Source organism: Maylandia zebra, linkage group LG17 (assembly GCF_041146795.1).
Source record: "Maylandia zebra isolate NMK-2024a linkage group LG17, Mzebra_GT3a, whole genome shotgun sequence".
In the NCBI taxonomy this organism is placed as follows: Eukaryota; Metazoa; Chordata; class Actinopteri; order Cichliformes; family Cichlidae; genus Maylandia; species Maylandia zebra.
In genome coordinates, this window is record NC_135183.1 from 15039626 (window position 1) to 15183804 (window position 144179).

General features: G+C 39.9%; 6 protein-coding genes across 7 annotated transcripts in view; 2 read left to right on the forward strand and 4 right to left on the reverse strand.

Annotated features, from left to right (window-relative positions):
• ntmt2 (N-terminal Xaa-Pro-Lys N-methyltransferase) overlaps positions 1–20959 on the reverse strand; it is a 21981-nt gene extending 1022 nt beyond the window's left edge. The window contains exons 1-4 of the mRNA XM_004569342.3: positions 20561–20959; positions 11242–11414; positions 2493–2745; positions 1–1391 (exon numbers count right to left, since the gene is read on the reverse strand). The exon at positions 1–1391 is cut by the window's left edge and continues 1022 nt beyond it. Coding sequence (XP_004569399.1) covers positions 1135–1391; positions 2493–2745; positions 11242–11414; positions 20561–20756 — 879 coding nt within the window. The 5' untranslated portion in view covers positions 20757–20959 and the 3' untranslated portion in view covers positions 1–1134. The remainder of the gene's footprint in view (positions 1392–2492; positions 2746–11241; positions 11415–20560) is intronic.
• A 6347-nt stretch (positions 20960–27306) lies between these two features.
• On the forward strand, positions 27307–49027 carry kifap3a (kinesin-associated protein 3a). The gene is given in 16 exon segments (XM_076876169.1): positions 27307–27329; positions 27536–27667; positions 27769–27804; positions 27806–27912; positions 28036–28094; positions 28248–28286; positions 28398–28467; positions 30703–30802; positions 30958–31111; positions 36084–36117; positions 36336–36515; positions 37649–37666; positions 37993–38127; positions 41647–41747; positions 46144–47053; positions 48796–49027. Coding segments are annotated over 15 exon segments (1329 nt in total). The 3' UTR covers positions 46285–47053; positions 48796–49027.
• An 11773-nt stretch (positions 49028–60800) lies between these two features.
• On the reverse strand, positions 60801–91647 carry niban1a (niban apoptosis regulator 1a). The gene is made up of 14 exons (XM_004569341.3): positions 91476–91647; positions 75586–75716; positions 74713–74841; positions 74514–74628; positions 70360–70524; positions 69368–69483; positions 67818–67922; positions 67388–67550; positions 67038–67225; positions 66491–66637; positions 65571–65681; positions 65219–65326; positions 64170–64281; positions 60801–64063 (listed from the first exon to the last, which is right to left on the reverse strand). The coding sequence occupies exons 1-14, from the start codon at positions 91528–91530 to the stop codon at positions 62850–62852; spliced, it is 2859 nt and encodes a 952-aa protein (XP_004569398.1). The 5' UTR covers positions 91531–91647; the 3' UTR covers positions 60801–62849.
• A 1714-nt stretch (positions 91648–93361) lies between these two features.
• trmt1l (tRNA methyltransferase 1-like) lies at positions 93362–109745 on the reverse strand. The gene is made up of 16 exons (XM_004569340.4): positions 109657–109745; positions 106376–106471; positions 106167–106229; positions 104043–104156; positions 103766–103830; positions 101392–101548; positions 99816–99936; positions 99652–99731; positions 99105–99357; positions 96748–96960; positions 96476–96666; positions 95738–95804; positions 94695–94858; positions 94552–94617; positions 94005–94131; positions 93362–93842 (listed from the first exon to the last, which is right to left on the reverse strand). The coding sequence occupies exons 1-16, from the start codon at positions 109715–109717 to the stop codon at positions 93653–93655; spliced, it is 2028 nt and encodes a 675-aa protein (XP_004569397.2). The 5' UTR covers positions 109718–109745; the 3' UTR covers positions 93362–93652.
• Positions 109746–112215: 2470 nt separating this feature from the next.
• prpf38a (pre-mRNA processing factor 38A) lies at positions 112216–120542 on the reverse strand. The gene is made up of 10 exons (XM_004569339.3): positions 120331–120542; positions 118115–118274; positions 116914–117035; positions 115646–115731; positions 115451–115561; positions 114486–114592; positions 114317–114343; positions 114126–114217; positions 113313–113361; positions 112216–112474 (listed from the first exon to the last, which is right to left on the reverse strand). Exons 1-10 carry the CDS (start codon positions 120458–120460, stop codon positions 112429–112431), a joined length of 930 nt encoding a protein of 309 aa, XP_004569396.1. The 5' UTR covers positions 120461–120542; the 3' UTR covers positions 112216–112428.
• Positions 120543–122074: 1532 nt separating this feature from the next.
• On the forward strand, positions 122075–139568 carry orc1 (origin recognition complex, subunit 1). 2 transcript variants are annotated; one of them, XM_004569338.2, is made up of 17 exons: positions 122075–122353; positions 124111–124235; positions 125241–125413; positions 125488–125920; positions 127198–127450; positions 129745–129807; positions 130122–130223; positions 133290–133533; positions 133611–133717; positions 134129–134230; positions 134371–134542; positions 134885–134992; positions 136617–136766; positions 137170–137289; positions 137387–137556; positions 137655–137742; positions 139199–139568. In XM_004569338.2, exons 1-17 carry the CDS (start codon positions 122259–122261, stop codon positions 139391–139393), a joined length of 2700 nt encoding a protein of 899 aa, XP_004569395.2. In that variant the 5' UTR covers positions 122075–122258; the 3' UTR covers positions 139394–139568. The 2 variants fall into 2 exon arrangements, with proteins under 2 accessions (XP_004569395.2, XP_076731991.1); XM_076875876.1 differs by lacking the exon at positions 122075–122353 and adding an exon at positions 122852–122964.
• Positions 139569–144179: the final 4611 nt, after the last annotated feature.

Genomic DNA, 144179 nt, shown 5'->3' on the forward strand with positions numbered 1-144179 from the left:
TTCTGAGGAATCGGCTTGCCCAAGCTAGGTGTCTGACCTCTACAGCATTTTCTAGTTCTGCCAGTGCTTCTTTATGGTGGCCCCTAGAGACAAAGCAAGTACAAACTCAGAAGCAAGTACAAATTCCAAAACACAACAGAAGAGTTCCAGCACAATAGGGGCAGTGTTGAGCTTCTCTCTGAGCAAAGCACACTGACTGTTAGTTAACGTCAGATTTGACTCCACATTAAGCTAAGCGTTCATAGTAATTAAAAACAAATTAAACAAACAACAGTTTGCATATTACCTTTCTTATAAAGCGTGGTTGTTCTATCCTTGCAGGTGTTTCCCGCCGGTATCCAACGCCCTGTGTTTGCAACAAACTTGCCATTTATTTTGCAAATCAAGCTAAACACTGCCCCTAGCATCATGGAGCAGTTTGTACGTGTTTTGGAGTTTGTACGTGCTTTGTCTCTAGGGGGCCACCGTACTTCTTAACTGTTAAGCATTCCCAGAATACACAGTATGATGACATACTGAACCATCCCAGCTGTTTGCTGTCAAGTTTTCTAAACAAAGCTTTTAAAAGTTAGTTTACACCTTAGCAAAACCAATTGAAATGGCATGGTATCTGTATCCATCCACTGCATGCAACAAAAATAACATATTATTAACAAAAATAATATGCCATTTTCCAGACAATGTATCCAGATATATATTACAAGTTTGTGCAACGTTTTGTTATTAAATCTTACATGATTCATATTTGGTGTTGATGTTTGATTTAGTTCAAAACTAGTCTGAACCACAAGATCAAGATCATTGATGTCATAAAGATATAAAGAGATAAAAGTATGAATCTGCTGACATACAGGATGCTGTCTTATACTGTGTGTGTATACTGTGGCCTTAAGAAAAAAAAAAGCCCCAGTCTCCATAAAATCCCCTTGGTTGCCATCATGCTGTCCGCATTGCTTTTTCAACATTTATAGATGGATTACACTGCTAAGATTTCTAGCTATGTTGTTCTGCTTTTCAGCAAAACAGCAGAAAAAAATCCTGAAATATCAAGTGAACTCAGCTATGAGCTGAATTTTCCTTTGTGTTATCAAAGCAAACCACAAGCTTAAGCTGTTTGCACTAAAATTGTCTCTTCTATTTCATAGCAATCATCCAGACAGGCATAATGATCTCTGGGAAGCCTCCCTGTCTCTCAACAGCCAGGACCTCCAGTCCAGCCTTGGCAATGATGGTCTTCATGATGTCCAGGTGGCGGCTAATGCTGCTATCGATGGGGTCCAGCTTGCAGCCTTGCCTAGCCATATTATCCTTGATTATGATAACACCATTTGGACGCAGACTCTTTTTGCAGCGAAACAAGAAGTTCATCAGGTCCTTGTCTGTTAGGTGGCCTAAAGGGAAAGACAGGAAAAATAGTTACTTCTAACTGATTTATTAGTCACTGCAGAAATCATCAAGTCCCCCAATAGAACTATGGAAGTCCAGTGACTGTGATTTCACCCAAATGCAAAAACCTTGAGTCAGAATAATCTTAACAAAAGTCACGTCGTTTATTAAGAAGATAATTCATTAACAAAAAGCTAGACATGAAATACAAAAGGAACTGAAAACTTCAAATTACACAAAATAAACTGGGAAACATACTATGAGGTACGAGGAGCTCGGACACATTAGGCAAAATGAGCTGACGCTCAAGGACAAAGGGAGACCGACATAATATATTCATACAGGAGGGTGATTAGGGGAGCAGAGACACTGTGATACACAGCAGTAACAAATTAGACATAACGAGATGGGGGGACATAAAGCACACGAGACAGGGGACTATCAAAGTAAATCAGGACGCACAAACACTGAGAGACTAGGACAATGTGAGCTTGATGCAGACAAAAAGTAAAAAAATATGGAGACATGGCAAACTTAACATGAATGACACTAAACTACAAAATACAGATATGAGACTAAAAGGACAGAAAGGGGATGCCAAAGGGAACTAATAAACCTAAAGTTATCTAAAATAAACTAGAGATACATAATATATAAGGAAAACAATATGAGATCAGAATAATTCATAAGCACAAATATAAAAATAGAACCTCGGAACATTCTTTTAAAGAATTTTAGGATTTTCTGTTTGAAAAAGTGCAAAATGCATCAACAAGTTTGCAGAATTACAACAGCATGCAAAATATTTGGAAAAGTTTCATTTTGTATCTGTATTTTGTATCAGCCAAAGATAAGGTAGATAAAGTGCCGAGGGTATAAGTGCTTTCTGTCAAGGGTACATGGGCAGTAACTTAGAGGACAGCAGTTAAGTGACAAGCCATTGTACCTCTAAGTCTAAAAGTATAAGTATAATGAGGTACTTAAGAGTATACTGTATCTTCATAAGTATACAATTTGAAGCATCATTGTACAATAGATGAAAATTCAAATATATCAATACACCTGATCTTTCATGAGCAGAGTGTATAGATAACCTTCATACTTACATGCCACCCACTGCATCCATATGACATCATACTTGTTTTGTGGAGGTGTGAATTCTTGCAGATTGTAGCAGTAGTAGGTCTCAATACGGTCAGCATCGTCACCCAGGTACTCCTCATGTGCATGGAGCAGGAAGTGCTCCATCATGTCTGCCATCTCCAGTTTCTCAAACACGGGAAGGAGCACACCTTTGGCTACCCGCCCGATCCCACAGCCACAATCCAGAGCACACTGTGTGCCCGCACTACCGGGCCCCTGTTGTTAAAAAGAAAGAAAAAGAAAGGATAGACTCATATAACTTTAATCAAATTAATTTTAAAGGATACTTAGAGTTTAAAGTTAGGAAAATGCAGACTGTCTATAAAGCAAATGTAGTCATAAAATGAGATTTTCAATTTTACAGAAAACAAAAAGATGCTTAAATCTTTCTTGTTCTTCTAGTAGTGCATTATTATCATGTCTAAATCATAAAAAGTTCTATACTTTATGTTTTATGTTACCAGGTGTCAAGCTTTCATGCTCAAAAGTACCAAACAAATCAACCCCAGTTCCTTAGGGTAACAAAGCAATGAACTTTAACACAAGGGAATAAAAAGTCACCTCACTTGACTTGTGCTGGTTTTCTTCCTCTTCATTTGGTATTCTGACCTCACTACAACCCCTCCACATCAGGGACCCCAGTTTATGATTGTAGGAAAGTATGGGGGCCCACAGGAGCTCTGTTACAGGAAGCTTCTTGGTTTCAGTGAATTACTGCCATACTGCTGTGCACTTATGTAGCTCTCTTTAATCTGGATGCGTTCTAAATCTTTTCCTGCCACACTCTTTTTTTAATGGAAACGTCAGGTGTAAACAGAAGCTGTTCACAGCCAGGGAAGAGACTTTGGAAGAGAATAATGATCCTCCTGCTTTACGCCACACACAATGGGGAGACATAATCAGATGATGCAGGTTATGTGTGTGAGAGCCCTCCCCGAACACCACACCCTGAAGCCATTCATCCCCCCCCTACCCCCCTGCAGCTAAGCCACAAGCCACCCATACCCCCATCGATGGAGAGCCATCTAGGCCTAGCCGAGCAGGAGAGGAAATCAGTGACAACCATCTCCATCCCTGGCCTATGGACCACCTGGTGGAGAGCCAGATGCCACCAGGTGATCCGGACATTGGCATCCTTCATGCGACGGAGGCACTGCAGTTCCATCACCCATCCGAACACAGGGTGAAAAGGCAGCCCAGGAGGTAATAATGAAGGAGCATTGTTGATTGCCCACTGGAATACCAGGCACTCTTTCTATACTGTGCTGTGCCTAGTCTCCCACTCCGACAGTTTGCTGCTAATAGGAGAATTGGCTGAAGCGGCACTATGGGATATTTGTGGCTGTCCCCATGCACACATCTAACCTCCACCCACTCTGCCTCCAGCAATGCCCCAGGCCAAACCAGGGTTTGGTGGGGCAGGGTCTGCATAAAACCTGAGTCCACCATAGCCTGGTGGACGCATTCAGACTCCACAGCATTCCTTCTGACATCATCTCTAACTAGTGGCTCCAGTTCAGCTCTCGTGTATGGGAGTTTTAGACTGAGGTCCCTCTTCAGTGCAATGTCTCCTCCAACCTGTCAATATGGCACTCCAAGCTGGTGTGGGTAGAATACGCCCACAACACCATGACCTCTGCTGCTATGGGCCTATTAACCTTTGAAGCATGGCTTGGCTAGGAGTCACCTCATTCCCAGCCACTGAAGGTGAGCTCACTGTACCCTCAGATGTCCCCTCCTATGAACATTGCGCTCTGTATGGAGTTGTTAGCAGAGACGGGTCTTCTAGCAGAATCTGCATGAATATTGAAGATACTTATTATCTAGACGGAGGAATAATCACACGTGGGGCATCGGCTTTTACCGGAGCATTCACACCAAAAGGTGACTTTGTTTATTGAACTCTCGCATATACTCCGCAGCATAACAGGAAGCATCCTTTCAAAATAAAATCACAACAGATGACAATGAGGGCATACCTATTAACTAGCTCAACAGGAGTCCAAAAAATTGGCTCCCAGTTTCATTGGCCTGTTTGAAATAGAATAAATCATTAACCCTATCTCTGCCAAGTTGAAATTGATATAGAATGTGAAAATTCACAGTGTTTTCAATATCTTCAGTCCACTGTGTACATTAATGTTTAAATTGCTATCCCAATTTCCCATTTTCTTTATGCTTTTTGAGCATTATAATTTTATATGGTTATATTACTGCTAGAGAAAGGATGCCTCCTAATTGTTTGTAGTTCCTTTTAAGCAGTCTTGGGAGTTTGTAAATAAAGGGCATGTAGCCTGACTCCCCTGTCTACAGCAGCAACACACACACAGACAAACCCAGAACATTAAAGAAATCCTTTCCTTGTCCACTGTACAGAAGTTAGCGCTGTTTTTAAAAAATAAATAAATAAAAATACCATAGTACAAAGTGATTACCAGCTGTTGGCTCAGCTCACTCTGTGTGGGTGTTTATGAGGCTGCCATCACGACTCCAGTATAATTAGAATTTGCACTGAGGCGCCATCATCATGAAACAATAATTTGTTTTGTACAATAAGGATGACAAATTTCTCACCAAAAATAGATTCTGGCATGTACACTAAGAGCTACATTGCAAATTGATATACTACAGGACAATATGCAGAAACTATGACAAAGTGCATGCAAAGCATATACTTTAAAGCTTAAAAGCTATTTTTATTCATCTTTAGGCAAGGCAAGGCAAGTTTATTTGTATAGCACAATTCAACAACAAGGTGATTCAAAGTGCTTTACAGAGACATTAGAAACAAGAACAAATAAAAAGCATGATTTAAAATTGAATAAAACAAGCAAATAAACTAACTAACTAATTAACAAACAAACAAACAAACAACAGTATATAAAATCAAAACAGATAAAATCAGAACAGTAGATAAAATCAGTAGTTAAATGTAAGTTTTGAAATTTAAGCTTAGGTTTGATTACAGCAATTTTTAGTGGTTCTGGAAACACACCTGATAATAAAGAAAAGTTGACGATCTGTAACAGGTCTGACTCTAAAGTCTTTGAGACCTTTTTGAAAAAACTTGTTGGCAGGACATCTAAACAGCAGGAGGAGGAGTACAGTTGACCTAAGATGTCCTCCAGGTCTTTGCTGTTAATAGGTTGAAACTGTTTGATGGTGTTTAAACATTTTTTTGGTGGATACAGTACATATCCTGGATCTGCTGTTGATGTACCAATTGCTTGTCTAATTTTTTGGATTTTTTCAGTGAAGAATTTGGCAAAGTCATTGCAGGCCATGGTCGAATGAAGTTCAGCTGCCACTGACACAGGAGGGTTTGTTAGCCTGTCAACTGTAGAAAATAAGACCCGAGCATTATGACTGTTTTTAGTGATGATGTCAGAGAAGTAGGACCTCCTTGCATTCCTCAGTTGTAAATTATAATTGTGAAGTTTCTCTTTATAAATGTCATAATGAACCTGGAGGTTTGTTTTTCTCCATCTGCGCTCAGCTTTCCTACACTCTCTTTTTTCATTTTTCACCAGTGTGGAGTTTCTCCAGGGAGACTTTTTCCTTCCAGAGATAACCTTCACCTTAATGGGAGCAATAGTGTCCATTACATTTAACATGTTAGCATTGAAGCTATTGACGAGCTCATTGACTGACCCTCTGGGCAGGTCAGGTGTTAATGGGAAGACCTGGTTAAAAATTGCACTACTGTGTTCAGTTATACACCGTTTTGTGATCACTGTTGTTGATATATTTGTGTGGGCTGAGATTTTACTTTCAAAGAAAACACAGTAATGATCAGACAGGCCCACATCAGACACAGTAACCTTTGAAATGCTCAGGCCTTTGGAGATCAGTAGGTCAAGAGTGTGTCCTCTATTATGTGTGGCCTCTGTTACATGCTGAGTCAGCCCAAAGTTGCCCAGAGTGTTACTCAGGTCTTTAGTCCCTTTGTCCTGAGGGTTGTCCACATGAATGTTAAAATCCCCAACAATAATTACACAGTCAAAATCAACACAGATCACAGACAGCAGTTCACTGAGGTCATTAAAAAAGTCTGTGCAGTGTTTGGGAGGCCTGTAAACATTAAGAAACACAACTTTGGATGGGGCCTTCAGCTGTAAAGCCACATATTCAAAAGACTGAAAACTTCCAGGAGATAGCTGCTTACATTGAAATGATTCATTAAATAAGACAGCAACCCCTCCTCCTCTCCTGCTCACCCTGACCTCACTGATAAAACTGTAGTTAGGAGGGGTCGTCTCGATGAGAACAGCTCCACTGTTACTTTGGTCCAACCAAGTTTCAGTTAAAAACATAAAATCAAGGCTGTGCTCAGTGATTAAATCATTAATTAAAAATGTTTTCCCAGCTAGAGATCTAATGTTTAATAAAGCCAACTTAAGTGTTTTAGAGGTATTACTTGTCCCCTCGTGTTTGGGAGCAGTCTGTGGCACACAAGGTATGTTTACTATGTTTAAAGATCTTTTAGAGTGCAGCTCTCTGTGTTTTGACCAGGCCACATGTCTCCTGTCACCTAAAAGTACAGAAATTTTAAAACCTTCTAGTAAACAGGGTCCCAGCTTCTCCTGGGAAAAGTCATCACTGCCATAATCCTCACAGCCCGGACCCTTCACACATCACACATCAGACTGCGGAGACAGAGCATGAAGGTGGTAAGGAGGAACTAAGGGGGGCGAGGCTGGGCAATGTGACTTCGATTGCTCTGTTGAGGGTGGGGCTCGATGGCGAACCTTTGGCCGCTCTGGTGGGGGGTTTATGGGGGACAAAAAGGGATTGGGACGGGGGGTAGATCTGAGCCCAGCATTGACCCGCTCCATCATCTCCTCAGTGAATTTCAGGTGTGGGGAGGAGGGAGAAAGGGAGGGGGAGGAGGGTGATGGCCTGTCAGGGGTTTGGGGGACTGGGGAAGGTCGTGGTCCCTTGTCCTGGTCGTTGGTGTTGTTGAGAGAGTTGGAGGCAAATAGGGACCCCTCTTCTTGCCTTAGATGTCTCTCCTTTCTGAGGCTCTTCCTCAGATGCCATGGATGTCTCTCCTTTCTGAGGCTCTTCCCGGGTGTGGGCAAATGGAGCTCCTCCTCAAGGTTTCTGCTGGGCTTTGTCTGTTCTTGGAGTACTGTTTGTTCCTCTTTATGAGATAACTCCTTGTTTATCTCAGCCTTGGCACCAAGCACGGATGGATGACGTGTGGAATAAAACAAGTTGAAGGTGAACAGTTTCACCCCTGACTTGTTAAAATTAAATCCATTTGCTTTAAACAGATGCCTGCGTTCCCAAAAAATATTAAAGTTGTCGATAAAGTGCACTGAGTGGTCAGCACATGCTGATATAAGCCATTTATTCAGTGTAAACAACCTGCTGAATCTCTCGTCTCCTCCTCTGACCGGCGGTACAGGTCCACTGATGAATACAGCTGCATTCAGAGAGTTTACAGTATTTAATAATCCAGTAAAGCCCGTTTCAGAACCTCCGACTGTTGTTTGGACACATCGTTTGACCCTGTATGCAGAACAATGTTTGTCACAGTTGGATATTCATCTGCAATTTGAAGAATTCTCTCCTTCAGGTTGTTGACCATATCGTTAGGAAAGCAGAGGACTTTAGTGTTCTTACCGCACATCCTTTGTACATCCTTTACGGCAGAGTCACCCACAATCAGAGTTTCAGGCCTAGCCTTTAGCTTTCCCTGTGGCCTTTCACTTTTCAACAGATTTTCAGACCTTATTTCGCTGCTTTTAGATGGATGGTTGTCCGATATAGATCCAGGGTCCTTTGATAGTGGAGCAAATCTGTTCTGCAGTTTCACATTCAGTTGTTTTGGAGGTTTGTTGTTAACCTTCCTATTCACGGTTGTCCAGTCCTGTTTCCTCCCGTATACAGGGGTAGAAGAGCTTCTCTGTCTCGTAGGAAGTGAAGGCCAGTCGGTTTCAGAGATTTCAGCTCGCTGTGCCCTGCCTGTGATACGTCCTCCCCCTTCCAGGTAGGGTTGCCAACTCCCTGAAAAATAAATAAGGGACACCTCGTGGCCAGGGCCGGGCGACCCAGTTGTCTTCACCCTTCCCAGTGTGGTGAATTTTCTAGCTCTTTTTTTGTGTGTGAAATTATTTTTTTAACCCTTTGACTTGAAGTTGATTTAAGTACATGCATATTCTATTCTTTGTGATATGAACACATGTGAAACAAATGATCATTTAGCCATTTATTTTTAGCTCAAAATGACAACATTAACACAGTAAAACAGGTCTCTTTCTTAAACAGAAGCCTGTCATGCTTAACTTTTGAGAATATAAGTAAATCTTTCTTTAAAAGAACTCTGTCCTGCTTAACTTAAAATAATAGAAAACAATAGAAAGAAAAATATTCTTGTAACAGTGCACATTTAGTGCATTTAGTACAATTGGCTTCAGTTGAGGTATTATTTCAGCTTTTCTAATGCTAATCAGCTGCTCCTGTTTGTAAACCCGCTTGTTCCCATGATTACGCATCTTAACTCATCATCATTATTCATCTATGTATTACTTTTATGTATTAGTCATCTATTTGTTGTAATCATCTATCCTTGCAGTTGTTTATTACACAAAATAAATTATATTATCACACTTCTGGCCACATAGCGCTGATATTCACTGCACATGCCCATATTAACTTTTTCCAGCCAGGTGTTTTCCTTTTCCCATTCTTCCCTTTCTCTGAGGGGAACAAACATTGCTGCTCTAATGCTGGGCTTACACTGTGCGGTTTTTGGCCCATTTTTAGCCGATTTTTGAGTGATCGGACCGATTTTGGCCTTCATCGTGCGTCGTGTAGTATACGTGGGGTAACGAGAAGTGATTAACACCTCACGACCAGCTCCCGATCATCAATCGCTCGTGAAGGTGTCACCACAGCCGCTCACACTGCTCACGCGCAAACACGTAAACGTCGGTGAAAAAGACGGAGCAGCACAGCAGTGCAGCGTGTGATCTGGACACAAGCAATGGAGGCACAACTTGTAGAACTTCGAAAAGGCTCGGATGAGCTTTCCAATGTGGCCTCACAAAATGATCACGACCACAACAACCGTGAAAATAGTTGGATCTACATTGCTGCTCAATCACAGCTGCCTGATCAATGTTTTTCATTAGCAATTTAGCAAAGTTGATGGTGGTGGTGTGTGTGTCTGTGTGAGTGAAAGACAGAGCGAGCGACAGATTTTCTGTTATAACCTTCATCTTATGGAGGCACAGTGTGAGCACTCAGGTCGCATCAGAGCATCGGGCGGTATAGTGTGAGACCTGCATCGTGACCTACCAACGTCTAACCCCTGCGAGTCAATCGTGCAGTTTGAGCAGGAGCTGAATAACGTGACTGAAAAAATCGCACAGTGTATGTCCAGCTTTAGGTGTACTGTCGTCCGAGACTTGCACCGCAGTGTCAGCGTTTGTTTCCCTGTTGGCCATGCTTGTTGTTGTGGTCATCTGTTGTCTTCCGGTATTTTCTCCGTAAGCGACCTTTCCTCGACCAATGAGATGAGCGGTAATCTGAATTGTCATACTCGAATTGTCATAAGTGTGGTGTCAGCTCATTGGTCACAAAGCAGGAGAGGGGCTGGGAATTATGTTTTCAAACAAAGCGTTAATTCCATTAACATTTATAGACTACTTTTGATTCTCACTGTATTACGGGACAAAGTGCGTCCCTTATTAGCTCAATACGGGACGTGTACTTTTGTTTCGAAATACGGGACGATTCCATATTTTAAGGGACGGTTGGCAACCCTACTTCCAGGAGACATGATTTATGTCTTGGTTTTGCACCAAGACAGTCTAAGGGGGGATTATCACTTGAGGATTTATAATAATGCACAGAGTCTACTTTCTTGGTCATGTTATCTGTGCTCCTTAGCTGTGTACTAGCTTGCTCATCGCCATTGTTTTGAATCAAAGGCAAGGTTGTTTCATTTCCACACAGTCCATTTACCTCCACGTTTACTTCTAAGCGATGAATTTTTGTCTCCAGTACTGCAATCTTCTGCAGGAGGCTGTGGTAGTCATCTGTGGAGAGGGAAGGCATCTTGTTGCTAGTTAGCCTAGCAGTTAGCACCTTTCCAGGTTATTGAGGCTGCTCGGTGCCCAGACGCTGTAATCAGGCTTCAGCTGTGTCTAGGCCACAGACACACGGAGCGCTGAGGATAAGGTAACCATAAAATGTTGCTGTTTCTGTTAAGAACACTCTAGTCCTAATGATCTACAAGTGTCCAGAAGTTATCGCAGGTAAGCTCACACGGAAAAAAGGGAAAAAATCAGCATAAAAATCAATAAAAATCAATATAAGAAGCAAAGCATTCAAGAGCAAAGAGATGAAGCGTCCACACTCACAAAGGGGAGGAGCAAGGTATGAAAAGATGAATAAAAATACTTTAAAAAAAATCCTGACAGAGGTTGTCATAATTCATGCATGACAGGGTTAAATAACAATAATTACAATGAAACACATCATAGTAACATTAAACGATCAGTGGGTGGCAGGGTATGGAGTGACACATCAGAGTCCAATGGGGTGGTTTATGTTCAAGTATACCAACAACACTCACACAAATACAAGAATACAGCCTTTGACTAGCTGCCCACTGTAGTGACCAGCATGCGTGAAAATTTCCCAGATTTGTTTTTGCCTGGATTCTATTAATTGAATGTGAGGTACTAACTTTTGACTTACCACGAACCTCTTCAAAAACTGAAGGGAACCTTCCAGATCAACATTGGATATTTCTACGAAATCTCCCATCATGCCCTCCTCTGAGGCAGGAACATCCTCGTAGAACTTCTGAGCTCTGTAGTAGAACTGTTTCTCTCCTTTGATGTACTCACAGGTGACTGGGAACAGCTTCACTGTTAGAACACAAGGACAAACATACCGGGTGACCTATCATAAAACCCAGAACGTCATTTGAACACAATTGACCAACTACACAGACTGTTTATTACTATTCAATGACAGTCACAAGACTCCTCCTTTAATGTGTCTTGTATTCTGTATGAGATACGAATATTATTGAGAACCAGAATTATGTGAGATTAAACATTTAAACATTTGGGATAAGGGTGCAGGGCAGAGCTGCAGGACAGAGAAAAAGTTCTGGAACTACACTCACAGCTTTCCCCATTTTTAGCAGCAACTGTCACAACCGCATCAGGCACAAAATAGGCATGGTATTTCACTCTAAATATAGTTCAGTGGCGCTATAGTTAACATCAACACCTCACAACAAGAGCTGATGCTAGTAAATTATAAACATTGCCAGTGCTTATTCCTAGTTTCTGTATTGTAACGCTTATCCACTAATATTAAATTGTGTTCTGCAAAAATCTATTATATCCACTCAGTTCTTTCAGAGTACCTAATCTTTTCATGTAACATGTGGTTACTGTGGAAGCACCCTCTGAGGTGTTTGTGCCCTTGGTTGAGGGTGAGTGAGAATGTCATTGCCACCACTTCAGACTTCAAACTTGTGTTAGTTTTTAGACTTCACCATTTCGCAAAATTATGCTATAGCGATAACCCATGTATTACAATGTGACAACACGTTACATCAACGCATGTAATGAGCTATAGTGGGAAAGTGTTAAGAAGTTTACCAGATATGAATTTATAAGAATGATGTCTGTTTTAAATAATGATCAATTAGTTTGATATGATTATTTTTGACTGGTTTGAGTTTTTCTGAAGCATTACAAATATGACACCAGACTGCTCTGTATGAAGATGGTTTCAGTCCCATAGGAAATGTAGAATGATAATTTGATCACTACTATAAATAGGGATGCGGTGTAGTATTCCTACACTCAGCTCAGCTGTTATATGGTACATGATAACCCTGTGGTTGATTCAAGTTACTGTTGTGAATTTACAAATGTTTAAAACGAATAAGTTTTATTACTGGGAGGCTGATAATAGAAATGTATACAGTGTTGAAATTTCGATATTGCCTTTCAAGAAACTTTATAATTCGCTTTTTAAACTATCCCAAACTTCCACTACTTCAGCTCTACTGAGCTGCAAATAATTTCTGTAATAAATGAACATATTTCTTGTCACTGACTTCATAACAAGTTGTTTCGGGGAGGAGGCTGAGGGCAATGTGTCAGTTTGATAACTAATAGCATGATTCATGACACGGTGGCTTAATCATGCTGCACCTGGCCAGGCTCACTAAAATAAGATGTAAAAGGAGACAAATGTGGTTATGACCTAACATTTTTCTCACAGTACCAGCTTTGATCAAAGCACCTACAACTGGTGTTTACTTGTCATGTTATCCCTCAGGACAGCTTTCAGGGGAAGTGTAAGTATAGAAATGTCGAGAAGAACGGAGAAGACCTGAAGACAGCTTGATAGCACACTTGTCTGCCAATCAAACTGTACATCTACCTCACACCTTGAAAGTGCACCAGCTCATTAGAAGCTGATCTTGGACTTTCTGTGTAACAGAATACTTGCTTAAATGATACAAGGTATGAGGATTAATCTGTCACGCTGTTAGTAAATGACCTGACTGCAGCCGCCTGATGGTAGATCAGACGGCATAGCACTGTCTGACATGAGTAAGTGCTCTTGTGTTTGATATGTCATTCCATTAATGGTCCTTGTATCAAATGGACGGTAAGAAAATAAGACACGTTTGAGCTAGAATGACCTACAGCTCAAGATCTCCTGTTGCTGCTGTTCAGCCCATGATCTCATGATAGACATGAGTGCACTCTGGAGATGATTAGCTATTATTTAAACTGTTAATGCACTGCAGTGCTTCCAATGACACTTTTTATATGAATGTACTAACCATTAATGATTCATATATGTCAATTCACTCACTAGCATTAACACTAACAAATCGCTATCCTGTAACTGTTTAATGGTATAAAAACAAAGCTACAAAAGAAATTTTACTTTGTTTCTGTTAATAAATATTTCATTACACATATGGTTCAGCACTTGGGAGAAAGGCTAAGTTGTTGAAAACATTAGGAATTACCAGGACTTACAACCAATTGCTCATCAAATCCAATCAAGGCTTCATCTAAGCCACAATTACGGACAAAATTCCTGTCTGGTTACACTGATATCAGCTGTATTTGCTGCTTAAAGTCAAGTGACCTCTGGAATTTGAATTTGGAGAACCCCCTTAAGCAATAGATATGGCAACAACCTATATTGCCATATCTATTCACTCATCAATCCAAATCATTAAAGTCAAGTTTTTCAGTCACATCCATGGCCGCAGGTGTATAAAAGAGCAGAGCAGTCTGATGGCTGAGTCTGGGTTTGGTGGTTGCTAGGAGAACGGTACTTGCTTGGGTGGACTGTGCCAACCCTAAAGTTTGGTAGAGGGGGGATTACGATGTGGGGTTCTTTTTCAGGAGACAAGCTCCTTAGATGCAGTGAAAGGAACTCTTAATACTTCAGCATAGATAATTCAGACAATAATATGATCCCATTTGTGGATCCGTCCCTTCCTGTTCCAACACTTCCAACACACTCCTCTAAACATTGTGGAAAGCCTTCCTAGGAGAGTTGAATCTGTTGTAGCTGGACCAACATCATATTCAATCCCGTGGATTAAAAATGGGATCTCAGGTTCATATGCATACTAAGACAGATGGGGAGTACATTTGGCCATATATAGGCAATGTCGCCTATATATTTTCTGTAGCTGCTTGGGAAACTAACACAATGATAAGAAGGCATTTTATATAAATTCTCCATCAAAATTCTTTATGTTCTCACTGTTGTTTGCCACATCCCTATTGAGTTCCTGATGAAGACTTTTAGGGCCCTGTTGATCTCGGATCCTTTCTTGTAGTCAATGAGTAATTTTATTTTTTTATTTCAAGTAACATTACCAGGAATTTCTGTTTGCTAATAGTATAAGTCTTTCAGATAGGCTGGAAGCAGAAATGTGCAGGTAACACCACAGTTTATTGAACAGTGGTGTTGTTTGTTGTTGTTTAAAAGGGATTCACATGCTTTTTATCTTTTAGTGAAAGGCGAAGTGCAATATACTGGAGGTGTATGCAGCAACTCTAGTGTGACCATTACATGAAAATATCCACATCACCTTTCTATCTAAGGAAAGAGTTGTACTCTGTCCACTTTATTAGGCACACCTTGCTTTTACTAGGTTGCCCCCGTATGCCTTTACCTTAATTAGAAGATTTTACAAGATGTTGAAAATATCAGAGCTTTTGATCCATTTTGGCATGATAGCATCACGGAGTTGCTGCACATTTGTCAGCTGCCACGAGGGAGCAATGAGGCATTTCCCATTCTGCCACATGCCAAAGGTGCCCTTTTGGATTGAAATCTGTTAATTGTAGAGGTCATTTAAATACAATTAACTCAATTTTATGTTCAAGAAACCAGGCTGAGATTGTCAGAGATTTTTGACATGGTGCATTAATCTGCTGAAAGCAGCTGTTAGAAGATGAGTCCGGTTTGGATATTAAGGTATAGAATTTAATCAATGCTCACTTGATACTAGGGGCCCAAAGTGTGCCAAGAAAATATCCCAAAATATCATATCACATCATTACCACACCAGACTGAACTTTCTGATACAAGGTAGGATGGATTCAATGTATGTACACATGTTGTGATAACTTCGTCTATTTCATTACAAATGGCATCTGATATAAAATAAATAAGTTAATACATTTAAATAGTGCCAAATTACATATGTATTCCATCTGCTGTGTCAACCTTTTAGGGAATAAGGTAGCAAAAGTAGGAAAAGGGCTACTTAATCTATATAGAATAAAGGGAACTTAAAATCTTTTATATAATATATATATATAATTTTACATGTTTAAGTTGCATTCACACAATGGGACACAATGTCATGAACATGCACATGTGAGAATGTTTAAGTATTTGGTAGCTCAGACAGGACCACTCGAGCTACAATCCGAGGAGACTTGTTTATACCCCACAGACGGACAGCATTTGGGCAGAACGTCCTCTCTGTAGAGGGAGGCCATCTGTGGAACAGTCTTCCTCAACCCATTAGAGAATGCTCGAAATTCAATTTGTTTAAGGCAAAGGTTAAAAACTGGTTATGGACAAATCAAGTGTGTGATCATGTATGAGTTGTATAGTTTTAATGTTTTATTTGGGAACAGAATGGTGTGTATGTGTAAGTTTGGTGATGGAGTTTTTATTATGAATGAATGATGAATTTTTATGAATTATTATGTCTATTTTTATGCTTAAGGACAACAGATGGAAATTAGCCCTTGGCTATAATCTGGTATGTTTACATTCATGTAATTTTTTTTTACATTTATGTTCATTAACATGCACTGACCTAAATAAATAAGTAAATATAACATTTTGTATTGTAATGCAATTAATGCAATAAAATTTAGTGCAAATAAATGACTATTCTGGTTATACAGTCACTAAACATCTATTTAGATTATATAAAAAACATAACAAAGGAAAAAGAGCTATTGTTATAGTGCACACTGCATGTCCTGCAAACTATACAACTGCACTAATCAGTCATAGGGGAAATTTATCTTTAAGGGGTTTCTCCCATAAAGCCTGAAGCCTATAAAGCAAACTTAAATGAGCTGTGGGCCACTGCTGGCAGTGTCATCTCATTGGAGGGCTACGTTAGTGCTCAAGTAATACAAAAAACAAACAAACACACGAAAATATTTCTGAAAATGTAGTGTTTTGCCTTTTTTTTTTTTTTTAATGTTGTATAACAAGGCAAAACTGCAAACATGAGCGCAAATATATATATTTTTTTCTCACTCTTTAACTGAAGCCCTTTATTGAACTACCAAATAAACAAACTGGTACTCTCTTTCTGGTAAGACACATGGCAGCATTTCTGCTATAACCTTTTTTGTATTTAGCAAAATAAAAAATCAGACACATTAGTTTTTGACTGCTAGTGAAAATTGTTTTCTTTACAAATATCTCCATTAATGAACTGACACAGCCAATCCCTCAACATGTTTGTACTCTCTGCTCATACTGCTTTCATATTAAATCATTTTTTGCTTTTTAAAGAATTTATTTTAACATTGAACTCAACAACAAACAAATCCTCCCTATCAAAAAAAAGGAACTTCAAGGGCCAAATTGCATTATATTTCTTCACGTCACTACAAGTAGGGGTGACGTGGGCAGCAAGTGGTCCCCGTGCCGTGAGTTTGAGACCCCTGCAATAAAGCATCTCTGACCATAAAGGTGATTGTCAGAGTTGCAAAAAGATGTACTGCAATGGTTAAGTAGGGAGAAGACCCATATGTAGACAGTCAGTTAGTCAGTCCAAAATAAGAGATTTATGAAGTCAGACACGTGCTTTCAGTTACTAAGTCAACAAAACAGTTATCAGAAACAAAAACAAAAAGGTGAACTAGTCCAAAACACATAAGGAAGAAGCCTATGAAGGTGAATGCCAAAGCAATAATCTCAGATAATCTGAGAAAGCAAGAAAAACATCTTGAGAATGGCTAGAACACTTGACTGCAGTAATAAAGAAATTAAAACATAGATGTCCATAAATCAAGTTGTGTGTAACAATGAAAAATCGCACAGGGAAAAAAATATTGAACACCCTTATTTTAATTTATTTAATACCTTGTACAGAAGCCTTTTGTGGTGATGACAACTTCAAAACACCTCCCGTATGGAGGAACTACTCGCACGTATTGCTCAGGTGTGATTGTGGCCCATTTTTCCTCGGTCTTCAAAGCCTTTAGGTTCAGTGGGCACCTTCTGTGAACTCTGTTCAAGTTCTTTCCAAGACTTTCAACTGTACTCCGGGCAGGCTGCGCTATTCTAGCAGCTTTATTTTCTTTCTCTGAAGCTAATAGAGAGCTTACATGCCTCTGTGTTTGAGATCATTATCTTGCTGAAACATCTACCCATATTTCATCTTCATCATCTTGTTAGATGGCAGCAGATTTTTATCAATAATGTCTCGGTACATTTTTCCTTTAATCTTTCATTCAGTAAAATGAGGCATGCCAGTGCCATATGCTGAAAAACAGCCCCACACCATGTTCCCAACTCCAAACTTTCATCTCAGTAGAGCAGGGCGATATGGCCAAAAATATTTATCATGATATATATTTGAAAATTTGCGATAACGATATAACTGACGATATAATTGATGCGAGACAAAATACAACTCCACAACATTACTAGCGCAAAAAGACAACCTTCCATTTATTTTCACTTAAACAAGAAGCTGGTTTTTATGTACATTAAAGCTTTATAAAAATGTAACAGTGCAAATGCAAATTCCTTGCTGAAAGTTTAACCAAAAGGCATTTTCAGTAGAAATGGGGCTGACATATCCTGAGCATAACCATGTATAATATCCACTGAAGTTAAAAAGAGGTGCTTTGCAACATTAAACTGCAGTGTGCAGTACGTATTTTTCAGACCATAAGGTGCACAGGATTATAAGGCACATTAAGTGAAACAAAGCAGTCAGATAAATCAAACTTTATTAAACTCATTCTTCTTGCTTCCTCCACTTCTGTACCATTGATTCATTAATGTTGAATTCTCTGGCAGCTGCTCTATTCCCATGTTGTTGCAGTATATTAATGACTAACCTCGTATTGTGGATGGATTATCTCAGTTGTTCTCCTGACTGAACTTTGGTCCGTTTACAGCATCCTGCCATGCGATTGCATTTGTCTCTAACCATGAGGAACCTTCACGTTAACTTTTATAAGTGGAAAAGTGTTAGTGTTCGTCCTCCAGATTCACTGTTTATGTTATGCTAACATAGCTGTGTCGCTAGCGAGCACGTAGCATATAATTATATACTAGCTAGCCCAACTTCAGTAACCCTACAAACGTCACTGCTGTTTCGTTTCCTGTCTTCATTTATGTTGGAAGTGATAGCAGAGCTGTACGTTTGATTTTTTTCAGAAATCTCTCAGTCAGAACATGCTATATCATGCTTAGGTAACTAGCGAAACTAGCGAGATAACTTCCGCTAGCTTCCTGCTAACTTCTAACTCCGTTAAATGTAATACATTTTGTTTTCATGGATGCCTGGAAGTTAAACTTCATAGTTACACCTCGTAAAGCAGCAATGCTGATCGTTTTATTAAAGATGAAAGAATTTAGACAGTTTTTAACTCTAAGTGATGCTGCAGTGTTGTTTGACCTGAAGCATACGGCGTTTAGGACCCAGATTACTCCCAGATTTAAGAGCATCTTAGTCCGACAAATACGACAATAACGACGGCCGCTTGCATGTTCTGCAAAAAAATGTGCTTTGTCGTGTATCTGACGGACAAACACCAAACCAGTTCCACATCACTGAAGTTGCACCATTTTTACAAACCAATTCTGGTTCATCTGTTTCACTCAACAATCGGCCATGTGCGTATGAAAACAAAGGCACTGCGCATGCGCGCTTTACTCATATTTCATTTTCCTATCGTTGCCTAACATTATACCGGTATTACCGTGAACGGTATAATATGGCCCAGCCCTACATCTCAGTATGGTGTTTTGGGCTAATATGCAGTGCTGTTTGACTTCCAACCATTATGGTATCCAAAGAATTCAATTTTGGTCCCATCTGACTAGAATATATTCTCCCAGTATTTCACAGCCTTGTTTAAATGTTGGTCAAAAAACCTTAAATGCGCTTCAACATGCTTTTTCTTCAGCAATGGAGTCTGGTGCATACAGGCCATGGTGGTAGAGTTCATTACTTATTGTTTTTCTTTTTAAACAATTGTGCCTGCTGGTTCCAGGTCTTTTTGTAAGGTCCTTGGGTCTGTGACAACTATTCTAATAATTATTTTCATTCATCTCTCTGAAATCTCGTGGGGAGCACCTAGTCATGCCCAGTTTATGGTGAAATTATGTTTTTTCTACTTCTGGGTTATGGCCACAGCAGTGCTGACTGGAACCTTTGGTAGTTCAGAAATTCTTTTTTAATTAATGCCAGTATGTTTTTTAAGTTGCAAAGGTCTTGAGAGAGCTTATTAGTTTTACCCATCATGAGATGTTTCTTGTGCGAAACCTTGGTAATGAGACATTATTTGATAGGCCAGCTATTGGGACAAAACCAGCTGATATTAATTTGCACTAAGTGACAGGATTGCTTTCCAATTCCTGATAGATTTCAGTTGGTGTCATGACGTTCCATGTCCTTTGTGTTCAGTGTTCACTATTATTCACATTCACATTATTAAACATAACTTGATTTATGGACATTCTTTGGAGTTCTTTGCATGCATGGACTGATTGTGTTGTTATCAACATCAAGTGAGAATTTCATATCAATTATATATATATATATGTATATATATATATATATATATATATATATATATATATATATATATATATATATATATGGACACAGATAAGGCAGGAAATTGCAGCAACTCAATAAAAACTTGATGTCAACTTAAGCTGAGTGATATCAAAATAAAACAGGAAGTGGGTACACAGTCCAAATCATTAAATGTTTTTCCGAAAATTAAGAAGTAGTTTTGCTGGCTACGTTTAGCAACTACAACATCCTTTTTTGGTGTGTGTGTGTGTGTGTGTGTGTGTGTGTGTGTGTGTGTGTGTGTGTGTGTGTGTGTGTTTTTGTGTATGGACATACTGCAAATCAATTTCCCATTGGGGGCAATAAAGTTACCATTGAACCATTGGAAAGACATAAGTTAACTAAATCTGAGAACAAGCCATAGTTAGAGGTAAATCCTGGCATTCTAGGTAAGTGCAGTGGTGGTGATACAGGATTTAAAATCATACAAATCAATATTTACGAGTAACCGTCTAAGAATAAGGATCAGCATTATCCGAAGGAGTCTATAATGTGCCCTGAGGTGCAGTAAGAACAACCTTTTGTTATTTTAGCTATTTCAGCAACCTGACTTTGGCAAAACATGGGTATGAAAAGAAGAGAAGAACACATCACACCTGTCATGAAATCAACATTCAAGAAAAAATTTTAGTACATTTCTATGACCCATCTTACCCAGTGGAACCTTCTCTAGCAGGTACAGGTAGCTGGCAAAGAACTCACTCCTCAGTGTGTGGTGTAGGTGAAAGGACATGCTGTGGCGACACATGGTGTCATCTGTCCCTTTCCAGCGGTCCCTGAATGCCTGGTGAGCACCCTTGTACTCAAAGTTTGAGGAGCTGTTTTTGTCATTTTCAAGTGTAATCTCCATTTTGTCCTGTTGGTCTTTTTATCCAGAAAGATCTTGAAGAGCAATGGTACAGCAGAGAAGTCTAAAAGACTGAATACTGTGGTGCCCGTTTAGGATACTGTTTCTCCAGCTGCTGCTATATCTGTCTAGCTGAGTGTTCAACAAGTCTCTGCCAGTTTTCAAATAACCAGCAGAGATCTTTTTCACAGGAAGCACACAGGAGGTGCCACCAGATTTACAGATCACCTGCTAGAGACACTGACTGTAAAGAAGTGAGAAGGGGGCAGGGCATAAATGAAAGGACTTATTTCTACAGGAACTCGTGACCAATAAGCCCACAGAAGGTGACTGAACTGCAGGGTTTAAATTCCAACAAGTCCTTACACCCATATTTATGACTTGATCCTAAAAACAGCGTTGTCTTATCAAGTTTGTATACTCTAGAATTAAAATACCACAGTTTAGACAACAGGCAGCAGTTATTAAAAGCTCCAAGATTCTATGAGTAAATATGGCCAGACAGGAATATTATTCATTATTATGAAATATGAATTGAATGCCATTTTTATTCAAGGTCATTTATTCAAAACTTGGAATAAATATTAATTGAATTTATAAAGTTTTCCACTTTTTTAATACTGTTGAAAAAAATTGGGAATAATCTAAGTTCAGACAAGTTAACAAAATATGTGTTAGTATATCTGTGCACCCAAGTTGCAAAATAACCCTGGGACTGTCCAATACAGAGTAACAGGATGTAAAACGCAAGCTGGGACATCATACTCTAAGAGGCACAAATGAGTGGCTGGGGCAGTGTGCAGGAAAATTTGTCCAGCATATAGATTAGAAGTCCCCAAGTCCCCAACACATCCAAAGGTGGTTGAAAACAACAGGGCTTAGGTCCTGTGGGATTTCCAGTTCCAAACCCCAAAACTGAAAGTGTGGCTCCATTCTTCTGATATTGTAAAGATGGGGATTTTAACATGAGATTCTATGGCAGGCGTGCCCATAGTCCAGCCAGGGGGCCAATCATGGCCCTAGGTCAGATTTTATATGGTCCCTGGCTCCTACCATAAAATGTATTATTTATAGTCAACAATCATAAACAGAATTAATAAAATGTAATTTCTCTTTTCACCATGAGTTGGAAAGTGAAATTACCAAGGAGTGCATAGGAGTTTTCTACACTCACACAATAAACACAATAGTAAGTGTCGTTTAAAATAAACCTGAAATGCTGATATTCAGCAGCTTCACTGAGGTTTCAGGTATGCCAGAGAGCTCAATCTTTTTTCTTTTTTTTACACAATGATTCATTGATTTTTTTTGGAACAATACAAACAGCAACAAATCAGCACAGCCAAATACAAACAAGAAGAAGAGGAAGAAAAAAAAAAACAAATACAGGTACATGAGTTACAAGTGTACATGTCTGGGTCAAAATATGTACAGTGTTCCACATTTAAAGTCAAGAGAAAGAAGAAAAAAAGAGGGAATACAGATATTAATTATTATGTTTAAAAACAAAATGTGGTCCCCCTTTATGCAATAGCACAGCAAGGTCACGAGGTAGGTGATCAAGCTAAGGCTGCCATATCCTACAGAATGCATCACAATTGCCCTTTATGATGGCACTAAGGCGCTCCATTGGCAGCACCTTGAACGTTTCTCTGTACCATTGTGTAACAGTGGGGTGCTGTCTCTGAATCCATTGAAACAGTACACATCGCCTCACTAAATGTAAAAGTTTACATAACAAAAGCATTTGTACAGAAGACAGAGAAAGCTCTTCTATAGATAGACCCAAAACGAACAGGACAGGGTTCAGTGGGATTGTCTGGTGAAAGATTGAGCGAAGCTCTATACAGGGAGTGCAGAATTATTAGGCAAGTTGTTTTTTTGAGGAATAATTTTATTATTGAACAACAACCATGTTCTCAATGAACCCAAAAAACTCATTAATATCAAAGCTGAATGTTTTTGGAAGTAGTTTTTAGTTTGTTTTTAGTTTTAGCTATTTTAGGGGGATATCTGTGTGTGCAGGTGACTATTACTGTGCATAATTATTAGGCAACTTAACAAAAAACAAATATATACCCATTTCAATTATTTATTCTTACCAGTGAAACCAATATAACATCTCCACATTCACAAATATACATTTCTGACATTCAAAAACAAAACAAAAACAAATCAGCGACCAATATAGCCACCTTTCTTTGCAAGGACACTCAAAAGCCTGCCATCCATGGATTCTGTCAGTGTTTTGATCTGTTCACCATCAACATTGCGTGCAGCAGCAACCACAGCCTCCCAGACACTGTTCAGAGAGGTGTACTGTTTTCCCTCCTTGTAAATCTCACATTTGATGATGGACCACAGGTTCTCAATGGGGTTCAGATCAGGTGAACAAGGTGGCCATGTCATTAGTTTTTCTTCTTTTATACCCTTTCTTGCCAGCCACGCTGTGGAGTACTTGGACGCGTGTGATGGAGCATTGTCCTGCATGAAAATCATGTTTTTCTTGAAGGATGCAGACTTCTTCCTGTACCACTGCTTGAAGAAGGTGTCTTCCAGAAACTGGCAGTAGGACTGGGAGTTGAGCTTGACTCCATCGTCAACCGGAAAAGGCCCCACAAGCTCATCTTTGATGATACCAGCCCAAACCAGTACTCCACCTCCATCCTTGCTGGCGTCTGAGTCGGACTGGAGCTCTCTGCCTTTACCAATCCAGCCATGGGCCCATCCATCTGGCCCATCAAGACTCACTCTCATTTCATCAGTCCATAAAACCTTAGAAAAATCAGTCTTGAGATATTTCTTGGCCCAGTCTTGACGTTTCAGCTTGTGTGTCTTGTTCAGTGGTGGTCGTCTTTCAGCCTTTCTTACCTTGGCCATGTCTCTGAGTATTGCACACCTTGTGCTTTTGGGCACTCCAGTGATGTTGCAGCTCTGAAATATGGCCAAACTGGTGGCAAGTGGCATCTTGGCAGCTGCACGCTTGACTTTTCTCAGTTCATGGGCAGTTATTTGGCGCCTTGGTTTTTCCACACGCTTCTTGCGACCCTGTTGACTATTTTGAATGAAACGCTTGATTGTTCGATGATCACGCTTCAGAAGCTTTGCAATTTTGAGACTGCTGCATCCCTCTGCAAGATATCTCACTATTTTTGACTTTTCTGGGCCTGTCAAGTCCTTCTTTTGACCCATTTTGCCAAAGGAAAGGACGTTGCCTAATAATTATGCACACCTGATATAGGGTGTTGATATCATTAGACCACACCCCTTCTCATTACAGAGATGCACATCACCTAATATGCTTAATTGGTAGTAGGCTTTCGAGCAAATACAGCTTGGAGTAAGACAACATGCATGAAGAGGATGATGTGGACAAAATACTCATTGGCCTAATAATTCTGCACTCCCTGTAGTAATATTCTTCCAAAATCTAGTAATTAAAGGACATTGCCGTATGCAATGGTAGTAAGTCCCCACATCCATATCGCACATTACACAATGAGGAGAAATCTGAGGATGAACTTTATTTTAAAACTCTGGGGTACGCTGCAGTCTATATAAGATTCTGTAATGGCTTTCCTGGAGTCTGTTACAGGAAAACAATTTCTTGGCAGATCTAAAAGTTCTGGACCATGCTTCTGCACTAAGCTCAACTTTGAGGTCGGTTTCCCACCGAACCCTGGCCCTTATCGGTGGTTACAAAATTCAGAGACAATGATTTCCTGAAACATACAAAGACAAAACTAATTTAAAGACAAAATCTTTAATGAGCCAAAGCCGACACAAATGTGTTTTATCTACTTTCTAATCCATTTATCATAAATGTAACAATGAACGTGTTTAGAAAGTTGGCACATACATGTGATTTTTCATCTTTTTATGCATCCATCTATAGAACGCTGCATGTTATATTCTAAATCTGCCTGTTCTTTTTTAGAAACCTGCCTGTAAAAAATAAACCTAAAGTATGTAATACATCAATGTAATCACTTTCAAGATGGAGAAAGCATAAAGTTTGTCTGTAAGTGACAGTTATGGACACCTAATATGATAAGGAGATTCTGCAGGTCAATTATCAATGTATAAAACTAAATGTATTGTAGTGACACAGGACACAAACACGGAAGCAAGACATATAATTAGGATTATATATAGTAAATATGAATAAATTATTGCAATTTCTTTAACCATCGAGAATGACTAAATCCTTCAGGACAATATCACATCAATGCACTGAACTCACTATGTTGTCCATCTAACAGAGTCTCCATATGTTCTCACTGTAATTTCGCCCTCATGACTGAATTTATGCTTGCGCTAATCAATCTGAATGTTCACGGGGGATCAAACGCATTTTACTCGCAGTACTCAAGTTGACTTACCTTTTTTTGAATGATGACTTACTCACAACGTGGAGGCTTAAAAATAGGCAAATCTTGTACTTAACCATTGGTGAATTGGCTGTGTGGCTCCAGAGATTTATAATTGCGAAATTGGCTCGCCATGTATGCACTGACTCCAGAGACGAGGTATGAAAATATATCAGGGTAAGTTAATAGCGGTTTGGTCTTTGAGGTTTCTACTCCACTGCCGTATTTCATACAGGTCCACATTTCCAATGCACGCTATTTTTTGCAAGTACCATCTCTTTGCATCCGGACACGATTTGTCTCAATAACATCCTTTTTCTTTTGAGCTGCTTTTAAGCATGGTTCGTAGCAATCTTCCTTCCAACACAGTTTGTTTTGATTCGTGGCCTTCAAATATGGCACCAAATTCCCACAATACGTTGCACCGTCAATTCCAAAGCCCTATATACATATTTTCCGCACTATAAGGCGCACTTAAAATCCTTTAATTTTCTCAAAAATCTACAGTGTGCCTTATGTATGCATTCTGGTTGTGCTTACTGACCTCGAACCGATTTTATGTGGTACATGGCACTCAAAAATCTGTCAAAAATTCTTTAGTAAGCATTTACTAAATGTAAAAGTAACACACCACTTGATGGATTGTCAGAGCATTACGGCTACTGTTCCAAGCCTGGCGGCGGAGTAATCAGGGTCCAAACTCCGCTTCAGGTCCTAAAGTCAAACAAACACGGCAGCATCACTGACAGTTAAGACTGTCTAAATTCTTTCATCTTTAATAAAATGATCAGTGTTGCTGCTTTACTAGGTGTAACAATTAAGTTTAACATCCAGGCATCCATGAAAACAGAATTTATTAAATTTAACGGAATTAGAAGTTAGCAGGAAGTTAGCTCGCTATTTTCCACCTAAACATGATATACCATGTTCTGACAGGGATTTCTGAAAAAATTAAATCGTACAGCTCTGCCATCACTTCCAACATAAATGAAGACAGAAAACTAAACAGCAGCGACGTTTGTGGGATTACTGATGTTGGGCTAGCTGGTATATAATGATGTGCTACGTGATTGCTAGCAACACAGCTATGTTAGCATAATATAAACGGTGAATCTGGAGGATAAACGCTAACCACTCGATAAAAGTTAATGTTCACCCGTTCATCGACAGTGCATCTTCTAATCTGGTGTGCCTTATGGTCCGAAAAATACGTACAATGATTTAAACGAAATCTTACTGGGAATGTTTCAAGTAATGCAGAGACATTTGTTTTTGGGAGCGCCTGGAAACTGTGAAAATATTTCAATGGAGTGGAAAAATACCCCGCTGAGTCATTGAACATCTCCTAAGTTTAAGGCTTTAATGTTTCAATTTTATTTTATATTTTGGTTTGCTTTGTCAGTTTACATGTTAACAGCAGTTAGACGTTTTTGAAAGTATCTCAGAGGAAGTAAGTTTGAATTTGATTTAACCACAGAGGCGTCTCATAATATAGATCAGTCATTATTTCGTCGCTCAGTTGATTTCTCCCAAAAAGGCATATGATTGCATAGCCGTGAGACAAAAAACACTAACCAGCTAAACAAATCACACAAAAAATGAGATGAGGTGTTAAATACTTTATGCGTCCTTTATTTGGTAAATCTTTTTGTTACAGTACTTACATATGTGAGATGCCTCTCTGCCACACAGATGTATAGTATTTTCACTGTTGGTGTCACCAGCTGTTAAACAGCAGACCACAGCAAAATACACTGTACTTACCACAGCTGACTGTTAGAAAATGATATTGCTGCACACTTTAAACGGTCTCAGCTTCCTTGGGAAATTGCACCTGTTTACTGAACTGTGTTGGACTTCCCGTTCAGCCTGATGTTGATGCGGATGCCCATCTCATCAACATCCTGTCTCAGGGTAGACAAGGGTTGTGTAGCTGTCCTGTTCCTTTCTGAAATTGATCACCATCTCTCTGGTCTTCTTCACATTCAAAAGCAGATGATTCCTTTCAGACCACTCCAAAAGATTGTCCACAATGCTCTGTAAATTAAACTACCGGAGACTAATGACAGTATTTCTGTATGTGGCATGACCCAGAGTTGTATTGAAAGTCTGAGGTTGTACAAGGTGACTAGAAATGGAGACACCACAGCCCCGCAATACCAGACAGATCACTTCCCAGTATCATGTACTACAGCCAGTCTGTCAGGTAGTCATGAGATGGTGGATGTGTTTACTGAGATTTCCAGTAGCATCTTTTTTTTTAGTAACAACAGCTGAATTGTTTTAAATGTACCCAAGAAATCAAAACAGGTGATTCTCACTGGAGAGCTGTTAGTATCTGGCAGTTAGCTCTCTGCAGATGATTACAACACCATGGTTTTGGTGTAAATTTTACAATTGCTTGACCCACAGGAATTTAAAGGGATGTACTCTGGATATCCACCCGACTGACACAGCTCTTGTTGTTCAGTATAAGGTGGAGGCAACTGTTCTTGGGGAGCTGGAGGAACCCAAGGTTGTCGTCCAAAAAGATTGTCAGAAAATGTGAGACTAATTATTGACATGAGCTGATTTTTTGTTATGTACCTTACATTAAAAAAAACATTGTAATTTAATGTTTACCTTTGCATTTTTGCCACTTTTAGCATTTGCCTAAAAGGCCTGAATGCCAGCACAGACACACACTCTTGCTCAGAAGGTGGTTGAGGAATCTCCACTGATTCACCCATCTAAACTCCATGAAGTGGAGCAGTTGCTCTTCTACCTGCAAAACGGCAAGCAATCAAATGGTACAGATGAGTTTTCTAGGACTATTTTAATATGACTGCGAGCATTTGTTGTAAGACTCATTCTTTATGAATAATGGAACTAGTTTATCGTAATAGTTTTGTTGTGGATGTTGCTTTTCACAGACACCCAGGAGAAGAAACAGATATCACTTCAAGACTTTCCTCCTTATGCTGGATTAGAAGTAGGGACTGATTTTAAGGCTCCATCAAAATCTTGTTTTAGTTAATAATGGAGTGCAGTGTTGGATCATATGTAAAACAGTATATATGTTTATATACTATTCTTCAATATGGTACTGTATTCTCTTTGACGACTGGTGTTTATTTTCTTACAGGTGGATAACAAAGCGGGCATCATCAGAATTGATGAATATGTGAGCTGCTTTATGAGGACATTGAGGAAAAGACTTGTTTAACTTGTTTTGTGCTCTTCTGATTACTTTTAATTATATCAAGTGACCTTAGGAAAACACTAATTATATCAGCAGGGAGAGAAAAAGAGCACTGAGGGACGTCTGTCAACCAGGCAGCGACATGGAAACCGGTCCAGTCCTGGCTAGCAGGTGAGCTCAAGAGAGAATTCAAGAATTTCAGCATAGGGATCCCATATGGAAAAGAAATAGTGAAAACTTATAAAAGACTTGCATAAGATGTGACCTACTTCATATAGTTAATCATATAAGGCTTATATGATTTACTCATGAAAGTGGCCACTGTCTCATTACTTTCATATATTGTTTTAGTAAGTATCCAAAACATACGTTTCATTTATATAATTTTTCAAGGGATCTTATATCTGTTTTCACTCTTGTATGCTTTTCATACAAGTTTCACACAAGACAGATAGAAACTTTATAAGATTTACATATATCTTTTCCATATGGGATAACAATGAATGAGAGGCAAATATGGAGACATATGACAACAAGATGGATCTAAGGTGTGTCTGGTAGGACTATATGGAACACAAAGTTGGCTAGGGATGGACTGTACATAATAACAAGCACTAGTATGAGTGTGACAATCTTTCGTGAGTCATATCTCATTACTGGAGGGGGGGCTTTTCAATACGAGAGACATACCCCCCAAAAAACAAAAAGAGGAACAACAGGTGGGGAAGGTGGCTGGTACATCTTTATTGAAGTCCTCTTATTTGTACATAGTTAAACTAAGTTGCAGTTTGTTAATGAAAATGTTTTATTTAAACAAGGGTTCAATGGGGTGCCTGTGGGGGTCTCAAAAGACAGCCAGTAAATCACAAAAGGATAATGCATACTACACATGAAGAAATAAAGTGTATGTCCTTAATGTTGATGGCACTGGTAACCCAGTTAAAAGAGCCGAGATTATGACTAAACTCAAAAAGGAGAAGACACAGATAATTTTCTTACAAGAAACTCATTTATCAAAAATAGAACACAAAAAATTAAGGAAATTTAGGTTCAAAAAAACCTTCTACAGCTCTCATACAAATTCTAGGAAAAGAGGGGTTGCAATTCTGATAACTAATTCCCTTAAGTTTGAATCTCGCAAAGAAATAAAGGGTAAGGAAGGTAGATACGTTATAGGCTACGTCCACACGTACACAGGTATTTTTGAAAACAGAGATTTTCCATTTTTGTTTTTTTTTTTAAATCTTGTCCACACGTGCAGTTTTGAAAAATCTCTCCGTCCACATGTAAACGGCCAAAACACAGTCAAACGTTGTGAAGAACCAAATCCAAGCCATGTAGAAATGTTGGCCAATTAGAAGTCTAGAAGCCTGGGAGGGAAAGAGTAAACAGGATTTTATGCAGTACTACTGAAAAGTTTTTGTGTTTTTTTGGAAAAACAGATAGTTTTGTGCAGTGTTGGGTGTAACGCACTACTATTTATTTTTCTAATTATTATTATATTTTTTTACATATTGTTTTTTCTTTTTTCCCTCTATAGATCCTATATTTGTGCCTTAAGTCTGTGACTCTGTATTCTATTTCTCTGAAGAAACTGTATTTGTACATAGATAGGAGAGTTGTTCAAATAAATAAAATTTAAAAATAATAATAATAATTTAAAAAGCCGCAGTCTGAATGAGGTGGTCATATACTGAGATCAGATTATTAAGTGTTTGTTCAAAGATATTCTTCCTGGATCATTCTCTGACTTGACCTTACTCAGATCTATAAAAAGTCTTTATGCTCAAAATTGGAATTAAGCTCACATGACTTTTAGAAGACGAACCATGAATTACTGCAAACCTTTACTTAATGACTGTATTTAGATCAAAATTGCTAGAACTCACTAAGATCTCAGTGTTATAGCTCCTTCACTCTGCTACTCTTTGACTTGGGAAGAAAACAGAGCTCAGCTCCTGCTCGTCTCCCTTTCGTGACCAAAAGCCCTTTTTTCCCTGTAACAGCATGTATCCATCATTGCCTCCATCCTTTGTGAGATGGCACAACTTCATTTGTTTCTGTCATAAAGCATTGTCTGCTCACTCCATCTGCCACGCCACATCAGGCAGTCCAGTACTGATAAGAGCCAAGTATTTATGTGAACCGAGACTCTGGGGTCAGGGTGGAAAGAAGAGATGAACACGGAGACATATGTTGGATGTGAAGCACCCACAGGTCACAATCCCCAGTAGCAGTCAGCATGATCACATTACCCAACACTCTTTTAAATTAACCTCCAGTTGCACTTTCAAAAACTCTGCTTTTCCTTTCTTTTCCTTCCTCATTCCTTTATTTTGTCTCCTGCATATGCATTACACATATCTATAATGACTCTTGTTTACCCGTGTGTTCCCAGAAACTGTCCTTAGAGCCTTGGCCAGAGTCCTAAGAGAAGACTGGAAGTGGAGTATAGACTTGGCAACAACCATCATCTCTGTCTTCTTCTGTTTCTCCAGGTAAAAAATCTAGTATATTGTTTCAAGAGTAGTAACATAGCAGGGCTTAGAATCGGAGATGGCATTCAAGTCACTCTAGAATAAGCTTGGTGTATCTACAATAGAGGCAGGGAGAACAGTGATGTGGTTTGCTCCTTAACTGCATACTGCTCCAGCATGCTGCTGAAATGGGAAGCAACAGAGGGATTAGCTCATGTACAAGAGATGTGCCAGTCACCTCACCTGTTGATGGCCCTGAGCCATCCAGCTCCACCTCCCCCATTTGGAGCTGACCCAAGACCCCACCTCAACACCATAGTTAGGCCAAAGGTATCTGGACATCCGAACATACCAGCCATATGCATCTTGTTAATATATTGTTAGATTATTTATATTATTATATTTCAGTTGTCCTGTTCCAGGGTCATGTTCATGTTTATCTGCTCTCTCTCTGTCTCTCTCACATTAATCACCCATCTTTGGCAGCAAAGTTTTACTCTTTAGCTGTGTGTTTTGAAACGATAAAATAAGCCCTCACTAAAACAACACATAAACGTCTGTCAGGGCGAATTTAGGCTTCAAGATGTATGTCTGAAAACTGATCGTCATTCTTGGCTTGTCTCCCTGTCCATGTTACACTAATTGGCTTGTGAAATGGCTCAGGTTGGGCTGATTATGCGTCAGACAAGGACATACTGTTTGACTGGATGTGTTTTGACTTTGTCAGTTTGCTTTGTAAAATATTTCAGGGGTGACCGATTGGGTAATTTCAATGACAGCTGGAATCCCAAATTTGATTAAAAGAAAAAAAAATAGTTTTGAAAATTCACTTTTGGATAAATAGCAGTCTTTTACTTCAGTTCCATGGAATGATCACACATTTCAAGATTGGGTCCCTGTGTGTGAATATCATTGAATATGAGCTGAAGAAGTATGACCTTTGGCAAGATGAGCTGCAGAAGAAGGAGGCTTATATCCCTTTATAAAGAGTCAAAAACACTTGATTATGTGTTTTTTGTGGTTTGTATTTATTTGAGTTCCTTGACTATTGCTACATGAAGCACTCTCTGAGGACAAAAATCTAAAGAAAGTAGAGGAAGAACACAAGAAGTCTATGTAGACTTAATTTTAGTGGGTGATTAGTTCAGCTGTCCTGTGGCTTGTTCTCCGTATGCAGCTATAATTGTTGATAAATTAGGTGTGATTCCTGCTGTTTTGGTTCTTTGACCCGTTGTTGCTCCAGAAAATTAAATCAGCTAAGTTTATTTAATTTCACAGACATTAAATGATAACTTAAACTGCATCATTTGGCCATAACTGCAGCACTTTTGTGAGTTAAAAAGTGGCCAGAATAATTATTTTATCTGAGTTGAGCACTGAAGTCAGATAAAAAGTCAGATCGATAGAAATAGGGTAGAAACTCTGAGTAAGGCTCAGGTAGATGATGGATAACAAATAAAAAATAAAACAGTTTTCTGAGGTTTTCAGGCTAAGCGTCAGGCTTTCAAATTAAATAATACTCTGTTTCGGTCTTTGGTTGATTAATAAGCTGGAGTGGAAGATTCCCTCCTCGGCCTGTGCTTTGAGGACTCTGGCAATTAGTATGAGTCTGGGTGTAGATTTAAACTAACATAATCATCCTGCTGTAACCAGGTTTCTCCAAGGTAGAGTGTTCTTCACTTTAATTTTCCTCTATGCAATAGATCTTTGGTTTTATTTGTTGTTCCTAATTATGCTTACCGTGCTGTAAAACTAGTTTCAGTAACAGGATTTTATGTCCTTTGTGGGTCTATTTTGCCTTCTTTCTTAATTTTTTGTCTGTGATTTTACTTTTAATATGAATCATCTGTATGAATGAATCCATAGTTCTATATGATGTTTTTGAAACTAAATGAAAAGTTCAGCTTTTCACAAGGAAAGATGTGCTCTTTTTCTTGGTCATGGATAGTGAGGTGGATACTTTGGGTGCTATACTGCTGATCAGACAAAAAAATACCTGGGGTTGCTTGTCTTCACTGTTTTTACATGAAATTAAATGCAAGATTAACCAATAATGAACCTAATCACTGGTTACACTTAAGAAGCATATGCAGTTAATCTGCTTGAGGACTGCTACAAAACAAAAGAAAGATATCAGCAGTATTCTTAGAGCCAGTAACCAGTGTTGGGAAGGTTACTTTTAAAATGTATTCCACTACAGATTACAGAATAAATGCCCTAAAATGTATTTTGTAACGTATTCCGTTACATTACTCAATGAGAGTAACGTATTCTGAATACTTTGGATTACTTAATATACTATCAAGCTTTTTCCAACTACATGAATGTACTATTGCTGTGTGATTTATTACTATTACTGAAGGATAGTCGCCATACCAATACCAACTAGATTTTTAAATCTTAATATAAAATGAGTAACAGTAGGGCGGACATTAGGTAAGGCTGCACTTTTTGCAGCGATCTCGTACAGGTCCGCGGCTCCGAACCGTAGCAAAGGGACCTCTGGCTAATACGTCGGGTTGCGTGTCGGTCTCGTAGCTGAAAACTAGCTTTACTTTGTTGTCTGGGTCAACTTTGCTCGTCAAAGACAGAGAGAGGCGTTGAAAGGCTGCTCCAACGGAACTTATTGTTTCAGAGGAAACCACGAACACAGTGTACAGTCAAGTCTCAATAGCTTACTTACAACTGGGCTATACTCCCCATGAGTCACCATTCTTTAGGGCTAAACCTGTAACACTGCCTATTGCCTTCATATTAACTAATTTTTGGAAAAATAATTTTTAAAAATATTTAGTCATGTCATTATGTAGGCCGCAAGTAGAGGTGACATGGACAGCGAGATTAAGACGCAGGTATTAGAGCCTCTAAATGCGTGTTTTGTTTGGGTTTCCACTGGCGGAAGTAGTATTATTTGAATATTTCATGAGCTCAATTTAAAAAAAGATTTTATAAGATATAAATGTCCAAATTCTGAAAAATATCATCTTTTATGCTCATTTATGCTCCTTTGCCAAGAATTACTCTGTCAGCGTGGCATAACTTGGAGGTGATCCACGTGTGCCAGTGCTGAGTTGTTATTGAAGCCCAGATTGCTTTGAAAGCAGCCTTCAGCTCATGTATATTTTGGGGTTTTACACTTTCTGTCAACTAGGTAACAGATAAATACTTTCTGCTGTTCTTTTATAAATGAAAATGGACTGGCATTTATATAGCACATTGTGAGTCTTACTGACTGCTTAAACAACTTAAGTCTACAATCAACAGTTTAACCACCCATTCATACAGTGTTTTATTCTATGCACTTAATCCTGTTTTCGTATTGTGGAAAGAAGCTGATGTACTTGGAGAGACACATGGAGAACATACAGACTCCACACACAAGCCTCCAGCCAGGTTTTGAACTAGGAACCTTCTTGCTGTGAGGGGACAGTGCTACCCACTCTATCATCATGCCACCAAGCTCATACTACCTGGTATTGCCATCAAGAACTTGAGAAAGCACAGTGGATCAACTACCACCACCTGTGTTCCAGCTATGATTGTGTGAGAGTTGTAGCAGCTGTCACAAGTTCTTATTTAATAATTCTTTAAGGCTGGTTTCATCTCCATTGCTTATAAATCTTTTGCTATCACACGTTTCCCTTCTTGTCAACTTTCCATTAGTGATGTGCTGGTCGCGAATGAAACGGCTCTTAGAGCGGGCTCTTTGAAGTGAACGACAGAAGACGTGTTTGTTTGTTTTTTTTTCTTTCTCTCACCCTCTCTCTCGCACTTTTTTTCACTTCACTCCGCACGTGAGCCTTGTGCTTGCACTGAGCAGAGGGAGGAGGAGCAGTAGTTACACTTGCAGTAGCACAGGAACAGAGTTGGAGGGAGAGAGAGAGAGAAAGAGAGCCAGGGGCAACAACAAGACACAACATCATCACATTAGAAAGGTATAGTAATCATCCACAACTATTTTCAGTTACAGATGGTAAAGGATTTAGAAAGATTATTCATGCAGTGAATCCTATGTATGCAATTCCAAGTAGGAAAACACTCTCCCAAAAAATCCTCCCAGGCCTATATGACAGAGAATGTACATCTTCTTTGTTTTGCATATTTTAATTTATATTTTATTGTGTTGTGGTTTGCAGTGTTTTGTGGTTTCACTTTAAATTTGTTTAAAAGGAAAAAGCTGAAAATTTAAATAGTTAAAAGTTGAAATGTGAATAGTTGGTTTTTGTATTATATGAATTATTTATTACATTTTATGTGGAGTGAATAAATAAAAGTATATTTACGGAGGCCCCTAGAGACAAAGCACGTACAAACTCCAAAACATGTAAAAACTCCAAACACATACAAAAGACAACAGAAGTGCTCCAGGATGCTAGGCACAGTGTTGAGCTTTTGTTACCTAGTGGCTACACAAGCCAGCAAGTACCAAAGACCGGATTTGGTGTGTGGTAGTAACAGGTAAATGAACATTTGTTTAAATTATTTGAATATATATGAGTGCTTGTGTATAAATACACAAACAATACACACATGCTTTCAATTGTGTAATTTAAGTGATCTAAGTAGCTCTGCTTTGGAAGTTCAGTTAACGCTAGCAACGTGTTTTGGAGTTTATACGTGCTTTGTCTCTAGGGGCCACCGTATATATTTATATATAAACATATATAAATAATAAAACACAGGGTTTTTTTACATTAGTAATTTCTTTTCTGCATAATTTTATATTGTTGTTGATAATAAATTAATTAAAGCAACAGAACCGCCCTAAGAGCTGGTTGGGAGCCGAATGAGTCGGCTCTTTTTAGTGAGCCGAGCCAAAAGAGCCGGTTCTCTAAAAAGAATTACCATCACTTTTTTCCATTCATATCCTTTGATATTCAGTTTTTTCAGATGTGACCTTCATTACCCTTCTTGTGGAGGCTGTCCATCATCATCATCATCATCTGGACAAATATTAAGTCATCAGTTTTGCCCATGTTTGTGATTGAGTGTACTGAACCAGACCAAGACACATATTATACTTTTAAAATATTAATTTACGTACTTGAGATGTAATATTCTATTATTTTTTCATATTAGATTTCTGAATTATATGAGCTATAAGCTTTAATCATCAAATTTAACCAAAAAGGTCTTGAAAACAATTCACATGTAATGAAAATAGTTTATTAAAGTTTACCGTTTTTAAATTCAGCTGCAAATAAAGAACAACAACAACTAACCTTTATTTGTCACATACACAATCATACAGAGTACGGACAGGCTGCAGACGTAGCTGTGCCATTCCAGGGCTTGGTTTTAGCATGGGGGTCTAGCAGGACCCTTACTGGATCCGGGTGGGAATTTAACTTTTTTACAGTATTCTGTTTTTAAGGTACACTTGTATAAGTCCTATTTTTTTGCTAGTTTAGTGTGTTTTTGTATTTGTGTCTTTTTATAATTAAGTAAAGGTTTATTTATCTCTAAACAGCAGTTCTAAAAAGTCTTTAAAAGCAAGGTACAAGAACCACAGCTAAAATAACTGTTACCTGCACTGTTATCTTTGACCCTGCAGTTGCTCTGTTTCTGCTGCTCAACCTGGGTGAAGACACACACACAGAGCTGAAGATGAGGAACAAAAACACTGTTCACATGCTTTTGAAGATTGTGGACCGTGAAGATAATGAGCTACTGCTGGTTGTTATCACCATCCTCAAGAAGCACTCTATCTTCCTGGGGAGTAAGATTGACAATGGTAAACAAAAGATCTTAGATTATAAGAGAAGGTATTATTAAACATTGTAAAACTGCATTCAGAATATTTGTATAGTATTTCAAAATTCAGAAGGAAAATATCAGGGCATCTATACTGAATCTCATGCAGCACAACAGCTACCTTCAGCACAACGCAAGTATTTATAGGATGATTAAAGAAGAATAAAGATGTTTTCTAGTAGCCAAGTCAAAGTCATGACCTTAATCCAACAAAAATATTATGGAAGGACCTGAAGTTAGCCTTGCAGAATCTGGTTTGCTCTGGGTTTAATAATTTGAGGGAAGATTGTGGGACAGTGTCCCAAGTCAGCAAAAATGTTGAATGTTAAACCAGCCTAATTAATACAGACTTCTTGCTCACATTCTTCTAATTAAGTAAAACAATATTAATATTATAATATTGTCTTTTTCATACAGTCTGTATAACCTACAGACACCGTGGAGCACAGAGTCTTACCAAAATAGGTAAAATCTTAACAAAATGACCATTGTTAGAAAAGCTTGGACTAACTGTTTGAAACTAGATTTTTAAATTCTATTTTCTACCTTTATCTTCACCTCGTCTAATCAATGGTTTGTTTAAATGCATTGTTTTGTTACATTACATAAATTACTCATAAAGGACTGAGGATTTATTTTACTGTATACAAAAATGTAAAGGATAATATTTTCACAAATGTCTGTAACCTTCTGCAGTGCCAGTTAAAACCATGCTTAGATTCGATTTTCATTTTAAAAACATTATTCAGAGTCCACTTTGGTGGGCCATAGTGCTCAAACAGAACCCTGGCTTTTCAACTGTCCCTAATCCAGTCCCATGTGGTTCCAGTCTAGTTCAAGTTTGTGGGTCTTTATCAAGCCCAGACCCTGTCAGAAACTTGCTTTATCTCCTTGTTTACCATTGATTACACCTTTAATTCACATTAGAAAAACTTTCATACCCACACAAGCTTGTGTCCAGCATGGAAATGTTGGTTTCAACACTTTGACTCATTGAAGTATTTAAGGGCATGGGTGTTTAATGAATCAAAAAGTGATGATCCCATCAGGTTATATTTACTCAGCAAACTGAATCTGATAAGAGTTCAGTACTGCCTAATACATTTTCACCAGTGGAAATGTCAGTGGTAGGTGACACAGGCTGCAGTTGATAATGCAGCTCAGTGTCTGGTTTGGGATGGATTGACTGGAGCTAGTTTTGCACACAGAAGCAATGAGTGTGTTTTAACTGGTAGCAGATTGTATCACCCTGGTTTCTGGCTTTCAGCAAATCACAGGAGATGGAAACAGACACTTTAGAACGCAGAACTAGACTGAGTGGCACTGCTGTGCTGATAGTCACAATCATAGAGTGTAGATGAAGTTGAACCCTGTGCTATATCTGTGTCAATCTGACTTCAGTTCACAACAACTCATTTCAAGGTGCTTTATACTGTGCTATACAAAGTGACCAGTAGAGAAGCTGGCCCGTTTAGTTCCCAGTGACTACAAGGAGCTCCTGGACGCCACCCTGCGCCTCCTGTTCAGCCTGTCTTTTGACACTTCTCTCCACAACCAGGCTGGATTCATTCCCAAACTTTCCTCTCTGCTTGGTAATCAGTCCCAGTAAAGATTAAGTGTTTATGTTTCCCTTTGTTTGTTCCTGTAGATTTGTTTAATTGTGGGTTCATGTGTCGGAACCAGCATTTAAGGTGTTTTCTAAAACAGAAAGACACGGGACATCAGAAAGACGCATTGATCTCTGCTATTAATTTGCAATCATTAAGGCATATGTATATAGCTTTTATGCCCATCCCTTGAAGTTCCCCTTGGGACCATTTTGCAAAGCTGCACAGGATGTGTCTTTGCAGAGTTGTGTGACATCGTCATCTCTGTTGGGGCTTTTGAAACCTCTCAGGAGAGGCTCAGGTAACAGTACATAATTAATAGAGTGTATTTGTTCGAATAACATGCCAGATTCTGGTCAGATGATTTTGTTTTATACAATCAGGGTTGAGAGACGGATATTTATGTCTTTGGAGATTTAGGTAGAGCTTTGTGGAGGGGTGGGGGCATGCATGCACAAGTAATAACATGTAACAGTGAACAATCACGCCTGCTTATAGTCTTGACACTAGGTGTGTGTGTTCTGTGCCCTGTGTGTGAACCAGGAGACCATTAATCATCTGCTCCCTCTGCCAACTGTCCAGTTTTCAGCTGACACACTAAATGCAATTATCTCTAAGGACAGACAACACAGCAATGGTCTCCTCTCCCTTCATGCCTTTTGGATCTCTGTTCAGGCCAGACCTGAGGTCCTGACCCTGACTGATAAGATGAAAGTGAAGAGGGAGACTCTACTTGACATCATCACCTCTTTCCTGTTTCATCAGACAATCAAGCTTGAACACATCATTTCTCTTCATCTCTGCTTTGCAGCTCACGCATAAACATTGGTAAAAAAAAAATAATTCACAGTTTAATGTGCAGTAAATTACATTTTTCATCTATTAAAGTGGATCAGTGGGGTCGGGAGTGCAGAAAAGACTTGGGACCTCAGGACCTTGTGGCAAAAACAAATTTATAAACCAAAAATAAGTTTTCTCTGAATTTAAGACAAAACCAAAACAAATAAATAAATAGTAAGTAAATAAAACTGAATTTAAGTTATTGCCTTAATTTCCAAGAAGTCACAAAGCATGTTATTGTTATATTTTCAACTACTTTATTTAAAATGCTTATTTAAAATGACTCTATTACATGAAACTGAAAGTAAGTAAATTAGTTACATGACTCATCATAAAGCCATACAGACTCCACTGTAAATTAGTTACATTAGTGCATTAGTACTATGAGCAGGCGTGATTGTTCACTGCTACATGTTATTACGTACTATTAACTGTGCACGCATGCCCCCACCCCTAAATTAGTTACATAACTCATCATAAATGCATACAGACTCCACTGGAAAAAGAGCTAGATATTGTCAGAATTTGGGCTCTTCACAAACACACAACCCAAAATGTGAAGATCTACAGTGCAAGTGGTTAGAATGTTTGTAAAGCTTTACTCACATGTTGTAAACAGCACAGTTAGAGTAATTGCATTCACCAAAAATTTATTGAAAATATGTTGAAGACAGCTTTTCCACAAATCTAAATTATACTGAGATTTGGAATAAAAGTCAAATCTATAAATATATCTTATGAGGTCATTTGGAAAATGATAGGAGGTAAAATAAGTATTGAACACGTGACTAATTTTTAAAGTAAATATTTTCCTAAAGGCCCTTTTGACATGAAATTCTCACCAAATGTCGGTAAGAACCAATCCAATCCGCACATGCGAAGCAATCAAACCACTGTGCATAAATTAAGGTATGTGTAATAATGAGAAATGGCAGAGGGAAAAAGTACACGAACACACTTACTGAAATGTATTTAATACTGATAAATAAATTTCTACCACTGCTAGCGCTTCAAATCATAAGCTACAGTGCAGCATGTTGATTGTCATTACAAGACAAATTAGAGGATTTAAGTGGGGGCAGGGATCTTTGTGAAGCATTTTTATAACATCTCGTTATGTGGTATGTGATGTCTTCAAATACCCAACCCTTCATGCTTATTTATCCAGAAAATTCAATAACAATGGAGAGGTGCAGCCCACAGACATTTCTTAATGTATGTGGGTGTAATTTTACAAAGGCTAGGCAGTTTTAAATTAGCCTGGGGTGTAATTGAAGTTTAGCTCTCCCACTAACTGCCCTTGAACATAGTCTAGTTAATTCTTAACAGCTCCCCTTTACCTTTTTTTCCTTCTCTGCTGCCCTAACCCTACTTGTGTTTTGAACATTTAATGGGGTCTTTCTTTTCGCTCATAAAGAATCCTCGACTCTATGTTCATTCTAGAAAAGTAGGGAATTTTCTTGGCCTGGACAAGCTTATTGCCTCTCTGTGTGTGCAGTTGGTAGTTGTGCACTTCAAGGTGCTGGTTAAGGTAAAGGCTCACTAATGAGCAGCACATGTTCCGGTCAATTGGTGGGCACACGGGAAGGGCCAAAGCAGCGAGCAGCGTGGCTTTAACTTATTAAAGGCAGTAAAATTGATGCTTCCTCCTGTTTTCCCAATTAAAGCTAGAAGCTCCCTCTCCTTAGCATTCACTCCCTTCTGTGATTCCAGAGGTTCACTGAGTACATCTGGATCTAATTTTTCTGAGATAAGGCTTCCTAAACAGCCAGTGACTGAACACAGCTGAGATCAGTTTTAATTGGAACAGGGTGGGGCTTTGGAGGCTGGTGGACATTACAGGGTGTCTCTCAGTGGCTGTCCTCCAGTGAGAAGCCTCTCTCTTAACACTTCCCTTAATGAAAACTCCCAAGGTGAAACTCTGGTTTCAGCTTCATTAATTCTCTGTAGCTGGTTCCTCCTTCAGGCCCCCAGCTGTGGTCACAGGTCAAACTCATAAAGTTCCTGGGCTCACCGACAGCCTAAGCCTAGATTATACCCCACTGTGGATGTGGACAGGGACAGCAGGGGACCAGTGGCTGAGCAGTCATTCCTGTTATACTTCTTTGAACTGTGCTCATGGTGGCGCATGCAAAGTTGATGCTTTAAAATGTAAATTCTCTGCGAATGAGTCTGCGCAGGTAAGGGGCCATTTTTTTTCCCACCTTCCGATAGATGCATCTGAGAACAACTTTGGGTTAATATCTTGCCCAAGGATATTTGGCATGCAGACTGCAGCAGCCAGGCCTCTGAGCACCAAACTTCCAGTAAGTAGATGACCTGCTCTACCTCCTGAGTGACAGCTACAGCCTTGGTGATGTTTGGTGAGCTGTGCCTTTAGAGCATGACAATCTTGCCTTCATGATGTTTTTGTCTACTAACTGCTTAAGAGACGCAACAAACTGAGAAATTGCAGTTGACTGTTGCTGATTCTGCACTGAATGTCAATTGACCTTCAATTAAAGAGGCCTTTCATCCCATTAATATTTTTAGAAAAACACACAGCCCTCCTAGATGTGGTCATTGGCATCCTGTGGAACATTACAGCACAACCAGTCATTCATCCATTAACTTCCCTCCCCCTCCTCCATTGACTTACCTCCTTCTCTTGTGTTTATGTTGTAGCTGATGAGGGCCAGAGACAGCTCAGCATGTCCATTCTGTATAACATCAGCATGGACCACAAATTTAGGTCCATGTTTGCCGACACAGACTGCATACCGCAGGTAAGACTGGCTAATGTACACTGCCAGTAGAGCAAGAAACACACATTAGCATCAGCAACTAATGACATACAGGAATTAATGCATGAGAAACAGAGCGAAAGTGAGAGACACACCACATCTGGAACCAAAACCCACCAGAGGATTGCTGCTCATTCTTCTGTCAGAGTGTGTGCACATTGCTTTGTTTCCTCCTTCATTTCTTTTTCCAGTGAGTCCTGAAAGCAACCTGGCACGATTTCACATTTTTCTGTATCTTTTTCCATATTAGCGTTTTTAAGTTCCATTACTAAAAGGGGACATAAACACCGAAATACAGCTGCTGATGAAAATTAAGGTGAAACCTCAAACAAATTTCTTTCAACTTTTATTTTAACATCATTTGGGTTTGCTAAGATTGAGCTGACCGGGTCAGTCATTCCTTTCATCACTGCCATCATGTCCGTGTTAGCAGCTAATGTTAACATCAGGGTTCTCCCATGGTAGAAGGAGTACCAGTTTGCAGTGTGACCAGGATGTGAACTTCAACCTTGCCCTTAAATTTCAACAAAAGTTCTCCAAAGGCACAGGCACAGTGGAGAGTTGAGTTCAGGGAATTAAATTAGGCTCAGGAGATGGCTAAAAAACACATCCAATGTATGAGTTATAAAAATCCACAAATGTCATGAAGAGTATCCATAGAGACCAAAAGCGTTTGTTTTTGTTTAACCAGTCTGTAAAAATATTTTCATGGCTAAAAGCTTGAACATTTTAAGATTTAATGCTGTTTGATGCATTCTTTCAGAAAACTTCAAGGAGCTACTTTGGTTTACATGAAAGGTGGTTTTAGATCAAACTACCATAACTGGCTGGTTCAAGACATCTATGAACAATAAAATGTCTGTTTTTTTGCATCACACTCACTCGCTATCCTTCTGTCAGCCAACCTTCGTCTTTGTGGACATGCTGTGACACCGTACCTGGATTACCGTAATGACCCTGATATCATTGAAAAGCACCTGTCTGATCCCAGCGACAGGTTAGGCTTTAGAGGCTTAGGGAACTACAGTTTTGGGCACTTTGGCATTTTAATATTTTTAGCCCTATGTTTCCAAACTGGAAACTGGCATATGTGGCAAAATGATGATATCTCTAAATTGGTGAAGTTCTTTCTGGATACTGCTCGTGAAACTATTATGAAGCTTTTTTGATCAGCACAATGAAAACAAAAGTGACTTGAGAACATTAGAGTCCTTGTATTATTCCCAAAGATTCACTTCCAGTTTTGTCTTTCTACTTAATCCTCCTTGTTTATCTTCCCACACAAAACACAATTTCAATTCAATACAGGGAATACGTGTTCTTCCATTTGTAAAAAATGGATCCCTGACCAACTGTTTTGCCCTATTTTCCACCTTTTTATCCTCTCACCTTTCTTGGATTTATAAGACCCCTCTATTTGATCACTTTCTTAGCATGCTCACTGACCTGCCCTTTTCCCCGTCTTCTGTTTTAATGGGGTCACCATTTGGTACGATGCGAGCTTTACAGAGCAGGGAAGCCAGAAGTAAAGGAGAGGTGCTTACAGAGATGGAGGAGGGAATGGAGGTAGCTGTGTTGGTCAGATTGTGGCATGGTGCTGTGGCCCTGACAAAGCCTCCGGTGGCTCTCTGTGGTAAATAAGCAGATGCAGGTGCCAGAGAGTCTAGACAGGGCTGATTTGGAGTCTGGGGCCCCTGGTATGTGATACCTAACCCTGGCCCGCCCTAGTCTTTCTCTCCCTCTCTCTCTGATTCCTAACGCCTCACTTCCCCGTGAGGCGTTAGGAATCTGCTCCCTGCCCACTGCCACCCCTCAGCTCAGAGCCTTTCCTGTTTAATGTTAAATCAGTGCAGGAGAGACTTACAGACAGACTAGTTAGCAGAAGGAGGGTAGCTTAGGAAATGACGCTTCTTCTCTCTTTCTTTTTAAAATTATTTTGGGACATTTATTGCCTTTATTTTTATAGTCATCAGCTGGAAGAGACATTAAATGTTGATAATGAAAGCTGGGAATTGACACAGCAAGTAGTCCAACGAGTCGGAGAGTAAGAGCTAGAATTTGCATTTGCAAATTTCTTTCTTTTTAAATTATTTTCTTGTCACTCTATTTTGTCCTCACCCCTTTTCACTCTCACACTCAATGTCTACAAATCTGAATATGAAAAGAATTTAAATATATAAAAGTGTATGGAGTTTTCATCTAGCAAGGGTTAGAATTATGCAAGAAGCCTGGCTCCTATATAACATTTTCTTTTACTGTCCTTGAGCACCTAAAGTGCATTATACAACATGTTTTATTCATCCATCCAGAACATGCAAACAGAAAGACCCTAGACTGATGGTGGAATTGAACTCAGGACCTTCTTGCTGTAAGGCAACAGTGCTAACCACCATGCCACCGTGCTGCATTCACTAATCCTTTTATACAGACATCCATACAAGCACTTTTTTCTACATCTAGTTGCTTTATATCACACAAGCACACAGAGCGGAGCATATCACCAGGGCAGGACAGAGCATCTCCAAATCTGCAGTTCTTGTGGGATGTTCCCAGTCTGCACTGGTCAGTATCTATCAAAAGTGGTCCAAAGAAGGAACAGTGTTGAACTGGCAGCCAAGACACACTGATGCATGTGGAAACGAAGGCTGAATGAATTGTTACGTATTGAAACTGCGTAGTCGCAGACTAGTCAGGGTGTTCGTGCTGACCCCTGTCCACCCTCAAAAGCATCAACAATGGGCACCACAGATATCACCGTCTAAACATTTGCTGACTATGTGCACACCATTTCATGGAAGCGGTGTTCCCTGATGACTGTGGACTCTATCAGCAGGATAATGTGCCCTGCCATAAAGCAAAAATGGTTCAGGAATACTTTGATGAGCACAACAATGAATTTGACTTGGCCTCCAAATTTCACAGATCTCAATACGATCGATCATCTGTGGGATGTGCTAGACAAACAAGTCTGATCCTTACATTACAGATCCTCATTACAGGCTCCCGCCCCTGGCCCAAGCACCTGTGCTCACCGTCACACCTGCAGCTGATCCCAGCGAAATGAAGTAGGGGTGGGTTTTGATGATCGATTTATCGATTAGAATTGATTCTAGCTTGAATAACGTGATATAGATTCATTAAAATCCTGAATCGTTTTTAAAATATAAATTTATTTTATTTAAACCTCACAAAATTTCTACAACCGCCAAACAGCTAAAACAGTAAATGAGAGCAGGTACACGGATTCTGCACAAAGAGCTAAACACAAACCTGCCGACGCATCAGAATCGGTGAGACGACACACCGTCGGGGCTGAAAGCCGACAGCTTCACTGATTTTGAAGCGTCGGCGGGCGCTTTGTGTTTACCTTTTTGCGCTAGATTCTGAAGCTGCAGGTTTTATCTCTCTCCAAACAATATTGACTGAACCAGCAGCCAAAGACGATCCAAACTACGCTTCACATTTCGCTTCACATAAACATTGTCACGAATTTCCTCTTACTTTTGCTGTTTTGCTTCTACCACGATAAAATCACACTTCATGTAGAGCTCTCTCTCTCTCAGGAATAGTTTCCCATCTAAAAATCTCTGTTTTTTGCATTATTCACTTACTTATTAATAACCAGTCTACGGTGTCGGCTGATGTTTTTTGTTTTTTTACTTACTTCCGACAAGAAAGCCTAATTTCTGCTGTTCAATACTGAACAAATGTAAACTTTTTAAAATTATGCAAAATTGCAAAATCCTTAGCTGTGTCTCTAATCGAACCTCTGTAACTTTGCTTCACTTCGCTTTTGACTGCACAGTATTTTTAAGGTCATCTTCTATAAAAACCCAGACCAGGAAAACCACCTTCATGTTTTTCTGTGTTTTATCCTCAGTTACTTTGACACAAAGGAATCTGCTGTGATGCTCACACCTTTGATAAAGTCTCACAAGTGTCAGCTTTCTTTTTATAGATATAAAAATACCGATATGTACTGATAAGTGATCAGAACTATAATATTTCTGACTGTCTGTGGCAAAATCTCCCCAATTCGAATCGAATCGAATCGAATCGAGGATCGAATCGATTTGGGACCTTGTGAATCGGAATTGAATCGATTCTAGAAATCAGTGACGATACCCAGCCCTAGATTGAAGCACTATTTATGATGGCGGACCTGTGTTATTCTTCGTGTGTGTGTGTGTGTGTGTGTGTGTGTGTGTGTGTGTGTGTGTGTGTGTGTGTGTGTGAGAGAGAGAGACAGCCCTGGACCTGTTCCCCGTAAAGCTGAGGGAGCGTGTGTGTGTAAAGAAACTGCTGAGGAGAGGAGTTCTGTGTATATATCGTCACCTGGTGTTTCACTGTAAATAAACGCACTGTCTTCTTTGCCAAGGATTTCTGGTCTGCGCCTGAGTCCATTTCAAACTCTGTGACAAAACGATCCAGCCATCATGGAGGTCAGGTCAGGATCCCGTGGCTCAGGCGCTGGCTGCCTAGCTCGCCACAAACAAATGCTTATGCAACAGAGGAATGAGATTGCTCCGTTAACACAGGCTGTCGCCCACATAACACCTCTGGAAAGCAACGCACAGCCAGGGAACGCAGCCCCTCAGGCGTCCCCGGCGGCTAGCCCTCGGTAGCCACACCATCTCCGGAGGGACCCCTGCCCACTCCAGAGCCATTCTCGGGTGAGTCAGACAAATGTGTCAGTTTTCTAGCTCAGTGGTCGTTGATCTTTCGAGAGCAGCGACGTTGTCATAATAATGACGGAGTGATAATGACATTTTTGTACAACTGCGGAGGGATCGTGCACTGAAATGGGCCCAGGTTGTGTTGAACTCTGACCCTGGGATTTCCTATACAGACTTTCTGTCTAAATTTAAGAATGTGTTTACCAAAGGTTCCGGTGCAAAAACGGCTGCACTCCGCCTATTAAACTTCAAACAAGGTAAGCGGAGCATGTCTGATTATGCAATTGACTTTTGAATTTTGGCTGAAGGAACGGGCTGGGGTCAGGAAGCGCTGAGAAGCGTGCTTCTGAATAACATTCGTGAGGATTTAAAGGATGAACTAATTATGCATGACCTGCCAACTTCATTCAATGAACTAATGTCTTTATGCATCAAGGTGGATGAGCGGCTGCTGGCCCGCCGGTCGCAACGAAACTAATAGAAACTCCCATGAGGTACTGGGGCAATTAGGAGCGGGAGTCGCGCCTGAATCCAGCTTCTCCCGGGCACGGGGCATGCAGCTAGGCGGCTCTCATCTCTCTGCTGCGGAACGGCAACGGCAAATCTCCGCTGGTGAGTGCCCACACTGCAGTTGCAAAGGACATGTTGTTGCCACCTGCCCATCGCAAGCAAAAGGGCGGGCCCGCCAGTAACGGTAGGAGTACTGATGGCGGGTTCGGTCAAGAAAAATCTCCTCAACGATTAATTTTCTCAGCTAAAGTCTCCATCTGAAGTATGGCCTGAAGATCCCGATGAAGCGGGCGTTAAAGCTGAAGGATGTATGGGTGATGAAGATGATCAGGAATCTGTCTCAGCATGATGGACCCGCCAATATCTCTGCAATATCTTTTTGCTGGTCTGAGAGACACAGTACTGTGACACTGTTGAAGCACACATTCATAGAAGCACTTTATTTCTACGGAAGTGCTTTCTATCTAACATTAATACTCAAATCTGAATGTTTGTAATTTATCATGACAGAGGCATGCACAAAAATATGATTCCTGCTATGGATCTCTGAGAAATGACATGGGTTTCTTTGAAACTGTGCTGAGCAGTTTCGGACAAAACAATAAATATAATACAATAATAAAACCAACAAATTACATAAAAATAAAAAGGGTTCTGTGGATCTGTCGATCATTTCAGTGTCAAAAAGATCTTATACTGCTAAGATCAGAAGACTAAAGGTTTGAATTAATTGAATCTTCCAAGTAAGAACTGTTATAATGTGATGTATATTACAGAATTCTGTATTTTCGTTGTATTTATTAAATTCAATCAGAGCCCAAATTACAAAAGAAATGTTTTATTGTTCTACAACAAAAATGTAATAATTAATCTAAATTCAAATTCCAGAACCAATTCACTGAACTTCAATCTATGCGCTAGCATTTCTGCACTCTGTGGAGCATTCCTACAACAGATGCTCTGAGTGCTCAGAGTAGAAAAGCACTATATAAGAACATTTATGATTTCTATTCAAAAGTGATTTTCTCTGTTGATCCTCTCTTTAAGTCAGAGCTTCTCTCAAATTTCACATCAGTGATTAACTAACTGATGAATTTCTTGTGACTGACACGTGTGGTCAGCTCCCAGTCAGTGTGTGATCACTACCAGACCTCAGATCAACATAATTAGCTGTAGATTAGAGACAGGCAGTGCAACAGGGCAAAGGAAGTGTTTCATTGAAATTATCAGTGAGACCTATTAAGTTGTGAACCACATGAAAGGTAGCCATTGGGGCTCTGGAGTGTGTCAGCAGCTGGACAGCAGAGGTGAGAGAGAAAGCAGAACATTGGACACAAACACACATCATTATTGCTTGGCAATGTGGGATCCTTTTGGCAGCACACGCCATAACTGCACAGTCCTGAAATGCTTGCCTTTGATCATTGCAGCTCTGCTCATGTACAAATACACATTAACATAGTGATGGTTTCATGTGAAACTTTATAGATGCTCCAAGTGGGACACAGGCCCAATTCACAATGATATTCTTAGCCTGGGTGTATTTCCTTAGGAATATGTTCAAAAGCTCCCAAAACCTGTTATGTGCTTCCTTAGCCCTGCTGTCAGCTTATTTATATGAAATTAGCCATGTAAGAAATGCTGAAGGACCTTTAAGTGCTCAATCAAATTCTGTGTCATGATGTTGTGTCACCCTCTTGGTGACAAAACATGTCAGGACTAGTGCAAGGTGGAGGGTGAAGGAGGGGAGGGGAGGTCTGAGTAACACTGTAATAGTCCAGGGATTTGGGTGGTTGCATAATCTTCTTTCTTACCCCTCCTATCTCATCTTTTTCTGTCCTCAGAAGCATGATGAGGATTGGGGCCCTCTGGAAAGATCCAGATGGAAAAATTCTGCTTGCACAACAGTAAGTGGTTAGAAATGATGGAGAACCACTAACTGTAACGGTCCTGTGTCGGTGACCCAGTGTGTTCCGTTTTATATTATTAATCTTTGATTTCTTGATGTCTTGTTAGTTCTTAGGTTTTAGTTCTGTATCAGTATTGAGTCCTGTGTGTGTGTTTTCTTAGATTTTGCCCAGTTTAGGTTTTGTATGGTTTTTCTGTTCAGCAATAAAGTTGCTTTTTGACTTTCACTCCCGCCTCAGTTGAGTCTGCATTTGGGTTCTTTTCCTGCCTGCACACAGCTGTAACATGACACTAACTATTGGACCTATATTTTTTTCTTTTTTTGACATTCAACAGTAAGTCACTACAAAATAAAATGACTGTTTGTGATCAAAACAGCAGACCATCGTGTGCTAACTACCTGTCTAGTGATGTCCTGTGTCACTCATCCTCTGTATTGGGTCAGTGTCCAATCCCTTAGGTTTTCAGCCTTTTGTTGAATATAATGATTTTAAAATTATACGAAGTGTTTTGTATTTATGAGAAAGGTTTTCCAGAATTGTAAAATGTTTTAATCTTAGCGGGGGATTAGTAAAGGTTTTTTAAATAGGGTAGGGCCTCTGGTTCGGTGTTTTAAGGTCCTTACCAAACCTGATGAAGGTTAGGGCCTGGGGGCTCCTGTTTGGGTGGTTCGGGGTGTTGAATGGTTGTGGTTAGGGGCAATCCTCAGGGTTGGGGATAGGATTGGGGGGGTATTTCTGTGGGTGGCAAGGTGTGATGGATGGTTGTGGTTAGGGCCAATTTCCCGGGTTGGGGCTAGAATCGGACGTGATTTGGATTTTAGATTGGATGTGTGTGCCAAATCAAATTCCAAAGGGGGTTTTAAGACTCCTATAGGATTCACAATGCGAGTAATATCCAATTTAGATCTATTTTATCATCGCCAATTATTTGTAATTTCTATGAGCGAGACTCCATATGGTGTCTTAGCCCCATCTAATATTCAGACCTCCAGGAACCAAGGTGTTAAGTAATCAGATCCACTTCTTTTCACATCTCCTTCTTTCACCATCCGTCCAGAAGAAGTTTCCTTCAATACCCACAATTTTAAGTCACTGTAAACCGTGATAGGCAGCACGGTGGTTAGCACTGTTGCTGCACAGCAAGAAGGTCCTGAGTTCAATTCCACCATCAGGCCGGGGTCTTTCTGTGTGGAGTTTGCATGTTCTCCCTGTGTTTGCGTGGGTTCCCTCCGGGTACTCCGGCTTCCTCCCACAGTCCAAAGACATGCAGCTTGTGGGGATAGGTTAATTGGATAATCCATGAATGAATAAAATGTCTGACAAGAGGAGTATGGCCTTCTTTGTTATGTGTAATGTTATATTTATGTTGCCACATGTGAGTGGAAATTGAGCTTTTGGTTTCCCCAATGTACTGGATGTGGCATCTTGTACAGACAATCATGTAAACGCAATTGGAGGTCCTAGGACTAAAATTTTGTGAGAGTTTGTACAACCTGTTTCTTGTCCTGTTCTTAACATATGCTAATTTGACAAATGGTATAGATGAATTTCTGGTTTTCTTTGGTTGTGCCGGGCTAAGTCTCGCCCTCATTAAGTAATCCCTGAGGTTTTTGTTACGTCTATATGCCAAAATCACCTTGTGGTTTCCAATTATCCCATGTTGCCCAATTAGGGTTGGGGTTAGGTTTAGTCACAAGTCACTGTCAAATTATAATATGGGCAGGACGATTTGTCAAAGTGGGACAGTTTCTCAGAACACCGATGAGAACAGCAAACTCCCGGCACATCGTTTTCAAACTGCTGCGGTCTTTCGCTACTCAGGGAAAACATGATATATAAGTCACTTAGATAAATGTTATTCTTTGGCTTTTTTCAGTGTTTTATTTGTTCGTGAGTAAATTGGTTTGGCTGAGATTAAAGTGATTAATTTAGATTAAATAAAACTATTAATCCCTCGGGTGGGTTCCTCCGAGGTTTTCACACAGCTGAATAAACGTCAAACAGAAAACTGATTAAATAGAAGTGTGAGATGGTTGAGAATTTATGCCAGCGTCCGGTTATATTTTAGATAGCAAGGAGCAGACGGCAGAGTTTAACTACATCGAGAGAGCTCTTGATGTAAATCTGAGGGCTAGACCGTCCAGTTTCACAGTCGCTCACTTCCGGCCTACCCGGCTTTCGGAGGGCCCGGCTCACTTAGGGGGTGTCCAAATTCATGGGCTGCAGTTGCAGGAGTTTGGAAGAGAACTGAACAAATATTTAAAACATAATCTGATCATTTTTGAAGCAGCCTTCAGAATCTCCACGTATTAACATGCTGTTTTTCTTCCCGGTGAAAATGTTTCCTCCTGAATTAAAATATTTTTAAGGTTAGGTTTAATTCAGAGTCAGCTAATCTCAGCCAAATCGATTTACTCAGGAACAAATAAAACACTGAAATAAACCAAACATTAACATGAAGAAGTTATCTAAGAGACTTGTGCATCATGTTTAACTTGAGTAGCGAAAGACCGCGGGGGATTTGAAAACGATGTGCGGGAGGCCGCTGTTCACTAGAGTCACTGGCGGGTAACAGATGTCTCCGAAAGCATCGGAGCACTTTTGGAAATATGTGATATCTTGATAAATCAAGCAGATATTTGAAGTTCACACAACTACAGTCTCGCATGAAAATATCTTAAAAGTTTATTTTGCAAAATGGCCTGTATTTGTATAGCACTTTACTTAGTCCCTAAGGACCCCAAAGCGCTTTACACTACATCCAGTCATCCACCCATTCACACACTGGTGATGGCAAGCTACATTGTAGCCACAGCTGCCCTGGGGCGCACTGACAGAGGCGAGGCTGCCTGACACCAGGCCCTCTGACCACCACTAGTAGGAAATGGGCGAAGTGTCTTGCCCAAGTGCACAATGACTGTTGGAGCCGGGGCTCGAACCGGCAACCTTCAAGACGATTACAAGACAAACTGCCAACTCTTGAGCCACGACGCCCCATTTGTGACCCAGAGAGAGTAATATTTAAAAGTTTTTAGCTGCGCTCCTCTGGGTTTGAGATTTGGACGAAATGAATTCTGGGATATCAGAATCAGAATCAGAATCTAGCTGTACCAAGTACACACAAGTCACCACCGATGCATGCTCGATAAAACAGGCAGAGCGAGAACACATCCGGAATTTTTTGCGTTCTTGGCTTGATGTGTACTTTGAGTTGGAACAGTACTTGGTTTCTGACTGATGACATATCGCGAGTACACGAGAATGCAAGTATGCACAAGTACGCATATCCGGTCTTTAAGTCTGCCGTCATTACCCATGTCTGGGTCCAAAACTCCTCTACAGGTCTCTAAGTCACACAATCACTGCAACATTACTGAGAGTTGAAAAAATGTCTAAATCCTTTCGTCTGTAATAAAATGATCATTGTGGCTGCTCTACCAAGTTAAACATCCAGGCATCCATGAAAACAGAATTTATGAAATTCAGTGGAGTTAGAAGTTAGCAGGGAGTTAGCTCGCTAGCTTCCACCTAAATAAACACTGTAAATGCTGTAAACGGACCAAACTTCAGTCAGGAGAACAACCGAGATAATCCATCCACAATACAAGGTTAGTCATTAATATACTGCTGCATAGGCTGGGCTATCGTTACATCGTAAGACTTTAAAAACCGAGCTTTAAAATGATTAGCGGTAATAAAAACTGAGAGAAGCCGACAGTGATTACTGACTGTTTTTAGGGGCTTGTTGAAATTAAATAGAACAAGATACAAAGCATTAAAACATGTCAAAAACACAACAGCCTTATTAAATGCAGAGTACTTTGGGCCCAGAAGGATCTTCACTTAAAGACCGGATTGAGACAGGCCATGCGTCCTCCTTTTCCCCGAATTTGAAGGATGGCTCGAGTGTATCCTTCACGGCCCACCATATCTCAGAATTCATAGCGAGGCCCAGCCAATTTCAGTTTCCAACAATGGCGACCGCTATTAAATTTTAATATTACTCTTATTACTCTTTCTGGGTCACAAAATAAACTTTTAAGATATTTTCAGGTATAATGTAGCTGTGCAAACTTCAAATATCTGTTTATCAAGATATCACATATTTGCAAAAGTGCTCCAACGTTTTCGGAGACGTCTGTTACCCACCAGCTCAATAGCTAGCTGGGAGGTCGAGGGTCACTAGAGCCGGTGAGAACTGTGTTGCCAAAGTAGGTATCCCAGACAGAATTTGTTTTCCCTGCATTGGGAGCACGCAAGAAGTACTGATGTTTTAGTTTAGTGAAAAAGTGAAAAATTAGTACCATTACCATTCAGTTTGAGGGTTACAACAGAAAATTATACATTTATTGTTGTCATGTGGTATCGGATGGGATTATTTTAACAAACCAAGAACATTTTGGCTGATAATTATTTTTATCCTCCTGTTACTTTACTATATAAAGTGCTAAATCCTCCAAAGTTTCAGGAGTCATACGTCATAATAAGAAGTGTTTCTGACCTACAAATCAAGAATGTGGGATACTGTTTGTCCGTGATTTACACAGGGGGAACAAATTGTGACAGGACCATCCTGATATTATTACCCACTATAACTCCCAGTATAAAGAGCTAACATCTCAACAATTCAAGGAGTAGTTAGTCAATATAAGAAGCATTTGTATGTATATGTATATCCTCACCCCCCAACAGCCCTTTTGAATGTCTCCCTAATTCTGAGGTCTCAAGGTTGGCAAGTATACCTTCTTCTAGTCCTGCACCACAGATGAGTACTATTAGTAGCTCAAACAACAAAAATTCAGGCATAAAACTTTGCTATTATGTTTCCTTTACTGACAAATCAAAATTATCTTAAGAGGGATGTTACTAATGATCACAATCTGTTTTGGACAACACTAATATTTTAATTACATTGATATTAGCTGATTATTGTTGAGATTTTTGTATGGTTTGTTTGGATGTGAAATGATAATAGTCTTAAAAATGTTATTTAAAAATCTAACTTCTTTAACCCTTATTTGTTCTTGTTTCCATGCCAACAGTACCAAAAATCCTTTTTATAACACCTTTCCTAAAGAGACCCAGCTCACTAAAACACACAGCAATGTATGCAGCGTTGTTGTGAATGCGAGTGTATGACAACAGCTGTAAGCAGGGCAGGTTGCCTTGTCCATAAACACTGGCTGTGTGAAAGCACTGAATTGCAGGTGTTTACCTTCAGCTCTCAGTGACTCCGTCAGCTCGTCCAGCAGCAGTACTTTCATACTGTTATTTCGAATCACCATTCACTGATCTGTGTTATTGAACCAGCCTGGGCCTAAATCAACAGCCCCCCTCGCCAATCCCAGAAGACATCACTCAATAGCATTGCTCCAGCTTTGAGAACAAACATTCTCCGGCTGTCTCTGTGTCACCATGTTCTTGTTGTACTCTCCAGGTTTCTCTCATTCCTCTGTGAAACTATGAAACTAGAGCCAGGGAATCCTGTTATCAGTAAATTCAAGTTTCAGTTTTGTAGTCCCAGTATTAAGCACCAGTTAATTCGATATGCTGCTGAGATGATGAATAGTCAGGGAAACAGAGAGTTTATTCATAGTAATTTGTCTTATTTAGCGAACCAGTACTTTTTGCCAATTATTTTATTTATTTATTTATTTATTTTTGCTTCTACCAGCAAGGATTGTTTAGTTTGGCTGACATTGAGAAGCTGACTGTGACTAGCTGAATCCACTGCAGAGTCAGTCTGAAAGGACTGGAACTTGGAAAGAACCAGAGTGAAATCCCAATCAGTGCTCCCTTCGCTCATTGCTCTGCTGTCTGTTTTTGCTCTTTCTCCTTCCTCCCTCTGTCGCTTGTCTCTCTCCCAGGTTTGTTACTGATACCTTTTAAATATACTGTGAGCACCAGGGGAATTGGCATCTGTGAGGCTGTTTTAATTTGGCCCCTGTACTCTAAGGAATCCAGGTTAACATAATAATCAAAACCAGATCTGCTGCCTGCTCTAAACTATGTGTGAAACAGAGTGTGAATGAGGCCTTTGAAAATGGACACATTCTTGTTCAGTCACCTGTATTATAATGAGCTGTTTGTACTATTAGCAGAGTAGTAATGAGGCTGATATAATGTTATTGATGATTTCATATGAACCATGAAAATAAATCTTAATTTAATCATGGAAATGTGGTATCCAAGGCAAGAATATAGTTTATACAATTCAAACAAGTTTAAAGGTCAATAATATTGGGGTAACTGTATTTCAGGAGATAGATCAGGTCACCTACTAATCAGAAAGTGGTGGTTTGATCCCTGGTGTGCATGCCAAATATCCTTCAGCAAAAGAAACTAACCCCAAGTTGCTCTCCAGTGCATCCATGTGTTTAATCTGTGTGAATGTTAGATAGAAAGCACGTCCGTATAGTGCTTGTATGAATGGGTGTGAAGCGAGTTGTACAAAGCACTTCGAGTGCTCGGGTAGAGTCAAAAAGTGCTAAATAAGAACCAGTCGATTTACCATATTTGGTATGACCATCTTTATCCTGTATTTTTTTATTGTTTTGCAAAATCCATGTATGTTTTTGCGGCATTGGCAGGGTCTTGGGGATCACTGTCATGCTGAAAAATGAAGCCATTGCCAATCAGACATTTTATTGCATGCTTTTTAAATCTCATGATACTTTTCTACATTTATAATTCCATCAATTTAGTTCCCAAGACCAATAGCTGAAATGGTTTATAACAGAATCTCCAGTGTGTTTTTAAGGGTGACTGTAGACGCACTATTGTACCTCTTCCTGACCTTCTCTGTACATACTGACAACAATTTGAACCAAGACCTCTTGCCACATGTTTTCAGTCCAGTTCTTGTATAATTTGGCTTACCTCATCTTTTTCTCCTTGTTTCCCTTAAGAATGTCTTCTTGACAGCCACCTTTACACTGTGACCATTTCTGATGAGGCCTCTACACACACTGTATGGATCTGTTCATGGGCTAGATGAATTGCAGGTCCCGTGTCAGGTCTTTATTCCTATTTCTTAAGGGGAAGACTTTCAGATACTGCTCATCTGCTGTCGAACCTTTTAGGCATGCCACTTCTTTCTTTTGTTCCTTTATCCTCAACTTGTTCCTTAAAATTGCAAGAACACAGTGCACAATTTTGGCTAACAGCACTTTGAGGATCACTGGTAATATTTAATGGTAAATGGCCTGTATTTGTAAAGCGCTTTACTAGTTCCTAAGGACCCCAAAGCGCTTTACACATCCAGTCATCCACACGCTGGTGATGGAAAGCTACATTGTAGCCACAGCCACCCTGGGGCGCACTGACAGAGGCGAGGCTGCCTGACACTGGCGCCACCGGGCCCTCTGACCACCACCAGTAGGTAACGGGTGAAGTGTCTTGCCCGAGGACACAACGACCAAGACTGTCCAAGCCGGGGCTCAAACCGGCCATCTTCCAATTACAAGGCGAACTCCCAACTCTTGAGCCACGATCGCCCCATAAATGCCTGTCAAACTGTTTTAACTTTGGCATTTTTCGTAATGAAAAATCATTTTTAATGCTAAAGAAACAACAAACTATGTGTTAAACACTATAAAGAAAATGTATGAAGACAGAGTTTGAAATAGTTTTTTTGCCAAGTTATCTGTTATCTGACCTAACGCTGGTTCATCCCTGAAGTTTGTGCATTATTTCCTACTTGAATGATTCATACATCAGTGTTGAGTAACTTAACAAACAAAAAACCTGCCCACTGAAATTGGTCAGGTGCAAAAAAATCAGGACTAATACATGTAGTACAAGAATGCAAGAGTAAAGTATATGCAAATACAAAAAAATAGGTCTAACTGCTTGGGGCCGTCTAACAGTGAGGGGCTGTCAGGAGACGTGACCTGAGCAATGACAGCAGGCAAAGTTCAAAGCGAAACCCTGGAAGAGTCAGACATATGTGAAGGAGAACACGCCAAAGGAGGAAAAGGGCCATATTCCCTTTCCTGTTCATTCCAGGAGAATTTTCCCAGTATGATATATTCTGCTCGGGCTTCTCCTCTGAGGCCAAACAGACATCTATGAGAACACTGGGCCCCATTATCCCAGTTGCCACCCTCCTCATTTTGTTGCCCTCATTTTGTCAGCTTCTCACAACACACATGATGTATATAATGTAGCAGACAGGCTGATTTCCATATTTCATCATCACAAATATCAGAGCTTACAGCAGCCATGTCATGTGTCATTTCTGGTGTTCAGTCCTGCTGGGCTTATAGAATATCTCAGTTACATCCTAAAAAAAATGTAGTAGATATTCTGAGGCGCTACACTGACAGAAATAGGAAAAGCATCAGTTGACCTGTTGGATAAATCAGGTTCTTCAACTGTAGTGTTTTCAAAGTGATCATTATCCACTGCCTGGAAGGTTTGTGGTTTGATCCCATTGTCACAATACCAAAACGTACGTTTTGTCAGCATGTTTCAGCAACAAAGTTCAATTCAGTTCAATTTTAGTTTTATGGCGACAAATCACAACAAATTTCCCTCAAGCTGTTTGCGCATTGAGCAAAACGCAGCGTAAATGTGTGTCTGAGTAAATGAATGTGACTTATATTGTAAAATCACTCGGATGGGTTAACTTCTGATTTTAAAAAACAGAACAAAACATATTTCGATTCTCAGTTTAGCCTGCTTTTTAAGCTGTTGCACTATAAAAGATAACCATCATAACAACCATGACTCTCACCAATTGGCTTTACACTTCACATTTAGCATTTTGGCTTCTACCACGCTTTTTTAGAGAGCCACAAACAATCACAGGGTGTAATGCTGAAGTTGTCATCTACACACAAACACATGTATTTGTTAATAAACCAACTAATAAAATACAACAATTTCACTCACCAAAACTGAAGCATGAACGTCTTGGAGGTTTCTTTACCACACAGCAGTCGTGTTATTTGTCACATAATTACATAAAAATGCTCCATAAGCCACCAATTTCACAAACATATCAAAAGGTTTTAATGAGCTGAAGTAGTGTTGATGAGGCCCAGCAGCTACAGCTGCCTGTGTCACTACCACCATGTTATTTCTGTTGGTAACGTTGGCATTTTAACATGGGAGATTGTTTTGGTACTAAAAGCTACAACTTAGCTGGTACCAACTCCTATTTAGGTCTTACTACATTGACATGAATTAAATCAAGTCGTCCATACATTTAGAGTGAATGGTCTGATTCTTATATAGTGCTTTTCTACTCTCCTGGAGTACTCAAAGCGTTGTGTACAACATGCCTCATTCACCCCCTTCACACCCACTCATACAAGCACTTCTAAACTTAAGTGCAATCTAACCAACATTCACACTCCGATGTTAGTATTTTGCCCAAAGATATTTGGAATGCAGACTGGAGAAGCCAACCTTCCGATCAGTAGCTGATCTCCTCGACCACCTGAGCCACACACTTTATGCACCTTAATATAAATTTCAGTATAGATAAGAAGTTTACCTGGACAAAAAAAGGCCTAACTTATAAATGTATTTCATTATACTGATGTTTCAGAAAGCAAGTTTAACAAATCGGTAGACATCAAATACTTAATTTTACTAACACAATAAATAAAGAGATGAGGCTACGTTTTAATCAGGTGCATCTTAATGAGGTCGAGGATGTTTCATTAACTAACAGGGACAAATGCCAGTAATGGCAACTGCAAATTAGTTTAATTATGGAGTTTTGATATCATATCCATTAGGAAGTGAGGTGTGAGTGTGTATTAGACAAAGAGCTTAGGCTCTATATAACTGTGTGTGAATGAGTTTTGTAGTAAATATGAATTGAAACAAAAGTTAGCTTGAAGTTCATAAGACATGAACTTCACATCATCTCCAACATGATGTCAGTAAATGGGGCATTTTTCCATCACGGCAACAGATTACAGCATGAAAAAGATCATTGTTCTCAGTCGATATCACGAACCTCAATCAATACCAAAGCTTAGGTCTTCACTCAAACCTGCAGTTTTAGAACTTTTATATCATAAGTAAATGACTAAAGTAAACCAGGAGGACTCATACAGGTCCTATACAGAGCCTCGAGGTCCGGTAAGTGTAACCAGTAAAGCCACAAAAAGGGTAGACAGGCATGCGGATGGTGTGACTCAGAGCTCCAGTGGTTCTCCAGCCACCTTTAGCCTGGCTCTCAAATCCCCCCCTGACAACCGTAGCGTGCAGAAAATAAAAAGACATATTTCTACCCTAAGAGGAGAGAGAGGAAGATTGTGGAGGAGGTGAAGTGGCAGGGGGCAAAAGCAAAACATCAAGCAAGGAGATGAACCCAGTGGGGGTTGGGTGGGCGTTGCTGCAAGCTGAGCAACTGATCGCTGGAAGTGATTTGGCTAAAAACAACATGTCATTATAGGAGCTTGCAGGGGCAAAGTAAACAGCTCGTATTTTTAGAAGGCCAGGAGAGGACAACGGCTGGGTAGCAGAATTCTCCCACTTCCACTGAAGAACGAAGGAATTTGCGAGATGTGGCGTCATCCATCACAGCCTGCTTTATCCATCAGCTGCTCTGTCCTGACAAGGCAACCGGGCCCAACCCATTGACCCCTTCACCAGGCTCAAACTCCAAGCAGCTGGTCAGAAGATGGAGCATGAAAAAAGCCCCCAACCTTCAAATCCACGCCCCATAGTAACTGATTTATATGGTGTAGATACAAGCCCTTTATCATTGCTCCTCAACAGGCCCCTATTGAGGAGGGCAGCCAGGTCCTCTAGGCTTGGCTGTCAGTCCTCGCTCTCATCATGGTGGGGCTTTTGTTTTTTTGGCATATCTTTGGTTTTTATGGCTTGGCCACTCTGATGTTTACCCCTCCAGCTATTAGCGAAGTGTAATTCATAGAGTCACTGTGATGTCCAATGTATGCGTCATTGTAGATGAATATTGCATTTACTTTTTATGAGGCTTTTTTAAAGTCCAATACCATGACTGAGTGAGTGGACGGGTAGGGCTGATGGAGGGGCTTCTTTATGAGATGTTTGGTGTCATAGCGCCATCTAGTGGTGTGCGTTTAACAGTATTTAACTGTCATTCATTTATGGCATCAACGCTGATGCTGATTGATAAGATGCAGCTCACAGTCTGTCTCACTCTCTATCCAGTTGCGTTTACTCTTCTTGTGGGAGAAAACAGCAGTAGCTGTATTTCATTTAATTGAATTTCTGCTTTATACAAGCTGAAGTTCCTCAAAGCACTTCATGTTCTAAGATAAATACTCTAAAATATTAGAGAGTAAGTTACAACAATCTGAAATTCTGATTAATCTGAATAATTCACTTTTAACAGGAAGAAAGCAGGAAGACAGCAAAACCAGACTGCAAGCCTTTTTTATATGTTTATTTTGTTAAATAAATGCAGTCTAAGGATGTTTTAAAAACAAAAAGTCAAGAGGAAAAAAATCATCATGTGTTTCTCTCCCATTTTTCACTCTCAGTGCTGCTTAACCTGAACAAGATATGACTCTGGGAACGCTAATCTCCTCCTTTTGATTACTGACCTAAAATAAAGTCGAATCTAAACTATTTCTTCTTCGTTCTACATGTCAGACCTCATTGTTTGTCTGGGATTTTTCCCCCCCAAGCTTTTTCAAATATTTTCATTATTTCCAGCTTCACGTTAAAACATGACACACATTTGATGCAGCCTCAGACTTCTGGACGTCACTGCATTGACACACTGGCTGTGAGGCAGCTGTGACTAATGTTAGTCTGTTAAAGCACCGGCTTGCCGATTTCCCTCTCTTCTGTTCACTGCTCTGATTCGATTGATTCACCGCTGAACACAAGCTTACCTGAATGTTTTCAAACTTTGCGCCTGCCCTGCTATGATAAGTAGCGTAAAAAGTCCATTGGACATTTGCATAGGAAAATAGAGATGGAGTCAGTTTTTGTATACAATGAGGTTTATAAAACACAGCACATATATTTCAAGACATACTACCTTGCACTTGTTTCTTCAACATAGCTTTCAGTCAGGTAATACTTTCTACCTGTATCAAAGAGTGTAACTCTTTTTCCTCATCTCCTTTTGTCCTTCAGTGACTATTTTGTTTCTTCAGCTCAAATCCCAGGAGATCAATCACTCCGAGAGCTTCCATCCTGATAAACACGTCTACTACAAACCTATAATACTGCACAATTAATTAAATTAGCCTTGAAACAAACTTGATCTCTCACCTGAGCACTGGAAGATATTTTACTTATATTAATGTTATGCTGTTGTTAACTGCCTTTTATCGTTTTATTGTGAACAATCCGTTTTAAATATGAACATTTGAAAAATAGTATATTGATGTTTTCTTATTTTGCTTGTCCTTGATGCACCTGGAGTACTGCTGAAATATGACAATATATCAAATCAGAAAATAATATTACAGTCAAATTTTTTCTGTGGTTCATTAAAAATGCTGAGGATAATAAATGATTAAATCATTCTGCTGCATTTGATTTACTGGCTGATAAAAGTATTTATCAATTGTTTCCAAAACACAAAGTTTTCACACGAAAAGCTTTCAGGGAAAGTTTGTTTAATATATGTATTTACAGGCTTTTACTAATGAGACATATTCAGCCGGTGGACAGTTTACGGTCAATATGCTATAAACAGGCACTGTTAGGAATACATGCATGCATGGACACATGCATGCACGCACACACACATGCACACACGCATGCACGCACGCACACACACATACTCCTCTGCATGTCCCCTGATAAGAGGAAGTAAATGAATGAATGGATGGATTTACAGACCAGTCTCTATAGCAACTGCATCCAGTTGTATATCTGGTGAAATCTAAGGCAACGTGGATGTACTACAGAGGCACTTTAGGCTGATCCATAGTAGTATTTAGGTGGATATTTAAATTTTAAAAAATCACAATAAGGAGAAATAATGTAAATATTGTATGTGTATGTTAAATTATCTGTTAAAGTGATTTCCAAACACCCTGAAACTTGAAAATACCAAATAAATACAGGGCCAGTATTTTAAGCTTATGTCGGGGAGATCAGTGTGATTTTTGCTTCCCATCTTGTTTTTTCTTTTTCTTGAGACCTGGAACGTACGTAAAGTACTTTGAGTCAACTTCTATTGTGTAAATGTGCTACAGGATATAAATAAAATATATGTGACAATCAACACAAAAAGATTCAGACATTTTTCATAGTGCATATTTTTCACCCCCAGTGCTCATACTTTGAGGAGCCGGTTACATCACTCTGATCTAAGGGGACCCTCACATACTTGCGGACACCTTAAATACAACTTTTCTAAGTGGAGCATCGTCCCTCAGAAACAACATCTGGCCAAGTCACACTTTCAGTAGACAGCAGGAAAATCTTCCCTGCAGTCACACTACTTCAGAAAAAACATGCTACATTTGGTGTTTATCTTTGGTATAAATGACAAGCTGCTAACTAAAGGTTTAACAAAAAAAGTAACACCATTAGCACTGAACCTGTATTCTGCAAAAGTATATTTGAATCAGTTGCACTCAAACACTTCATCCATTTTCTTCTTGGAAAGAAGAGCAGAAATGAGGAAATGTGTTCTTTATGGCCCTTATAATCAAACATAACACTCATATGAACCCCATCCCAAATGCATTGATCCTTCATATCAGATTAATTTACAGAAATTTCTTCACTTATAAAATTGTTCTAAATTCTTTTTTTTAATAATTTAAGAGTTGTAGTGTTTAAAAAAAGCCCTGTCCAAGTCACTGAGTGGAGAAGACATTTTGGTTTAGCCACTTTTCAGCTGAAATCAAGACTAATTTATTCATATAAATAATCATGCTATCATGCATATTTATAGGAAGGAAGCTGAGGAGGCTTCCCATCTGTCACATGGTCGCGTTTAAATATAATGGATACAGACTGGTGTCAGAAGTGGAAGCCGTTCTATATAGAAGTGACAACTACTGGAATATTTAATCTTCTTTGGAGATCCCGCTGGGGTAATGCTGCACAGGTTCCTCCACCTCAATCACCTCCACCACCAGGTCACGGATCTCCTTGACGCAGTCCAGAGGCCGTGCTTGGGCAGGACTGGAAGGTGTCTCCTCTTGAACGGGTTCACTAGACAGAGATGCTTTCATTTTCTCCACCTCCTCTGCTTCCACCTCTACAATGGCTCCAGTTCCAATGACAGTCCCACTCTTCACCTCTGTCTGGACTGGCACCTTGTCACTTGCTGTTATGTCCTCAGTAGCATCTCCTGAACCCACTGGTGACTTCCTGATGTTAGCTTCGCCCTCCAAAATGTCTGAGGATGTTGACACGTCATCTGTGGACTCAACATCTGAGGGATGAGACTCGCTTCCCACTGACACAGCCAGAGAGCTCGTCTCTGAGAAAGCAACTGGTTCTGCGTCCCCTACGTTCTCACTGAGGACTATTCCTCCTAGTGCTTCACCACTAGGTGGAGCCTCGACCATGATTTCTGGGTTCTCACACTGTGTCTTTGCTTCAGTATTGGCAGGCAAGGATTCAGTTCCTTCTGCTGAAAGGTTAGAAGCATTGAGAGATTCTGCCTGCTTTGGTGCTTCTGTTGTTGTTATACTTCCTACAGCAGTGGGAGGTTCTTGTGGAGCATCTGCGCTGTTCGTTTCAGGCTCAGCAGCTGTCTTAGTTTCTTCTGTTTTGACAGAAATCACATCTTCATGCATCACAATCGCTGGAACTGCTGCTGCTGTATCATTTGTGCAGCTCTCTGGCATGTTCTCTATTAAATCAGGGCTGTTGAGGTTACTATTGCTTCCTGCTTCTTCCGCAGCAGTTTGGATGACATCCTCTGCTTTAAGTGCTGGTAGGTCTGATTCCTGACTGCCAGAGGAACTAGTACCAACCCCTGTTTCAACCTTCCCCAGAGGTGTCTCACCCACTATCATGTCCTTTAAGGCCTCACTCTGAAGCTGGTCTTTCCCTTCCTCCTGCTGTTCTTGCTTCTGGGAGCTGGCGAAGACATCATTAGAAGCAAGTGGAGAAGGCTGTGGCTCTAAAGAAGGTTTATTGAGGGAAGCCAGTGTCATGGCTGGGCTGCCAGGAATAGATGCTGGCAAGGAAGAGAGGCTAGACTGACTGGTCAGGTCTCGCTTGTCTGTGAACAAGTTGTACTTCTTTAGGTTGGCTGCCTCCTTCACCACTGCAGAATGACAGAACAAACAGGAGGATCGATTAGACGTAACTCTACACCTGTGTCTGGGGAAAGGCTGTGTGTTGCTAAGTTGCCATTATTAGTCTTTTTGTACCTTTAGTGACTTCCTTGTCCAGAATTTGCAGAAGGATGTTTTCATAAACATTGTCAACATGAACGAAGCTTGAATGGTCACTATAGATGATCTGTTCAAGACCCTGAAGCTCCTGTATAGAGGGACAAAGACAAAAGTGTCAGGCTTTGTTGAGGGATATGTGTGTTACATAGTGTATACAAATATAAAATCCCATAGACCTGGCGTCCACATATGTGGACATCACATTTTGCTTTACAAGGGCCTGATATCCACTTTCCACTTACGAGGACATTATACTGCCTTTATTCTATCAAAATTTAAAGCGAAGGTCATTTTTCTCAGAAACAAAAATCAGGTACAAAAAAAATAAAAAATATCACATAATTCTTTGTTTTTACATTCATCAGGTCCCAATCAGCCCAAATAGCAAACAGAAATTTAAAATGCATGCCATGGAAGAGTTCGGGTCTTTAAATTTTCATCAAATCAAAATACAAGAGAACGTGATAAATTTCCTTGAAAATTTTATTTGAAAGACACATAAACTATACAGGCTATTCCCTATAAATTGCTAATGCTGCTCAGTCATATGCTAACTGTTAAGCCAATGTATGTCCCACCTGCCAATGGGACACAAATGTCAATATAAGAGCAGTAAATTTAGGTCAGAGTTATGAGTAATATCACAAACTGACCACCTCCAAAATTGGCAGTTTGCTATACCTGTATGGACCAACAGCCATTATGGGGACAAATTCCCGTCCCCATGAGTTTGAAGGCATTTTTGAGACTCAAAATGTGGTTTTAGTGTCAGGGTTACAATTAAGTTATTGTTAGGTTTAGCCTAAGGATTAGAGTTAGGCATTAATTTTTGATGTTTAGGGTTAGGGTAAGCATTTTGTCAATTAGATGTCCCCGGGGTTAGGGGTATGGTTAGGGTTCAAATAAGCTAGGGTTGATAAAGCAACTACTATTAATTGTAGAGTTATGGTAGGAACAGATGTGCTGGAATTTAATGTCCATAGAAAGACATCATGCTGTGTGTGTGTGAAAGACAGAGCCCTCACAGGTTTGCAGGTAGACACCAGGCTCTTCTTGATGAAGGGCAGAGTGATGGAAACCAGAGCTTCCTGGAAGATTCTCTTCCTCACCGTGCTGCTGTCATAGTCGTATTTCTGCAAGAAGATGGAATAAAACCAGTCAGTGCATCTGGAGGAGAGTTTATTAGTTTTAGATAAACAGGACCTATTCTGATTGTTATCTCTTACAAGCATTTGGCCTACAGTTCTGATGACATTTCTGTATACAAGTGAACATTTCATATTAGGGGGTAGATGTGAACCTCACCTGCACCTGGTTACAATTTTCTCATGTCTTAACTAGAAACTTGGGAAGTTTTGTTTTAGATGACAAACTGACCTTGAGCACTATGTGTTTGACCTTCTCAGTGGCAGAGCTGGCGTTGTCTGGGTTGTCCTGGATGGCTTTGTAGAGCAGCTGCTCGAAGGTAAAAGCTGCATTCTCAATCAGCTAAAATGAAGAAGCAGAGAATTAAATTGGACTTAACACTCCCAATATGTTATGATTTTTTTTTTTGCTATCACTGTACACTATAAAAACTTAATCCAAATTTTCTGGAGCTAATCTAAGGAGCTTGGAAAGAAAAGTTGCTTGAAGACGTTTCACCTCTCATCCGAGGGGCCAGGTTTCACAATGAGCTCACCCGAAACTCCATTGTGACCCACACCCGTTTTCACACCTTGGCTCATGTGATTAGGTAGAGGATCATCAGGGGGTCCCTTTGTGTCCACCATTTGACCTTAGAACTGAAGAAGCTTCTCGGATGAGAGGTGAAACGTCTTCAAGCAACTTAAAGAAGTCCAGACGCTTTTCTTTCCAAGCTCCTTAGATTATGATGACCTGGATGACTGAGAACCTTCACAGACATATTTCTGGAGCTAGTTTTCTGGCATCTTCTGGTTTAATCAAGGGTAAGTAGCAAAGTTAAAGCAATTTAAGAAACAACCTTTCTGCTTTTTGTTTCTACTTTGTTTACTGCCACTCAACAGGAGTGAACTCACATTTAGCTAATTATCCAGTTGATTTGACAAAATCAACAGTTTTTTTTCTAATAAGAAAAGTGAAGCTCATATTACGAATCACCAGCAATCATAAACTACACTAAGTAAATAAACTATCGCCAGTGTTTCATAAAATGCTGATTCACAAACGAGTTGTGAAATCCTTACACTCACTCCATCTCAGTAGAAATACCCTCTCAGAAGGAGGGAAAGGGAATTCAAATAAATCGCCATGTGAATGACAGCATGAAGCTGTACCTGCTGCAAATCGATCTGAGCACTGTGCATCACTCCTGTGGTGTCGGAGAATCCAAACCTCGCCTCCAAGTGCTGCAGTTTAACCTGCAGGGAGCCGATCTTCTCATAGCAGTTCAGCAGGTTCGGTTTTGCCATGGCGTCGAGAGACTGAGAGACAAAGAGAGAAGAAGACAGAGTAGAAATTAATGAGATTAATAGCCAAGGTTTGTCTGTTCACTTTCACAAGGTATGAAAGTGAATGCAAATGGACACTTTGTGTCAGCCGTGCAACAGACTGGTGACCTGTCCAGCATGTATCCAGCTTAATATCTAATAGGTCACCAACAACTTATGTAGAGGTAAATTTGGGCTTGAGGAAACATCTAGTTTCTGAAAAAATCCCCTGTATTAAAGAAAAACGCTACTCCTAACCTTAGTTAACTCTTTCCTGTGAATGTTATAAAGTTGAAGGTTTAAAATGAGATGAATCAGCCCAACCAAAAGTAATTCTCTGGAGGTTTGTTCCGTTATATCAGAAAAAAACCAAACAAGTGAAATTCCAACCAACCTGTTTCAGCTGTTCGTTACCACATCCCTGCTTGATGTCCTGATACACTTGGTCCATCGTGTTTTCACTTAGTCGCCGTCCTTCCTGGAACCCAGCGCTGATTGGCTCCATCAGCTCCTCCAGGACTGAGCCTAGGTACGGCTGGACAGAGTCGGAACACAGCTTCTCAGCTGGCTCTGACACTTTGGCTGGAGAAAAAAAAATTACATTTGAGAAAACAGCCCAATTCCGTCACCCTTATTCCCTATATGAAGCTGCACTTCATTAGATCATTACATGGAGAGGAATGCAACACATCATTCTGTTTCTGAATGTTCTAAGTAACAAGGCTATCAGATAGATGAGAATACCTCGGATTTTTTCCTCGAGCTGCCTTCTTGAGTTGAGGATCTGGTCCATGTCGGAGTGAATCAGCACCTCTTGCTGCCGAACAGACACCCGACATTCCTCCTTCAATGCTGATAGCCCCTCAAACATGTCCTCCTGGACCAGGATATATACTGCCTCCACCATCTGAAGGTAGCAAATTCATGAAAAAGATGGGGTTTTTTTCTTGTTTTTCCTCTTTTTAAATGAATTTCAGCTCTTTTTTAAAAAATAAAAATGACTTCCAAGAGTGCAGAAAAGAGCCCGGAGACTTCATGAATAATGTATTAGTGCACGACTTTTTCAGATATAACCCTGAAAAACAGACTTCCATTCATTTTTCCTTTCAACAGCTGGGAAATGAAATCCTATATTTCTTAGAAACTGCATCAGTTGCAAACATAAATGACTCACAGCAAACCAAACTCTCTTCCTCTCAGTCTTTTTGGCTTTGAGGCCAGGCAGCATGTCTTTCTCCAGAGACGGCAGCAGCTGCTCCATCACCATGTTGGCCATCACCTAGAGTTAACAGACACAGAAAATATCTCAGGTTTGTCTCATCATCATCCAAACGAGGCCAGAATAAACTTTTATAAACTCTCAGGTTTTACTAGTAAGACAGGATTTCAATATTTTTTAAAAAACGAAAAAAACAAAACAAAAGCAAACAAAGCAACAAAAACACACCATTTATATAGCGATATATACACACATAAAAAGAGTGTTCTCTGGAATATTTCGCAAACCTATGTCAGGAAAAATGTCCAACAAACCCCGAGTTTAGAAATTAACTCTGAGCTGATTAACTCTGAGAATATTAGCTAGTTACTTCAATCAACTCTGAGTATATTCAAAGAGTTCAGCACGTACATGAGTAGAGAAAGGAAGCCATCGTGAATTGAGCTCCAATAACACACGTTGCTCTGTGGCAACAGGTAAATAAAGAGCAAAGCCTCCATTATAATCTGAGGGATACTGATGCATGGGAGTGTGGACATTTTAATTAGCTTAAAATATTTATTTATTTTCCTTTGGTCATCATTTACCCCATTGGTACTTTAATTTCTTGAAGATAAACTGTATATAAACTGTATGAAGGCCTGATAGCCGATGTCTTTGTGTGCAGACCCACTCAGACTGATTTAGCTGATTTTCAGTGGAAAAAAATATAAATTTTCTGTGAATTTCAGACTCTGTGCCTTGTAAAATACTGTTTGACAACATTTAAATTTACACTGTTCTTGAATATACTCCAGTGGCTCCAGCAAGTGTTTGTGTTTTACGCATGTTTAGTTTGTTGTTATATCAGAGGACAAATTCCTTCTATAATGCTAAGAGGAAGGATTGGAGACTGTTATGAAAATGTCATGTGGGTAAAGGCATAGTTTATGTTCACTGCCCCAAATTATTATATCTCTTTCTAATAGTCTGTGCTAGTGGCTTATATAATGGGAAAAGTACGGGGACAAAGAATCAACATTGCCGGTAGCCTCTTTCAAGGTCCACATGGTGAGACAAATGATTTCACACCTCTGATTATACAGACATCAAAGCCAAAACAGTATCCCCAAAAAAACTGAATCAAAGCCCTTTTAAGTTTCAAGGCTTGAAACTATTAATTCTTCAGAGGAATTTTGCATCTGGTCAATGAGATTCCTAACATAAGCCAATGTGTGTGTTTTATAAGAAGCCTGTTTGATCTACATCTATAAGGTAGAATAGACAGAATGCCTTTTGTTGCCACTATACACATGTACATGTCCAGGGGTGCGTTACACAGCTAATAAGTCAACCTAGCTTTCCTGTACCATCCTTTATCCGTTTAATTTTCATTTTGTAAATGTATTTACATGTATTAATTATGTAGCCATTTCACTATTTATACTTAAGTAAATATTCATCCTCAGTATTACTATGTTGGGAGAAATAACTGTTGCTAAGAAAAATAAAGAAAAGAGACATACCCTTGCATCACTTCCTATCAGCATGTCCCAGGCTTCGTATTTGCCTTTGTCCTGTCTGTAGAGCTGAATAGCTTTAAGGAAGGCCTGAACTTCACAAGTCTTTTTCTTCAGGAAGTCTGACAGAGGGAAGAGAAAAAAGTCAGACATGCAGGGAGCTTTGAGAAAATGAATTCACTGTCAAAACATTGGGCCATTGCGCTCGCTTGTTTTATCTTTATCATTTATTCATCAGCTGATTTTAACAGTACTTCACTGATCGCACACAGCAGATATTTATCTTTCATCTTGATGCTCAGATGACAAAATCGTCACACGACAGTCTTTGTGGCACAACGGCCAGTCATAATCCTCTCAGTTTTTTGTAATCCGGCCACAGCTGGGTAGAAGACACGACTGTATGATCATGTTGGTTTTTACCACCATTTTAATGATCTTGCGTGGGTTCTCTCTGGGTACTTCGGCTTCCTTCCACAGTCCAAAGACATGCAGTTAGCTGGGATAGGTTAACTGGAAACTCTAAATTACCCATAGGTGTGAATGCAGCAGCTTCCTGCAGCTTAACTGCAGGTGTAAATACAAGCGTCTGTGAGACGAGGTTGTGGGGCCGAGCGAAGCGACCATTGTGGCGGGTATACTGTGGCCACTCTGTCAGCACTCAATGCTCCATCCACAACCCATTCAGCCTGCCATTATTATTCATCTTTTCTCTGACTACAGTCCACAAACTGCTGGGTTAATGTTAACAGATGGCTCATGTGACTACCAGAGAACTGCTAGTTTAATGGATAATGTTAACATGTGTACTGGCCAAGTTAACATTTAAAATATGTAATTAACACTTCAGTCTTGTTGAAACAGGAACTTTATGAAGACTTTCAGAGAGATCAGTAAAGGGTTGTTCGGTGTTATGAACATTAATTACTCACACTATTAGTAAGAGGAGGAACTGTGTGCCTGAGGAGGTAAGAACATCCTTTTCTGTAGCATCTTACCTTGGTTCTGGTGTCTGATGCAGTCTGATAGGATGGAAATGAAGGTAGCCTGTGTGGCCTGTTGTTTGAAGCAGAAATAGGAGTCCCTTCTGTAGGGCAGACGCAGGTAGACTGGAAACTGTCCCGGCATCCCTGCCATAGGTGGAGCAAAGTCCTCTTTTGCACCTGAAACAGAAAAGAGTAGATGAAAGTCTACATGTGCTGCTAGTGAGCAGCTGTCAAATGGCCAGAACCATTTATTCTTTAACTTTGTAGTGCACTAAAAATTAGAGATGGCACGATACCACTTTTTTATGTCCGATACCGATACCGATATCATAAATTTGGATATCTGCCGATACCGATATGAATCCGATATAGTGTTTTTTAATCAACAAAACTGTTTTTTAAAATATCTTGCTGCATTTTGCAAGTCTGCAAGTTCATACTCAAGTTTAAAACAACAACTACACTAAAGCTATTCTGTTATACCTGTATACAAAAAAAATATTTCATAGTTCAGCAATACTGATCAATCTAATAAACTTAGACCTACACCATCCTCCCTATTCTGGTATTTTAAAGAGTACTTAGCGTAAATATTAAGCAACCTAACTAATAGGGTTCCAACTCCCAGCAACAACAAACATAAATAAATAAAAAATAAGGAACCACCCCTCACGCTCCACCTCATGATGCTTAATCAACGTAATCAACCTTAATTTGATGCAGTGTGAAAAAAAAAATGCACAGAAATCAATTATTTTTCAAGAAATATTAAATAGATTCAACATCTTTCTTCAACAAAATTGCAGACTGCACAGATGGTACCTTCCCAAAGTAAAAAGTACTATAGCTTACTAGGGTATATATATTAGACTTAATAGTCACTATATACAGTAATTGACTTCTATTCATTTTACATCAAATTAAAACTTTGGGTGTCAGATAATTATTTATTAAAAGCTAGACATTTTAAATGAGAATAAGAAAGAAAAGTATGTCTTTGTGCCCCCTTTTCCCTGTTCATGCCCTATCGGCCCCCCTGGCTAAACTTTGCTAGATCCGCCCCTGCACAGTTACCAGCGTCAGCTACGTAGAAAAAGATCCTGGTGTAGAAATTAATATTAAATAAATTCTAACAACAGCTTATCAAGCTTAAACGTGCTGCTGTTGTTCAGCCGCTGGTTTCCTCTTTCTGGTGCAAAGTGGGCCAAAAACAAACAAGAGAGACGGACTCGCGACAGAAAAGCCGATCAGCTGATTTAAGCAGTTTCACGATTGAAGTAGCAGCCGGAGAGCGAGAGGCAGTCGCTTGTTAAGCTTAACGTGGGAATGCTTTACAAACATTCAGAAATGGACTTACACACTTGCTTTACTTCTCTCGGGGATAACTTTGTCGGAGATGAAATGCCAGGTTGCTAGCGAAGCTCCACATGCTATCCAGACCACCGACAGGTCCTGCATGCCACAGCTGCTCTATCACGTGATGCACACTGCTCCGACGTGCTAACGTTCTGAGGTGAGTTACGGCGTGTTGCAAGTTTTGTGAGGTGCTTTCGTGTTATTTAATGGATCGGATTACATTTTTTATTTTTCTCCGATATCCGATCCAGTAATTTAGGTCAGTATCGGACCGATACCGATACCTAATATCGGATCGGTCCATCTCTACTAAAAATTAGATGACAGTAGCAGGCTAGACAAGATTACTTTGATTATGATGTAGGAGAAGGTAATGGAAAATAGGTATTGACTTGGAGATGAATAACTTAGGCTTATTACTGTAAACAGTATGATACTGCAGTATATTTCTAACTAAGCAGCTCTTTCTATTTCGCTTGACAATACTTTCCTTAACAAATACCATGCATTTTGGGATCAACTTGAAAGAAAGGCAGATATGAAATGTAAAAGTGAGATCAGAGGTCAAATGTGAACGATATTAGAAAGCAATCTTTAATGTGATTTTATCATATCTTAGATGTTGCCATTACAAAGGCAGTATCATTTTAAGCATAATTTTAAAGACAAACATTTTATGAGGGTTTGACAGTCTTAAACATTGAACCTTTGATCTCTTCTTAATATGATATTCATAATTTTCTTATCATTCCCTACATGCCTACAGACAATATTGCCAAAAGCATTTGCCTGTTTGCCTTCTCATACATATGAACTTGAGAATTGTTAATCCAGAGGGTTTAATGTGATGTCGACACTCCCTTTGCAGCTATAACAGCTTCAACTCTTCTGGGAAGCGCCTTCCACAAAGTTTAGGAGTGCGTTTATTTAATTTTTGATGATTCTTCTAGAGGCACATTTGTGAGATCAGACACTGGTGTTGGACAAGAAGGTCTAGGTCTCCGTTTCTATTCATCCCACAAGTGTTAAAGTTCTTTATGAACCTTGTTTTGTACACTGGAAAATAGTTGTATTGGAACAGGAAAGGTCCGTCCCCCCTTCCACAAAGTTGGGCACCCTCCAAACCCAGATTCGTCCCATGGATTACCAGACAGAAATGCGTGACTCTAGAAATATGTTGTTGGTCATGAAGTAGTGTACAGGCAACATCCATTGAAAAATACAAATGAAACACATGCAAACAGAGAACATCACATTTACAGGGGGACAATGAAATGAACATAATATATAGGAAAATCAAAAATATTAGGATTTATAATGAATCCTTTTTGAAAAGCATATAGATTTTAATAATAACTGTGTGCGACACAATGTGTGTAGAAGGTTTAGTTCAGATTGGCCCACCCTCTGAGGAGCTACGGTACATACGAACATATATACGCTAAGATTATTGTTGATTATTATTATAAAATAATAATTGATAAAATAACCATTTCTTTTTGGACATTTAAATTCTCATGATTTCGTCTTTAGCTGTGCTTCTTAAGAGGCTTGATGCTTTATGTACCCTTTTCCCATCTCTAACTGTTACCAGTTTGAAAATTTGAGCTTTTCATACGTAATAGTACGGTGTTAGAGGCTGTTCTACTATTAAACCAAAAGCAACTGACTTTTTCCAGTTAAAGAAAGGTCTAAGATAAAGCCTATGATGTCATCACGAGCCAAAACTATGGTTTTATTACAGTAATGACGGCGAAAGGTAGATAAAAGCATTGGCTGTGAGTAGAGCAATGTGGAAAATGAACCCATCACACAGTTACACATTATTCTTACTAAAATATAAAGCGTAATATAAACTTTCATCATTCAGCTGGCTTTTTAAATATACTAACTAATTGCTATAACATTAATATTAGCAGTGGAAGAAAGGGTATTATCTAATATTCTACAATTGGTTTTTCCAAATTTGTCAAAGATTTTTAATAAAAATTCAGCTGACGTTACTAACACTGATATTACAGAATCTCCTAACAAGGTGGCTTTAAAGAGAGAGTAGCTAATACTAATGGAAGTTTAAGGTAAGCGTTATTTTGAACTGCCAGTTATCGGGAGTTAATTTAGAAGAAGAGATTTGAAGACAGGAGACAGACACGACCATAGTCCCCTTTATAGCACATATAAACGTATCGTGCAATGCCTACATATAGTTTAGACAATATTAAATTGAAAATGTTCTCTACTGGAATTCAATATCTTCTAAAATTACTGTCTGATGATTGCTTTGTTGTGTGATAGAGGAAATTTGCAAAGCTTTATTAAGAACCCAGTACCATAAGGCGATGTCATAAAAGTGTAAGTGAATCTAATGACTCTTAAACCATATGTTAATCCAGTGGTTCCCAATTTTTTTTCTGCTAGGCCTCCCTTTGTTTTACAAACACATCCTCACACAACCATATTTTGTTTCCAAACTCTAACATTTCATAAACAATTAAACAAAAACAAGTAAACTGCAATAAATCACAGGCAGTAATAAAATACACTACTAATTCTTTTACGCTACATCCACACCTACACGGGTATTTTTGAAAACGCAGCTGTTTCTATGCGTTTGGGCCTTTCGGTCACACGTAAACGGTGTTTCGAATCACCGACAATAGAGACCCCTTTTTTGCGCTTACGTGTGGACGAGGAATACAGAGTTCGTCACGCAACGTCAAAGGTATGTGCCCTTTTTCACGTCACGCTGTGCGCCACGTTATTGTGACAAAAAAAGAAAGAAAAATAGTTGTTTTAGGTGTTTTACTCACAGCTTTCATCAGGAAAACATTTATCCACTACAGCCATGTACGCCTCTTCTGCCGTCAGAACCTTGCCCCCTGTAGGCAGGAGCTTGTGGCATGGAGGAGCTCCTTTAACAAAGGTCTGAAGAAAGAAGACACAGAATGAATAAGAGGGGCCCCTTATGTAGATGCCTTTGATTTGCTGACATCACTTTCACAGACTCACCTCAACGCTTTCGTGACACTCCAGGCAGTAGTTGGCTCTCACCACCACATACCTCTCCCGCCACTTCCTGGTGTCATCAAAGTAAAAGACACTTTCCTCATATAGCACTTCACCCTCCTCTGGAGCCGCCTGGTGAACACGAACACGTGCATGAAAATTTGTGCCTGCTCGTCTTTGAGTTGACTATAAACTCAGTTTGCATATCAGAACATATCAGAGTTGAGCCTCCAGGCTATTGTGGACTGCATGATGAACTTTAACTGTTTCTGCTTTTAAAATAATTCATTAAAATGAGTTTCTTACTGCCAGCTGCCAGGTCAATTTTAAAATGCAGGACGTGATCAGGTCTTTCACAGTGAATGCTCTGTTTTTTATACCTTCCTTATTTTAGTATAGCTTTTCCAAAATGCAGCTATTCTACAATTATTAAATTGTTTAGAGGTTATCGTGTTGTATTCTCTATTTATTAGTAGATGGTCAAATATAGATTTACCTTGACAATCCTCTTTTCCAGTCTTATTGACAGAAGAGCTTAAAGCACTCACGTTTAGTGCTCTATATAAAGAGTGCTTTTACCTCTCACACATATTGCAGTGTTACTTCAGTCTCTATTGTGTGTTTAACATCTTCATTTTCCCCTCAGTATAGGGTTATCTTCTTTTGTAAAATCAGCTGCTCTGTTCCCAGCAGCCTACACTTCCCGGTATTTGTGTTTGTGATTGGCCAGATGCTGCAAGCACCACCCCTTTCATGGGGAAACCCCTGTGTGTTTATTATTGATTCAGCTCGGGTGAAAAGTTGCTAAGATAAGGTTTGTACGAAGCACATGCATCATGGATGTTACATTTCTCCAGTACATTTTAAAAGACATACCCTCTGTTTGAGCAGCTGTGTGATCTTCTGTTTGTGCTGTTCCACATCATCTTCTACCTGAGAGAACTGAGCCACAGAGAACTGTTTCCTGTAGTACGGGCTGAACTCTTCCAGCACGGCCTCGGCCTGGCCTGCAACAATACAGAAGAAAGGCCGCGTTTTTAATACATTGCTTTTGAAGCTTAGAAAAGCACATATTATTGTTGGGGATGGGTGGTGAAAACTGAACACTGAAGCTGTGAATGGATGGTGGTCAGATTACAGACAGACTAACAAAGAGACTGAAATGCAAACCAGCAAGTTTAGACCAAGGGGAAAGCTGTAGAGCTGCACTTAGTGTGAATTGAGTTATTTTGCAATACCAAAAATACAAAAATTAGTTTACAGCAGCGTGAAGACCAATTTTGAAGACCAAAGGAAATGAGATAAGAGAGCCACAATTTGTCAGTGTGAAACAAAATACTGTAAAACCCATATGGACCCATAACCCGGTGTTTTAAAGATCTTTAAAGTTAAAGATCACCTTTCCCTCTCCTGCATTTTATAAACTATAAAATATGTGTGTGTGTTCATAAACAGTTTTAAAGTTAATGTACATACAGAAAACAGGCTAATGTTATGACTTTATTTTATTAGACTAAAAAGATTTAAAATCATGACTTGGCCTTCTGGAGCAGGAAAAAATTAACAGCAACAGAAGTAGGTTAATATGTAAAACTACATTACTGGTAATAGATAACCTATAAATAATGAATACATCACTGCAATAGCTGTGAATATGAGGTTAGAATGTTTAGCTAAATTATCATGAATTTTCTATTATTCAAGGCCCACTTTAGTGTCTGCTGGTCTTGAAAAAACATTAAAACAAGTAAAGAGAATGATGACGGCTTACAAGAAGTCAAGGAAAAGGTTAAATTCTAACGCTAATGACACTTGATCGATAAACTGCAGACACATTTATCCCTGCTTCACTACTACAAGCCAAATTAAAAACGTCTTAACTGGTGAAACAGTTCAACCACTTCAAAAAAAAAAAAAAAAAAAAAATTGTATAAAATGGGCCGTGCTTGACTAACAAAACAAACACATGAAGTGCGAGTTGAAATTGCCATATCTGATTCAAACTTTTCCAGATGCCTTTTAGGAAATATTGAAGAAAAATGGCTCTTCTTTCTGCTTATTTTCAGTGTCTTTCAGTGTCCTCTAACATAGTATTCCAGTCTTAATACATACCAGATGGTATCTCGCTGTACCTGATGTGACCCGTATAATTCTCCTATAATTAGGTGACTGAGGTTGTTGTTAGTAGCTCTCGAGACTATATGAGTCATCTCTATCCAGATTACAATTGGCACATCAGACTCCAAGACCTGTCACCAATAATCGTCAACCAGAACCCCTTTCTCTTTCTGCTTTTCTTAGTCCTTCCTGTTGTCAGCCGTACAGTTGCCAACACAGAGAGAAAAGAAAACCTCTCAGATTTCTCTCCATTCTTATTAAATCAGGTCAGACGCCTTGTGTGAAGGGATCCTGATTCCTGGGGGGGGAATAAAATTGAGCTCACCAATTCTTTCCACTGTTGCTTGCCTTTGCAAACCAAATCACACCACCAGAGAGATGAGGAGGGGTAGGGATGCGTTAAATGTGTATTTATGCTCCCCCAAATGTTCAGTGTCCCCAATTCCCAGTGATACATCATTCACTTACTGGACGAGCAGCGACAAATATTTGGCTGCTGCTTGTTGTGTCTCCCAGTATAGGTATGCTAATGCTGGGGTTAATGCCTCTGCCATTATGCCTGCATTCTGCCTTCAGACTAGTATGGAACTGGAGCTCTGTTACACTGTATTAATGCACTGAAGAACAGAGCACTCACGGAGCAGAGTTGGGAAGTGAAGTATGTGTTTGTGTAGCATTGTCCAAGGCAAAAGCATTTACTAATGTAGCTATTAATTTATGCATTTTTCACAGACTCTTATTGGAATCATAATGGGAAATAATATAGTATAGCAGCCTTAACGGCCTTCATGTACTGGCTACAGCATATAAACTAATGGCTGTAATTTCATAATGGTTTATGGAACATTTCAATTCAACCCATGTCAAATTATCTACTTGATACTGACTCACAATCAGCTAAAACTGTGCTAGCATCCAAACTGAGGGTTAAAAACCTTTAAGGGGACAACAAGACCTAATTGTGGATTGAGGAAGGAAAAGAACAAAGAAAAAGTGGCGTAGTAGTAGTAGTAGTTTGTCATAGTCATAGTCAGAAGTACTCGGAAGCTAGGAGAAAGGGAAAGAGAAAGGTGGCAAAGGTGAAGGCTAGTGAGTTCTAAGGAAGCCTGAAGGAAGAGTGGGACAAAATTCCACCCATTGTGCACTAGGAGTGACAGGTGGGTTGGGATAACATCAAGTATCAGGCTCTGAGCCCATTCTTGCTTGCAGTGGTGATGGACAGGTCTATATGGACGACTTGCAGTACACACTGTGATTTGTAGTGAGAGTATGGAGCACAATATATGTGTGCATGACAGGAAGGCAAGTGTAAGGTAAACGTGTGGTCAACCATTCAAAGCAACAGACAGTCCGCAAGAGACGTGCAGAAAAGAGTACAAGCAAGGTGAGGAGTGGGTGGAAATGAATGTCACGGTCATTTATGACAGAAGAATACATTGAGAATGAAGACTTCAGAGAAGTTCACGTATGTTGTGCATAAAATAAAGGATAATGGAGTGTGTTTTAATGGACTATTGTGTCACTAGGTACTGATAAGGAGGATGTAGTGGAGGAGGACATGGAAAACGGTTGGTGTGACAGAACAGGATGCTAGCAATATGGTGAGATTGAGGAAAATCATCCACTGTGGCAATGCCTAAAAGGAGCAGCCGAAAGATGAAGACAACAACTATGAAACATTTAAATACCCTTGATCTAAAGTTGAGTAAAATTCCTTTCTGTAAAACAGTTTACATGGCCAGACACTTTCCATCACGGCAAAGACAGACGATGATGTAATGATGTAAACTGCTGGCTGTTCTGCTTCAAGAGAACATAGAGGAAAAGGTGAGATGATTTGGACATGTGCATACAAGGGATAGTGGATATACTGGACAAAATGTTGAAGATGGAAAACAGGAAGACCTCAGAGAAGTTCATGTATGTAGTGAATAAAACAAAGGTGAATGGTGTTTTAATGGATTATTGTGTCACTAAGTACTAAAACATAAGCTGTGAATCATTTAGTAGCTGGTTTCACCTTATTGATGCAGATGTGTGTGGGCGGAGATCCTCTGCACTGCAGCTACAAACAAGGAAATACTAGGGGTGGTGGAAAAAAATCAATACTGTGTAGTATCGCGATATTTTGTTTGCTAATGATGTATCGATACAGGGACAGCAGAAATCGATATTTTGTTACAAAAAGGTTTTTGTGCTCTGACTTCAGAGCATGTTGATCCTTTTTCTGAGCAAGAATCCTGACATTCCTTCACTGTCCAAATGTGTTTAACTTTTTTTTTGGCAGCAATAAACATGACAGTTTACTTATTTTAATTTAAGACATGTTTTATTTTAATTAAGTTTAAAACTTTTTTATTTAACGCAAAATTATATTTTGTTTTAATTTACTTTCAAATTCTTCAGTTACTGAAGGGGCTGCATAGTTTTCATAAATTGCATAGTTCAGAATAGCTATAATTGTACCAGACGGTTGCATTCAGTTAAGTTGGACTAGACTGTAATACAAACCGTTCAGTTTGTCAACAATAAAACTGACTGAAATGAGAGAAAGACTGAGTGCGAGACTTTGATATTAGATAAAATGAATATTGATAAAGTTTACCTTTATGTACAGAATCTGAATATCGCAAAATATTTTTTAAAATTGCAATAATATCGTATTGTGCATTAAGTATTGTGATAATATCGTATCGTGGGATGTATGGTGATTCCCACCTCCAGGAAATACCCCTACTAACTTATATATACACACTTACAGGCACACTTATTCTGGCTGCCAGCTCTCTAAGCTTTCTGTTAGAATACATTTAACAATAAAAAATAAAAAGTTATTTTCGTAGTCTCAGTGGAGCCTCTTCACAAGGTTATCTCAAATCGTCTCTGACGAGACTGAGCTAAGTGTCTGTGAACCTTCAGCTCAAATCTGCTGCTGTTTATGCAAAATGTCTGCAGCCACTATTTGGTTAATGTATCCTCTTTTTCAGGTTAAGTGATCATGCAAACACAGAAAGGTGCCTTTAGCACCTTTTCATAAATCACTGATTTAAATAAATAAATAAATAAATACATGATAACAACTAAGGTCATGGCTTGCTGTATGATACATCCTTTCCAAGACAGGATGTATCTTTTTGTTTAGGAAAATTCTGATTCAGACGTGTGTCCATGTGTTACGCCTGTACAATTTATGACTGCTGCTAGCAAGTTTGCTAGTGTTAGCATGTAGCTTAGCTGGGCTTCCTTTCAATCAACTTTCAACTTATTGCTCTAAAATACAAAACAAAAAAAATTATTGACACAGTGTGGTTAGCTGTCACAAAAATTCCCTTATGACGTGAGACACACAGAGGAGCGAGTTCTAATCCATTTATTTTCACTCTCGGTGAACGTCTATGTGAGTGCTTGTCAGAGCAATCCTGTTGGGCCTTTTTATACATTTCTCCCAACGTTATCCTGGGAACAGATATGTGTGTGTCGCTCTTACAGAGAAACAATTCAGCCACATGGTGTGCTACATGATGCTAACGATGCTTTGGATAACAGATAGCAGAAGAGTCAGAGAGAGAGATACAAGGACTTTGAGAAAGACTGATTAGCGGGACAAGGAAACTGACTGACAGAGAGAGCGATTCCTTTAGCTTACTGAATGTCGTGTTTTAAGTTCATAGAGTCTGTTATTGTTAAGCTGTCCCTTACTGAAGGAAATGCACTTATCACATTGCCACGGTAATTAAGTGATTTAGAAAATGATTAGAAAATTGTTCTACTTTATTTCAGTCTACTGTTAAGCCTTTTACACTGCTGGAATTATAGCTACTAGAACAAAGAACACACACCAAGAATACTTGTTCAACCATTTAATTAATTTAACCACAATCTACCTACAGATCTGCTTTTTATTCACTATTTTATTATCATCTGATAATGTCTCTGTTTGGAGTACGTGGCACTCAGAGGAATCCATCTGCCTTAAAGAAGAGTCACGTGATCCACGAAATGCCCCTTTTAGATTGGCTAGATTCTGACGACACAATCCTTTTTATGTGAACATGTAAGGGAAAACCTGGGTTTACCTTAACAAGCTGATAACCATCTTTATGTGGACAATGTTAGGGTAAGTGAATCCTGACAACAACAACATACCATAGGCATGTATGCTGTACTTGCTTTGTAGCACAGAGCCAAAGATTTATAATAACTAATGATTCAATGCAGGATTCAGGGTCACCTGATCCAGCCCTGATAAAGAAAGGGAGGAGCTAACAAGCCATGTGATAAATAGAAGAGACAATGATAGTGAGTGACAAACAGAGGTAACTGCATACCTGGAGATACTGGGGCTAAAAATGTTATAGCCATGGGCTGTCTACAGCTGACAGGGAAAATGTTGGACTTTTAAACCAGATGCAAGATAACATTACTAAAATATACCCAGAGCTAAAATTAGCATTTTTGCATTGTATTATACGTGAGACCTATCGAGAGCTAACTTGAATAGGGGCTTCAAGAAGGCCAAACACTGGTATAAAGGGTATATGTTTTGATTAATATCATCTTATGTGTCGGATTAATTCTTGTTATGTTTCTGGAGAATTTCTAGTTCTTAGGCTTTGGTTCCCGTGCTTCCTCTGTTCTCCATGTCTGTGCCTGTCATGTGCTTGTTTTGTTTTGACATTCCCTGTTCTGCGTTCAGTCTCTGTCCTCATGTTTTCTCTGTGCCCGTCCTGGTTCCACGTTTCCTGTCTAGTCATCCCCGTCTTTATGTTCCCTCAGTATCGTGTCAGCTTGTGTCTCTGAGTCTGGGTCTGTAAGTTAAGTCGGTGTGTTTCCTGTTTTACTTTGAAGGTCCGTGTCTTAAGTCAATGCATTCAGTTTTGCTTCCCTTGTCTCGTCCTGCCTGATTAGTCCCAGCTGTGTTTCCCTTCCGTTTCCCGTTTCCTGATTACTCCGCCGTGTATTTTAGTCCTCTGTCATCCCATGCTTGTTGTCAGAATACATTCAGAATGCATTTCTTTTAATACCGGTCTTTTCTGTGTAGGGTTAACAGATCTAATTTATTAGTGTGAGCTCGTTTAACTTATGTTCACTACTAACTCCCATGACTAGTTTTTTTTTTCCCTTTTACAGGCAATCAAATGTTAACAAAATTACTTTTGGGTATAGTGACCCTTTAGGTTAGAGTACCTATATGTAGAGGAGGGGTCCAGGCCTCATCCAACACCCAGAAAACTCTCTGAAGTAGAAAAACAAACAAAAAAACTCCATCTACAGTATAAGAATTACTATAAAGAATCAAAATGAACAGTTTCTGCATCGGTGAGAAAAGGAAAATAGCAGCAGTTCCTCCTCTCAATGCCATCCTAATGCAATATAATACAAATGCATGTTCAAACAACATGTTCTCACTCCCACAGCGCAACATTTTACGCTAGGTGACAAATCGCCTGTATATTATGCTTCCGGGCACCCAACACGTCCCTATATACGAGATCGGAAGAATTAGGAAACATGAGAACCGTTTGGAATGAATCTACACATGTACGTTCGTTTTACTTAAATTGCTTTGGAAAACACTAACGTCATTAAAGTGCTGGTTAAGCTTAGGGATAAGCTTAGGGTTAAAGCTGAAATACATGTCCGGAAAGTGTATTACCCCAGGAGCGTCATTCTACTGGATTCCTTCCATAACATAAGATGGCGCATAGCATAAGAATGTGGAAGGTCACCTTTCACGTTCCTCAGGATCCCCTCGGGACTTGACAAATCATCATTATATTACACCTCGGGAGTGAGAACAGGCTGTCGAATCACAATTAAAAACCAAATGCACCTACATTTGGTCACATAAGTCATAAGTCAAAACTCAAATCTACTGTATTATAGATTCAGCCTGTATCAGTATCTTTGTATTCAGTAGTAATCCATCCATCTCAGGAATTATTCCATGTCTGCAAGCCTATGCTGGTTTCAGGTACCCGTTACAGCTTTCTGTGAGATTTCTTGCAGACATTGAAATATACTTAAAAGGTTCATGACTCCAGCAAATCCAACCGTCTTCTTAATGAAGCCATTTCTTTTACTAATGACTCTTCTGTTTGCTGATGGAAAGACAAGCTCAGGCCATTTTTGATTTGTGTGTTTATTAAAGGTGACACACAAAAGCACAAATGTGTTTCTGTTGTCAGACTCGGTAGAAACTGATGACACTGCAATGAAATATGTGAACAGGTGCAGTGCAGTAGGTGTTGTGCGTTACACCACTTACACTTGTTGCATGTTAACAAGAATATGAAACCCAAAGGATCTCACCTAAGTCTATAATCTGGATTATCCTATAAGTAAAACAACCATTATGAACGGAATAATCTTTAATTGTGTGCAAAGGAATTCACTTACTAGCTCAAAAAAAAAACAACAACAAACAAACAAACATCAGGGAACACTACAACCCAAAAGGAATGTAGACAACAGTCACTGCAATGCAGTATAGGCAGGTGCCCAGTTTCTTACCTGAACAATATCTTGGTATGTGAACTATGAGTATGTGCAGGGGAGTGTTGCAGGATTTCAACTGCAAGTCCTAGTTTCACAGGAGAGACCTGCTCTTCCACTTCCACTTCATGTCACAGGATAATCATGGACTAGATTATTCATTCAGTTTCATGCAGATGCTTCCAAGTTAATGCAACTGTTCAGAAATGTCCTCTCTTGAAATTCTTTGAATATTTTCTGAGTCTGTTTCTGCAGCAACAAGTAAACTCAAAAGAAAAAGACTAAAAATGAGACATCCTGAGCCAGAGTAAAAACTTTTCCTGCAGTCTTTTATGGCAAAAGTCTGTTTTATAAGTGAGGCAACATGAAAATAGTTTTGTGGCTCGCCAAAATAAACTGAAGGGCCCCTGTATGGTACAAACTTCACATTACCAGACCAGAAAGCTGTCCATAGTCTGACTGCACAGAAGCAAGTGTTTGGTAGTGAGCAGTTTTATATAAATAAAAAAAAAAGTATTTTACAAAATATATGTTTTAACAATCATGATGTATATATTTTTCAGTAATATTGCAAATACAGCATCAAAGAAAAAGTAATATTTTGATATACTTGTACACTTCCGTTCCTGTTGGGAATCCAAGTTTTCTCTATTTTCCTTCTTTAGGAATGCCTTTTTGAAAGCAACCCTTTGATTAAGATCATTTTTGATGACATTTCGGCAAACAGAAGATGTATCGACTGAAGGGCCAAATACATCTTTAAGGTCTTATGACTTTTCCTGTTACTTAAAGATGTGGGTTAAGATACTATTCAACTGCTATAGATATGTTTTAGGCCTTCCACTTGTTATTTTGTGAGGCATCGATAGGACGAGGCATAAAAACATTTATACAGTTTCTGTACCAGCGACTGAATACATGTAAATTCCAATGACAATGCAACACATGCTGTAACTTTACAGATGTGCTTTATTCTGTTTGGCACATAAAGCATTCCATCCTCAAAAGATTCAGTGAAAACTTGTCTTTTTTTTAAAAACATGGTATCTGATGAGCAATCAGGGAAATCTACTGGTCATCTCTAGATTTGTACTCAGTATACACTCACAGCCAGGATATCTGTATGGCGTCCTAAGTGGAAAAAAACTGAATGGTGCATCCCTAGATGTATGATTTTTTACATGTTTTTAAAATGGGTTTTAGAACCTTGAACATGACCTCTGAGACGATTACTGGGATTGTTATTATGATGACATGACAGTGTATAAGAGGAGAATGCCAGAAAGAAGGTCTTTCAGAGGTAAAGTTGGAGAGAGGTTCATTTAGATACCAGGTTTACGGTTTACCGTCTAGTGGAAAAATCCCAAAGTTCTTCCAGGACAACAAATGTTGAAACATTAACATGTCGGCTCATGTCATGCATGCTTTTACATGCATTCATGTAAACATGTAAACCCACATGAGCAAATGGACAAGCATCAAGTTTGTAGTTACAGCACATGGCTTTTACCAAGTCAGACTTCAGTAAACAGGTTTAAGAAACAAGTATAGTTAATAGTAAATACTGGGAGCATTGTGCTAAGAGGAATAACACTAAATTGAAGTCCAGTGTCTGCACTGAAGGTTTGGCAAGTCAGGAAATACCTGAAACAGTAACTCGCTGAAAGGCAGAAAAAAAACAATGGCCCATAGAGACAAAGGCAGAGTGAGTGGAGAGGAAGACGGCACAAGCGCATGCGTGTGGGTGTCTTTGACAGAAATACAAGTATTGTGAGAACACACACAGAGAAATGAAAATACGCCACAGCAACACAGTGCAGTACGTCAACTTGTACTGTACATTTCACCGCTGCATGTAGAGCTGTCAGAAGTATCAGGCTATAATGGCTGAAATGTACAACTGTATGAATATAATTCATGAGCATAACTGGTTTGCTCATTGCCTGTTTTTGTAGAACAATGGAAAATATAAAAGCATTTGCATGTTTACAAAAGCTAATTAACTTAAATAAATTAATGACAGAAAATACTTCATTGGTCATTTGTAAGAAATAATAGTCTCCTTGGGAGCCACATTAATAATATTTTAATGTGCAGCAGAGAAGCTTTGGAATCCCTGTGGTTTAAGAATTATTTGAGAAACGTAGTCGTTCAGGTGCTGTCAAATAAAGTTACCAATAAAATTAAACATGGCAGCAACAGTTAGTGCCAACCATTCCACCCATAGCTGAAAGGTTTTGCTGCACTAAGAAATGCCACTCTCATTAGAGATGTTCTCTCTATCAGGCTTACATAACCTGAGAAATTGCTACAGATGGCTGACACTCATCATAAGCTCTTCTTGAACAACTGCATTTCAGCAAGTTTCATGGCTTGTAGAGCCAGTTTAACAGTTGCATGCCATCGTGACTTGATTACATAAGTAAAAAATAAAGGTCTTTTGTCCACAGTCCTTATGTTTACACTCACAACAGCCTTAAACAGACTTCCCTTGCAACTTCATCGACAAAATATTAACTTCTGTCTGTGCTTCAACTTCCCTGATTGAAAAGTAATATATAAATATACACTGTCGCTGTTTATTATTACTATTATTAAGTATCACACATAAACTTGTGGAAAGAATAAACAAGTAGTTTATGAATGAAGGTCATTTAACAAGCTTGTTGGTGTTATCAGATAACCATCAGCTAACAAGCTTGTGTTGACCTCCAGCTCCAAAACCACAGCATCTGCTAAAGTTGAGACGTCAGAATGTGGAGCTCAGAATCACCTGTGCCATCGCCATCTTTCATGTACAGGCCACAGTGCTCATTTGAGATTTAAATGAGCAGAAGCAGCACCAATGCAAACTCTATACACATCTTCATCAGTAGATGCAGGGTGGATTCATGTTGAGGATCCTCACTCATGACTAATGTTGAGTAAGTAACCAAGAGACAGTTTTTACAGTGAAAGACGTCCCACCCTCGAAATCTAAAGAGTACAACCCAAAGAAGGCTTCGACCTACACCCGTTTCCACGCCTTGGCTCGTGTGATTAAGTAGAGGATCAATAGGAGGACCATTGTCGCTCTTGGAGGGAAACTCCCACAGGGCTTAAATCTGGGACTCTCCACCATTTGATTCTAGAACTGAAGAAGCTTCTTGGATGAGACGTGAAACGTCTTCAAGGAACTTAAGGAAGCCCAGATGCTTTTTTCTTTCCAAGCTCCTTAGACTTTGTGCTTTTAGTTTTTATTTACTTGATGATCAGAGGCTGTGTATCAACCAGCATATAATGTCAAATCATATATAGTGTTCCAAGGTCATTTGGTGGAAACAATCCAAACTATGAAAACAGTAGTTAGTTGTTGGTCAGTTGTTCGGAGTAAACAACAGGTGGGTTTCCAGCTGAGAGCCTGAGCAGCAGCAGTTTCCTCTCTTTGTACAGAGCAGTGCATTCAGATCCAAAGGGTGGAAAAGTCCCACAGTTTCTCTCAGCTCTCTGAATATCTGAGGGATTGTGTAATGGCAGCTGGAGGCAGAGTGACACAGCATGAAGGATGGCAGGCTTACAGCAAAAACAGACTCTCCACAACACTACAGCAATGAAAGCCGCTTTAACTGCCACAATAAACTTTTATTACAGCTAATATAAAGTCCCGAATTATTTGTTACATATATGATTATTCGCCAACATTTGGCCAAATGACATATTTTGCTGATTAAGTAAATACCGACACTTCAGAAAACACAAATTAAAGCATATCTTAATAACCTCCTAAGTAAGTGTGGGGAACTGCTGAAAACTGCTTGACCATTACTTACAAGTGAATACAAAATGTTGCAGTTACCTTAGTCTGTAACCTTCACACCAGCAACACGTGTTCAAGCCAAAAGAAGTAGATTTAAGAGGATAAAGGGAAATCTTTGACATTTAGACCACATGCATATAATCACCAACTAAAAAGAGGGAGAGTGTGTAAATGAAATATCTAAAAACATCTTTTAAAGTTTACTTAGGAATTAAGAGGGGAGAGTTTGTTTTCTTTAACAATGGCTCATTTTCTCTCTCAGATTTATGAGTTCATTCAAACACACATACAGACATATCAGCTTTTGTGCTCTCAGACACAGCAACACAGCCTCTCCTCTGGTGTAGTTCATATACAGGCAGTTTGATCATCACTGAGGACTACGTTTTTCAAGTTTAGGTTTGTTGCTGAGGAAGGAACAACAACAACACACACACACACATACACAGCTACAGTATATGGACAAAAATATTGGGCCACCTACACATTACACCTCCAGGAGCTGCTTGGCAATAAAAACCCACACCATGAACCTACCGGTGCATGTGCCTCAGCACTCGACAGTCCTGCTCTGTAACATTACGTGGTCAGCGACTTCGTGAAAGAGTTGCTGTGGTTCCTAATTGCTTCCATTAGGCAGTAATACCACTTACAGTGGCCCGTGAAATGTCTGGTTGGGTATTACAGTACCGTGCTCTAATTTAGTGAGCTCTTCAGAATGATCCACTCTTTCAGAAACGCTAGGCAGGCTGCATGTCTACGTGCTCGATTGTATACATTTGTGGCAATGGGTCTGAAAACACCTGAATTCAAAGATTAACAGGTGCAACCCACTACTTTTGTCCATATAGTTTATGTGTCAGAATGTGCAGAGAGCCTTGAAAATTAGCAGCTATTTCACTGAAATATATCTCATCTGTTAAAGTGCAAAGATTGATAAATTCAACTATATTTATAATCAGCATGAAAAACTGAAAAAGCTGATAACTGTCATAATGAAAAGACACAAAAGCAGCCTGATATCAGACAGAACTGTCAAGTAAATATCCCTGCATGTAGGGCTGGGCGATATGGCCTAAAATCCATATCGCGATATAATTTGAAGAACGTGCGGTAACGATATATATCACGATATATAAGCTCAGTTTTTGGCTTTCCCCATATTTCAAAAGTGCTTCATCTCTCTTGCTGTGACTGACGCCCGGCATAATTTGCAGATGATAATGGTTGTAGCCGCTGCAATGCTTTCGACCAAAACAGGCACAGCTTGATGACATCATCAACATGCGCTATCGCGATAGAGCGGTATAGTCAAAATCTCTATCGTTGGCCAAATTTATATCGTTTCTATCGTTTATATCGCCCACCCCTACCTGCATGTCTCCTGACACAGCAGCAGTAATGTTAGATGTGAAAAGTTGATCATTTTTTGAAAGCAATGCCAGCAATCAGAATGCAGGAAGCAAAGTTTCTGATGCTCCAAGTTTCTTGCAGACCCTCTGCCCTAAGCTCAAGTGAAGCATATGGTAGCCTATGACAATGTTAACCCTGAAATCTTTTACTATAGAGAGAATTACAGGTAAATTTACATCTAAGCACTGTAATGCTTGGAAATATTAACACTTGCAGTGTATTATGAAGTCCACAAAACTACCCCTCAGACTCCTAGTAGATGCAGTTTTCAGTTTTTAGTAGGTCCCTAATTAAATAAAGGCTTAAGTTCAATGACTTTTCCCCAAAATGAGGTCTGGAGAGATTTTCTTCCATGCTGGTTACAATTACTATGCACAAATTTACGCACCAATGTGATTGCATCAGAGAGCTGCAGACTATGCTTGTACATGAACGTAAGTAGGCGAGATATTTGATGTAATGGAATTTTCCTATACATTTGTATTCAGGATTTTTCAAGAGATTTGTCTCTGCCTTATAGTATAATGGCTCAAAGTATTGGATGAAGCCTAGCAGACTCCTGGGACAACTGTGAATCAATGCAGGGCCTAGATGACCTATAATTTTTGCCTCTGCATTTGCTTGTTTTTTCAGCTTTAGAGGTTGTATCTTGGTCAACTGTCAGAAAACACAAATTCAAAGAGAATCAATTTTGTAAACACAAGACTAGGAAAAGCAGCATATCGTTAAAAATAACAGGTTGCAAGAGTGTGGAACGTGGCACAACTTTTCTTCAAAACAGATTCATCTGCAGCTGATCAACTCATATTTTCAAGTCTGATTAACACTACAAAAAAAAAAAATAACGAAAGATTGCTTCGCCCCCCCCCCCAAAAATAAACATAAAACTGAATTCATTTCAATGCTAAACATTTGATATTTCTAAGGCCACTGTAATAATTTAAGCTTAATAACCTGGAGAATAATGACACCAAACCAAACTGGAACTGAATGACAACACACCATGAATCAAACATTCAAGCCCCCTTTATCCTGTGTGAATCTGGGGTATGTGGGATGTAAGGTCTGGGGTTTTTCTGAGGGGCGGGTGGGGGGTGGTATCCCATATTCCTTCTCTACTCCCCTTTTTATAACTCCAATGTGTTAACATGCAGCACCAAGCAACACAGCCCTCTGCTAACAGTTTAACAACAAGAAGACATCGCTTTGGAGAATGATATAGTCAGAGTTAGAAATATGTTCAGACACAGTCAGAAAAAGGTCAAATTACATCAGTCAGAAAAACTGCTAGTCAGTGTCAAGGGACGGAGCTCCATCAAAACTGGACCTTTGTCAGCTTATGAATCATACACTATGTACTGCAGTAGGATCACTTCATCTAACCCAACCTTGGAAACTACTCACCAAATTGCCACGCTCCACCCTGTACACACATTTCACAGCTACATAACGATAGACAAGAATGCTCTGGCCATGAGAAATAGATCTAGAGTGTCACTGATCTTGACTGTTTTAAGCCTCCCCTCAGTAGCAGCCAGGAAAATCTGACAAGGCAAACGTGAAAGCACACGCTTCACCCCGAGACTGAGTGTACAAACAGCTTGTACAGACCATAAGCATAAACTCCAGAAGATAGAAAGTTCCCAGGCGATGTCATTAAATGAAGGTCTGAACACTGGCTTCCTAACATACAGAGCATTTCCACTCTGATATTATTAAGAACGGCAACAAAAATAAACACAGACTGCCCCAGTTGAACCCATTTTACAGCTGAGTACTGCAAACTGGTATCAGGTCCAAAATCAGTCCAAATTTTGTCACAGCATGGTGTCTTCTGGTATGCCTGTTAATCAGGAAATAGAGTGGGGCTGATTTAATAGCCGACTCCCCACATTGCATGTTGAAGTGGGAAAGAAAAGTCCAACTTGCCCTGAGTGTATTCATTTAAGTGTGTGTGAGACAAGGCACTTACTCATGGAATAAAGGGCTGTATGAATGTGTGTGTGACTAAGCGAACAAAGCTATTCTAAAAAGCACTCTGAAACTGCTCAGTTGGCTTTGAAAAGCACTATAAGTACCAGTCCCTCTGAAATAAACCATATTTGTGGTTAAAAAAAACTTGAATTATGAAGCTCAGATTCGCTTTAATAAAAAAAAAATAAAAAAAATAAAAAAAAAAACTCCCTACAGCAGCCTGTATGATGAAGAAAGCATGAGGGAAGATGCTGCATGAAGGATTGCCTTCAAATCAGATTTCACTATTTACGCAACACACATCACCACATGTGCACCTGTCTGCTGTGCACGCATACACACAATAAAAGACAGGTAACATTAGTCCACACCCCTGGACACGCCCAAAAGAAAGAGAGAAAAAAGAAAGAAAGTTCGATCTCTCTGATTTTCCTTTTTCCTAGCAGTACTGGAAATACTGGAGTGACCTCCATGAGCCCCCCAGACTAACCAGGCGGAAGTGATAAATGCATGAACTAATGTTTTTGCCATGAAAAATACATGTAAAGTGTCCCCCGCCCCCCCTCCAGAGAGCTTATTGGGAGAGGGACAAAATGCCTGGTTAAAGATAACCAGGCATAACCAGACGGACAGCTTTGCGAGTAGCCTGATACTCGGCTCTCTGGAAAATCGACGGGAACTGTTTCCCACTCTAACTCACATTTTCACGTAAAAAAAGCTCAAACTGGCATTACAATTCAAATTAAAATCGCGCTTCTTATATTTATGCGCAAACTAACAGCTTCAAGCGCCTCGACTCCAAAACACAGTGATGTGAAACGTCGCTCTAAACCCGACAGAAACAGCCCACTCTCTTCATCGGTGCTCAATGAAACGCGCTGAGGAGTGCGCTGCGCCCTCGTTGCGTCGCTCACCCAACGCATACCAAAATTTCAACCTCAAACTTTCTCGGTTATTTAATTTTTTTTACCTTTAATGTACTTGGATTTGTTTTCATCCAACAGGCTGGACGCGGAACCCCCCATGATGCTTCTGACAGGAGACGATCCGCAGGTAGTGTTCTGCACTCAGGTACTTACACCGTCACATCAGCTAGCAGGGCGTGCTCTCCTCCTCCTCCTGCCAGTGTGTCATTCAGTGACGCTCCGCCACTTAGGCCAGCCCCAATAGCGCCTGTGGTCTCCCTAATCATCCACCGTGACTTGTTGAATCACAGCTGTAAAAAGCTCTATTCAGTTCGGTTCATCAAACGACTAATAATGAATAAACAAATAATATTAATGTAACTGACCCTTTGGATTCAGGAGTGCTCTATCTAGACAAGGAGACAAGAGGGTAGAATGTAAAATATTTACTTCAAACATCAAACTTAGAAAGGGACAATCTTGTGAGAGATTTATAAAAATACTAGAATTTTACCAACCCAAACTGTGCTGTCCCGGAGCTTGCGCAAACAGAATTGTGATGTGAATGCAATGTGGTGCCGAACACGTATTGCTTTTGCAAGAACAGCTATATAACATCTTTTTGTTTTTTATTTATTTATGGATTTTCTATTTCAGTTATTACATGTGCTATTAATCTCAGGCTCTCTTCCACAGCGTGTCTTTTATCCTGTATTCCTTCTCTCACCCTAACCGATCGCAGCAGATGGCCGCCTTTCCCTGAGCCTGGTTCTGCTGGAGGTTTCTTCCTGTTAAAAGGGAGTTTTTCCCTCCCACTGTCGCCAAAGTGCTTGCTCATAGGGGGTCATATGATTGTTGGGTTTTTCCTCTGTATGTATTATTGTAGGGTCTACCTTATAATATAAAGTGCCTTGAGGCGACTGTTGTTGTGATTTGGCGCTGTACAAATAAAATTGAATTGAATAAGCTTCGGTGGAAGCACAACCATCTTGGTTGATCAAAGAAACAAATAAATCACTCACATAAGCAATGCTAGTCTCGAGTGATTGAAAAGCAGGCAATTGAACTTGACATTTGACTTCTCATCCAAGATGCTTTTCACACACAGTAGCTAGGAAGAAACTACCCACAGAGACCGAAACCCTTTTCTGTATGACACTGTAAACCGGATTTTAAATGTTGAAAAGGTTGACATTTTAACGCTGAAATCTGCAGCGACTTACGGTAGTTACTTTTGGAGCCATGCATGGGAGGAATTGCAGTTTCTTAGTACTTCCATGGCTCTCGAGTTTGCGGTTACCGTTTTGCTGGTGACTAACAGACAAGCCCAATATTAGCATGTCCAGTGGAAAGAGCCAACGCAAACAAACTTATCCACAGAGCAACAGATTTGGAAAACGAAGTCTTTTAATGTGTTTTTCTTTTCCCTGAATGCACTAAGGTTGTTTTCATCACTTTTTAGGCTGATAATATTTTCAGTGTCACTGTTCTATGGCTAAACGGGCTGGTTCTTATTCAGCGACTTTTTACTCTGAGCACTCAAAGCACTTTATACAACGTGCCTCATTCACACAAGCACTTTTTTCCTATGCTCTTTCTATGGAAGTGTTTTCTGTCTAACATTCACACACTACCTGGGTTAGTATATTGCCCAAGAATATTTGTCATGCAGACTTGAGCAGACGGGCATCAAACCACCAACCTTCTGATTAGTATGTGACCTGGTCTACCTTCTGAGCTACAGACCACACAAATATCTAATGTATATCTCATGCCTATTACAGGTTACATTTTAAATATAGTAGTTCTTAGGTGTCTCTCTGCATATGTCACTGCTTAGTATTGACTCTGACCCTTCATTGTACATTTTGGGTAACATGTGCGCCTGTTCCACACTGGACAAAAAAAACCCAGAACAGTTTAAAGAATGAAATTAGAGCCCAGTAAAGAATTACTAAGACAGCAAGAGACGAGATTTTTATGATGCTTTTATAAAACAAGGGAAACAAAAAGGTAATAAAGAGATTTTCAGCAGAAATAAATAGAGATAAAATGAGCCATCTGTAACACTTGAATTTGTGTACAAATAGAAAAATATCTTTCCTTGGTTTATGTTTGATTAAGGTTTATTCAGAAAAACCACATGTTTTGACTGAAACTGACTGAGAATTTAGTTCAGGCGTAAAGAAGCAAAGAAATAAAGTTTCACTTCAGGTGTGGAGTAGTGAAGCCTTTTATTTGCTCACACTGTTTTCTCCATGCTCACGCTGGTCTGAGTGGCGCTAGCGTTGGTGCATGTAGGAACGCTGTACTTGGCGAGGACAGATTTAAACTGCAGCAGCGTGGCGTCGGTTCGAACCCCCGTTGGATCAAAGTGAGTCCGACTCACTCTGAAGCCAGCTTCTGTCAGGTACTGAAGGAACTTGTTCAACCTGTGCACAGAACAAAGTATTTACAGCGAGGTGCACTCAAACTGATCCTGACTAGTGTTTGGCCTGTTTTTGTACTTTGGTCATTAGTTTCCTATTTGTTGCAAAGTCACCAAAATGTGAAAATACCTGAATTCTTGAGAGAGTTTGGTAAAGGTCACTCACTTGGGCATATTCATGCCACGAATGCTGTGGCGATGGATGCTGTAGTAGAATGGTGGGTGATCCAGAGCGGCATCAGACTTGAGCTTTTTCACAAAGTTCCCAGATTCATCTGCAATCTTCCTCTTTCCTATGGGAAAATTCAAAATTATACCTCAACAGAAAACTGGAAATGAAGAAGTCAAAAATCATTTTTATGTAACGTCATATATGTTATACTGAATACTGAATATGTCTGAAATAATGCAGTAAAGGAAATTTTTAGGACAAAACTACAATAGTTTTTTTAATAGATGATGCCTGTAAAAAGTGTTAAAATTAAGACCAAGTAGTTAATTTATTCATCATGAATCTCTTTAATGCAGGAAAGGCTTGCACTGCCCTCTAGAGGACACATGCATGCTTAGAGTATGGCCGTCTGTGTACACAGTCTTTACTCCTTTCCCTTGTCTGCTGCAGGTTTTCACTCAGTTGTCCATGTGTGTGAAAATATTTCACACCAAGTAGGAGGCCTGAGTGAATAATGGAGGCTTAGAAAACTTTGACTCACCAGACTGATCAGCAGCACCCGACTCCTCTCCAGTGTTTAAGGTCTTAATGACAACGCCGCACTCCACTGCAGAAGAACAGAAGATCCTTTTAAGATTCAACCATGTCAACATCAGACCCATGTTACAGATGATAGATTGGTACCTTGGTTGGTGAGAGCAGACGGTCCGTGGACTAAAGACTTGAGGGTGTTGCACTCAGACTCATAGATCAGGGTTTTGACAAGCGGCTGGATATCATCCATGCTGTGCTTCACAGCTGCAGAAAGCATCCTTCTCAGAAAGCCTGTGTTAAATAGAGGACCAGACCTGCACATGCACACATACACAAACAGCTTGGTAAGTATTTGGACAATGACACTTTAACTCTTTGCTTGTGTACACAACTTCATAGGATTTTAAATGAAAGTCTTTAACAAAAGTATTAACTTTGTAGCACCATTTACATTTTGTATTACCATCTGTGTGTATTATTGTAGGATCTACCTTACAAATAAACACTTTGAGGGAGCTGTTGTTGTGATATCAGCGATTTTTCATAAACAGCCCCCCACTTTCAGAGGCTCAAACGTAATTGGACTGACTAACAAAGTTTTAAATATAAGGAATGTAAAATGTAAACAAAGCATCCTTCAAACTAAAGAAGAGAGGAAGACGGAATTGGCAGCTCGCACATCTGAAAAGACGTGCAAGCGCAGTTTGGAAAAACATACAGGTTTTCGAGCAGCACATTCTCCCATCCAGATGATATCTTTTTCAGGGAATACCTTGCATATTTAGACTTTAGATGGGTTATTTAGTCTAATTAAGGAAGGCATTAGAGGAATAGAGAACTAGGGCCAGGATGAGCCACACAGTTTTAAAATAGTTCTTGATTGTTGGTTCTTGTGGTGATATCATGCTTTTATCTCTTTCTGGACTCTTTACAAGCTTGTTTTTATCATTAAATTATGCACCCAGTTTTTGTGGGTGTTAGATGCATCCTTCAATAACAAAAATGGTTTAAAGTATCAGGATTTTGGTAAAGCATTTCTTTCACTGGCCATTAAATAATTTAATTGCCACAAAAATGTTTTAAATTAAATGTTAGCACAAGGATAAGTGGAGGAGAATGGATGTTAACACCAAACTATTACAGCTACATGAGAACGCAGCAGTCTGTGACTGGTGTTGCTATGTGCAGTTTACCATAGAGGTCCCAGCTGCACTGCTGTTTTTCCAGGCAGACTTCCATGACAGTTGCAGGGTAATGTGTCTGAAACAAACAGGCATTAGAACACGATGATGAGGTAACTTCAGCATCTTATTAAAATTAAAATTATTTGCTACAGCTCACCAAATATGTGACAGATTCTTAAATTGCTTTAATGCTTCAATGCTTTAATGCTTCATGACGAGGCTCCGGTCCATTCGCACCAGAACCTCTCGCCATAAGAACAGTTTCTTCCCCTCTGCTGTTGGACACATGAACAATAACCATATGACTGTACCCGCCACTAACACATGACCCTACGCTGTGTCACTGCATCATTCTATGTTTGGCACTGATCACCACCTGCACTCATGTATATATCTTTCAACGTAGCACTCTTAATTCTTATTCTCATGTATATATCTCATGTATATCTCATGCACATATCTTCAACGTAGCACTCTTAATTCTTATTCTCATGTATATATCTCATGTATATCTCATGCACATATCTTCCACGTAGCACTTTTAATTCTTATCCCTACTTTTTTTTTTTTCCATGTCTATTTAAGTGCTATTTATGACAGCATGTTTGCACTGAAGCACCGCAGCAATTTCCTAATGTTGTAAACCTGCTCAACATTTGGCAATAAACCCCATTCTGATTCTGATTCTGATTCTGATTTAAAAGCTTGTAAATAATCCTCTACAGTATATGATTTTCAGCCACTCACCATCCACCATGTTTCCCTGTTTGAGGAACACTCTCTCCTCACACCACTGGCAGTGCATCAGTTTTCGTAACTTCTTGGCTGACTCATCAGCTTGCACAGGACCTCTGAGGACTCTCACAACCACCAGCACAAAATGCTCTAATGCCACCGCTAGCAGCACCTCAATGCCCTTGTTGCAGCGTGCTGCCGCTCTGCAGCAGATGGAAGTTAATCAGTATAAAAAGCTGATTTAATTCTGCATCACATCCCACATTAAAATAAAAACAGCCTACCGGGCGACAGTCGCCACGACCATTCGTGCTGCCAACTCCTTGTAGTATTCGGTACGTACAATGTGGCAGCCATAGTGACGCAGGGTGACGTTGGGTGACTTGGCATAAAGGGAGCTCGTGTCTGTGGATGTCACAGAGATGATGCCCAGGTTTCGGACGTTTCTGAAGGCAGCATCCAAGTAGTTCACTGCCGTACCGAATGGATCTAGGTGACTGAAACATTCATGAAATAGAAAGTAGAAATTTTTTAATGACATTCTGACAGAATTGGGACCTCCCATAAACCCATAACACAGACTGTATTTAGATTCATAACATGAAAACCCTACAAAGATGAAGCTATAGTCAAAGATTATATTGAAATAGGGTCATAACCACTTTGAAAGGGAACCTGTTGTTTTGAAACTGGACAAGATGAGAAATAAATGTTTCCAATTCAACTAAGAAACTAAGAGACACTTAAAACTTATGTAGTTGTTCATCACAAGTTAGACTCAACCTGAACGATCGCATTTTGACTAACTGGATCAAAATAAATGTCATGTTAAATGAAACTTGAAACTAGGGATTGAGTCTATAAACACTTCAGTTCAGAGGTGTGGACTCGAGTCACATGACTTGGACTCGAGTCAGACTCGAGTCATTAATTTTATGACTTTAGACTTGACTTGAAAAAATGTTGTAAGACTTGTGACTTGACTTGGACTTTTACACCAATGACTTGGGACTTGAATTGGACTTGAACCGGTTTACTTGAAAAGACTTGATATTTCACCCCAAATATAAAATTTAACATGCATATTATATAGAGATTGAAAATGTGACGTCATTCACGGGTAGAACCGCAAAGGATTCTGGGAACTCGTGGCAAGCGGTACTAGCACGCAGGCTTTCAATTGAAATCAGTTAAACAGCGATAAAAAGAAACAAAAATGTCAAGAAGCCGTTGTATTATTAACTGCAATAGCCGGTCGCATGACAGCCACGGGAAGCCGACGGGTAAAGAGATCGGTTGTTATCGGATTACGTCGTTGAAGAGAAATTGTTCGAGCCATGTTTCCGAAGTAACAAAGACGCGACGGATGGCCTGGATTGCAGCCATTCAAAGATCAAATATAACGTCCCAGAACACTCCAGCTCACAGGTTAGTCTGCTCCAAGCATTTACACGAAGGTCAGTGTTTTTTAGTAGTTAATACGTCATTTTCATAACATAATTGGTGATATAGGTTACAAGCAAGTCTGGCGCTGAACAGAAATTGTCGCGCTATGCTCCTTTATTTATTGTGCATAAATAGTGAATTGTCCTGACACAATATTGCGTTTCGCTTCTGTTATTATGGTACATTGACAAAAACATATACTTTTATTCACAGGATAAAACAGGTTTTTTGTATCACTAATTGCCCAGTACGATTACAGCATACAATATTATTGTCACTGCTACATTTCTGTAACGCGTACCAGAAATTATTTCCACTACTAATTAATTACCGTTGAGCTCAAAGGTCCTATTAATAAACGGTTAAGGAATGTGTATTTATGATGACGATTTGTGAGACTGGTAAACTTATGATACGTACGATGGTCTTTCGTTCTACACGGTGCATTTCAAGGTCCTGCACCCATCCGTCGGTAAACTGTACCTGGGCTTGTTGCAGTGACCTGAAGTTACTAAACTTCATGAGTGTATGCACTCACTCCAAGAACCGTATGATTATAAATATGCATATAAATATGCTACGATGAGATAGCTGACTTCATCTAACTAGCAAATGTTGTCCAGGCTACGTTGGTGATGCAGTTTTTTTTAATGTGTATGATATTTTTGTCATGCGATTTTAAAGCTGGTCCTACAACCGCATCCAAGAATAACATGCAGCTTATCTCAGAACTGTCGGTGAAAATTATTCTTGGAGCTAGGTTTAATTGAGCTGCATTCTAAAGAGGTGCAATTTCACAATTTGTGTATATTTTCTAAGTTCACTATTTTGTCATGTGTTGAGAAAAACACAGATTTTAAAATTACATGGTCTAATATTTACATTTAGCATAACTGCAACATACTTTTTCGTTTTGTTTTTTTTAAAGACTCGAAAGAACTTGAAATTCAAAATTTCAGACTTGTGACTTGACTCGGACTTTTACACCAGTGACTTGAGACTCGACTCTGACTTGCCTGACATTACTTGAGACTTGACTTGAGACTTGAGGATAAAGACTTGAGACTTACTTGAGACTTGCAAAACAATGACTTGGTCCCACCTCTGCTTCAGTTACAGTAACTGAGTAACTGAGGTTAACTTTTATGACTCAGCGTTACTAACTTGCCATGTAAAAGATACCCTGCACACTTACATGTAGTCAAAAGGTCGCAGGTGCATGATGACATTAGCATCCATTTTGACGACCTCAACAGTAGCAATGGGCACTCCTTCGACCTCATCGCTGGGCCCGTCAGACCCCCGGGGAACTCGCATGCCTCCGTCCACTCGGATGTTGTTTAGCTTGCAGTTCTCTTTGATCATTTTGACACATGTCTCACTGATATCTGTTATAGTAACTCTCACAGCATTAAGAAGATGCTTCGCCCACTGGAGGCCCATGATGCCTGAAAGGTGGCAAAGAAGAAATGTTGTGGAATTTCATTGCTGATTAGCTAATACTGCTGAGACATGATGTAAATTTACTTTCTGTGTCACTGCAAAGAACAAACAGCCTTCCAGCCTCTTAATAACTGATTTGAACTAAACTAAGCTTAATGAATAGAATTTTTATAGGAAAAATAAACAAGATTATGCTAAAACTTCTGTTATTTTATAGTTTGTTTGTTTTTTAAGGTTTTGGTTTGAACTCCTGACTAAAATGAAACTCTTCCGTGGAGTTCTGTACATTTCATACTCACCTGTGGCTCCAAAAGCATCCAGACACTCAACAGGGTTTCTCTCCTCGGCCAAAACAGCCAGCGAACAAAACACCAGCTGCCTGAAACAAAACCCCACAAATTCCACTTTAATTTCTCAACATCAGAGACATACTGGACATATTTTAACAAGAGCTCATCTCCACCTGTTGGGCTTCATCTTGCGATTGAAGTAGGTGTCACTCTTCTGCGGAGTGGTGTGGTTTGGGAGGAGCTGAACATTTGTTCCGAGTTCTTTCATGATTTCGTAGGCTTGACCTGACGGACCTGTTTGCACAATAAAGCAGACGGAGAGATCAGTTCTTTATCACTAATACCTTGTGATTTTGCAGAACAAAAACAGGACCTTATGCATTCATACCAGTTCATTTTGATTTTTGACTAACCATTTGTTTCTTTACTTCTTACTTGCTATGATCCAAAACCTGAGTTCATTTGTGTTTCTTTGACATTTTTTATGAGCTCAACATTTATGACTTTTGTAAATATAATTTTTGGGGGTTAAATAAATGAAAACCCTATTTTTCTAATAATTCCTGTGACGACTCCTGCTTTTTTTCAACTCGGTCCATCACAGTCCCCACCACAGTTTGTCCAGTTTTGTAGCCAATCATAGGCCCAGCTGTCTTAAACAGTCTATTCAGTTGGCAGTTGTGATGCTGCTTCCCCAGCAGACCACAGCAAAGTACACGGTGCTCACCACAACTGATAGAAAATCTCCAGCAATGTTCAGAGTGTGGATACCTAGGAACTCATATTCCTCTACCACATCAACATTCTACGCCAAGACAGACAAAAGCTGTGTAGCAATCGCTGCTTCTCTGATCTTATTCACACTGCGAGTTGGACAAAGTCTGATGTGTTCAAAGAGTAATGCTCAAGTAGTCAGCAATCCATGAGACGGTGGACATGTTTACTGAGATTTTCTTTCTTGGAGTGGGAGCAGGATTGCACTGGAGAAATCAAAGATGAAACTTTTACTATCTAGACCGAAGTAAGCTCTCTGCAGCATCGAGATGATTGTGCCAATATAGAATTATATTTGTGTCACAAATCACAAACAATCATAATCTGAGACATTAGTTGTGTTTATTTTTGAATGGTACTCCTGGTCCATCTCTGATTGTTTCTAAAATGTTAAAATTGTGTCCATTTCACTCATGCTACAACGAACAGCCATTTTTTTTCCAACACCTCCCCCCAGATGTTTGATTGGATGGAGATCTTGGAAATCTCAAGGCCAAGACACAATCTTCATGTTGCTGAGATCTTTATTGAAGCATTTTTTGTGATATGGCAGGAGACATGGTTTTGCTGAGAGAGGCCACAGTCACCAGAGAACATGGTTATGATGCAGGGCCTGCCTCTGATAGATCACCGTCTTCCCAAAGTGCATTCTGCTTTGTTCTCTTATTTATTATTATTATTATACTCTTATTTAATTTATCTCTTTATTTTCAAATAGCTGTACAGCACTTTGTCTGAAAGCGCTTTATAAATAAAGTTATTATTATTATTATTATTATTACTACTACAAGTAAACATGACAGCTCATGGTCAACTTCTTCAAGTGGCCCTGGGTCCAGACCTGCCATAAAACACCTTTCATTTGGGAGATTTTCTGGAAGTCATAATATAAACTTCACTTCACCTCTGAGGGAACTTTTATGATTTTTATCAATACTGCAACTGTAAACGTCAGCTTAGCTCAGTGTTTCTTACTTGGCTCTTCAAACAGGACATCTGAGGTCCCGGAGTAGCTAGCCTCAGTCTCCCCTTTGTTTACGTGGCGTTTCAAGTGGCTAATCATGTCCGTCTTCCTGGCAATGGTAACAGAGCACACTACGCAGTGGTAGTGAGCGACGTGTCTCCCAGATGCCTACAGGGAAAGAATACAAACAACAAAGTGATAAAATATAAGCCCAGATCATTCTCTCACAAGAAAAAGGAATATGCAATATGCTGATAATATGAATTTAATGTTGCTGTAGTGTCCTGTATTGCCACATTCCGTATTTTCCGCACCATGAGGCGCACTTAACCCTTGTCCTCCTGATTTCCATACACCTGTGGTCCTCAGGGGTCAAAAACGACCCGATGTCATTTGAGTGTTTTTTCAAGTACAAGGAAAATTGTCAATCAATTCAGTGTTCACCTTAGTTTTACTTAAGATTAACATATTAACACAAAATTTACCTTTCATTTTGCAATTTAGGGCCACCAGACCTTGTTTACATAAAGTATTTGTATTTATTTATATTTGTATCTGTTTTTGAGCGAAAATAAAACGAAACAATAAAATATTTAAATGTTTAGATTATTTTGACTATCTGACTAACCACAGAGTGCTGTATGTTAAACTTTAGTGAGAATGTTTTTTTGAATCATTAAAATTTTTAAATGGCAGCACATAATCACACCTGTGGTCCTCAGGGGTCAAAAATGACCCCATATGGTTTGAAGTGGATTTTTCACCCACTCGCTAGCTTCCACCTAAACATGATATAGCCATGTTCTGACTGAGAGATTTCTGAAAGTATTAAAACGTACAGCTCTGCCATCACTTCCAACATAAATGAAGACAGAAAACTAAACAGCAGTGACGTTTGTAGGGTTACTGAAGTTGGACTAGCTGGTATATATTGATTTGCTACATGATTGCTAGCGACACATCTATGTTAGCATAACATAAACAGTGAAGCTGGAGGATGATCGCTAACTTTTTTCCACTCAATAAAAGTTAACGTGAGGGTTCCTGATGGTTAGGGACAAATGCAATCGCATGGCAGGATGCTGTAAACGGACCAAAGTTCAGTCAGGAGAACAAATGAGATAATCCATCCACAATACGAGGTTAGTCATTAATATACTGCAACAACATGGGAATAGAGCAGCTGCCAGAGAATTCAGCATTAATGAATCAATGGTACAGAAGTGGAGGAAGCAAGAAGAATGAGTTTAATAAAGTTTGACTTATCTGACTGTTTTGTTTCGCTTAATGCGCCTTATGTATGAAAACAGACCCATTCATCAACAGTGTCGATGAATCAAAAACAGATACAAATATAAACCCGCCTTATGGTCTGAAAAATAGGGTACATAACCCAAAATTACTGTTTGTTATAGTATCATATCATCCCAACAGAGCAGTTTGCTCTCAGCTCCTAGTTTGGATTTGGAAGCCAGACATCCTCTCTACTTTTACGATTAGGCTTCAAACTTTCCTTTTTGATAAAGCATATAGTTAGGGCTGGATCAGGTGACCCCGAATCTTCCCTTAGCTGTGCTGCAACAGGCGAAGGCTGCTGGGGGATCCCCATGATGAGTATTTCTTCTTTCACTCACCTTTTTTGCTCACTGTGTGGTTATACACCACTCTGCATTTAATTATTATTCATCTCTGGCTCTCTTCCACAGAGTGTCTTTTGTCCTGTCCCCTCTCCCATTAGCGCCAACCGGTAGCAGCAGCTGGCCGCCCCTCCCTGAGTCTAGGTCTGCTGGAGGTTTCTTGCTGTTAAAACTTTTCCTTTTAAAAAAGTTTAAAAGTTTTTCCTTCTCACTATCACCAAGAGTTTGGTGGTCATTTGATTGTTGGGGTTTTCAACAACCACTGTATGAATAAAATTTCATTGAACTAAATACGTTAAGCATAAGGAAGGAGGCCGAGGACTAGTGAGCGTCAGAACCACTATTGAAGATGAAACAGCAAAAATCTGTAAGTACAACAAGAAGATGCCCACAATTGCTCATGTGCTTAATGAGGACCTCAGGCAGCAGAAAGAGCAGCAAGAACAGGAGTCCCCTGCATCGCATGCATCACCAGCAGATAGAAAATGTGTCTCATAGAACAAAAATCCTACCAACGCCTGGACAAAGCTTTGCTGACACACAGCACAGAGGCAGACGGCAATGTGCAATCTACTCTTACACACTGTAACGTTAAAGATCCATTTATTTTTTTCATTTCAGCACTTTAGCCCTGCACACTCAGGAAGTCTTAAAACTTGTTAATTGTTACCTGTATTTATGTTTATCTTATTAGCATTTTATTGTTTACAAAAACCTAAATGATGTGTGTATGTGTTTTGTGTCTCACATGATCTCCGCTGAGGCTGGGCTTAACATTTCTGCAGGGCAGGTGACAGATGCACATCCTGTAGCCTGTTCAAAGAAACAGTTTTCACATTTTGATACAGAAGAAGATCCCTGGAGTACAAACAGTGACCACACCCTTATCCAGGACAAATTTAAACACAAAATATGATCCAGCATCAGTCACACAGAAGAAACAACTCCTTGCTGCTGCAGATTTGAGTTGAAACCAGATGACTGCTGGTTATTGTTGTATGTGTGTCGATTTGTATTGTTCCTACCTTCAAACTCTGCATACACTTTCCAATGGAGGTTCTGCAGGTGTCGGCGGAGTTTGTGGCTGTAACAGGCCTTAAATTTCTCCTCAGGACACAGAGGACACGATTTCCGCCCAGCTTTTGAGCGAAAAAGGCAAAAATCAGCACAACACTAATCAACTGCTTTATTGATTAAAATAAATTGGTTGGTGTGTGACCTATTACATAACTGTATTTCAAATGTAAAAAATAAAATAAAATACAGGACTGAATCAATATTTGCTTTGTCCATAAATGTCTGAATGGTAAAAGCTGATACATCCTGATACAACGTCTGAAACTGTGAAAATTTTCAATCATGTAAAATCTGACACATCTGATCACATTTGACAGGACTCAAAAAAATTACTGAAGTAATTATTAGAGTATCAATAATTACTGATTCATTGTCAACTAACCTCTTAAACACATACTAATTTCAACCTTGTGCATTTACTATCAGTGTGCTTTGATGTGTAATTTAACCTCAAACCAATACTATCGGCTGATATTAACTATTTGCAAGCCCTATTAGTATCAATATTTAATATGGCCAATAAATGAACATTTTAAAATTAAACACCCTTCAACCATGTGTTGCTGTTTTTCCCAGGAAATGCCACTCTGTATATTCCCAGTTGGCAACACACGATGAGCTAACACCAGCAGAATTGAGCAAAGTGTAAATGATTAAATAAATAGCTCCACATAACTAATGTTAGGGAAATCTGTTTGTATATCATGTGTCTGAAAGAAAAAGAAACACAGCTAACATATCACAATATTGGATTTTTGAAATGACCAAATATCAGTATAACTCTAAAAATCCTCTATCGGTCGGGATCTAGAAGTAATGGTATTTGTTACTTGCTGTTTTGTTTGTCTCTCCTGTAGTTTGTGTTTTGTCCCATCTTTACTGGTCTCCCTATATTCTTATTTTTTTCATTTTACCCTCTGACCAGGATGTGCCTGAGCCTGGTTCTGCGAGAGGTCTCTTCCTGTTATAAGAGAATGTTTCCTTCCCACTTTCCCCAGGTACTTGTTTACAAGGGATCATGAGATCATTGAGATGCACTCTACAGAAGTGTTTTTGCCTTTTTAAACTTAACAAGAATTGTTGCACATTTGTACAGCTGTTTGTATTTTCAGTTCAATATCTGTCAATTTAAATGCCTATCGTTGTCCCTTAAAGTTCACTAAAATGTATCACCCTGCACTATAAAAACAAAGAGTGATTAACAAGTATGAAATGGATTCCTTAAGAAATGATTGTCAAATACACACTGAAGGTGAGGGATTGTTATTGTGTCATTTAGCTACTTTATTGGTATTAGCTAAATAATTACATAATCAATAAGCTAACATAGGACAATGAAAAGCTGTTCTTTTTTAAAACGATAATATTTCATAATACTCCCACCACAGTGTTTCTATTTGACGACAGTATTCTCTGAGTGTCAGCATTCTCTATAACCAAAGAGTCTAGAGCTCTTTCATCTCATCTGACCAAAGGACATATCCGTATAATCTGTCTCTAGGTTATCCTTAACATACTTCAGGCTGGCTTGAAGGCATCTCTTCTGCAGAAGTAAAGTTTTTCCCGACCTGCAACATAATGGTCCCTTCCTGTGCATAGTTGTTGTGAGTCTCCTCACTATAGTTCCCGGCTTGGCTATTATTGGTTATTCACTAGTGTCTTGGTAGTTTTACTGGAGTCTTTATACACATCTGTCACTATTCATTTTTTTATTTTTCACTTGCCTGTTCTTTACTGTGTGCCTCTCTTTGAATTTCTTCATTACTTTTCCCTCCAGTTCTTGACACTTGGAATATCTGTGATAACTTTGTATATCCATCGTTTTTTATTATTGTTTTTTCTTAAAGTATTTACTGTGTACTATAATAATAATTAATTCTAAGGAAAACTTTCTAAGGAAGTTTTGTAAGGAAAACTACTATGTTTAGAAATGCTATGTTGAAAATCTCACGGGGGGAGGGGGGGGTATAAATTTTGTTCTAATATGTAATTGTTCAATAACAAATCAACAAGTCTTTAAATCTGCCCGTCTGTCACTGACTGTCTAATAAAAACTAAAGAAATGAATTTACCACCACTGAGGTCAACCAGCATCTCAAGGCCCTCCAGTTTAGTTTGAATGGAGAGGTGTCTCTCTATTTGGAGAAAAACAGAACACTTGTTATATTATTACAAAGACCAGTTAAAGTTTAGTCATTATTGCTACCTGATTTAATTCTGATGAGTACAGGAATGCAGCTGTTATGCAAATCCTAACAAAAATCGAGTTGTATTTAATTACCAGCGGTTGTGATGGAGGGTTTGGCATCATCATCTGTGGCACTTTCACTCTTCAGTGTCTCCTCAGCAACAAATGGTCCATCGCCCCCATCCCCACCTTCAGAAATGAAGAGAGAGAAAAGAAAAATACTTCCTTAACTATTTTAAAGGAGTTCAATGGCTCAAAGTTTTAATTATTATTATTATTATTATTATTATTATTATTATTATTATCATCATCATCATCATTGGTAGTAGTAGTAGTATTATTATATTTACCTCTATGACCAACTTCTCCAAAACTAGACAACTAATACCAAATTAATCACTACAGGTCAGAGGAAAATGATGGAAATTCGATTTTATGATTTTATTTCAATAAAAATAAAAAATATTTGACATCGTTTCACAAAACCTGAGAACAATAAAGTTAAGGAGTTGCCACTGAAGTTTACTCCCCACTTAAATTTGAATGCACTTAAAGAAAAAAAACAGCTCATTAAAAGAACATTTGGATTTTTCTCTACCACACACAACTGTTAAGTATGTCAGGCATAAGCATTTCAGATAAATGTCAGCAGAATACACTTTTTAGAAAAGTTACTAACAGACTTCTTTGAAGAGAAAGAAAAGCTTAACTTAAAAACAACATTAACAAGAACAAGAATAACATCACATCATGTTTCCAGACAGAGTTTCTTTATGTTTTACCCATTTGTGCTTCATCTGGCTTTATCTGTGATGCACGTTTAAGGAACAAGTGATCAACACGAGGCCCTCGCTAATCCTCTCAGACACTTGGGTTAGGCCTTTGTGAATCTTGAGACCCTTCTCCAATGTTATCCTTTTTCCAGGTATAAATGTAGGTATACAGTTTGTCCTTCAAGTGTTGTTGTTCCATCCACTGCCAAGCTTATCATTTTAGTCATTTCCATTTTTGTTTCATGGTTTAATGCCATGTGGTCCACAATTAAGTCTTCTTGCACTTCTTGTAGCCATAAATGGGTGGATCCAAACCACTATGTAGAGACTTGTCAAGACCCAAATACAGAGAACTGCAATAATGCAATCTAGAGGTGATGACGGCATGAATACGTTTTTCAATGTGTTTTGGGGGACGACAGGATTTTGCTTTGGTAATTTCATGTAATGGCGAAAACTAGTCAACTGCTTGCATAATTTAAAATAAATATTTAGAAACATTAAAGATTTCTAACAGTAGAAGAACAATAAGAAGGAAGTGGGCAAAGTGAACTCATCCATAGGGGTATTATTCTGAAGCCTTGTTTTCATTAAGGGTAAGAACATTTTGTGTTTACTGATCTTTGGCATCTTGTAGGCAGTTATATAGTAAAACTTAATTTGTTACAGAGTCAGCAAAAACAAGTCACTCACTATGTGCTCACAGCACAACAAAGACAGTGTTATTGTGGGGCTCAGTGTGAGGACTGAGCGAAATTTCAGGACAGAGCCGATGTTTTGGCACTGCAATAACAACTTGAGCCATCCACTTGAAGTGCAGATGACTCACTCGCCTGATAACGTAACTGGTTTAAATATTCTCCTCCTGAAAGTGAAACTCCATATTTCAGCCACAAAACTCCTCCTGTTCACAACTTTCAATCACAAAACTAACACTGGGACTCTTTAAAGCCATGAGCTTTTCAACTTCAAAAGGCAGCTTAGACATTTGTAAATATGGCCCTAAAAGTTCCTCTATCTTTAAAATTCCAACCTTTGGAACAAAGGGATATTTGTCCACAGGCTGACCTCATTTATATGACTTCCATAAATCACTGATATGAGAACACGTGTTGGCAAATGTGCATCTTGTAGTCCATCTTCTGCCCATTGTAGTTTTAATCCATCTGTCCTTAACAATGTGACACCCAGCATTACATTTTTAAGGACAATAGTGTAAGGTCATTATAATTAACAACACAAGGCTCTTGTCTTTACCCAAGTTCTTAGCAATTCTCCTAGCCACCTTTCCTTTCCTTGAAAAGAGTTACAGTCGAAATGTGGAGATTACTCTTGTTGTTTCAGGACAAACTGCCACAATTGCGATACCCTCTGAGGGTCGAGGGTAAAGCAGCTGTAATCTAATCATCTTTTTGATGTTTTCCAAAAAAAACAAAATTTTGACTTTTATCTCAAAATAGAATTACAAGTCTGAAAATAGTCTGAAATAATATTTTTTTCTTAATATGACCCTAACACTCCTTCGTAAAATGCTGCCCTGCTTTTTTTTTGTTAAATGTGAAACAGTGAATCTCAGGAAGCCAACATCTATCAGGTTAATATTTGACCAAATGACGAATGCTTACACTGGCAACATTAAAGCAAAGTTTTTCTGTCTTTAAGCATTTTTATCCAATAAAAGGTAGAAATAATGGAATTCTTTATCGTTACTGGAGTTATAGCAGAAACTGTTTTTACTGAAGGTTAAACTAAACTGTGGATGAATGCATCTGGACTCTTTGCTATCTGGGTCCATCAGTAAACTGTGTCTGATCAGTCTCTCTGCATTTCATCTTCACTTTCTCTCTCTTGCCTTTTGACCTTTCAGGTTTCAGCTGAATCATTAGATCTAAAATCAAACGTAGAATTAGGATTCAAATTCATCTAATGAAAGTTCAAGCTGGCTAAATGATGAGTATGGATATTAAATTAAAATGATACATTTTGGATCTAACTCAGGATGAACTTACTCAGAGTTAGTTGACTGAACTTACTCTGATCAGCTGTTCTGGAGCAACCCGGAGTTGCCGATCATAAAGTTGACCAACTCATATTTTATTTTTAAGCTAAGGTTTGCTGGACATGCTTCCTAGAATAGGGCCCTGAATTTGGGTCCACAGATGAAATGTTCACAAACATCACCAATGAAAACCAAAACCAGTTAAGCTGGAACACCGGTTAAAATAAATGAACAGTTTAAGCGGTATGAAGTGAGCGGCTCTGCGGTCCTGTAGTGCAGCTCCGTGATGAGACCAGGTTAACTGAAAACGCAACTCAAACCACATTAAAATCAGCAGATGTTCAAAGCCAGCTGCGCTATCTCATGAAACAGGAAGCGATAGCGGAGTACTATTACCGCCTCCCTTTTTGTCGTTGATGTTGTTGACTATTAGGTCCTATGGCGGAGCTCCATGCTGAGGCCCTCGTTTAGTTCCGCAGTTATAAACTCAAACTCCCGTTAAATAGGCTGCGTAGCATTAATAATGCCTGTAGTATGATTTATGCTGCATTGTATGTTTGCAAATTTAGCGACCAAACATGCAGGCGCTACAGTTTACCCACGTTTGTTATCGACGTCCTCCTGGTGTAGCTGAGCAGCGTCCGCCTCTTTAAGCTCCGCCATTACGAACTACAGCAGCACACACAGGAAATGTTCTATTCTACGTTCTTTACGTAGGGCGCGTTGTTTTAAACGCAATTTGACATTTTACGGAAGCGCATCGCATTCACGACAGAAGCGTGATTAATACACATTTTATAATCTAAAATGAGTTACTGTTGCAAATAAAATAATACCACACTCAGAATACCTGACAACGTGCTGAGGATAACCAGATACCTTCAGTGTCAAATTATGCAAGTAGCCTATAGAAAGTGAAGAAGAACTCTTACTGGTTCATTTCAATGATGTTGACAAAAAGAATTACAATATCAGAATATTTGTAATTATGACATACCTAATTATAAGATAATGTCTCCAAACAGGTTTTCCGTTTTTGTTGCAATATTTTGTCATGGAATTTTATTATTAAACTGACTGTTAAAAAATGAAATGATTAATGTAATGGCTAAAGGAATGAACCACCCATTCATATGGCAAACCAGTTTTGAGACAATTCCTAATTTTCCTAAGCAAACATGTGATAAGCATGTAATTACTCCACAAAGAATGTAAGCTTTTACACAATGACTGCAATGACTTATACATTGCTTTTGCATTAGGGTCACTACTGAGAACAGGAAGGCTGCGCAGAGCGTAATTAACACTACCCAAAAAATCACTGGCTGCGCTCTGCCACCCCTGCAGGCCATCGCCAGCTCCTCCTGTCTTGCATCCCACCACCTGTTTGACCCGCTACACACTGGCTGACTCCTCAGGTCAATCAGGTCCCACACTTCCACAAACAGCTTCTTCCCCTATTCAGACTGTTATTGTGGATTAAAGTTTTGGCCTGTCTTAGCAATGCAAAGACCCAAGCATATAAGTATATATAATATATAAGTAAGCATATCAGTATCAAGGAGAAGGCGGCACTCATACCGCTTAGTAATATCATCATCATCCTTCCGGCAGACAAGGGTAGGTGCACAGTTTTGCTAAACCAGGACAGACTATCATGAGAAAACTTTGTCACTGTCATTTACTGACAAAAATACATTGCATCTGGAAAGCATTTACAGCACTGCACTTGTTGCACATTTTCTCATGTTACAGCCTTATTGCAAAATAGAGTCATGTTGTTTTTCACCTCAAAGATTCTGTACACAATGCTCCATAATTGCAAAGTGGAAAAAAATTCGCTTTAAATTCTTGTAAATTTATTGAAAACAAAAATATAATATTTACAGTATTCACAGCCTTTAACATTACACTAAAAAACGAGCTTTGATACATCCTGTTTCCAGTAATCATCTATCAGATGTTTCTACAGTTTGGTTGGAGTCCATCTGTGGTAAATTCTCTTGACTGGACATGATTTGAAAAAGCACACACCTGTCTATTTAAAATCCCAAAGTTAACAGTGCAAGTCAGAGCACAAACCAAACTGAAGTCAAAGGAATTATCTGTAGATCTCCTTGACAAGACTGATCAGGGGAAGGGTCTTCCACGAGAAAGCGGCGTCTGGATTGGTACTTCGAGTTGGATTTCAATATCCTGTTCATTTCCGCAAATGCTGACTGATACCATGCATGGAAAAGTGTTGACTCATTTCAGGCCAGTGAGCCCTTCTAATGCTTGGTTTAGTGCCATTAGGTGCAGTGTTGTTAGGGATAAACGTTCAACAGCACGTTCCGAACATCCTGCATGCCCTGCTGTATGCAATAATGCAGAAAGAAATACAGGTTACACTTGGGGACAGCGAAGGACTTCTAAACATCTGCAGCATGCATGCTAGGCTGGCTGGACAATTACCTGATGGTAGTCGAAATGGTGATGTGGCCAGTGTTGGCATAGCAGGTGCACAAGCTACACAACAAGAAACATTAGTTTCAGAGGCAGTCTAAAACATCCAATTATCCGTTACAACTACTCCTGTGTAGGTGTGGGATTCGTTGTGTGTTACAGTGAGTTCGATGTAACCAGGTATTTTGCTCAGCTATTCTTACAGCAGTAGGTGTGGACAGCAGTGTCTGATATCATACCTCCTACCTGGGTTGTTGACCATGTTTTTCTTTTATGACCTTGACAAACACCCAGTGTCCAGGCTTCACCAGCTCTTCTCCTCTGTGCTCCGGTAGCTTCTACAGTCATTATTATAGTCAAGGCCGGACAGGCTGGACTCAAACGCAGGCCTCCGGGGGAATCGAGGGGAAGTCCAGGGGCACACTCCTCTTCACACAGTCAAAGTTTCCCCAACCCCTTACTACTAACCGCTTCTAGAAACTACAATTCATATTTACTTGTGTTTCAATATGTTACAAACATGCAAAGAAAATGTGGAAATCAGGGAGTGGTAAAACACTTTCAGTTCCCTCAGCCCTCATCTCATTTACAAATTTCAAACTTCCCTCATTTGCCTATCAGTTAATAATAATAATAATAATAATAATAACAACTATTACTACTACCACTAATTCTATTACAACAACAACAACAACAACCTTAAAACATCCGAAGAGTCACAATTTAGGGGCCTTTATTTTTGAAATGTCAGATCAAATCAGATTATGAAACACATTCTAAGCACAATGAACATGTTTACATGAAATATTTTATATATTTATACTCCCCCCCCCATAAAAAAAACAACAAGGGAAAAGAAAACAAATACACAGGAATTAGAAAGCAGATTTCTGAAAGTTTGGTATAAAAACAAAAAGAAAGAAAAAAAATCACTCGTTTCCTCTTCGACTCTTCTTGTGACTCTTTTTTGAACTCCTGTAACGTGAAACAAAACAAAACCAAGTTAAATAAACAATGAATATTCTAATACCACTACACTGGAGTTGGTGAATACAAATATGCACACAGAGGGAAACTCTTTCTTCTCCCTCTCTGTCTTGTTATTTTTAACCTGGAGCTTAAAAATACACATTTCTCTTTCTTCCTCCTTCTTTTCTGTCTTTAGCCCATATCAAATTACGGCACAGTATAGTGTGCTTGTGCTATTTCTTGTTAGTTACTTAATTTAGTTACTTGTTTATAGACAATTAAAATCATGAAAGTATAATGGAGAAACTGCTCTCACAGCTAGAGACTGGCAAGGAACAACACAAATGCAACACAAGGGGGAGCCAAGACGACAAGTCAGGGGTAGATACCCAAGTTTGGGTGAGAATGAAGCCCCGGGTATCAAGAAAGTATCGTTAAGTGAGAGAGGAATTGACCTGAAAGACAGGATCCTGGACCCTCTGTAGCCGGTTACCAAGATTACATAAATTACCCTCTGAAGGTCTTCTAGATGATGTGAATGCAGCACTACGGACAATACGTACTGCAAACATTACCGAGACTAACCAGCTGATCTATGGCAGCAGTGATCATGAGATGTTTGGCTACAAGATGAACAGCCCCAAGGAGCAGTACGCAAGGAGTCAACTGAATGGTAAGAACAAGATCTGGGCTATCAACACCTATGCCTGTGATCAGGTACCCTGCTGGGATAATAAGCTGGTCACAGGAGGAGATCGAAGTCACTGACATCAAGACCAGGAAGCACAGCGCCCACTAATCAAATAACGTTACCCAGATATACATTAATAATAATAATACTCACCTCTCTGGGGACTTGGAATGGCTGCGATGTCTGTGGCTTCTGTGGTGACCTGGATCACAACAATGACACCAAGTCATTTTTAGTTATAGACAAAAGTTTTCCAAACTTATGTAACTATGGAAATAACTTGAACATTTCCAGTGCTAAAAACTTAAAACACAGTTGCCAAAAGGATGGCAGAAGAACAACATGAATTTCTATGATTGCTGGCTTCATTTCAGTGGTTTAAAACCCACTGATATTGTGGCACAAATCTTTGCAAAAAATAAACAGATGAAAACAAATTTGAATCCAAGTCATCCTGTGGACCACTGGCCCTGATCCTGAGTGTCCCACAAAAATGTCTGGCTCAGGTGTTTTATGGTTTGCATGCATTTTTTTAAAAACCCTGTTGGAGGTAAGAATGTCCGATATATATTCAACCATATATTATTTTTATTTTAGGATTTCACCTATTGTGGGTTATTATTAGAATGTAACTACCACGATAAACGAGTCACCACTGTACATATATATACATATAACAAAAATAACAGTAACAAGCCAATCGATTAATTTTGGTTGATTAACTGTAAACAAAGTGCTTTGTTCATTAGTAAGTGAGCAGTTAAAGATATAATGGCTAAAATGCTTTGGAACTCCAAGTTGATGGAGAACATACATGTTCTAAATCATATGAATGATATATTTGGTTGCTTCTTTAACTTAAATGTCTGCAGACTCTTTAATAACCCATATTTTCCCCCATTCTCAGCTGTCTGTTATTGTGGTTACACCATATGGCCACAGAACACTGATCTCCCCTTTAATTACCTGGTGATTTGGAGCGGTGGCGTCTCTCTCTGGACCTGCTGCGGTGGCGCCGGGGGCTCTTGCTGCGATGGCGATCTCTCCGTGGTGAGGGGCTGTTTATGTACAATAAAAAACACAGATATTCCTGTAAGACACACATACTAGCAGTGCAGTTTTAACAAGATTAAAGTGAATGCAAAACGCAGTCATACCTTCTCCTCTTTGGAGACCTGCTCCTCCTGAAGAAGAAATAATGGAGCTTACCATAATGAAAGCAACTGTATAAACTCAATGTGGGAAAAGGTTGCTCTGCAAGTCTACTTGTCTTATTCACAAACATATGAAGACTCAAGAAAATGTAAGGATGAGCACAATGAGTACCGTCTGGGAGAACGGCTGCGTCTGTAACGTGGTGATGGGGAGCGGCGAGGTCTGTCATTGTCACGGTAACCACGTCTATGTGGCTCAGGAGTCTGAATTCTCTCCATCTGCAACCAAATTCATTCATGTTTTTATTTTTCAGTTAATCCACTAACAGACAACATTTTCATTGGACATAGAAGCTATTTTATGCAGACGCCTCTATATAACTGAGCTGAGCAACCTAAACCAGTCATTGTATTGCAAAGGAACTAATTTACACTATGTAATACTATCTGTATTACTTGTGTTTGCAGTTTTTACATATTCGGTGCCAGATCGCGGATACAAGCGGCAGAAATGAGCTTCCTCCGAAGGGTGGCTGGCCTCTCCCTTAGAGATAGGGTGAGAAGTTCGGCAATCCAGGAGGGGCTCAGAGTAGAGCAGCTGCTGCTCCACATCGAAAGGAGCCAGCTGAGGTGGTTCGGGCATCTGACAAGGATGCCCCCTGGGCGCCTCCTGGGTGAGGTGTTCCAGGCATGTCCCACCGGGAGGAGGCCCCGGGGCAGACCCAGGACACGCTGGAGAGATTATATCTCTCGGCTGGCCTGGGAACGCCTTGGTATTCCCCCGGATAAGCTGGAGGAGGTGGCTGGGGAGAGGGAGGTCTGGGCCTCTTTGCTTAGGCTGCTGCCCCCGCGACCCGGCCTCGGATAAAGCAGATGAAGATGGATGGATGGTGCCATCTTGTGGCAGTACAGAACGTTACTGCTATTACAGATGGATTTTCATGTTTCAGTGAAGCTGAACATAAGCTAACTGTGCAGTTAAACAAAAGCTGATAGTTGAACATATTGTGTTTTGTTATAGTGAGGGCTCTTTAAACATTAGAAATATATTTGGAAAATGAACATGTCAATCAGAAACCACCAATTTAATGCATCAGTTTTATATGGTAGATTTTTACTGATAATTTTATTTTTAACCTTATCTTCTTCCTCATCTTCTTCTTCACTGCTTTCTACTTCATCCAAGTCCTCCTCCAAAGCGCTAATCCTTGGGTCCAGCATCTCAGCCTCCTCCAGCACTTGCCTCTTCTGTAATACACGCATAAAAAAAAGAAAAGTCAATGACATTGGCACGTCAAACAGGTCAGATATACAAAAATGACACTAACACACCTGAAGCCGAGGAAGGATGACGTCACACATTCTCTCTGCGTGAAGAAGCCCGTCGATGAACTCGTCCACATGCATCACCTCAAACTCTGTAATAATTTACAAATAAAAATAAAAAAATTACGCATTTGTCCTGGTTCGAACACATCCACTTTGAAGACAAAATGTTTACTTGCTACCTCACGTATCCCACCCACTAACAAGTGTCACAATGACGAAAAAAATCAGTGTCTCATTGAATGATCGGTGCCTGATTGGTGTACATATACATGCACAACGCCTACAAATATGAACAACCACCCAATGTAAGGTTTTTGCCAACGTTGTCCTAAATTGCAAAGTTTAATCCACTAGTATGTGCAAGTGCTTTGTATGGAAGAGGATTAGGGCCACTGGGGAAAAAAAGTGGGCATGTCCTTTTTTTTTTCTTCTTCTTTTCCAGAATTTTGAGAAAAAAGTCAGAATTTTGACTTTTTTCTCAGAATTTTGACTTTTTTCTCAGAATTCTGAGAAAAAAGTCAAAATTCTTTATTTGCAATCGTAAAACAGAATCAATACTGTCAATGAATTTAAAAAAAATACTGTTTTAACAAAAAGAAGAGAAGAACAATAGTCAAGTAAAACAGATATTTTTTTATTAAGATGTCAAATTACATTTTACTGTAATTTATTTATTTATATTCTTTAGTGGGTGAAAGTTATGCTTGATGAATTCCTAACTTCTCTGGACTGTGCTGTCTCAAGTTTCGGTATAAAATAACATAAATTGAATAAATGTATAAAACATATAAAAATTGACTTAGAAAAACATAATTCAGGTTTATTATATTACAATTCTGTACAAGCTCTTGACAAGTTACAAGGTTAAATTACTTTAATTATTGTTAATCTAAAATGTTAACCAGTAGTTTCATACTTAAACACCTATGCCACTTTTGTGCTCACCTTTGCCTCATGCTGTCAGTACTGCTACACTGTAATGCTCCTAGTGCTGGGGCCTTGTTTCAATAAGATTCACACTTCAAATTAGGAAGTTTATTAGTGACATTAGCTCATGTGAAAAGATGGAGAATGCATTTCATGCACTTACATTGTACATTGCAAGTACTGCTGATTGCAAGCAGCGAGCAAATAATAAAATGTTTAGTATTTTTCTTTTATATGTCAGAAATATCATTATTGCAAATTTTCTTGAAATATTGCGATATCATTCACCTCCCTCCAACACCAGTTAGAGTCCAGTCATTTATAGATTAACTTGTCAAACTCACCTCCATTTCTGTTCTGGCTCTTAATCTTTCTGTAGTCATTGTACAAAGGCTCCAAGTATTTGTAGCAATCCACTGCAGTTCCAGTTAACCTCATGTACATCGCTCCAAGTAAACGCACATATCTAAAAGAAAAGGGAAAAAAATGAGCACAAACATGTCATACCTCATCTATGTGTTACACACATAAAAATATATTCTTAATCAATCCAGCACGAAATGTGCTACACACGCTGCTGACTGCCGACAACAGTTTACCAAACTGCTGTGCAACATTATAATCAGCAAGATCACATTCAGGCACAAAGACATTTAAAAACACATAAAACTATAAAACAGTACTTAAACAATTTACAGAGCTTTTTATTAATAACAATTTTACAAAATAGCAGAAACATATTTTCCTTACCTAATCATTATCAATAAAGTATTCAACAAATACACAGCCATGTGACAGCAGCAAAGTAAACCGAGGAAAATAGGTTTCACTCATACAAATTAACTGAAGAAATGTACAAATATCTCAGCCCCGCTATCATATAGCCCGACGGGCAGGGCTGAGATAGATTTTGGTCGCCCGACCGGAGATATCGCTAGCGTCGGGCTAGCGATTTTGAGAGCCCTGGTGATTCATCACATTTGTGTTTGAGTTCATCATTCGATTTGTAAACACAAAAGCTTAAAAAGTTTTGAAGAAATTCAGATAAAACTCAAGGGTCATAATAATCTATTACAATTTGGCTTACATCCACCAAGATCAACTGAACAAAAAGTTAAGTTATGATTCTTACAAGTGTGTATTTTGAACATTAAAAAAGTACCATATAAAGGTTAAAAATCTTGTCACATTTGACCTCTGACCTCTCCTTCAAGGTCAATAGACTGATCTGAAGTTTCGAGTGATAATACTGCTATAAAGAGCAATTTAAAATGCCATTCTCAATGCCACTGTTTGCACTGATAACATACAGCCATATAAGAAATCATATATGGGTATTCTAAATATCATGCAACTTTTTCTTAAGGTCAAATGTTCATAAAGGTCTGTTATCTTTACAACTATGCTACAACCTTAGCTAAGCAAAATAGTGGGAATGTGCCTAAAAGTGTCACGAGTTTGAGTGAATTCTATACACTATGAACTTGGTTGAGAAAATTAACACAACATAAGTGTTTACTCCTTTTCTCTCTGCAGAAAACTCACTTGAAATCCTCGTTTTTTATGAATTCGACAATGATGTCTTTTTCAGGTTGAATCTGCAACATCTTCAGCGTGAGACAAAGGAAAGGAGTGGGTTTGATATTTCCACCAAAAACTCCACCAACATACTTAAGTTCCATGGCTTTGTCGACAACCAGCTCAGCTGAGGATGAAACAACATACAAAAGCATTGTTAACAAAAAACTATAAATACAAATTGCATTGTATACAATTGTTGCCTGCAAATGCACCTGCATACATGTTTCCAATTAGACAATGAACAGAGGTATACAGACTTGTACAGATTAGAAGTTTACAGTTCTACTACTATTTTACTACCAGTACCATTTCAGAACTGGGGAGTGATGTCCCTCACATATTAGCATATTAGCACTCTGAGTCAATTACTGTGGTATCCAACTATCAGAGAAGGAGATGAAGAAAGATGAAGAAAGGAATGCCTAAGTAGTACAACAAGCTGTGTCCTGGATTGTTGATTGCCTGACAGAAAGACCACAATATGTGCGTTTTAACATTGTGTGTTTGACAAGATCATCAGCACAACTGAGGCACCAGAAGGGACCGTCCTCATGTGATGCAAGCAGAAACATCTGCAGCTCAACGGGACAAAGACCAAGGAATTGACTGTGGACTTTAGGAGGACCTGGAAACCAATGACTCCCACTGACTTGGTAAAAAACACTGTACAGGAAGGGCCAGAACAGTCTCTAATTTCTGAGGTAGATGAGGTCTTTTAACATTTATTCCTTTTGCTGGAATGCACCAAATTGGGAGTGACATCACTTTTTCAATATTAATGCAATTTCATAAACACAAAATTTTACACCATTTCAATTGCAATCTGAAAAGTGTTACGAAAGCCTTTAAATAAATATGGCCAAGAACAGTCCATGTCTCCCTTTAGACCCCCGTTTGCTGCAGGTAAGGCTGTAAAGGCTGCCATCAGCCTTTAGCAAGCTGTGTAATATAAACATGGTATGAAACCAAGTTAACAGCATGTTTTAATACTACTCTTGGAGGCTTACTGCAGATTTTTCTCTGTGTAAAACAAATTTTGGTGTTTGTTGATCAGGCGCTTTGATGAAGGGCTCCTGCCACCTTTTTCCCAGTATAGGTTTTATTGGTGGTTACAGGAACAACTGCTGTTTTTGGGCTCTAGAAACACGTTTTCTTTCCTCAGCTTCTCTGTAACAGCTAAGCCTATTTGCTCTTCCCGGTGCATGTGTAAGTGTAAACAGAGTTCAGCTCCATGTTAAACTATGCCAGTGTTATCATCACTGCTGCTATTGTGTTATCAGTGCTTCTGTATAAAACTGGGAGCCACGTGGACTTAATGTTGTCAAACTAAATATGTTTGCAGGTCTGTTTTTAGTCACAAATGTGGGTGAAACATTTGCATTTACATCGTTTAACACAACGGCATGTTACAGAACCATGTGTTAAATTTGTTTATTTTTTCTATAGCCTTTCTTCAGTAACAAACTGTTTCAACTTCTGCAATCAGGCAGGTTTCGCACTATCAGGACAAAAACAGAGATACTCAAGAGGAGCTTCTATCCTCAGACCATCCAAGGCTTAAATCAGAACATGCCCCCACTCCCCTCATAGCATCACCATAAGGGTCTAGAACAGGACCTTATTTTATATTCTTGTCATATTTCATATCGTATCTGATTTATTATTACGGCACACGCTGCTACACTGATCATGCTGCTTACCTACTGCTTATATTACTCTGGTCACTGTTGTACTCCAGTCACTGTTTACATTACACTAAATAACTATAGTCACTCAGTTCAATTACTGTGTTTACGTTACTTAATTTTGTTTATTCTACTTCCATTGCACGGTCAGACATTGCTGTGCTAATATGGTACAAACACTTTAATATTCCATTTGCAAAATGTACATATTCAGTTTTTTAATTTAAAATTTCCGATTTCTAATTTAAAGTTACTTATTGTTTATAATATTTTGCACAGTCAAGGAGCAGTTCAGGACACATCTTAATGTGTGTTGTACTTGTATGACTGTGTCTTGAATTTTTAGCCTAAAATAAAATAATTTCTGTTGCCTAAAAATATCTCTCTATCTATCTCCCCAAGAATATAACTGAGCCCGCTTAATGTCGATAGTAACCCGCTTGCTAAAATGAGCCCTCATGAAGCTAACGTTAGCTCACTGGTGACACTACTAACCGGTGAGACCGAAGCATTCCTCCTTCCAGTACTTAGACTCGTAGATTCGTGTGCGGATGATTTTCTCCACCAGATACTGCGGGTTAGTCCCGTGTATACTGTTAGCGTCTTTAACGGTTCTGTTTGCCATGATACTACTATTCTGGCATGGAGAAAATGAACAAAAAAAAAAAAACCTTAGACGCCAAACCGGAAAGAGTAAATATTATTTCCGGTTCGACTTCTTCTTCTTCTTCCTTCAGCTTCTTCTTGTTGGCAAACAGCGAAACGGTGCATTACCGCCGCCAGCTGGTATGGCGTGTGGACAAAAATGACACACACACAAAGAAAAAACGACACTCAATTTCATCCATCCATTCGCTTCCGCTTGTCCTTTTCAGGGTCACGGGGGGTGCTAGCAACACTGTTGAGGATTTATTCAAAACTGAAAAGACACTGAACCAGAGCTAACGCAGCATCCTGCAGCGACATGCCATCCCATCCGGTTTGCGTTTAGTTGGACCATTATTTATTTTTCAACAGGACAATGACCCCAAACACACCTCCACGCTGTGTAAGGGCTATTAGACCAAGAATTAAAGTGATGGAGTGCTGCGCCAGATGGCCTGACCTCCTCAGTCACCTGACCTAAACCCAATCGAGATGTTTTGGGATGAGATGGCAGAGTGAAGGGAAAGGGGCCAACAAGTGCTCAGCATCTCTGTGAACTCCTCCAAGACTGTTGGAAAAAAATTTCAGGTGACTACCTCATGAAGCTCATCCAGACAATTCCAAGAGTGTGTAAAGCAGTAATCAAAGCAAAGGGTAGCTATTTTGAAGAATCTAAATATAACAAATATAAAATATAAAACATGTTTTGAGTTATTTCACACTTTTTGTTTACTACATAATTCGATACGTATTCATTCACGGTTTTAATACCTTCAGTGAGAATCTACAATGTAAAGACTCACACATTTACTATTATGTCTATGTTATAGCACATAGAGTGAAGCGTCTGTCTCAAAATATTAACTAAACGTTTCTAACTTTTGTTGAAAATGTGATTTATGTAATGCGGACCAGGTTATTTCAAGTATGCGGCTTGTTTTGTGACACTGTTGACCTAATGTGATTAAATTATAAATATGTCGGGTTAAACAGCTGAGAGCACCTTGAGCACAGCATAGAAAAAGTTGTGCATTGAAGATGATTCTGAACCATGAAGTGTTCATCAGAACAAGCACTTCTAATTGTACTTTGGTCCTCATTGTCTTTGAAAAGCTAGAGCTGACAAAACAAACCCAGTAAACACATTTTTATCTGTAGGTTTGGTATAATAATCTGTCTTAATTACATTTTTATTTTTATGTTTTATTTATTCATTATATGGGGGGAAGTCCTGTCAGCCTTGTGCTCAGAGGACTGCAGTCACCCATCTGTCCTGTTCTAATAAACACCTTCTTTAGATCTGTTCAGTTTTATTCATATGGCACTACTTAACAGTCAACAAATCTTGTCTTAAGTCACTTTATACTGTAAAGTGTTCATTTAGGACAAAGTATACTACTTTAGTGAACTTCCGTAAAAAAACAAAACAAAAAAACCCAGAAAATGTTCAGGCATGAATTTACCAGGACATTTGAAGAGCAAATGAAGAGCAAAGCAGAAAGTTACAGAAAGTTCATGCCTGGTGTCCTGACGCAACCCCGAAGGGCTGGAGTAATCAGCAGGGGGCAGCATGACGCCAGTGTTGGATCCTCAAGACACGAAAAAGAAAACCGGAAACTACGCATTTTTCGCGCGAAATCTCGTTGCTGTCCTGTATTGTATTTTCAGTAGATTAAATCAGAGAATCGGGCAGATCGGCTTCGCGGTGGGGAGAAGGTTACTTTGTTTTTTGTTGTTGTGATTTTGTCCTCTGTGTGAGCTGAAAGAGACGAAACAGGATGAAATATTTCACTCGAATGAAAATCAGACGAGTATATGAGTGGAGTGGAAGGGCACGAAGCTTCAACAGGAGGCTAAAAACCCACGACTATGAGTGAGTAATTATTTTTCCACCTTAAAAAATGGCTTTTTATGCTCCGTCTTTTCAGTGTGATGGTTAAAAATGTTTCTGTTGGAATAATTAAGGGAGATAAGAGTCCTGCGGATGAATTAAGTAGAATGACAAACTATCAAGCAACAACTATGTGATAATCATTTAAGGCAGTGGTGGGCCGCGTGATTGTGCTCTTTTGTTGTCCCTAGCCCTCGATCCCTGGGGCTGGGGGCAACAATTGTCTGTTTATTTTAAAGAAGGGAAAGTCTAGCGCTCCTTGATCTTATTCTTCACTTTATGTTGTCGGCCTTTGCCTTTGATGTGGTTACAAAAATGTCAAAGTTACCAAAGTCGACACTCATACAAAGTTAACATATAATTTACTGCCATAGTTTGTTTTATTGACTTGTTGCTAGCAGTTTGTCCACAGCATTGAACTCTCCCAGGTACAAAGATGGTAACTGTGTTGTGGACATCACAGCTCTAATCTGGGCTCATGGGTGGAGTCAGTTTTAATGCAGTCTACCATGTTACTGTTTGCCTGGAGGGGGGCACAGTTTTAGTGATGGGTTGATGACGCCTCGTGGAATGTGTGCCACATTGGCTTTACGGTACTGTGTGTTTTTTACTGTTTGTGGACTTTAAATCCACACCGGTGTCGTGACCAGATGGAAGTACTCTACCCTCCTTTCCATAGAAATCTAGAAGAACTGTTAAAGTGTATTTTCAGAAGTTTGTTAGTTATGTTTTGGTGCTTTGAAATGACCCTCCAAAAGTTGATTCTGTTCATCTGGACGTAGCGTTTTGTTGGAGAAACGTTTCGTCACTCATCCAAGTGACTTCTTCCGTCTCAGCTGACTGCAGGTTTCCCCAATCTTATAAACAGTACATTTGCATAATGACTGAAACCAGCCCATTGAAGGAACAATGGATTGGGAGGTCAGTTCCTTAATCATAATTATGCAAATTCTCATTACCATTGATCAACAACCACTGACCAAAACCCACTGGTCAAAGACCACTGATCAATGGCCATGAGTACCATTCACAGAGAGTTGGGGAATGGCTGCGATCACAGCATTGTAAGATGGTGAAAGATGTAACCTTAGGCCCCCTCCTCGATTCAGAGATGGTCTTTCCCTTTTCACGTAAATGGCCTCCTTGACTCCCTGCTCACACCAGCATTCCTCCCTGTCCAGGATGTTACATCCTCATCATTGAAAGAGTGTCCACTAGCCTGTAGGTGTAAATAGACTGCAGAGTCCTGGCCTGACGAGGTAGCTCTTCTGTGTTGTGCCATCCACTTCGCCAGAGTTTGTTTGGTTTCCCTGATGTATAAATCCTGGCAATCCTCCTGGCACTTAACAGCGTACACTATGTTACTCTGTTTGTGTCGGGGACCCGATCCTTGGGGTGGACCAATTTTTGGCGCAATCTTTATAAGATTGGGGAAACCTGCAGTCAGCTGAGACGAAAGAAGTCACTTGGATGAGTGACGAAACGTTTCTCCAACAAAACGCTACGTCCAGATGAACAGAATCAACTTTTGGAGATTTACTTTCCTGGATGACTGAGAATGCATCAAGACGTTTGAAATGACCCGTTTTGAAATTTTAACCCTAAACCAGAAATCAAATATCTGCTAGATGACAAAGGCGTTTTGACACCATTGATCAATCTGGCTGTATTTTGAGATTCCAGTTCTTGCTCCCATAATCGGTAGTTTTTGATTGTTTCTTTTCTCCCGTTTGTTTCAGCTCTTTTGCGATCAGTGTGGAGGGTCTCTCAAAAATCATCATCAACACAGGCCAACACATCCTCATAGAGGGGTATGATGAAGACAACCCATATGTGGCCAAAGTTACCAGGCTGTATGGTGATGGTGAGTCGTATTCACACAAGCTTGGAGCTGGCTCAGCTAACCAAGGACCTGACGTGTACTTTTCTCAACTGATGACAAATAACTTAGGCTCTGATTTGGGACTTAACTCAAGACAGATTTGGTTCTGACCCTCAAGCTGACATGGACGTGTCTCAAGTTTGACAAACAGCTTTTTAAAATTAATTGTTTTTATGAATTGACATCGACTTTGGCAACTTGAGTCCTGAGCTGGACTTGCCTTAAACGATGATACATTATTTTAGACTTGAATAACCCAAGGAGCAATCAGGGCTCGCAAAATCACTAGCCCGACATCCCGGAGCTAGTGATATCTCCGGTCGGACGACCAAAATCTATCTCAGCCCCGCCCGTCGGGCTATATGATAGCGGGGCTGAGATATTTCATGTGTATGAGTGAAACCTATTTTCCTCGGTTTACTTTGCTGCTGTCACATGGCTGTGTATTTGTTGAATACTTTATTGATAATGATTAGGTAAGGAAAATATGTTTCTGCTATTTTGTAAAATTGTTATTAATAAAAAGCTCTGTAAATTGTTTAAGTACTGTTTTATAGTTTTATGTGTTTTTAAATGTCTTTGTGCCTGAATGTGATCTTGCTGATTATGTAGCCCGCCCATCGGGCTACATGCTACATGATAACCCGACGGGCGGGGCTGAGATAGATTTTGGTCGTCCGACCGGAGATATCGCTAGCTCCGGGACGTCGGGCTAGCAATTTTGCGAGCCCTGAGCAATCAACTCCAACACTATCAATCATTGAATGTCTCTTGGCTATCTTAAGTCTGAGATCATATTAGTGGACACTTGAAATGGTCTTGTTTCAAATAGTAATGGATTTAGAATAATTTAGAACGCGACTTGACTTTCTTGGACTTCAGTTGGACTAAAACAACTCGAGACTAATCTCAAATGGCCTAACTTGATATTTACTCTGTTCCACTTTGAGACACTGACTTTCTTTGTCTTGTGCCTGTCTCTTCCAGAGAATGGGCAACAGATGAAGGCAGTAGTTCAGTGGTTCATGCGTGTGTCTGAATTGCCTGTCAACAAACTGAAATTGCTTGGCAGAGAGCCTCATCCGCAGGAGATCTTCTACTATGAATGTCGTAATTGTGATAATGAGGTCAACGTCGAGTCCATCCTCAGGCCTGTGAAGGTGAGCTTCATTTAAATCACAAATGCTTTAAAGTCAAATGCGAAAATGTTTAATTTCCTTCCTTTATCTCCAAGGTGAAGCACCTCGACAGCAATGACCCGTTCCCTGACTCCTCTGACAAAGATACCCTGTACGTGAAGTTGTCCTGGGACTCCAAGGTCTTCGGGGTGGTGAACTCGACCGTGATGGAGTCTCCCGCTGAGCCAGCACCTGCTTCTTCACCTCCTTCCTGTCTTAAACCCTCCCTCCCGATATCACCTTCTTGCTCCCAGTCTGCAGCCACCCCCAGAGGACCCTCTCGGCGTGTCCTACCCACACCGGACCACGCCATAATGCAGAAGGCGTCATTAGGGGAAGTTGGCTGCAGCAGTGTAGGTACACCTGCCAATGTCGAGGCTGAGTCACTTCACTCGGCCACTAAACTGTCAGCGTCAAAATGCCTCAGTGCCAAGAGGAGGAATGCCACGGCCAGGACGCCTGGTGTCCGAAAGAGACTGGAGCTTAGCAGTGAGTGTTCGCACAAGGATTTTAAAATGCAACCACTTTGTCGTACCAGAGAACAACAGGGCTTTTTATATATCTCTAATACCAAAAGTCGTGAAGTTTGATTAAAACCAGAATGCAAGAATTTGCAAGTCTGCATAAATCCATTTGTTATTCACAATCGAGCATAGAATACCTGAGAAAATGTACGATTTTAAGAACAAAAAAAGTCAAATTAAGAAGAAAGGTTATTTCTGGATGGCACCAGCACCTGGACCATATTTGTCACTGTGTAGCATACCACCTTCTTCTTCTTTTCTTCTTTTCTTTTTCCAGAAAGGAATTTTCTCGCTTCTTATCTTATATAGGATTCTAGCTCCTCAGCAGAACTGGATCATTGTCATATTTATAGTTTCATGATCCAGTAAATGTTTTCAATTGGCCAATGGCCTGGACCAGGCCAGTTCAGCCCCTGGACCCTTCTACAAAACCAATATGTGTTTGACAGGAGCAAGTTTCTCTAAACCCCGTAGATGCCTTTCAGCATTTTCGGTGCCTTTCCAGGTGTGCAAGTCAGTTCCATAAATACTAATGTACCTTCATATTATCAGAGATTTAGACTCACTGATGGCCCCTCTTCCTTTTTGTCCCGACGATGCAGCATTCTTGTCTCCCAAATTTCTAGTTTCAATTTATTTGACCAAGCAACAGTTTTCAACTTTGTCTCAGTCCATTTTAAATCACCTACGACCCAAAGAAGACGAAGTGTTTCTGGATCATGTTCACGAGGAAGCTTTCTAGAAGCTTCCTAGCCCACGCAATGATTTCCATGACAGATCTGAGTCCTGTGAAGTTTGAAAGCCCACAGATTACAGGAATCCAAGACTGATTTTCGGCCGTGTCCTTGATGATAAGATATTCAAAGTCTTGGCTTTTATGTTGAGAAACGTTTTTCTGAATTTCTTCCACAATTTGTTGACGTATTTGCAGATTTAGTGACAATGCCCATCTTTACGTCTCTGAGCTTTTTAATCCAATCCTGCTGCAGTCGATGTTCATTTTAGATGTATTTAAAAGCACTTTTTTAGCCCTTTGATTTGTTCAATTGTGAATAAAATATGGGTTAGAGATTTGCAATTCATTGCATTTTCTTATTTATTGACATTGTAAACAGAATCCCAAGTTTTGGGGCCAATACCTTACAATATGAAGCGCCTTGAAGCGGCTGTTGTGATTTGGCACTATATAAATAAAACTGCATTAAGTGAATAAAACTCTGTTGTCCATCTTTGTCCTGTCAGGTCCAGACAAGTCAGTGACAGGTGAAGAAGTCCTGAGTCAGCTGCTAAATGAAGAGTTGGAATCAAAGGTGACACTGACTCGCAGGCTTCCTCCCTCTGCCGCTCATCCTCTGCCCGTCACCCACAGCCTCACACCCCTGAGGAAGGCCCACAGACCCACCGGTGCTCGGTGTGGTGTCCCCTCATCTGTCTTCCTCAACAAACTCTCTGATTCGGATAGCCCTCTGTCACCAGCCAAGGATGACTCCACAAGGTCAGCGCCGTCTCGCACACAACACACTGAAAGCCAGTCATTTAATTATGTAAATTCAACCGTCACACAGTTTACAATATGCAGTAGAAACTCTAAGTTAGGTTTAGGGAATTTCAAGTTAAGATTGAAAAATTAAGAGATTTTCATTGACACTCACAGCTTCCTACTTTCAGCTTAAGGTCCGTTTAGATTTTGCTTGTTTTAAACTTTTCAAATGCAAAGATAAACCGGCTGAAACAAGAAAGCTTCTATATTTAGTTTTTTTAAATGACTTAAACTCGATGTAAACATACACACTTGTAGTGGAAGGGGTTGTTGTAGCTCAGGAGGTGGAGCCTGATTTTTATACAGGTCAAAACAGGTACAACAGTTCAAAGGAATGTGAGCATAATTAGGTTATTGGTTTAAAACCTGAGATAACTGGTATAAAACCAAGCACACTGGTGCCACTTTCAGTCCTTGGGAGGTGATGAAATGGTGACTGGTTCAACAAAGATCTTGGTTAGGACACAGAGGATAAGCGATGCCACTCCAAGGAGAGTATACAGTGGTGTGAAAAAGCGTTTGCCCCCTTACTGATAGGGATGGGTACCGGTGTCCGGTGCCATGATGGCACCGGTTCTGACATAAACGGTAGTAACCAGACCGAAAAGCAGCGCACATTTCGGTGCTTTATTTCGGTGCTTTTTTTTCCTGAGCTGTGATACACTTCTAGCCAATCATTTTATGTTTCCGAGGATAGTAGGCGGGCCCAGGTACGTACGTTCTGTTAGAGCAGAGCTACAGATTAAAAATGTCCAAGGCGAAGCGGTCAAAGTCTGGCTGTACTTCACAGCAAAATATGCAAACTCAGCAGCCTGCAACAAGTGCTTTAAGCTGATACTGTGATGCTGTCAAAGGAGGTAACACCAAGAATCCGATGAAACACCTGGCGACGCATAGCGTTTTTTTTTTAAAAGCCGAGAAATGCGCCGTATTTGACGGCAGCAGCAGCCGTTCTTCTCTGCGTGAGTAGCTTCATGTTGTTCGTGTGTAATTTACGTTGAGTAGGCTAACCACGTTATTACATTAATGCATGTAAGGTGAACTAGCAAACATCATCATAGCTACATGCGGCTGTCTTCTTGTTTGATGGCAGATACTCCCTTCACCCTGGCCAAAAAGGCTAAAATGACCAAAGAAAAAGAGGGAAACAGTTAAACATGAGAGGTTTAGGACAAAGTTTGTGTTTTTTCCATTGTTTAAGCACTGCTTCCAGCCAAGAGTGATATCATATATGCCCTATAGCTGCAGAAAAGGCTAACATTGTTATCTTTTTACAAAAAACCAGCTGAACATGAGAGGTTTTTGGACCAATTTTGTGTTCTCCATTCTTTAAGCACCGGTTCGAGCACCGTTTGAGCACCGGCACCGTTTCAAAAGTACCGATTTGGCACCGGTATCAGATAAAACCTAAACGATACCCATCCCTACTTACTGATATCCTCTTTTTTATGTTTGTCACACTTTAGTATTTGTTGTTGTTTGATGCTCTGAAACATTTGACAAAGACAACAAACATGCACTTACTAAATAAAGGTGTTTATTATTAAAAGGGGGGGATCCAAACCTACATAGCCCTGTGTGGGGAAAAGTGACCCCCTCCCCTTCTTATGGTGACTCTACCATAAGAAAGAGACTAGGCAAGAAATGGCCGGCATGGCAAGAATATCCTAAAAGTTGGTGCGAAATATTGTGTGGATGAAGAGACAAAAGTTGAACTTTTTGGAAGGTGTGTTTCACATTACATCTCATGATAGTAACAGCATTTCAGAAAAGGAAGATCATACTAACAGCTGGATGTGATGGTGGTAGTGTGATGGTCTGGGGCAGGTCAGGACCTGGAAGACTTGCTGTGGTAAATGAACCATGAATGCTGCTGTCTGCCAAAACACCCTGAAGGACAAAGTCCAGCCATCTGTTTGTGACCTCAAGCTGAAGCACACCTCAGGTCTGCAGCAGGACAATGATCCAAAGTCCACCTTTGAATGGCATGACCTTAAAAGGGTGTTTCATGCTGGAAAACCCTCCAATGTGGCTGAATTATAACAATTTTGCAAAGATGAGTGGGTCAGAATCCTCCACAGTGCTTCACTACCAGTTATCACAAATGCTTAATTGCAGTTGTTGCTGCTAAGGGGGGCCCAACCAGTTATTAGCCATGTAGGTTTGGATAGCTATATTAAAGTGATTAGCCTTTCAGTGTCTAGAGAGATTTTCAAATGTTGTAACAAGTCCTGTGTGTTTTCAAACAGAGCTACAACTGTGTCACAAAAGAAAGAGCTGAAAACCATTAAAGAGCCAGTCCTCAGTTTTCTGTGTGTACACTCATCCATACATTTACCCTTCATAATCTTTCACTCTGCACACAGACAGCACCGCGTGATGCTAACGTGACCTGTTTATCCTTGTTGTTTCAACATGTTTGGTTTGCTACAGTTTGTATCCAGTTCTACTTTCCTCTGAGAAGTATCAACCAGGTTCACCTGACTAACATTCATATTCACATACAAGTCACACACACTGTGCATTTGATATATGCGTTGAATTTAAGATGTGGTTTTCCTTGTGTAGACTAAACCAAAAACTACAGGCTGTTCCTCTTATACCCGTCCATGTGTTGTGTGTGTAGAGCAGAGGTGGAGAATGAAAAGTCTCCAATGGTCACTGAAACACCGAGGAGCTCTAAGAGGAAGTCGGCCATGGTGGTGTCATCACGCATCAAGAAACAGCTGTGAGTGCAAAAGTGGATCCATGGGATCTCTCTTATTTTTACATACAGTGGTGTGAAAGAGTGCATGCATGTGCCTGTTTGTATGTGCAGTTATGCAAAACGACCCTGCAGGCAGTCTTGAAACTTGGATCGTGGCTCAAGAGTTGGCAGTTCGTCTTGTAATCGGAAGGTTGCCGGTTCGAGCCCCGGCTCGGACAGTCTCGGTCGTTGTGTCCTTGGGCAAGACACTTCACCTACCGCCTACTGGTGGTGGCCAGAGGGGCCGATGGCGCGATATGGCAGCCTCGCTTCTGTCAGTCTGCCCCAGGGCAGCTGTGGCTACAACTGTAGCTGCCTCCACCAGTGTATGAATGTGAGAGTGAATGAATAGTGGTATTGTAAAGTGCTTTGAGGGTCTCGAAAAGCGCTATATAAATGCAATCCATTATTATTATTATTATTATTATTATTATTATTATTATTATTATTATTATTGTCCTCTGCCAGAGGCCTAAGAGCTTGAGATCCTGTGCAGTACCTTTGCTATTCCTAGGATCACGCTCTTCTGGACAAAGATCTTGGATGTCATTCCTGGAATCTGCTGGAGCCACTTGGCTGGTTTGGGGGAAGCTTCACTGTCCCAAGTGCACCACTTACCACGGGGACCATAGTTGCTTTCTTCCATATCTTCTTTAGCTCCCCTGTTAGCTCTAGGTATTTCTCCAGCTTCTCCTGTTCCTTCTTTCTGATGTTGCTTGGCACAGTTGGATCTATCACCACAGCCTTCTTCCTCTACTTATTCAGCACTAGTATGATCGGTTGGTTAGCCATCACCAGTTTGTCCATCTGTGTCTACAAGACCCACAGGATCTTAGCTCGGTCATTCTCAGCCACCCTAGGGGCATATATTCCAGGCCACACTCGGCACGGCACAGATGTTTCTGTACGCTATGCCGGCGACTTGTTATGGCGTTCCATGTATGCCTTGCCTGCTAGCATCTTGCACCCTGCTGTTATGTGCTGGATTGTCTCTGGGGCATCTTTACACAGCCTGCACCTGGGGTCTTGCCTGGTGTGATAGACCCCAGCCTCTATGGATCTTGTGCTCAGAGCTTGTTCTTGTGCTGCCATGATTAGTGCCTCTGTGCTGTCTTTCAGTCCAGCTTTGTCCAGCCACTGGTAGGATTTCTGGATGTCAGCCACCTCCTCTATTTGCCAGTGGTACATACCGTGCAGGGGCCTGTTCTTTCTCAAGTTTCTGCTGCCTGAGGTATTCATAATGCACACATCATCTTCTTGATGATCACGGATGTTTGTTTCATCCTGGTTGTTGGTTCTGACACCCACTAGTACTCACCCTCGTTCCTTTCACTTAGCACACATTCTCAGGATGCTGGAGTTTGGGTGAAACCCTCCATGGATGACAAGGAGCTTTCTTGTCTTGTTGTCAGTGGCTTCTGTCTCCTTCTTTTGCCAGCTTATTATCTCAGCAGGATATCTTGTGACTGGCAGGGCATAGATGTTAATTGCCCGGATCTTGTTCTTGGTTGCAGCTTTCCTAGCGGCCCTTTCGTGCTTTCCATTTGCCTGTGGTATTCCAAGGTACTTTTAGCTGTCTGCAATGTTGCCTTCTGGTAGTTCTGACTGCCTTCCCTATCCTTGTTACCATGTGACTACACTCCAGTGTTGTTGGTGTAGTATCCACTGGTGTGGATCGGTTAACTGATGTGTCATTCACTCTTGGCATACAGCTCGGTGTCATCCATGTGGCGGAGGTGCTGACGATTGCTCCATTTCGTAGTCGGTATCCTTAGCTAGTCTTGATTCGGCTGAGGCGGTTCAGGTCTTTGCGAAACGGCAGCAATGACAGAGCATCTCACTGGTAAATCCCACACTTAATGGCAACTTGTGCAACTGGCTTATAGTTTGCCATTGACTTTCTGATGGCGAATTTGTTTGTGTCCGTGTGTGTGCAGCGTGATGGTTAGCACTGTTTCTCCTCACATGCAAGGCCTTGAATAGTCAGGCCCCATCTTATCTTAATGACCTTAAAGTACCATATCAGCCCATTAGAGCACTTCTCTCTTGGACTTCAGGCTTACTTGGGGTTCCTAGGATATTTAAAGGTAGAAGAGCATTAGGCTGTATAAATAAGGATGATCTGATATCGTCGTGTGGGTGTTGTTCCTGGAACAACATTGCAAGTGACCAATCACATTGTTGTGGCGTTATTCTTCGGCGCGCCAAGCCATTCGTGCATTTATGAAATTCCAACGTTCCAAGGACAATATCAATTCTGCTTAGCGTTTATTAAAGGGTCAGGATCCGTTGATCGGCGGACAGAGGCGGTTTCTCGCAGTACAGTTTTTTGTTTTACGGCGGTTTTTCCCGAAGTCGCAAAAGTATGACGTCACAACGTTCTGATTGGTCACTTGCTATGTTGATCTGGGAACAACACCAACACGACGATATCAGATCATGCGTATAAATAAACCTGAATTGAATGGAAAGTTGAACGTTCTGAGTTTGACTCAACCAACTAGTCGAGGCCTTTCTGTGTGGAGTTTGCATGTTCTCTCCAGGTACACCGGCTTCCTCTGAAGTTAATTACATCTAAATTATGCATAAGTGTGAATGTGAAAGTGAAGGATTGTCTTTGTGCATCAGGCTGCCGACCTGTGCAGGGTGTACCCCACCTCTTGTCCAGTGATTGCTACATCATAAAGTCACGCATGAATATGTGGAGCAAAATTAAGTATAATTAGTGAGCGTTGTTTGAAACCACACAGTGTGCATAATTTATTTATAAGGGCCAGTAAGCTTCCAGGCCTTAAAACATTTCAAGCAATAAGAAATACCTGGATTAAAGGTGTGAGGGCACCATTACTGCTGCTTGAAGCTTGAATTAACACGATTTGTTTCAAATGATCATTTTATCGTTCACACCCTTTCTGTTGTTTTATTTTTTTAACTTGTGTCAGTCTTATGTAGTCTGTGTTTTGGCTTCGTAGCACCACCAGAATCAAACATTAACAAAGTGAAAAAGGACTCGTAAATCTTAAGGGTGTCTGTTATGTGTTCCATCAGGAATCTTCTGGAAAACGATCAGGACCTAAACTCATCCGGAGAGGAAGAGGATGAGTTTGTTCCATCTAAGAATGACTTGCTGAGCAGCAGCGAAGAGGAGGGTCAAGATGAGGATGGGCCGAATATTGATGATCAAGTGTCAGCGAAGAAGTTCCGATATGTTGCAACGGGTTCTGGCAATTCTCGTTCAAAAAGGAAATCTTACTCCTCAGCGAGAACACAACGAAGAACTCCCGCAAAGAAGGTGATGAAGACCAGACGCACACTGATATTCAGACATGAGATCACCACTTTCTCACCATCTCTCTCCTATTTCTACAGATCTCGCCGGGAACGCCCAAAACCCCCCGTCACGCCACGCCCAGCATCCCCATCAGGTCCCTGCAGACCCAACAGCCGGCTAACATCCTGGAGGAAGCCAGAGCCAGGTGAGCTCACGGTAGACACAAGTGAAAGGACTCAGAAAACTAAACTTTCTTTGTTGCGGTGCAGACACATCGGATGGTGAGCATGACGCTTCATGCGTATCCATGTTGTATGATAAAGATACAGCCGTGGACCTTTTTTCTTTTCTTCTTTTCTTTGAACCGCAACCACAGTGCAGCAACAATGCATGCACCCGTCAGGTGGACTTTGAGTGTCCTTGAAAGTCAAACAGGAACAACTGTGTTATTGTGTCTGCAGCTGACCTTTTAGTCGCATATGTGTGAAAGAGGGCTGTAGTAAAGCACGTTGCAGTCACGAAGTAGAAGATGGAGAGTTGGTGCAGTAAAAGTTTCCTTGCGGATCGACTGAAATTGAAACTGTTGTATTATAATGAGTTCTTCCTCTTTTATCAGGCTGCATGTGTCATCGGTGCCAGAGTCTCTGCCCTGCAGGGAGCAGGAGTTTCAGGACATCTACAGCTTTGTGGAAAGCAAGATCATTGACAACACAGGAGGGTGAGAGAAAGCTTTTAGCAGTCTTACTGGAGTCGCATCTGCACACTTCAGGGTCTACGTGTCTCGAGGCTGTTGTTTTTTTTTTTGTTTGTTTGTTTTGTCTTTTTTTTGAAAAACTGTGGGATTTTGTTTTATTACAGGTGCATGTACATCTCTGGTGTGCCAGGAACTGGAAAGACAGCGACAGTTCATGAGGTGATTCGCTGTCTGCAGCACGCAGCTGACATGGACGAAATCCCTTCATTCCACTTCATCGAGATCAATGGGATGAAAATGACAGACCCACACCAGGCCTACGTCCAAATCCTACAGGTGGGAATGAAGCTTTTTCACAGCCGCTGCAGGCTTTAGTCAAGTAATAATCATTTTGCTTTATCACTTCACCAACTTACTCTTCAGTGTGTGTGTGTGTGTGTGTGTGTGTGTGTGTGTGTGTGTGTGTGTGTGTGTGTGTGTGTGTGTGTGTGTGTGTGTGTGTGTGTGTGTGTGTGTGTGTGTACAGTGCTATCTATCCCTATGTGCTTTTATCCAACATTCACAGACTTGTGATTAATGCATGGGGGCAGCTCGGGGTTCATTGTGCTGGCCAATGACACATGGGCTATCTGCTGACCTGCCGTAGTAACGTCTCATTTATTTATCTCATCCCTGCAGAAACTGACTGGTCAGAAAGCCACACCTGACCACGCAGCAGTTCTGCTGGAAAAGAGATTCAGCAACTTAGCGCCCAGGAAGGAGACTATTGTGATGCTCGTGGATGAAGTAAGAACAATTTTTTTTTTTTTTTTTTCTTTTAAAGAGGAAATTTTTTCCGCTTATCCTTATCATAGTCATGGGGGCCCGGAGCTTATCCCAGCTACAATAGAGCAAAAGGCAGGGGACACCCTCAGTATATCAACAGTGTGCCACAGTGCTAACACAGAGATAGATAACTATGTGCACGTACATTGACAAATATGGGCAATTTAGAGTCACCAATTAACCCAACCCTAGTAACCGCATGTCTGTGGACTGTGGAGGAAGCCGGAGTACCCGGAGAGAACCCACAGAGACACATGAGGAACATGCAAACTCCACACAGAAAGTCGACTCAGGACCTTCTCCCTGTGAGGTGCTAACAGTGCTAACCACCATGCCACCGTGCGGCGTGAGAACAAGTTCAGCATTCTTAAATTATATTCTGTGAGCAAAGCCCCTGACTTCACATTCCCTTGTTCACCATTTATCACAAGGTAACTGGTATTCTGCCTAATAGTCCAAGAAATGTAGGTTGCTCTCAGGAGCTATGAATTTCATACTGTGATACGATGCCATCTGCACATCAAGTACAGTCGTGAAGTTTCCTTGATATTAAATATTCCACAATCAGCTGTTTGTGGTGTTATGACAACTCAGGCACAAAGTGGAAAGCCACATAAAATCACTAAGTAGGGTCAGCGAAGGCTGAGTTGCGTGGTGTCCAGAGGTCAGCAACGCTCTGTAGAGTCAGTCGCTATAGACCTCTAAACTCAGATTAGCTCGAGAACTGTGTGTAGACAGCTTTCCATTGAAACCCATGCAGCTGCATACAATGGTTAAATCATGAAGCACACTGCAAAGCAATGAACGCAGAGGTGTAAAGCATGTCAGCACTGGACTGTAGAGCAGAGAAGACGTGTTTCCTGGAGGAACAAATCATGCATGTTTGTAGTTCCAGAGAAAGGAACTCTTAATGCTTCAGCAGAACGAGACATTTTGATCGATTTCATGCTCCCAACTACGTTGGAACAGTTTGGGGGTGGCTCCTTCCTGCACACCACTGCACAAAGCAAGATCTATAAAGACCTGCATGAGCAGGTTTGGTGCGGTAGAACTGGACTGGCCTACACAGAGTCTCCACTCAGCTATATAGAACATCTTTGGGATAAAACAGACCCGAGTCTATAAACCGGACTTTGTCGTCCAACCACAATGTCTGACCCATATTTGGAAATATAGTCTATTTAGTTTTAACAAGTTCATGTCTGGTTGGGATATGTTCATCACAGAGGCCGATATTACTCTAATTAGTAATATAAATCATACTGGATAACCGTTTGTTCTGTCTCTGTGTTAGCCCTGTGTTAGGTTGGTGACCTATCCAGGGTGTTCCCCGCCTCTCACCCTATGATAGCTGGGATAGGCTTCAGCCCCCTCCCACCCGTAACCCTTTCCCCTGTAAGGATGAGCGGGAAGAGGATGGATGGATAATTTTTGCTAAACATGTTGCAGAACCCCAGGTTTCTCAGGAAATGGTGCCTGCTCACACCATGTATAGAGCCTGTGTGCTTGTCTGTCACTTTTAACTAAGAATTGTGATAGCAGAATAACCATCCTGTACTATATTTTTTGTTTCGGCCCGCTTTAGTTAGACCTGCTGTGGACGAGGAAGCAGAACGTGATGTACAACCTGTTCGATTGGCCCACACGGCGTCATGCTCGCCTGGTGGTGCTGACCATCGCCAACACAATGGATCTGCCCGAGAGAATCATGATCAACAGAGTGGCCAGTAGACTGGTGAGACTGATTAAACACTGCTATTCTTTACATTCCCTGACAGCAATACTATGAATGATGGTTTAAAGGTCACTGCTGTGTGGTAAAAAGATTTGAGCATGAAGCCAAAGCCGCAATTTACCGGCTGATTTATGTTCCTGCCCTCACATGGACACAAGCTGAAGCTGTGACAAAGTAGTAGCAACAGAAATGCACTTGTGTAATTCTCATTCAAGACTGTGTTAAACAATTTGACATCACTTTACTTCCTGTCTTTTCGAGATCATTTCTTCTCCTACTTATTTTGCTTTTCAGCCCTTTGAATATCTGAATATTAATACAACAACTAAATATCTCATTCAGATGACTTGTAAGAAAAAAACATAAACTAAAAGCCACTGATCATTTGCATTGCTGCTTCCAGGGTTTGACCAGGATGTCATTCCAGCCGTACAGCTTCAAGCAGTTGCAGGAGATCATCATGTCCAGGCTGAACAAGTTGAAGGCCTTTGAGGAGGACGCTCTGCAGTTGGTGTCCAGGAAGGTTGGCAACCAGATTGTCTTTAATGCAGTCTCACCCGTTCTGTTGTGTACTCACCTGCCCACCGTCAAGTCACGTCCGTGTCCCTCATATCTGGCAGGTGGCCGCTCTGTCCGGTGATGCTCGCCGATGTTTGGACATCTGTCGGCGGGCAACGGAGATCTGTGAGCACTCAGCTGCTGACCCTTCCTCCACAGGATTGGTGGGAATGAGTCACGTGATGGAAGCACTGAATGAGATGTTTTCCTCTGCCTACATCACTGCCATCAGGTGAGACCAAACCTTTGGTCACTTTAGTAATGCACGCTGTAGAGATGTGCATTGGCAGCTGTGAGGAGAAGTGACTGATGTGGTTTGTTTTTTTTCAGGTGTGCGTCAACACAGGAGCAGCTCTTCCTCAGAGCTGCTATTGCAGAGTTTAGGCGGCTGGGATTGGAAGAGGCGACTTTCCAACAGGTGAGAAATATAAAACAACTAAAGTTACTAAAACAAAACCAACAAGCCTCTATAGACTGTATATGAAACGAATCCATAAGTTGATTTACTTTTTTAAAGGCTTCAATAAATACACATTTAAAGAATAAAACACAGACCTTAAATCTAACATGAATACAGATATTCATTCATAATCTAGAAATCATGTTTGGCTGGATGTTCTGTGAGGAATTAGATGAGCTCAGAAACACAGGCCTACATCTTTATTTAGATTACAGTCTGTACTGTCTATCTCTGTGCAGTCTATCACAGTACATCACACATGTACAAAACTCATCTGTTATGATGATAAATCACTGGGCTTTCAGCTTACCCAGCTCCAGTCGTCGTTAACTGGAGGTGAATGAGAGAGATCTCTGCAGTGTCCTAAAGAATGAAATGCGTGTCGATTTCAGTGACAATGGCAGTGATGCTTGCATAATATCCAGAGGATGTTGCATTGGAATAACTTCCTTCATCATCCAGGAACTTCCTGTATATTCTCTCTAAATAAGCCTTGGTACTGCCTCATTTTAGAGTCTGACAATGGGTCCAATGATTTCATCCCAAATCCTAGTGGCCCTCAGGGCTGTTGCCTATCCTGTAGCGGTCTGTGCATCCCTCCATGCCTGTGTTTTACCAGACCATCACTGGTCCACCTCAGCATGACCCATCAGTCATGCTGAACGATGTAACAGGCAGCATAATTTTCTGTACAGATTCTCCAGTCTTTTTATGTTTGTCACATGTGTTTAGAATGAGCCTGCTGTATTCTGTAAAAAGCATCAATGTACCTGCCAGTTCTGGTTCTCTATGGCAAAGGCCAGTCTTGCTCCATGGCAGTGAGCATAGGGACCACTAGAGGGTGTCATGCAACCAGTAGTACGCTGGTCAGAAAAGATGAGGAGGGAAAAATTTCAGTTTCCGCTTCCTGCAAAACCATCCCTGTGTTGGGGTTTCTCATTGTTACCCTTCTAGTGCACTTGTTAATTTAATTTAAACCTGCTGAAATGAATTAATCCTCTCAGCTACTTAACTAACCTGATATCCTCTTAATTAGGGTTATATTAGCACAGAAATCGTTAAAAGTAGGACCTTTTTTAAAATGGGGATTTAAAACTTGTAATAGGCAGCTTTAGCTCTCTTTGCCTGTTTGCCAATTCCATGAATGTTTCAACTTATAAACCTTTTTTCCCTCAAACAAAATGTGTGATGATTGACAGATAACACAACAAACATCAATAGTTAACTCGGTTACTACAATAATTGCAGCCCAAATTTTCTACAGTTATAAGCTTAAAAGGCTACACATAAAGATAACAATTGTAGCTGATTGTGTCATTTTAACACAGTCCACTTTCACATTGCACTGTGGAATTGGAGTGCTGTGTCTCAACTTGAAATGCAACATCAGGTCCCCTTGTGTTTTGTATGCCAGGTGTTCGTGCAGCACCAAGCTCTCTGTCGGATTGAAGGTCTTCGGCCCATCGGTGTCTCGGAGGGTCTGGCTGTTTGTCAGCGTCTGGGAGCCTGCAGGCTGCTGCTGCTGGAACCGAGTCACCTGGGAGTCCTGCAGCACATCCGACTCAACGTCAGCCAGGATGACATCTTTTATGCCTTGAAAGCTGACTGAAGGGGGGAGTCTTTCACACAAACTGAACAATGACAGAAAAGTGAACCCTCGTCCACGGATTTTAGTTATGAGCTTAAATCTTTGTCCCCAATTTTACTGGAAGATTTTCTTCTGTCTCTGGATTTTATTTTTTATGTTTGTCTTAAATGTACAATAAAATTCTACTAATCCCTCAGTTGCTTTCTTGGAGTAATATTAAAACCTCTTTGATTATAGTTTCTTTAGAGTTTTAGCTGCACTTTAGGGATCAGGAACACTCAAGCTGTAAAGAAACTTAAAGATGCTTCTCTGCTAGCAGAGTTTGATGAGAGTTTAATATGGAAAACGCATCACCATCATGACTGTGGACCATGTTGCAGATTCACTGAAGCACAACTCTTTTCTCTATGAACCAAGGAATACTTTTTTTGGTAATCATTATGTAGCATATCCACATTTTGTACATTACACAAGTTGTTCATTAACACAAACCCATGTTTGTTTAATGGCAATAATCTGCAGCTACAAACAAATGAATTTAAGTGTTGTGCTTCTGCTGTAGGTTTTGTGACCTACATGTTTATTTTTTGTTTTTGACCTATGTGGTATATGTGATTTAAGATATTATGTGGTTTTCGAGAAGAAATAAATCTCATTTGACAAAGGATATTTGGCATGCAGACCACAATAGTCAGGGATCAAGTCATCAACCTTCCAGTTAGTAGATGAACTGCTCTACCCTGAACCAGCAGTATGTACAGACACCATAAAGTGTTTGTACATACTGCCTGATTTCTTCCTGTTAAAGGGGACTTTTTCCTTCCCATTGCAGACAGGGGGTCATATGATTGTTGTGTTTTTTTCTGTGTTATTGTAGGGTCTTTACCTTACATGGTCTGCATTGGTGCATCATATCTTTATTCTCTTCCCCCTCCTGCCCCCCCCCCCCTTTCTTAAATAGATAACTATCATATCTGATATCATATCTCACAGTACAATAATATTGAATGGGTTGCATTGTTGTATTTTGTCATGTTTCTCAGGTCTTTGTCTGAATTTCTACGAACATTATTGCTAAGGATTGTCTTATTGCATTGGAGTCACACTGGGTTAAATATGTACACTTGGGTTTTAAGGGGTATTTATTATTTTCTTCTTTTTTTTGGGTTGTATGGAAGCCCCAAACGCAATTTCATTGTTCTTGACAATGACAATAAATAAATAAATACTAAATACTAAAATACAAGATAAAGAGCTTTGAGGCAACTGTTGTTGTGATTTGATGTTATATTAATAAATTTTAATTTAATTAATGGTTGTTTGAGGAAGCTTATGAGCAGTTTGAGGAAAAAGTGGTACAGGAAGAGGCAGGAAACTAAAAATGTTTATTTATTTTTGTTCATTTAGGTATGGATAGTGTAAATTTGAAAAAAGACAAATGGTTTGCCCCCAAAAGTTTCTGTTCATCTGGACGAAACGCTTCATCACTCACCGAAGTGACGTCTTCAGTCTTAGCTTAATGCAGGTTTCCCCAACATAACAAATAGTACATTTGCATAATGACTGAAACTAGCACTGCTGGCCAGTGTTTGTGCTCTTGGAATACAAGGGTCAGTAATACAGGCATAATCATAGGTGTACCGTGGCTTAAAAGTTCCTTTTTTCTAAATTAAAGAAATATTTTATGCACTTTCTTCTTAGATCTAACAAATGCACCTCTCGCTTTATTCTCATATTTTGTCCTGATCCAACTGTGAGTATTCCTCAGATTCTTGGTCCGCCAAATTACATTTTGGAGATCATCTCATTATTTTGGCTATTATTTTTGATTTCTCTTTAGAGCAACCCTTTTCCATATTCATATGGCCAAATCTATGATGTCTGGGGCCTGGATCTCTTCCATGCCTGCTTCATGCCCTGGAGGACGGGGCTATGGTTCCCACACCCTCTAGCAGATCGTTACATGGAGAACACACACAGGTGTGCACACTATATTTTTTTTGGCTCCAACCTCAAAGCACATTGTGTGCTGCAGAATGACATTCAATATTTAGTATTTACTGTTACTTATAATTATCTAAGTTATTGCTGCAGTGATGTGTTTCTTGTGTTGCTCTCCTTTTGCTTGTTTTCTCTATTTTTTCTTCTAACAGGTCATCCAGCTGATTTGTGTGTCTTCTCTCACTGTGCCTCTCTACCTCTGGTTTTCTTTCCCTACCTTTCATTCTCCCTTCCTGGCCCCCAGTTAAGGCAAAAATAAATTATTTATTCTCAATGATCCCAACTAAACCGCCACAAGATTGGTTCAGATCTCTAGATTCATGTATGTCCAAATTCCTTTGGAAAAATAAACCCCCACGTATAAGCTTAAAAACACTACAAAAGACCAAGGATAAAGGAGGACTAGAACTGCCTAACTTTCAGCACTACTTCTTAGCCAACAGGCTTCAGTTTATCTCAGGATGGCTAAAACACACCCTCTTAGATGAACCTTGGCTAGATGTAGAACAAGCACTCTGCAATAATCTAGAGATCTCAGACCTACCATTTATCAGCTCAAACATCCAAAATAACAAATAGTTTTTAAAAAACCAGAAGTAACCCTGAAACATAGAATCAAACATGCAAACTTGACACAAATTCAGAAATGTTATGGCCCGTCTAGGCGCGGCCAGACCACAACATAAAGGGTGATCCATCCCCGTCCAACCCCAAGCAGCACGTCACACACTTAATATTTTGTGACAGTGATTTATTTACAATAAGTGCAGTTAAACAAAGGAAGGGAGCATATCATAACTTCAGGGTGAACCCAAGGCCAAAACAACAAACAAAAAGTAACCTATCTTAGGAATAAACACAACTTACCTACTCAAAAGAACTAAACCAAACGACAATCACTTTCCTCCCTGCCTAACAAAAACAGGAGAAAACTGATCAACCAAAAAGGCGGTCCACCCCTACATGCTCTTACATTAACATAATATTTTTGACACAGTGAACGGTCTGCCGGTTGGGTTGGGCCATGGATGAATGAATTGGCAGTCCCTGGTGGTCTCTTCTTATCCGCTGCCTCCCAGTCCTCAGCCAATCGGTGTGAGCCATCCACCTTGGATGCACCAATCCCGGAGGAGCACCTGGACACTCAAATTTACACATGATTACGATCACAGTCGTAACAGAAAGGTAAACAAGACAGAGTTGACACACGAGGACAAAACACTGAGAGGAAACTAGGATGGAAAGACACGAAAGGTGAGTGAGATCGTCTGAAAAAGAAGTAAGAACTAGAAGCAAAGGAAACAAAACTCAAAAGCAGTGGGAAATAAAATAAACTAAAGACCAAAACCAAACGGGAACTAGAATGTAATAGCACTTGAAGTCCAAAAGAAACCAAAAAGACAGAAAACTCAAAACTCTGGATTAAAGACCAAGGACCATGACTGTCAATATATTTAAGGTCAATAGTTTTACACATTATGAAGCAGAAACTTATCTCCATATTACACAATATAGTTCAATTAAAAGCATTTCATAAAGTTTAAAGAGTTGGCAACAGAACATAACATCACTGCGAAGGTTTCTTTTTTTTTTTCTTTTTTTTTATTGTTTATTTTATTTTCACTTACTGAATACGGGACAGACTTGACTGGGGTAAAGAAGGGGAGAAAGAAAGAGGGAAAGAGAAACAGCTGAGAAGAGGGACGGGGGGGAAGGGCAAAAAACAAACACCAACAGAATGAGCAAAAAAAAAAAAGAAAAAAAAGAAAAGAAAAAAAATGCATATATCAATCACCTGGATCACCTGCTGAAAGAAAAAAGAAAACAAGCAGAAGAGAACAAGAGTAATAGAATAAACAACATCACAATGATATATGGGAATATGACAGTAAATACTAAATATTAAACATTATTGTGCAGCACATAAGATCAACAGAACACAGTGTGCTTTGAGGTAGGAGCCAAAAAGGGTGTAGTTTGTGGGTGTGATCACCCGTGTGTACACCTGTGAGCATGGACGCGCTTGTTTTTTTTTTTAAAAAGGTTCCTTCATGTAATGATCTGCTAGAGGGTGTTGGGGGGGGGGGGCACTGGCAATATGAGCGCCTACAAAGCGGCCTCATATGGCGTGCAGCGAGAGATGCCAAACGCCGGTACCGGGAACGTGTGGAGTCCCACTTCCACCAGGGCGACACACGGAGTTTGTGGCACGGACTACGCACCATTACGGACTACAAAGCCAGGGACACTGCGCTGATCAACGCTGACTCTGCATTCACCAACGAGCTGAATCAGTTCTACGCCCGTTTCGAGGTTAGCCAGGCGGCTAATGCTATCTACCGCCTGACTACCGAGGACAGTGACGTCATCAGCGAGAGACCGGTGACCAGCATCGCGGAGCATGACGTCCGAGCGGCACTGAGGAGAGTGAACACAAGGAAAGCGGCGGGGCCAGACGGCATCACCGGCCGTCTGCTGCGCTGCTGTGCTGACCAGCTAGCAGGTGTGTTCACTTACATCTTCAACGAGTCCCTGGCGAAGTCTGTGGTCCCCACATGCTTCAAAAGATCCACCATCATCCCTGTGCCCAAGAACAGCAAACCCTCATCCCTGAACGATTACCGGCCAGTTGCACTGACCTCGGTAGTAATGAAGGTGTTTGAGAGGCTGCTGAAGAACATCATCTCCTCCTCCATCCCAGACACCACAGATCCGCTGCAGTTCGCCTACAGATCCAACAGATCCACAGAGGATGCCATCGCCCACGTCCTACACACCACTCTCAGCCACGTGGACAAGAAACAGG

Excerpts from the sequence above, each read along its gene's own strand:
- prpf38a (XM_004569339.3), bottom strand. The coding sequence starts at position 120,460 with ATGGCAAACAGAACCGTTAAAGACGCTAACAGTATACACGGGACTAAC. Across the intron at positions 114,593-115,450 it reads AAGATGAGGAAGAAGATAAG|ATGGAGAGAATTCAGACTCC; the intron begins GTTAAAAATAAA and ends ATTTGGTTGCAG. Across the intron at positions 114,218-114,316 it reads AGGTCTCCAAAGAGGAGAAG|CCCCTCACCACGGAGAGATC; the intron begins GTATGACTGCGT and ends GTACATAAACAG.
- trmt1l (XM_004569340.4), bottom strand. The coding sequence starts at position 109,717 with ATGGCGGAGCTTAAAGAGGCGGACGCTGCTCAGCTACACCAGGAGGAC. Across the intron at positions 99,937-101,391 it reads TGTCCTGTTTGAAGAGCCAA|GTCCGTCAGGTCAAGCCTAC; the intron begins GTAAGAAACACT and ends TTGTGCAAACAG. Across the intron at positions 93,843-94,004 it reads CGTGGCATGAATATGCCCAA|GTTGAACAAGTTCCTTCAGT; the intron begins GTGAGTGACCTT and ends TTCTGTGCACAG.
- niban1a (XM_004569341.3), bottom strand. The coding sequence starts at position 91,530 with ATGGGGGGTTCCGCGTCCAGCCTGTTGGATGAAAACAAATCCAAGTAC. Across the intron at positions 67,226-67,387 it reads GCTCGAGGAAAAAATCCGAG|CCAAAGTGTCAGAGCCAGCT; the intron begins GTATTCTCATCT and ends TTTTTTCTCCAG. Across the intron at positions 65,682-66,490 it reads CTCAGATCGATTTGCAGCAG|CTGATTGAGAATGCAGCTTT; the intron begins GTACAGCTTCAT and ends TCTTCATTTTAG.
- orc1 (XM_004569338.2), top strand. The coding sequence starts at position 122,259 with ATGAAATATTTCACTCGAATGAAAATCAGACGAGTATATGAGTGGAGT. Across the intron at positions 122,354-124,110 it reads CTAAAAACCCACGACTATGA|CTCTTTTGCGATCAGTGTGG; the intron begins GTGAGTAATTAT and ends CGTTTGTTTCAG. Across the intron at positions 125,921-127,197 it reads AAAGAGACTGGAGCTTAGCA|GTCCAGACAAGTCAGTGACA; the intron begins GTGAGTGTTCGC and ends TTGTCCTGTCAG.